Genomic DNA, 144,179 nt, shown 5'->3' with positions numbered 1-144,179 from the left:
CAAATCCTGGGAGAGAGGTCTGTAAATCGGCACAACCTTCACCATCTCCTCCTGTCCTCATGAATGACTGGACTCCCGACCCATTACAGCTTGTAGGGGAGTTACAGACACCAGGGACCCAGTGACACCCAGGATCCAGTGACACCCAGGGCCTGGTGACACCCAGGACCCAGTGACACCCAGGATCCAGTGACACTCAGGATCCAGTGACTCTCAGGTTGCAGTGACACTCAGGTTGCAGTGACACCCAGGATCCAGTGACACTCAGGATCCAGTGACACTCAGGTTCCAGTGACACCCAGGATCCAGTGACACTCAGGATCCAGTGACACTCAGGTTCCAGTGACACCCAGGATCCAGTGACACCCAGGATCCAGTGACACCCAGGGCCTGGTGACACCCAGGGCCCGGTGTGCTGGGACACAATTTGGAACTAAGAGCCTTTTCCTAGCTACCGTCTCCATCTGTTCTATTTGCTGTTGAAAAGGTTAAAAATATCCAGTGTAAGAGCAGGAGCTGTGGACTAACTGAGGCTGAAAATCACTGCTTCATTTCAAAGCTGCATTGTTGCCTTTATTAACTCCAGAGGGGCCACTGTCTGATACTGATACTCAGGCTGGGGCAGTGGGGAGGGAGGGGGGGTTCATCTGGGAGGGGAGAGGCTGACACTAGTGTCACCTAATGTGGGATGCCCACACCCTCCCAGCCCCTCTATCTACTCCCATTACCCTCCCTGCGCCCCCCTCATCCCCCCTAACCTCTAACCTCATTACCCTTTGTTTTATTCATTTACAGGATGTGGGTGTCACTGGCTAGACCAGTATTTATTGCCCATCCCGAATTACTCTTGAGAAGGTGGTGGTGAGCTGCCTTCTTGAGCTGCTGCAGTCCACGTGGTGTAGGTACACCCACAGCGCAGTTAGGGAAGGAGTTCCTGGATCTTGATCCAGCGACAGTGAAGGAACAGACACAATCTGTAACCAACCCCACCCCAACAACCCCCTGCCCCCCTCATCTCCCCACCCTTCCTTACCTCCAAGCCCGCCTCACTCCCTCCCCCTAACCCTATTTACCCTCCCTAGCCCCGGGAGTATAAGGGTCTGGTATATACAGGGTTAATGGGGTACTGCCCACATAGTGAAGTAATAAGGCACATGACCCAGAACTAGGATCAGTGTGGTGTTGGCCAGAGATGTGTTAAGACCTAGACTTGGAGATAGCTCCTTGCCTGTACCCATGACTGTATATCTGTATCTTGTTACAAGTAGTTAATAAAGACTTGCTGTTAACAGACAGGAGACTGTGGGAGGAATTTTACACCCACACAGTTTATGGTCATACCAAAGTCAATGGATTTTCGAACGGCTTGTCGCGTTTTGAAGCTCCACCCTGCCCATGCCCCACCCCCACCCCACCCTGCCCCACCCCCACCCCGCCCCCACCCCACCCCGCCCACACCCCCACCCTGCCCATGCCCTGCCCCCACCCCACCCCGCCCACACCCCCACCCCGCCCCCACCCCACCCTGCCCCCACCCCACCCCGCCCACACCCCCACCCTGCCCCACCCCCACCCCGCCCCCACCCCACCCCGCCCACACCCCCACCCTGCCCATGCCCCGCCCACACCCCCACCCTGCCCACACCCCCACCCTGCCCATGCCCCGCCCACACCCCCACCCTGCCCCACCCCACCCCGCCCACACCCCACCCCGCCCACACCCCCACCCTGCCCCACCCCCACCCCGCCCCCCCACCCCACCCCGCCCACACCCCCACCCTGCCCATGCCCCGCCCCCACCCCACCCTGCCCCACCCCACCCCGCCCACACCCCACCCCGCCCACACCCCCACCCTGCCCCACCCCCACCCCGCCCCCACCCCACACCGCCCACACCCCCACCCTGCCCATGCCCCGCCCACACCCCCACCCTGCCCCACCCCCACCCTGCCCATGCCCCGCCCACACCCCCACCCTGCCCCACCCCGCCCCACCCCCACCCCACCCCGCCCACACCCCACCCTGCCCATGCCCCGCCCACACCCCCACCCTGCCCCACCCCCACCCTGCCCATGCCCCGCCCACACCCCCACCCTGCCCCACCCCACCCTGCCCCACCCCACCCTGCCCCACCCCCACCCTGCCCCGCCCCACCCAGCCCCACCCCCACCCTGCCCCACCCCACCCACGCCCCGCCACACCCCACCCTGCTCTGCCCCTGCTCCGCCCCCACCCCCACTATGACTGGGCCATAGTTTCTCGATGGGGTTAGGCTGACTTTTGAATTCTTGGGGTGTTCGCAATGCAGTTTTGATATTGAAGGTGGGGTCGGATGGAAGTGTCTCTCTGAGCAGAGGTGCATCAATTTATTTCTTGCTCCTGTGCTCCAATTCGCTGTATTCCTGTCTGTCAACTTTTTGAATTCCCTGGAACAAAAAGTGAAGGAAGTTCAAAATCCTGGAATTACAAATCCCTCAATAAACAACCAATCATCTTTCGGGAATGTCACAGAATTTTCTCTCCCTCTCAAACTGGAGGCCCCACTCGATCTAGGATTCAGCTCCCTGGGTTTTACCCCCACCTCCACCTCCCATCTCCCACTCCCCACCCCCCACCCCCCACCACCATCTCCTAACTCCTATCTCCTAACTTTAACCTAAAAACCAACCTCACCCTTCATACACTTCGAGTAGGGCTGATTGTCGAGAATTGGCTGCATTTTCCTCTCCGTAACTAAACAACACATTGGGTGTGAGGACTTTCACTGTCCATCTGACTGAGCACCCACAACCATGAGAAGCACAATCTGAGCCTGGGATCTTGTTGCTCTCCTGGGCTCAGTACCACACCCAGTGGTACATTTCCTCACCACCCATTGGGAGAAGGTTTGGACTCTCCATTGAAACGTAGTTGTGGTTGGACAGAGTTCAGAGATCCACATCAAGACAGGGTTCCCAATCCACAGTGTTCACTTACTGTGTAAACAGGATTTGCTTCATCATTCAGGACCAGGGCCTGCCGGTCAGAAGCTGCAGAAAAACAAACAACTTTCATCAATCAGAAAGAAAAACTTGAATTTCTCCACCGCCATTATCCACCTCAGTACATCCCAAAGCACCTCCCAGCCCATGGAAACCTTACTTCAAAGTGCAGTCACTGCTGAAATGTCGGAAATACATGAGCTAATTTACACACAGCAAACTCTCACAGACAGCAATGTGATAAGGATAATCCAACTGACACCACACAACAGTGCAGCTCTCCCTCAGTACTGACCCTCTGACAGCGCAGCACTCCCTCAGTACTGACCCTCTGACAGTGCAGTGCTCCCTCAGTACTGACCCTCTGACAGTGCAGTGCTCCCTCAGTACTGACCCTCTGACAGTGCAGTGCTCCCTCAGTACTGACCCTCTGACAGTTCAGTGCTCCCTCAGTACTGACCCTCTGACAGTGCAGTGCTCCCTCAGTACTGACCCTCTGACAGTGCAGTGCTCCCTCAGTACTGACCCTCTGACAGTGCAGCATTCCCTCAGTACTGACCCTCTGATAGTGCAGCATTCCCTCAGTACTGACCCTCTGACAGAGCAGCTCTCCTTCAGTACTGACCCTCTGACAGTGCAGCTCTCCCTCAGTACTGACCCTCTGACAGTGCAGCACTCCCTCAGTACTGATCTTCCGACAGTGCAGCACTCCCTCAGTACTGACCCTCCAACAGTGCAGCACTCCCTCAGTACTGACCCTCCAACAGTGCAGCACTCCCTCAGTACTGACTCTCTGACAGTGCAGCACTCCCTCAGTACTGACCCTCCGACAGTGCAGCACTCCCTCAGTACTGACTCTCTGACAGAGTCAACCCTGTTTCCTGGTTAGTTTTTTGCCCTTGTGAGCATTTTTCCACCAAAGGGGCTCATTCCCCTTCCATCCTGTGGAGGGTTTCTCCCTCCATCCCCATGGAGTTGGTGACCCAGGGAGGGATGGAGACTCCATGATGAAGGAGTCCTCGAGGTCTCCAGCCTGCCTGAGCAGTGCTCACTTCCTGGGCTGGTGGGAGGGGTCAGCATGGAGAATCCCACCTGCCCCCCCCAGCTGGATGGTGCCACATGGACTGTCAAATCCAAACTGGGAGTGACCCTGGGGTGAAGAAGCCTTTCATACCTCGGTGAATCTTCCCTTTGGCAGGAGTGGAAATGCTGTAAACTGCCACAGCAATGAGAACGATGGCAATCAGATCTCCGACCACAATCCCCACAATTGATCCTGAGTCAAAATCCACACAGTTCTGGCAACCTGCAACCAGAGGCAGAAACAAACATATCATCAAAACCATGGGTCAAACCTCAGGTCACACAAGGGGTCAGAAATCAAACCGACATCCAGTGAGAAAGAAACCTCATCAGCACAAACTGGAATCTAAATGTCTTTCTCTTTATCTTCCTTCCCTCCTCTCCTGAAGATGCTGACTCTCACTGGGGGACGAGTCCCCTCCTCTCCTGAAGGTGCTGACTCTCACTGGGGTACAGGTCCCCTCCTCTCCTGAAGGTGCTGACTCTCACTGGGGTACAGGGTCCCCTTCTCTCCTGAAGGTGCTGACTCTCACTGGGGTACAAGTCCCCTCCTCTCCTGAAGGTGCTGACTCTCACTGGGGTACGAGTCCCCTCCTCTCCTGAAGGTGCTGACTCTCACTGGGGTACAGGTCCCCTCCTCTCCTGAAGGTGCTGACTCTCACTGGGGTACAAGTCCCCTCCTCTCCTGAAGGTGCTGACTCTCACTGGGGTACAGGTCCCCTCCTCTCCTGAAGGTGCTGACTCTCACTGGGGTACAGGTCCCCTCCTCTCCTGAAGGTGCTGACTCTCACTGGGGTACAGGTCCCCTCCTCTCCTGAAGGTGCTGACTCTCACTGGGGTACAGGTCCCTCTCTCCTGTTGGAGAGGGTTTAGGCATAGGGAGGGTACCAGACATTGACACACCAACCACCAGCTGTTGGATAGCAAAAGGGAAATTGGGCATTTTGTTTAACAATGAGCATCTCATCAGAATCTGAACAATAATAGCTCAACTGCTGGTGATAAGAAATGGCAAGTAATTGAATAGCACTTTCGCAGAGGCTGCATGTGGAGGATGGGCTGAATGGCCTCTTCCTGTGCTGAATGAGTCTGTGAAATATTCCTTGCACAAATGAGGAAAGACCTTGTATTACCTACTTTTTATGAAGATGATTGCTCGTTGAGAATCATTCACGCAGCTATATTCCCCGAAGAAATTCTCTGTGAGTTTCGATATTTTCACTGATTTTGAGGAAGTTTCCGTCATTTCCGACTCTCCAGCTTTGCGGATTTTTACATTACCTTTGACACAATGAAGTTCAATCTGTCTCCCGACAGAATTTAATGCTGAGAAAGACAGACTTGCATTTATATAGCGACATTCACATCCTCAGGATATGCCAAAATACTTTACAGCCAATTGACTATTTTGTGACATCAAAGCTGCTAACTTACATTCCTATGGCTTTTGGAGTTTAGGGGTCATCCCCTCAGCTCCCTATCAAACCCCTACCCCACCCCCCAAACCCCACCCCTCCCCGAAACACTCCCCCACACACACATCCCTACCTGCCCTCCCCCATATGCACACCCCTCCAGCATCCTTGCACCTGACCCCTACCCTCCCTAAAAACCCCACCCCTCCAAAAAACCCTCCCCCACCGCTACCCATCTCTTCCCCAAAATCCTCCCCCACCCCCAATCCCTCCCCATGTACCCCCACACCTCCCAGGCCAATAGCCCACACTACCCCACCCCTCTCCACCCTCCCCCACCCTTCTATGCTGACAACCCTCTCACAATAATCTACTGAAATCTTTGTGGTCCACATTCCTCACCGAATTATAAACATGTGGATTCTTCCAAAGGTTTAACATGGTTCACTAACAATGATACAGAGAAGACACTTACTGATTTCTGCATCCGTGTCTCCTGTAAACAGAAAAAAAGAAAATATGTCAGTGAGAGAGTCAGATTGTCAGAGCGACAATCAAAATGTCAGAGCGGGGTTCATATTGCCAGAGCGAGAGTCACATTGTCAGAGCGAGAGTCACAGGGTCAGAGTGAGAGTCACATTGTCAGAGTGAGAGTCACAGGGTCAGAGTGAGAGTCACAGTGTCAGAGAGAGCGTCACATTGTCAGAGTGATAGTCACAGTGTCAGAGCGAGAGTCACAGTGTCAGAGTGAGAGTCACATTGTCAGAGTGAGAGTTGGTCAGAGTGAGTCACAGTGTCAGAGTGAGAGTCACATTGTCAGAGTGAGAGTAACAGGGTCAGAGTGAGAGTCACATTGTCAGTGCGAGAGTCACAATGTCAGAGCGAGAGTCACGGTGTCAGAGTGAAAGTCACATTGTCCGAGTGAGAGTCACAGGGTCAGAGTGAGAGTCACATTGTCAGAGTGAGAGTCACAGGGTCAGAGAGAGCATCACATTGTCAGAGCAAGAGTCACATTGTCAGTGCGAGAGTTACAGGGTCAGAGCGAGAGTCAAATTGTTAGAGTGAGAGTCACAGGGTCAGAGTGAGAGTCACAGTGTCAGAGAGAGCGGCACATCGTCAGAGCGAGAGTCACATTGTCAGTGCGAGAGTTACAGGGTCAGAGCGAGAGTCAAATTGTTAGAGTGAGAGTTACAGTGTCAGTTCGAGAGTAACAGAGTCAGTGCGAGAGTCACAACATTAAAGCGAGAGTCACAGTGTCAGAGTGAGAGTCACATTGTCAGGGTGAGAGTCACAGGGTCAGAGCGAGTGTCACAGGGTCAGAGCGAGAGTCACATTGTCAGGGTGAGAGTCACAGGGTCAGAGTGAGAGTCACATTGTCAGAGTGAGTCACAGATTTAGACTGAGAGTCACATTGTCAGAGCGAGAGTCACAGATTTAGACTGAGAGTCACATTGTCAGAGCGAGAGTCACAGATTTAGACTGAGAGTCACATTGTCAGAGTGAGAGTCACAGATTTAGACTGAGAGTCACATTGTCAGAGTGAGAGTAACAGGGTCAGAGTGAGAGTCACAGATTTAGACTGAGAGTAACAGGGTCAGAGTGAGAGTCACAGATTTAGACTGACAGTCACAGGGTCAGATCGAGAGTCAAATTGTCAGAGTGAGAGTAACAGGGTCAGAGTGAAAGTCACATTGTCGGAGCGAGAGTCACATTGTTAGAGTGAGGGTCACAGGGTCAGAGCGAGAGTCACGTTGTCAGAGAGTCACGGGGTCAGAGCGAGAGTCACAGTCTTAGAATGAGAGTCACATTTTCAGAGTGAGAGTCACATCGTCAGAGGGAGAGTCACAGGGTCAGAGTGAGAGTCACATTGTCAAAGCGAGAGTCACATTGTCAGAGAGTCGCAGATTTAGAGTGAGAGTCACAGTGTCAGAGTGAGAGTCACATTGTCAGAGTGAGAGTCACATTGTCAGAGCGAGAGTAACATTGTCAGAGTGAGAGTCACATTGTCAGAGCGAGAGTCATAGTGTCAGAGTGAGAGTCACATTGTCAGAGCGAGAGTAACAGGGTCAGAGTGAGAGTCACATTGTCAGAGTGAGAGTCACATTGTCAGAGTGAGAGTCACGTTGTCAGAGTGAGAGTCGCAGTGTCAGAGAGTCACATTGTCAGAGTGAGAGTCACATTGTCAGAGCGAGAGTCACATTGTCAGAGCGAGAGTCACAGTGTCAGAATGAGAGTAACAGGCTCAGAGGGAGCGTCACAGATTTAGAGTGAGTCACATTGTCAGAGTGAGAGTCACATTGTCAGAGCGAGAGTCACAGGGTCAGAGCAAGAGTAACAGGGTCAGAGCGAGAGTCACATTGTTAGAGTGAGGGTCACAGGGTCAGAGCGAGAGTCACATTGTCAGAGTCACAGATTTAGAGTGAGAGTCACAGTGTCAGAGTGAGAGTCACATTGTCAGAGTGAGCGTCACATTGTCAGAGGGAGAGTCACAGGGTCAGAGTGAGAGTCACATTGTCAAAGCGAGAGTCACATTGTCAGAGAGTCGCAGATTTAGAGTGAGAGTCACAGTGTCAGAGTGAGAGTCACATTGTCAGAGTGAGAGTCACAGTGTCAGAGTGTGAGTCACAGGTCAGAGTGAGAGTCACATTGTCAGAGTGAGAGTCACATTGCCAGAGCGAGAGTAACAGGGTCAGAGTGAGAGTCACAGACTTAGAGTGAGAGTCACAGGGTCAGAGTGAGAGTCACATTGTCAGAGCGAGATTAACAGGGTCAGAGCAAGAGTCACATTGTCAGAGCAAAAGTCACAGTATCAGAGTGAGAGGATTCACTGTGTTAGCAATCCTAGGTGAATAATTTGTCCTTCACACAACCTCATACCTAGGTCCAGTTATAGCATGAACTTGAGTAAGGCGTGAAGGATAAAATCTGGAATAATTCACACAATACTTAGAAGCAGTGATGAGGTCTCTGTAATCTGAGAGGTGGTGAAATGTTCTGATGGAGCAACGTGTTGGTAAAATGAGTTGGAAGAGAGATTCAGCTCTGAAAATGTTGTATCGTTAAGGAAATGGAGGATGTTACTGACTGCAGTTGCAGAGAGTGGTTCCTCCTTCCAATCCACTGTAAGGGCTTTGCCTAAAATTTTCTGGAATCTACTACTTATTGGCCAGGCCCCAAAGCAAACTCTTTAAATCATAAATCCCATTGACAGAGGATCCAGGTTGCCTGAGATGGATAAAGACTGAATTTAGACTGGGCGAGGAGTAAGGCAGTGTCTGTGCTGACAATTTATGGTTTATAATTGCGGGGAGGCAGCCAAGAGCTAGGTTTGATTAAAATCATAGAACCACAGAACAGTTACAGAACAGGAGGAGGCCATTCAGCCTGTTGTGTCTGTGCTGGCTCTCTGCAAGCGCAACTCAGCCAATTCCATTCCCCTTCCTTTTCCCGATAACCCTGCAAATCTTTTGTCTTCAAATATTTATCCAGTTCTCTTTTGAAAGTCATAACTGAACCTGCCTCCACCACACTCTCAGACATTGCATTCCAGACCCTAACCACTCGATTGACCCTCCCTACCCCACACTCTCAGACAGTGCATTCCAGACCCTAACCACTCGTGTAAAAATGATTTCCTCATGTCCCCATTGCTTCTTTAGACAATCACGTTAAACCTGTGTCCCTCTGATTCTCTCCTTCTGCCAATGGAAACAGTTTCTCTTGATCTACTCTGTCCAGACTACTCATAATTTTGAATACCTCTATCAAATCTCTTCCAAAGATCTCTTCTCTAAGGAAAATATTCACAGCTTTGACAATCTACCCACATAACTGAAGTCCCTCATTCCTGGAACCATTCCTGTAAATATTTCTTTCACTCTTGCCAACATCTTTTCTAAATGTGTTGCCCAGAATTGTATACAATACTCCAGTTGAATCTGAATCAATGTTTTATAAAGGTTCATCATAATCATCTATAACTCTATCTATAAAGCCCAGGATCCTTTAAGCATTGTAAAGACTCAGTATGAAAAGTAAATTATATTTCACTCTAGTGTGGACTGGTTAAGCCACGTGGCTGATCTTCCTGAGCTGCTATGACTCTCTGCGACTCAATGCTGACCATAATCGCAACACAACCAACATAATCAGGCATTTTTCCTTAATTTTTAAAAGAGAAAATTCAAGCTACAGTCTCTTTTACTGATTACTGAACACAAAACATCTTGGTAGTCCTATTATTCTGTGAGACAGACTGAAGTCACAAAAAGTTATAAGAACAGAAGAGGTTCAATGGGTGATTTTGTTCAAAATTTAACATTGATTTTCAGGACCAACTTGGACTGAATATTTGAAATAGAACATTGGAATCACAGACAGGCCCAGACTGGGGAAGGGTGACAGAAAATACTATGGAAACAATTGGATTTTTACACCAATCTGAGAGTTTCACACTTTTACTAAAACTAACTTTTTATTACCAGGTTTTTAAAACTGAATTCAAATTCTCAAACAGTAGAATTTTAACTCTTTACTGGATTATCTGCAGTCACGATGAGACTCACTTCACAGGAACAAGTACCAAATTGTTCTAAACTCCCTCTATTTTGCATGTTGGACCTTGTGTTGGTGACTGTCACACAGGCTGATATGTAACCTCCCTTATACACATTGTACAATAACCTCCCTTATATACACTGTACAATAACTTCCCTTATACACACTGTACAATCCTGCTTTTCCTGCCCTACTTTAACAGGTGTTGCATTGTCATACGAGCAATAGAACTAGGATCTGAAGTAGGCCACTCGGCCTTTCAAGCCTGCTCCACCATTCAACTCCACATTCCCATCTACCCCCGATAACCATTGAAATGTAATTGGAATGAATTGCTAGAATTGTTTGATACAAAAAACATAATTACCAAGGTATTGGAGAAAAAATGTACAAAATTTCTCCATGAGGTTCCTGTCCAATCAGTTAGCCATTTATTTGTGAATTGTACATCCTGACCTGGGTAAGAATCTTCTAGAACAGAGGAGCCCGACAGTCAGTGCAAGCAGGAGAGAGAATGAGATTAATCAACGAGAGAGAAAGATCTTGCTAAAATATGTTTCACAATCTCCAGATGACCCAAAGCGTTTTATAGATAATGAAGTATTTTTGAAGTGTAGCCGTTGTTGTAATGTAGAAAGTTTCAGTTTAATGCAATCGTTAAATAATATTTAAATGAGACAAAACACTTCAAATTCGGAAAGAATCTGATTGAAGGCAGATTAATCGCTCTTCAGCGAGAATGGGCATTCCATCAACAACAGGATTAACCCTTTCCATCCTGGATCGCTTGCCAATAACGAGCCTAATTTCTCTGAAGGCGAGTTAAGGGAGCTCGCTCAGTGACTGCTTCGCAAGGTGAAGGTGGAGTTTAGAAGCTGATGCTTGATGACTTCATCACAATCGCTGTTATACTGCTCTTATCAGCAGCCCCGCTGATAGAATCTGACAGTACTGCCTCTCTTTGAGCAGAGCTACTTAATGGAATCAAGAATTTATTCAGTACAAGCAAATTGTCGATTGCATTGAAAAGTTAGACACTACTGAGAGATTTGTAATCCTGTGCACGTTCTTTCATAACTACAGGACATCTCAAAGTGCTTTACAACCAATGTAGTTAAAATGAAGTCTAATCACTGCTGTGATGTAGGAAACAGTGATTGCACACAGCAAACTCCCACAAACAGCAATGTGATAATGACCAGATTATCTGTTTTAGTGATGTTGTTTGACCAGGGCACTGGGAAGAACGCCTCTGCTTTTCCTCAGTGCCATGGTATCCGAGAGGGCAGATAGACTTAGCATCTCATCCATAAATTGGCACCTCCAGGAGTGCAGCACTCCCTTGGTACTGCACTGGAATGTCACTCAAGGTCTGCAGTAGGTCTTAGACACACAAACTCTGACTCTGAGGCCAGTCTTTATTGAAATGGATGTTTTACTTTTCCTTTGCAATTAGCGGCTTGTTCACTGCTCATTATCCTCCAAAACAGGGGATAATGAGATCAACACGGCAGCAACAGTGGGAATTCAGTCTAAGCACCAATAGCTTGAGTGTCCTTTTAAAAAACAACTTGAATGGTTCTTGCCCTAATGTGTTATTATCAAGAGAGCGTTAACATGGGCGTGTGAAGACACACACCTGTTCATGAGGGATGTGAAGACTATTTACAATAGTGAGCAGGAACGCTGAATATGAGGCAATATTGTGTGAAATACAGATAGGGAAGATCAACTTTAAGGTCTCAGGACAGAACAGGTTAGATTAGGTGATGGAGCAATGAGATTTTAACAGAGCGAGGATGCAGGGCGAAGGCAGAGCAATGAAAGGGGTGGTTGGAGTTGAGGAAGACAGAGAGTGCGGAGAAGCAGAGGGAGAAAGTGTTTGTACAACACACTCTGCATCACATGGTATAATATTAGTGTAAATCACATGCTACAGTACCAGTGCTGCAGCCTAATATTTAGCGGTGTGAGTAATGTGTTCCAATATCAGTACAGAGTCAGCAGTGTGTTATACTATCAGTGCCACATCGATAGAGTATTCCGGTATCAGTGGCGGTTTATGCTGCGGTTGAGCCTCCAGCTCGCTCTGTGTTACCAGGTGCTCAGGAGAGCAATGCTTGGGGTCCCTCTGCCCTGAATTCCCTGGGTGCACCCCCACCCCCAGCTCACCCTCACCGCAGGGCAGACATAGATTGTACACTGTCAGAGGTAACAATCTATACCTGGCCTGTCAGAAGCTGTTTACTCATTTTCAATGCTTATTTTTGGCAATTGGAGTTTGACGGTTACACCAAGCCTGAGCAGGGATGTGACGTTTCAGCAGAGACAGGCAGAATCTCAATATCTGATAAGAACATCACCTCCCACACACTCAGCCACCTCTCACGCTCGCACAGCACCTTCAACTTCTTCATCTCCCAGCTGTGGGTGTTCACTCATTGCCCTTTCGTCTTTGTCTCTCGCCTGTGTGAGAGCACAGAGCAGATATTACTCAGTCTGGGCTAAGTCAATACAGAGTCTTCATGCTCGGGAAGGAATGCTTCTGGGGCAGAACCTCACCATTCAGAAAGATCCCAGCCTGCTTTCTAATTGGATAAAAGCAAAATACTGCAGATGCTGGAAATTTGAAATAAAATCAGAAAATGCTAAAAAAGCTCAGCAGCTCTGGCAGAATCTGTGGAGAGAGAAACAGTGAATGTTTCGAGTCCGTATGGCTCTCTTTCAGAGCTTTCTAATTGGGTTTGGTTATGCAGTGTAGTGTAATGTATTATCTTGGATGTTGGATTGTTAATGAGTTCATTCTAATAGTTTAAATATGCTAATCAGTACATCATCACAGGAAGTGATGCAACATTCTATGATTTGGTCTCTTGTATAGCTTTGAGGAAGATGTAGGCCGGAGAATAATTTGTATTCCAATAAAACTCCTGTGTTATCTACCTTTACGGACTCATTAAGTGTTTTGTATTAGTCTAACAATACCAAGAATATTATACTCAAGAGCCAGTTACAGACAATTCTAATCGGGGGGGTTATGAAAGTCTTCAACACTTTTGATTTTGGGTTGTTTGCTGGCAATTGATGAAAACAAATAGGACGCACATACACATGTGAGAATTCCAGACAATTTATTTCAGAGATCTCAAAATCTACAAACTACAAAATTATCGCAGCGAATAATTGGCAAAACAGCATAAAATATGATCATTACAGGAAGTATGAGAGAGAATCCACTGCTGACCTCACTAAGCTCACAGGGCCAGATACATAGGAAGATTTCAATTTCTACCACTGGTTACACACCCGACCATTACATAACCATCCGTTACACACCCGACAATTATGCACCTGTCAATTACATATACACCCACCCATTACATACTCGTCCCTTACACACCCAACCATTACATGCCCAACTGTTACACAAATCCCCATTATTTTAGCTATTGACTTTAGAGGAGTGTGTGTGACAGACAGATGTGTAACGGGCCTCTCTGCTTCATTCTTCTAGAGAAACCAAGAACCAACCCTCATCCAACTGCCTCCTGGGTGACCCACGAGTTCTTGCCACCATCCCCTCACTCCTCCCACCAGGTATTTTTCACTCTTTTTGGCAAGAAGTGTTCCTGACATCAGGCCCTGTTCATTTCACTGCTCATTTCGATCTTTTATTCTTCATTCTTATTGGGATGTGGGTGTCGCTGGCTGGGCCAGCATTATTACTCATCCCTAAATGCCATTGAGAAGGTGATGGTGAGTTGCCTTCTTGAACCGCTGCAGTCCCTGTGGTGTAGGTACACCCACAGTGCTGTTAGGGAGGGAGCTCCACAATTTTGACCGAGTGACAGTGAAGGAACGATGATATGTTTCCAAGTCAGGATGGTGAGTGACTTGGAGGGGAACTTCCAGGTGGTGGTGTTCCCATCTATCTGCTGTCCTTGTCCTTCTAGGTGGTAGTGGTTGTGAGTTTGGAAGGTGCTGTCTAAGGAGCCTTGGTGAATCCCTGCAGTGCATCTTGTAGATGGTACACACACTGCTGCTACTGTGCGTCAGTGGTGGAGGGAGTGAATGTTTGTGGATGTGGTGCCAATCAAGTGGGGCTGCTTTGTCCTGGACAGTGTTGAGCTTCATGAGTGTTGTTGGAGCTGCACTCATCCAGGCAAGTGAGGAGTATTCCATCACACTCCTGACTTGTGCCTTGTAGATGATGGACAGACTTTGGGGAGTCAGGAAATGGGTTACTCACCACAGAATTCCCAGCTTCTGAGCTGCTTTTTGTGGACAGGAGATACCTGGGCAATTTTCCACATTGCCGGGTAGATGCCAGTCTTGTAACTGTACAGGAACAGTTTGGCTAGGGGGCACGGCAAGTTCTGGAGCACAAGTCTTCAGTACTATTGCTGGACTATTGTCAGGTCCCATAGACTTTGCAGTATCCAGCGCCTTCAGCCATTTCTTGATATCATGTGGAGTGAATCGAATTGGCCGAAGTCTGGCATCTGTGATGCTGGGGACCTCTGGAGGAGATTGAGATGGATCATCCACTCGGCACTTCTGGCTGAAGGTTGTTGCATCTGGCATCTGAATTTATTCAACTGGCATTAGCCTGTGTGAAATAAACTAACTAATCCTCATTGTCCGCACTGATCCCTATAATTGTCAGTCCTGTCCCCAGCTAGGTACACACCCAGTTCCTCTCTGTGGAATTAGGAGATAGAATATTGACTATGGGATTGTATTCCACATTTGCACAAACCATTTGTCCTCTGGACCAGTACTAACAGTTAAAGCTAAATAGACTCTTTATATCCATATCTTCCACTCCTCTCAGCATCTTAAACACAGACAAAAAATGCAAAATAATTTCTTGAAGCAAAGTTTAAAATTCATTTTAAATTCAGGTCGGGACAGACAGTTCCTATTTCCTGCTTATTTTATAAGGAAGAAAGTACTAGTCATTATCACAGGGAAAGAATCAAACCCATTACTCCATTCTGGAAAGCTCATGCACAGTGTAAGGGGTTGAGCCAGTAACACACAGAACAATGTGTAAAGCAGCATTAGATACAGAAAAATATTTTTAAAATTTAGAGAAATAAAAAATATAGAAGAAATGGAAAGATTCACCAACTCTTTTATGAGAGGGAAGAAGAAATGTGTCTATAGGAAACAGAAGCTCAGCTCCTGGGTTATAAAATGGAGTAGGATTATCTTCCCTGGAGTTCCCCAGAACCTCAGCCTTCCCCCGAGTTCCCTCCCCAGAACCCCACCATCCTCAAATCCCTCCCCATCCCCCCTCCTATCCTCTCCAGAACTGCACGCTTCTCCCATCCCCCATCCCCAGAACTGCACACCTCCTCTCCCCATTCTTCTCCCCAGAACCCCACCCCTTACCACCCCCCTCCCCAGAGCCCCACCCCGTCCCCAAGTCCCTCCCCATTCCCCCCAGAGCTGCACCCTTCTCCCATCCCCGTCCCTAGAAGCCCAGCCCCATCTCTCCTATTTTATTCTTGCTCTAAAACACTGACTGAACCAGCTGCTGGTGAAACTGCACAGTGCAATATCAACTTAAAAAGAATTCTGAATCCACAAAAGGTTCATAAAATTTCCTAGCTAATCATTGACTTGTTCATAGCTGATGCCTTGCCGCGTGACATCAGTGGAAGTGATAAATTTGGTTATTATAACTGGCCTCAACAACAGCCAAAACTTAAAACAATTATCAATAACGTGAAAACAGAGAGTGAGGAGATATCGGCTGCTGTGCCTGGTTAACATTCTGTGTCCTCAATCCCTGGCACGTGAATATTTATACTTTCAGGCGGGGAGTGAGCTGGCTGTATTCACAGCTTCCCCTCCGATTCCCAAGATGCTGAGAAAACAGAAGAAGACAGTGTTACAATTCAAAATTCAAAGAAAATGTGAAAGAATATTTACTGCCTCCATTCCACAGTCAGCCCTCACACCATAGGTTAAGAAACCCTTGCTTCACATCGACCCCAAGGAGCAAGTCCCCAGGGTGCTAGACTGTAGGAGCACCACCTCGCCCCAGTCCAGTGACTTCTGTGCCTCAGCCATCGAAGGAGAGAGGTACCAAACAGGTAGACTCCTTCGGGAAGTTAGCTAATGCTGGGCTGTTCACATATAACTCTCACAAGCTTTGAAAGAAGATGTTACAGAGGCCTGGGAACAGGCTCCTCTCTTAACATTGGACCCCGTTAACTGTGAAACCCAGGTCCATTAGTTTAATGGAGAATTAACTACTTTTCATCAAAAATAATCCCTAATTTCAGAGGTATTTTAATTTTTCTTCTAATTCCACATGGAGGTATTGTTTTAGGCCTGTGGCTTTGGGAAGGACAATCAGTTGACATGATCTATTGGACTGGTCAGTGACTAGTTCCACTGGGCATTACAGAGAAATAAATAGTCTGTTATTTGAGATGGTGGAGTCTAGAACAAATTTCTGGAAAGGGTGGTGGAGGCAAGTTCAATTGAGGATGTCAAAAGGGAATTGGATTGCTACCTGAAAAGAGAGAATGTGGAAAGTTACGAGGATCAGGCAGGTGAGTGGGATGAGGTGAAATGCTTTTTCAGAGAGCCAGTGCAGACTCAATGGGCCGAATGGCCTCCTGCACTGTAAAGATTCTGCGATACACCATCCTTTCTAAAGCTGAATGCTGGTTGGATGTTGGTGGCTGAGCTGGGTTAAATTTCAATGGAGGACAAGTGTTAATCATCTGGATATCATGTGTTTGCTTCCTACAACATCAGGAGTTCATCATTCAGCAGATGGTGGCTTGTATGAATTTAACTCACCATGACCAAGGCATCGACATTAGCTTCTTGTTCTCAGCTATCAGCCCAGGTGTTGTGCTTTAAAGGAGTTGGCATACAGACACCCACATGTACCACACTCAATGCCAGCTAGTTACCCATAGCCCAACATTCACCAAACTTCATGGTGACAGCTTCCCAGCAACTTGTTCAATGGGGGAAGAAACCTGAATTGGCACAGGCCTGGGTAAATCCTACAGCCTTAACATCAACTGCTACCCAAATTGGGGCCAGAATGTCGTGTCTGTTCTGGTACCAGGAGGATTGTAGTTCAGTTAGAGACAAAACTCAAACTATTTGGGAAGGGTAACTGTGAGGGTAATTTAGGAATTATGCTGGAAAGTAACAGGATCAGGGTGCTCAGCATGCGATGTTACACTTTAACAATTTGGTCCAAGTCTTTGATTTACACAACATAATGGTTACTGTAAGCTGTAACTTACCTGATACACATCATTATGATCATGAGGAACAAGACTCTGCTTCTCAGAAACTAGAAGAAAAATACAAGGAGTAAGAAACATGGAATAGTCTGAGACAGAAACATTAACCTCACAGCTCATCAAATATTAGAGAATCAGGAATCGGTGTACAATACTTATGCACGCCAACTTAAAAGGCAAATTCTTAAAGATTTTGATGTTTCAGAGTCAAGGGTCAGGGGGAGATTTGCTATCCAAACAGCAGTGAATTCAATCATCAGAAATGTAATGGAATCTTGGCCTTTTTGTCAAAGCAAACTGCAGTAAAATGGGTGGATGTTAATGTTACTGTTATTCTAGTTAGACCCCAGCTGGAGTAACTGGGCACCAAAGCTCAGGAAGGAATCATTGGCTTTGAAATGGAGGTGACGCAGATTCATCAGGATTTTCCCAGGGGTTTAAAGCGTTAAGTTATAAGGAATGGTTGCACAGACTAAACTTATATTCCCCTTTTAGTTTGGAAGATTGAGGCGGGGGGGGGGGGGGTGCGGAGGCTATTCAGGGGTGATGTCTGAGAGTATTCCTTCATACTAAGAGGAGTGGAAATTGGAACTCCTTCCCAAAAAGCTGTGGATGCGGATGCTGGAGGTCAACTGAGGCTTTCCAGACTGAGGTTAACGGATTTTTGTTGAGCAGAGGGATCGAGAGATATGGAACAGAGGTAGATGAATGGATTTGACATACAGGTCTGACATAATCTAACTGAATGGTGTAACAGGTTCAAAGGCTTGAATGGCTTCTCCCTTCCAGTGTAATGGGTGCAAAGGGCTAAATGGCCTCTTCCTTTTCTTCTGCTTCTCCAATGACTCAGTGGTAAAGGCAGTAGGGTTGGAGTCAGTCAACCTGAGACCATTCAGATTCCATTCCTCCACTGTGGGCTTTGCTGATCTCAACCATGGCTGGAGGTAGACACTGCAATTTCCCTCAGTGAGTCTGGCTGAGAAAAGAGAGCAGGTTTCTTGTTCCTGATCACTGTGCAATGACCCTTAGTGGAATGGAACCAAATCTGGCTCTGTCATGAGTGAAGGTCTTGGCCAATGTGATGGAGGTTTCACCATGGGTGCGATAAGTCAGTGTCTTCAGTGAAGGATAAGGGGAAATTAGAAAAAATAAAAGCAATATTGTACCTTGAGAAGCTTTGCCCTTGTTTGAAGAAGTCACACAATATATGGCCAGAGCGATGAAGACAGTGGCAATGATGTCTCCAATCACAATCCCAGAGATAGTGCTGGGATCCAGCTCCACACAATTCTTACAGACTGAAATCAGGGACAGGGTAAAACACCGGTCATATTGATCTTTCTTTTCAACTTTATAAATCATTTACATTTTGCCTTGGGGGGTGTGTACACCACAGTATTCAGATAGTCCCCACTATCCTCAGCTCAGCTCCCAAATCAATCGGACAATTGTCACAATCAGAAACTCATGTCTGGCAATCCAGCATCGAGGAGACACACTCACTAACAACACTAATCACATTTCTTCAAAGAGTGAACAGAAAAGAACTCACGTTTGATAAACACATAAGCGGAGGACCTTTGATGATCATCAGTGCAGCTATACTCTCCGGTGTCACTGTCTGACAGCTTTGCTAGTTTGATATTCCCATTATCCGTCAGCTTCTCATACATCATTCCGTCTTTTTCCCAGTGTTTAGCACGTGGACACTCCAAAGTAATTCCATTTGCCTCTTCCTTGATCACTGGGAAACAACATCCAGAGACTGAACAACAGTCCAACAGTTCCACTGATATCTAGTTGCTGCAATTCCTAAATCTCAGGTCAAGGTTTGTGTAGAATGTTAAATAGCAAGAAGGGTTATGAATGGAAAGAAAGAGGAATGAACCTTCCCATTTCACTGACGCCAGGGTGAGGTTAAGGCATCGGACAAACTATCTCGAAGCTGAGAGTTCAAATCCCCTCAAGACAAGTTTGGAATTGAACTGATGAAATCTGGTGATTTGCAGATAGAATGACCACGAAAATGGCTGAATTGTCCTAAACATCCCACTGCTTCCCTGATGTTTCTCACAGAATGGGACCTACCTATTGATCGGCTTCCTACTGAATTGAACTGCAGCGATTCAAGAAGGTGATTCACCGCCACCTTCTCAAGGGCAATTAGGGATGGATAATAAATACTGGCCTGGCCAATAACACCCAGGTCCCATGAAAGAATTTTAAAAATTTGCACATTTTTTAAAAACTGAATTCAAACAGCCACAGGGGTGACTTTAACTCAGATTCTGCAATTTAGCTGTGCAAGATTATCTTTAATTATTTCACCAACTGGGGTGAACATGTATAGGGCATATAACAGATATAGAAAACCATTAGTATCCCCAGTCTTTTCTCAGGAAAAAATCATGTCACATCCTCTGTGCCCTCTTTTAATTTCTCTTCTTTCCCAACAAGCTAAGTTGAATTTAGTGAAGCAAATATTTAACATTTGGAAACAGCTGCACACTCACATACCTGCCTAGCGAGCCCCCAAAGTATCTTCGAAGAGAGAACACAAAGCAGAAATCGAGGGAGTGTGTGTATGTGTGTGTGTGTGTGTGTGAGTGTGTGTGTGGTGGGGGCGGGGGGGGGGGGGGGGGGGGGTGGGGGTGGGGGGGTGGGGCGGTGGGGGGGGGCGGTGGTGGATGGTGGTGGTGGTAAATCTCCCCCTGCACCCCCAGGGTCTATTTCAGTCTCTGGCACTTGGACACGATGGCAAAGAAAAGGGCAAGAGTAGCTACTCAATCTCCTGCCGGAGATAGCACAACAAAACTAAAAATTTAAAGGGTGGGGATTCTGATAAACCAGTAAATCCAAACCTTCACATTTATCATTTTACTGCCTTTTCAAGTTACTTCTGACCCAGATAATAAAAACGTCAAAAAGCTGCTTACCAATTGCATGAGAAGGCCCTGGATTAGAAAGAAAACAAGAAATCAGTCACTCTCAGAAGTAAAGATTGCAGTTGAAGCTTAAATTTTTAAAAAATATAGTGAACTCTGATTCCAGGTGGTGGACATATTTATATTCATGCAGCTGAAATTCCAACATCATGAGTGATAATGTTTACTATTGGGCCCCAGTAGAAACCAGTTCCTCATCTCCACAGATTTGATCATGAATCTTCCTCCCAATATCCTGTCTATTCAATGCAGGAACAAATAAAATAAATTATAAAAATAACAGAGTCTCATTAACAGCTCCTATATCCAAGGAACAGACACTGCTGACAAGATATTCTTAGAAGTGGCTGAAGTTCTCACAACCAATGTAAAGCTGCTGGTTTCTCGGCTTTTCGACTTCATATGAGCCAAGAATATTGACTTTGAGCCAATCTTCAAATCAACTTTAACAATTGTGTCAAAAATGTCTTCACATAGTTTGCCACTCCGTGATAGATTTCTGTTAAATTGGGCTGAAGTCAGAGCTCTGAAGAAGGGTCATACAGACTTGAAACGTTAACTCTGTTTCCCTCTCCACAGATGCTGTCAGACCTGCTGAGTTTTTCCAGCACTTTCTGTTTTTATTTCAGTTTTCCAGCATCCGCAGCATTTTGCTTTCATTGTAAACCGCTCACAGCTTGATCATAAAATATTTATTAAATAATAGTTGTAGCTACATAAAAGATCGTACTTTCAATTAGATATGAGTTCATTAGAAACTTTCATGAAAGCACAAAGAGGTGGCAGAATATCCCAAGCCCCAGGCTGTTCATTACAAACGTTACCATCTTTGAGTAAAATTGATCCAGGATAATGATTTCATTGTCTGAATCTGGCAGTAAAGCAATGAAAGGTTTATTTACGAATAGCAAGGCTGATGTACAGATTTCCTTGTGGAAAATTGTCACCAAGAATCACACGGTGGAACATTCGGAAACCAACAATTAGTTCATTGGCCAGGATCTTCGGAGCAGCATTGCAGGGGGAGGTGGGCCCCACTCGCCGGAGTCGGCTGTGCACCCGCTGAATTGTCAAAGGCCTATTGAGGACATTTAGAAACTAATTAAAAGGATTAGCAGAGCGGAGGGGGGGTAGGGGGCAGGTGAAGAGCCCAGGCAGCCCTCACATTTATCATGAAACCTCATCCGCGGGTGGGGTGAGGTTTCATGAAGGATTTATAATTCAAATAGATTTTTTTATGCAGAATTTATTGACATGTCCCAGCTCATGTGACACTTCACATGAGGAGACATGTCAAAAAATGTTTTTTTTCGTTATTTACATATTTCATAATGAAGTTAATCTCCCTGAGGTAGCTCTGTGCCTCGGAGATTTCTGTTCCATGCGCATGCGCGGAAGAACACAGATCCCGACTCAGCCTCCTCCCCCCGCACGCACAGGGAGCGCTCAGCCTTAATTGGCCCGCCCATGAAAAATGGCGGCGATCGGCTGCGGACCTGCCCCCTCCCACTCAGCCCCCTCCCGACGGGGAGAAAATTCTCCCCATTAAAATCCTCTGGGATCTGTCAGTTATTGAGCAAGCCGGCACAATGACCTGAGGCACAATCCTCTGTTCAAAACACTCTCGACTTCAGTCACTGGACCTTATTTCTACTCTAGTTGAATTAAAAATCCACCAGCAAACATGACCAACACAACATCACCCCTTCCCCAAACCCAAATTGGGCATCAAACAGGCTAAAACTGCAGCAGCTGTAAATTTAGCCTTGACCTCATCAAAGAAGATTGCACCAAATACAGTCAACACATTTCACTATCAAAAGATAACTTCAAGTGGCTCACAGGATTTAAGTCACGGGTTTACAAACACCAACAAATCTATAGACCTGTGGCACTAAAGTTTACCTTCCAAGTGACCTTACTGACTGCTATTTCCCAACAGCGAGTTCCAAAAGGCAAAACAACTCAAAAAAAGCTTCACATGAGCAACTTAAACATCGTAACTATGATCCAAGGACCAGCCATCAGGAATAACACAGGATCGCTGCTTGGAATTACAATACTTCTACAAAAAATTAGCACAAAATGCTATTTGAAAACAGTGACAAAAGTTGAATATTTCAGATGGGAAAATGAGTGCAGGCCTGTTGCAGTTTTTTTATTCATTCATGAGATGTGGGCATCGCTGGCTGGGCCAGCATTTTTTGCCCATTCCTAGTTGCCCTTGAGAAGGTGGTTGTGAGCTGCCTTCTTGAACCGCTGCAGTCCATGTGGTGTAGATACACCCACAGTGCTGTTAGGGAGGGTGTTCCAGGATTTTGGCCCATTGACATTGAAGGAACGGTGATATATTTCCAAGTCAGTTTGGTGAGTGGCTTAGAGGGGAACTTCCAGGTGGTGGTGTTCCCATCTATCTGATGCCCATGTCCTTCTAGATGGTAATGGTCGCGGACTTGGAAGGTGCTGTCTAAGGAGCCTTGGCGGGTTCCTGCAGTGCATCTTGTAGGTGGTACACACTGCTGCTACTGTGCAAAGACCATATAGGACTTGCATATTGATAGCAATGCTGTGTCCATGTGCTCATTTGACATTGCTAGACAATTCACCAATGTTCCACTTAAGGAAGCCAGAGGTATTAGCACATAGCACTATATCATAGTGATCTAGACCCACCATCATTGCGTGAATCAGTATTCATTGAACTTATGAACTCAGTAAGTCACGCAGTTCAGTTCAGTGTTAATGACACCATGTTTGCCCAAACAGATGGTGTTGCCATGGGATCGACTCTAGGCCCAGCTCTCGCAAACATCTTTGTTGGGTTCCATGAGAAATGTGGCTTTGATTGAATGACACCGAGCCTACTACCCCTTTGCTAATCCACAGCTACATGTAACAATTTTCTTACACCCCTTAATGGGCTCCATCCTGTGCTCAAATTTATCTTTGAAATGGAGCAGTCAAATGAACTCCCCTTCCCTGATGTACTAGTTGAGAAATCTGCCAGGGGGTTCTTGACCATGGTGTACCGCAAGCCTACCTTCACTGGTCAATATGCGCGTTGGGATTCTTACAGTTCCATGCACTACAAGATTGGCCTTATCAGAAACCTTGTAAATAGGGCCTAAGCCATTTGCTCATCATGCAAGCTTGTTGCTGAAATAGGGGCATCAAAGACATCCTGTGGGATAATGGCCCTGATCAGATCATTTCTCGCTGTATATCAAGCAAAGTCATGAACAGGCCCTAAAAAGTGGCCTCTCTACCTCAGATTACTCTGGAAGGGCAAGATATCTCAAAAATTTGAGCAGCAGGTGAAGCTAGCTGTTTCACACAGCTACTATGCAGTAGCAACACGAGTGGTATTCACCACTAACAGGATGCTGCTGTCAAGACAAAAAGACGTTCTCCCTATCACACAAATGAGTAATGTGGTGTATGAATTTCAGTGCCAGTGTGATGCTAGATATGTAGGCCTGAAGTCCCAAAGACTAGCGGATCATATCCAACAGCATGTCCCAGCTGCTGTTCACAACAGTAGGGTACAGACCAGAGCCAAGCAGCCCATGCTTGCAAAACTCAAAACACAGTGTCCAACATTAGATGTGTTTCTGTGATTGGACAACATTTGCTAGATAATCCTCAATATGCTAAAAATTACACTGAGAACCAATTTAAGATTGTCAGTCAGCCTTGCAGTGCGGCATATTTGTGTGTACTGGAAGCTACATATATTAATACACAGGCCCTGTTCTTTGTAGACAGAAAGAACACGTACACACATTGCGCCTGTTTCAGCTAAACAAGTGATAGCCATTCGCTAGTTCATTCCTCAGGGCAATGCCTTAACCAACCAGAGTCAAGCTGCTTGGTTTAAATTTCAAACACTGCTTGGCAGTTAACAGTCAGTCACCATTAACTGGTGCATTCTTAATGGCAATGCCATTTGCCAACCAATCAGCACTCTCTTTTTATACAGTATAAAGTTATTGTTTCCCCTACATTGATATATTGTCCTGATGAGTGCAAGATGAAAAGCTTTGACACAATGTCTTTTTTCAACAATGCTCAAGTTCTGTACAACCTAACAACTTTCTGTAAACATTAGAAATACACAAATTTTTAATTCTGCTATAAATTTCCTCCCGGGCTGTTCACAGCAACATCCAGGAGGATAATTCTAAATTTTTGGAGATTCCAGGACAATCCTGGGGTGTTGGCAGCCCCCTAGCCTCCATGTGTTATGTTAAGGCAGAGATTGGTGGTAATTCTTGAAGCAGCCAATTCTACACAATGGAACTTCACAGAATTCACACTTAAACGATGTTTCCACCGATCTCCCAGACACAGTCTTGCGTTTGTGCTTTGAGCACTCGCGACACACTTTCTTCCGTCCCTCTATTTTTACTACATTGTGCGCACTGGGGTTGGAGAAGGTCACTTGGTATCTGGTTTCCGATGATGAAGACAGTCTCCCTTTCCTGCTCACTCCGGCTGAATAATCTCCTCGCAGCATCTTGGCCAGAGATGTTCTGAAGTTGAGGTGGTCGTAGCGGCTTGGGAGCGGGGGGTCATGAGATGACCTTTTGAAAATAAGCCAAGCATTCACGATGGTAATGTTCATTAAATACCACAATACACATCTCCACCACTTTTTAGAAGGACGACCTACAGGATAATAGCTTCTCATTTGATCAGAAAGGTCAACACCACCCATGTATTTATTATACTCAATCACTGCTTGAGGTTTAACTGTCCCAGAGCATGCAATCATTTTGGCATTTTGATTTGTTGAGAGTGTTGCTACTTGTCTTTTATCTTTCCAAATAGTTAACAATAAAGATCCTTTCTGAAAGAATAGAACATCTCCTTGTTTCTTTAACTTTATTTTCCTGGCTGGAATGGGCAGTCCTTTGCGGTTAAGGTGTGTTGTTGAACATGCCTGTGTACCACAGATCTCGAGATGTTCCAGCAAAGCAGGGCTTGTGAAAAAGCGATCAAAGTAGATGTGGTGATTGCAATGTAAATAAGGGCTGCACAGATCCATCACCACATCATAGCCAAGGGTGTTCTGTGACCCAATTCTCCGCCGTCCGGTATATATGTTAAAGTTCAGGCAGTAGCCGCTTTCTGCCTCGCACAACATCCAGACTTTCAAGCCCCATTTTGTGGGTTTAGCAGGAGCATACTGCTTGAAATAGAGTCTCCCTTTGTAAGCAACCATCCCTTCATCAACACTGAGCTCACGATTTGGTCTATAACACTGGCCAAAATGGCAGCGTACAACCTCCATTAGGGCTCGGACTTTAAATACTGGGTCATGATCGGGATCTGATTTATCCAGAGCCCCTCTGTTGTCCCGCAAATGGAGATACTGATTCATTTTCCAAAACCTATCCCTGGACATAGCAGAAGAGATCCATGGGCAGCGCAGGGCGGTATCTTGGCTCCAATATAGGGAGATGCGAGGCAGCTGTTTGATGCCCATCATTATGTTGATAGCCAGGAATGCTTTAATTTCCTGGGAATCAGTGGGAATCCAAAAGGAGTCCCTCTTTCCAGCTCTCTCCTGGCACTGTGTAGCGTAACGGTTAGTCTCTTCTGCAATGGTGTCAAACACAGTGTCTGGCCACAGTAAACTGAAATAGTCGAGGGGACTAGCAGTGCTAGGAAGCTGGTGTTGAGGGCCAGTAGCTTCTGTGAAGGGTGGGACATGAATATTTTTAGTTGTGTTGGTCCATTCTCCATCCCGCTGCCCCTCAGCCTTACTCCCACTGGGAGCTGTGAGCCTTTCAGGAACAGTGCCCTCAAAAACATCCGCATCACTCTCAGATTCCATGGCAATTTGAGAGGTAGATGCGCAACTGGAAACTTCTTCCCCAAACCCCAAAACGTTTCCTTCACTGACAGATGACATAATATTTTCAACATGCTGTAGAAAACAAGAATTTACAATGAGATGTTAGTGTATCTTTTCAATATTCCATTAATTAATCCTATGTTAGTAATCAGGTTACTCTTTTTTGAGTGAACAACTTGCTCTATGTTCCGTCACCTTGCAGTAATGCCCAATTCCAGATTCCACATGAGAAAAAAGTTCAGAGGTCAAGCCATCCTGAAAATTCTACTCATTTTCCCATAACATTGCTCAGTTCTCTCTGTTAGAACCTAAATTGAATTGTGTGGCAGTAGAGATAAGCCAGCGATGGACATGATGGCTGCACCATCCAGAATGGGCTCTTATCCTAGACGATATCCTTCATATCTTGTGCCTTTTTCCAACATAGAAACATCTGCCTTTTCAATATAAATGCTGATATTTTATTCAGTTGTTTCCTTCCCAGTCATGTCCAGTTTCTAATTTGCCACAAATTGTTAGAGCTCACTGTGTGTGTGTGTATTTGTAACCCCCTAAGTCCCTTCACTCCACCATAGGTCCCACTTGCTCACTCACCATTTAAATAATATTCCAATTTACCACAAGGTGCTACTGAAGCCAAGTCAAACTCAACATTTAAGTGGTAATTAGAGAAACATTTAACAGGTCAAATTCAAATGGGAAATGGGATTAAATGGCTTTGCTCCAATATGGATTCCAATAATCTGGACTGAGGTTTCTATGATTCTGACCTGTCTTGGACTCTGGAGAGTATGTAAATATCAAACTTAACACACAACCTGAGAGTCAGTTAGAGGGAACTGTTGCTTTATAGATTGGCAGCGACTCGTGGGTTTAACCCAGGCTTAGAAATATGTCAGTAAAATGCCACCTGGCTCTCTCTCTCTTTCTTTCTGGTTAAAACATCTTTTATCTTCTGACATCTGAGTAACTGTGAAGCTTGAGGAACTGGGAGGTGTGGTTTGTGCGCACGCGCGCCGGGCGGGCGGCCGCCCTCAGGAGCGCGCGGGCTCTGGGGCACGCGGCCGGAGCCGGAGCGCGCGCGGCGGGGCGGCGCGGGGCGTGTGCGCGGGGAAAGGGTTAGAGCGAATGCGGCAAACACGCCTTCTGCAGAATATTGAATTGAAATGTGTGTGTGAGCGCAATGAACATGATTTCTGAAGCTGCAGGAATGTAAAGCCACAAACAGGTGTTCAAGCAGCAAAACTACTTTGAAAAAAAAGTTTTAAAACTTTTCCACTCAAGTGGCATAAACATTGGCCCTTTTAATATTAAAAAAATTAAACATTTTATATTGCTGACAAGCATTCTTAAGGACTTTCCTTAACGTAGCTTATTTGTTTGAAACTTTTAAAATGTAAAGAAATAGATCAGCAAATTATGATCAATTTAACCACATTCAGGATTTTAAAAGTGATTAATTTATAATCTTCACGATTTTACGCAGAGTTTAATCAGCTGCTGCGTTTCCCAACAAATCATTATTCTTTTCCCAGCTGTGAAAATCTCTCCTTTTCCTCAAGTCAAAGTTTCAGACTGATTCTGTTGAATTTGTGACTGATGTTAAGTGCGGTGTGGTCTCTGCTAACAGAGAATATGACAAATAAAAACAGAAAATGCTGGATGAACTCGGCGGGTCTGACGGCATCTGTGCAGAGAGAAACAGAGTTAACGTTTCGAGCCCGTATGACCTCTTCTTCAGAGCTAAAGACTCTGTCTCTCTCTCCACAGATGCTCTCAGACCTGCTGAGTTTTCCCGGTATTTTCTGTTTTTATTTCCGATTTCCAGCATCCGCAGCATTTTGTTTTTTTTTAAACAGAGAATATTACAAATCCAGCCGCGCACTGAAAAACTGAAGCTCAAACTTCAAGCACTTCTGCTAAAAAAAATATTTCTTCCCCATCCTCAAAAGAATGTGGAGGGTAAATGTGGGATTTTATAGGAAACTGTAGCCTGCAGTAAATGTGCGGAGTCTTCAATTTAACACCAGCGGCGGTAACTGGGCGTTTCAATCTTATTTCTATTTCTTCTTAGTAACAAATGTATTTCACAAATAATCACCTCCCTCACCTTAATTCTAAAATTTCGGAGCAGAAATTAATAGAAATTATTTTTGTAAATAATAGGGGCAGCATCAAATCTAAGACAATGCAGAGGCGGGAAGGTTAATTTACTGAGAATTAAAAATGTGATTTTATTTCAGCTCTGTCGCTGACACACTGAAGCCAACGGCATAAAGGAAATGGTGCAGTTTGACAAATATTGGATCGGTTTTTTTTCTCTGTAAATATAAAACTTTGCTGTAAAATGCTTCACTTACCGAAGAGCAGGATTGTCACAATCGTGACGATTATGAGCTGAACGTGACATCGCATCTTTTGGATCCTTTACTGGGAAATAAAAAACAAACAATAAAATATTATTTTTTTAAACGGCTGAAACAATCTTCAACTAAGGAAGGCGAGTGAAATTTGATAAAAAAAACAGACTGACGAGATTTTTCCAGTAAGTTGAGAATCTGCCCTCTGATAATTCTCCCCCTCAGACACAGAAACAGGAAAGAGGTGGTTTTAATGATGCTTGTCTCTCCATTGAACGTCATTCTGTCACTCAGAACCTGAATAACCGATTCTCTCTCTGAAGAGGCAAAAATATTTTTAATCCCACAAGCCGCCTGCGGTTCACAAAAAACTGAATTTAAGTATAAAATATTGACACTCGATCTGTCTAACTCTGTGTCAACTGTGTCAATGGTGGTGACTGGGACCCTGGAGACTGAGGGTTGGAATTTCAACATGAATCCAGGAGCAAGTTTTAGGGAGAAAACTCCTCCTTGGATATTCTGTCCCTTCAATGAATGCTTGTACCCTTTTAACATTTTTATTCCATATTAATTGTTGACCAATGCACTGTGAGCTAATACACACCATAGATACCACTCAGCAACTCACAGCCACAGAGCAGCCTGTGTGCGCACTCTACTGGCCAAGCCTGGACCTGCAGTGCCAAAGCACCAATCTGGGGCCACACGCCAGGATGAGTATTAGTTTCTTCAATTCAGTTTTAAGACACAGTAACGCAACAGGTTCAGTCAACTTTAGCAGCGCTTACACACGGCCAGGTATACATTAATGCACAGGTACTCAGTGAATGAGCACTCTGCAACCTGATTAAATAGAATTTACAGCACAGAAGCTGGCCATTCAGCCTGATGGCTCCATGCTGGTCTTTCCGTCCCCCACCCCATATTCATCTCACTCTATCTCCATATCCTTCTATTCCTTTCTCCCTCATCTGCTTTTCCAGCTTCTCCATAAATGTATCTGCATTATTCACCTCAACCACTCCCTGTGGTAGTGAGTTCCACATTCTCACCTGGGTAAAGAAGTTTCTCCTGAATTTCTCATTGGATTTATTAGTGACTGTCTTATATTTAGGCCTAGTTCTGGCGTCCCCCACAGCTACCTGATCACATCTCCTCATGATTTGGAAAGCCTCGATCAGGACAACTCTCAGCCTTCTCTTTCCTAGAGAAAAAAATCCCAAACTGTTCAAATTTCCTGATAGTTAGAACCTCTCCATTTTGATATTGTGTTATGACACGGCCGATGGTAAAGGTTGAGTTGTTCAAATCCCAGAGGGAAACTTGAATTAACTGTCACAATCCATTTTTGCAACTTGCTTGTTTCGAGATGCAGGTTTTAAATTCAGTAGTAATAAGATTACCAAGTCTCAAGAGTTTTTTTTATAAAACTAAATTAAACATTTATTAATACAAGAAAGATTGTAAGCACATACATATGTCTCCAAATTACTACTTTAATAACTACAAAAATCCCCTAATTAATCTCACTCTCAGACCCCCAGTAAAGCAACAGTAAAACATAGAATTAAACAGAACCCTGGCAAAGCATTCAAAATAAGTTTCTTTCTGGATCCTTGCAGACAGGCTTGAGGCTTACAGGCTGGAGGCTTTAGATCTTAGAATCTTTCCCCCTTTTACCAACAGCCTTCTATTTTTTTATACATATTTTCCTCTTTGAATGCAAATTCTCATTGTCACTAGGTTTTCTTAACTTTAAATCTTCTAACAATAAAACCATTTCGTACCCACTTTACTTGTAAGCTTTTTAAAAAAATAAACACATTGTTTCTGAGCTTCACCTGGTTAGGTGTAATATTGCACCCACTCTTTTGAACGGTTTATCTAAAAACGTAAATTGCCCCTTTGTACCTCACCTTCTATTTCCCCATGTTTATCTAATTATCATTTCAAACCTACTTCTCTTCTATACATCAAAGCCTCTAGACCAGCTGGCTTTAGTCCAATTAAGACACACACATGGACACTGACTCTATTTTAAAATCATTTCCAATAACATTATAGACATTATATCATCTTGATAATCATTTTTATAAATCTTCACTCTTTTTCATGTGCCTCCAGATCCATTTAATAATGAGGCCTAATGCTCACATAGCTGCACAAGGATCCATGAGTGTTTCCATCAAGCTCGGGGGAGGGGACAGAAGAGCCACAAAGCTGATCCTTGGTGTTAGAGCCAGTCACATGGTCTAATAAACTTGGACTCTTACTGTGTCCCTGTCCTTACAAACTGATCAGAGAAAGCACTAACAGAAATAACTGCAATAGGACTGCAGGACACCAAAAACCCCAACATCAACTTCCATCAGAGGCAGGAGCTGCAAACAGTGATTCCACCTCACAAACCCTGGGTAATCTATCCCATTGACCCTGGGTAGTCTATTCCATTGACCCTGGGTAGTCTATTCCATTGACCCAGGGTGATCTACCCCCGATGACCCAGGGTGATCCACCCCCGTTGACCCAGGGTGATCCACCCCCGTTGACCCAGGGTGATCCACCCCTGTTGACCCAGGGTGATCCACCCCCGTTGACCCAGGGTGATCCACCCCCATTGACCCTGGGTGATCTACCCCCATTGACCCTGTGTAATCTACGCCGTGGACCCTGCGTAATCTACGCCATGGACCCAGGGTAATCTACCCCGTGGAACCTGGGTAATCCACTCCATGGGCCCGGGACAATCGACCCCACTGACCCGGGGCAATCGACCCCACTGGCCCGAAGCAATCGACCCCACTGACCTAGGGCAATCGACCCCACTGACCCGGGGCAACCGACCCCACTGACCCGGGGCAATCGACCGCACTGACCCGGGGCAATCGACCCCACTGACCCGGGGCAACCGACCCCACTGACCCTGGGTAACCCACCCCATTGACCCAGGGTAATCTACCCCATTAACCCTGGGTAATCTACCCCATTGACCCAAGGTAATCTACCCCATTAACCCTGGGTAATCTACCCCATTAACCCTGGGTAATCTACCCCATTAACCCTGTAATCTACCCCATTAACCCTGGGTCATTTATCGCATTGACTCAGGGTAATCTACCCCATTGACCCAGGGTAATCTACTCCATTAACCCTGGGTAATTCACCCCATGGACAACTCTCTGCTTTTTACTCCAATAATTCTCACTCATTAGTTTTTCCTGTTTGAATGTCCCAGGCCTGAAGGTTTGAAAGAGTTGGTTCTCTTCAAGCTCTTTCCGCTCGCTGATAAATCCTGAAACCAAAACACAACCACCTGTTACTACAAGGAATTAGAGTTTTAGGAATGAGATATTTTGTGTAAAAGTAGAGGAGGAGATGAGAAGGAATTTTCTAAGTAGCAAGTTACGATGATGGGGAAAGCACTGCCTGAAAGATTAGTAATGTGTTCCACAGTACACGACCCACAAACACTAAATGCCATGACACCCCTAATAACAGGTCCCATCAACACAAGTCGTCACCTCATCATATCCCAGCTGCATCCCTGAGGCATTTGGAGATAAATAAATTCTCACACCTAAATGTTACCTAAACACCCTATTACAACAGCCACTGATGTGTTGAAGAAAGAAATCGAATTTGCCCATGCAGCCCACACAGCCGAATAGTCTGTCAGTGTTTGCTGTCTAAACTCACACAAAGACAACGAGCATTTGAGTGATGAGCTGGAGCTCACTAAACATGAGACCCAATCCCCAAGGACCATTCAACCCTCAAAGCAACTGAGAAACATTGTCCATAAAAACTAAAGGACTTGTATTTATACAGCATCTTTCACATCATCATTATGTCCCAAAGAACTTTACAGCCAATGAAATACTTCTTAAAATGTAGCCACTGTCCCAACAAAGGGAGCCAATTTGCAACACAGCAAGGTCAGCAATAGGCTAATGACCACATCATCTGTTTTAGGGTGTTAACATTGACCTCAGGACACTGGGAAGACCTCCTTTGCTGTTTTTCAAAATAACAACTGTGGGATCTTTTACTAACCCCTAAGAGGGCAGGCGAGACATTTCATTCGAAAGACAGCCCCCCCCTGACAGTGCAGCATTCCCTCAGTGCCGACCGTCTGACAGTGCGGCGCTCCCTCAGTACCGACCCTCTGACAGTGCGGCACTCCCTCAATGGCGACCCTCCGACAGTGCGGCACTCCCTCAGTGTCGACCCTCCGACAGTGCGGCACTCCCTCAGTGTCGACCCTCCGACAGTGCGGCACTCCCTCAGTGTCGACCCTCAGACAGTGCGGCGCTCCCTCAGTGTCGACCCTCCGACAGTGCGGCACTCCCTCAGTGTCAACCCTCTGACAGTGCGGCACTCCCTCAGTGTCGACCCTCCGACAGTACAGCACTCCCTCAGTGTCGACCCTCCGACAGTGCGGCACTCCTTCGGTGTCGACCCTCCGACAGTTAGGTGGGACTTGAACACATGACATTTAGGCTCAGGGGTGAGTGTGCTACCCACTGAAACGAACTGCAGTTAGAAAGCTGCACCAATCAAGTCTTGTATTGAAAGACTTGGGCTTGTGTGAATTCTGATGACCTAAATGTTGTGTTTTAATGTGTATCAGAGGAACAGTGTATGTCACCTAGAATAACTCCTGTCTCAGCTGCACCCATGCTAAACTCCACCTACTCACTCGTTCAGCCCTCGTTAGGTTGAGATTTCATTGCAGCTTCACATTAAAATAATTGCATGCCCCATCTAGTGGCGATAGCACAGTTTGGAAAGTGGTCATGGCAACAGCTGTACACTAAACGGATCAGGATATCATCATTTGTAAGGAGCAGTGACTGGCCACAATCCACAGCAAGCTGCTTCTCAGGCACTGTGAAAGGATCTTGTTCTCATTGACTGCCTTGGAGAAACACATGAAAAATAAAATGGCCCTGGGAAATTTGGGAAGATTAGAAGAGATGGAATTCCCAGAGTTTTCGTGTCTTTGTGAGCTCTGTGACTGTGGGTAAGAGTCTTTCTGATATCTCCTTGGTTACAGTGACAAGGTCACAAGCAGCATTTTTACATTCCTCCCTTGGATGAACAGACTAGCCCTCCCACTCCCTCATCCACCCATCCACCTCTACAGTCCCCTCCCCACCCCTGCCCTACACATATATTGCCATTGCCCACTCTCACATTCCAACCCCCACCATCCAAATCTTAGTAATATCTGGAATATAAAGCTAACCTCAGTAATGGTGACCATGAAACTATCATCGATTGTTGTAAAAACCCATCTGGTTCACTCATGTTCTTTAGGGAAGGAAACCTGCCATCCTTACCCAGTCTGGCCTACATGTGACTCCAGACACACAGCCATGTGGTCGATTCTTAACTGCCCCTGAAATGACCTAGCAAAACACCAGCTCAAGGGCAGTTAGAGATGGGCAACAAATTGTGACCTTGCCAGCACTGCCCACATCCCATGAAAGTATGAATTAAATTAATCTTCAATCTCACCCTTAATTCCATCCCTGCTCCCCTGTCGCTGCCCCCACCACTTTTACCCCTACCTCTGCTACCCCACCACAGTGCCTGGGGTCCCAACCTAAATCACTCCCCCCACCCCAACCCCCCTCAACCCACATTAGTTTGCTGGTTACTGAGAACTAGCAAATGACATCACAATGAGAGTGATATCTCAGAACAATTACCCCTCAGCACAGGGTTAATTGAGTCGAGGCTCTCATTCCTGAGCAGCCAATGATCGCGCTGGCAAGTACACATAGATTTTGGGCTCAACTGTGATACACCTTATGGCTGATTGTCCTGCAATACTCATTGTCCTATCTCGCACTTGAACAATGGCTGCTTGAGTGAGGGAGTTGGACAGAAACCAAGCCAGCTGTTTCAGGAGAGGAGGATAGAGTATTGACTACACTGGGAGAGCTTTGAGATGTCCTGCAGGATGTGACAGGTGCTGTTTAAAGGCAGGTTCTCACTCCCTTAGGAGCACCACTCCAGATTGTGGAAGAGATTCTCAGGTAAATGCTCTGACAGGTTTCACACTCACAATCAAAGTGAGCACAACTTCGTCCTGAAGATGATTGCAAGTGTTGCTGTAGAATTTTGAGAGAAGATTGTATATTAGCAGAGAGTCGACACTTATCAGCCGTGGCTGTTTTTCAGTCTCAGCGTGTCCTTTACGATGCTGGAGATTAAGGTTTGTGATGTTCTATTTAAGGGATTTTGTTTAATTCTTTCACATGGTGTGGGTGCTGCTGGCTAGACCAGCATTTGTTGCCTATTGCTAATTGTTCGAGAAGGCGATGGTGAGCCACATTCTAGAACATTGCAGTCCATGTGGTGTAGGTACACCCACAATCCCATTGCCCCACTAACATTAGGGATCCCAGGTTTACCATCTCCTTCTAAACATTCTACCCAGTGAGCCGCTGGACACCCATTTCCTGATCCCAATCTCGGTGTGTTAGTTATCATAAAGTGTTCAGTTTGCATCAAGGAGATAACAGGTGAGATCATCTGTAATCTGAAAATCTGGGAGGGTGAATCATGCACCACAGTAAACCCTCACACAGCATCTTTGGTCAATACATGAGCACAAGATAAAACTACTAGATGAAGTCAGATTCCACATCACTCATTACCAACACAGAAAGAGACCATGCTAACCCCACTTTCTTGAACTCTCCCCATAGCACAGCATCAATCCCAAACTAATCACACCATCTCACTCTCTCCCCATAGCCCTGTATCAATCCCAAGATAATCCCACTGCCCCACACTGTCCACATAGATCTGTATCAATCCCAAACTAACCACACTCACACTGCCCTGTTCTCTCCCAATAGACCTTTATCAATCCCAAACTATTCTATTGCCCCACTCTCTCCCCATAGCCCTCTATCAATCCCTAATTAATCCCTCTGCCCCACGTTCTTCACAAAGACCTGTATCAATCCCAAACTAACCACAATGCCCCACATTCTCCACATAGCCCTGTATTAATCCCAGACTAATCCCACTGCCCCACATTCTCCACATAGTCCTGTATCTCCTACTGCTTCAAATATTTATTTATTCTTCTCCTGAAAAGATGCAATGATTTTTGCTTCAGTCACTGTATGGGAAAAGTATGGAGTGTTCCCCATCCTGGACCTTCCCTGCACCATAACGTCAAAATCTGATGATTGCACAGTGTTCCCTATCACTCACAACTGCTCAAACATTGAATCAAACTACGTCCAAATGCAGCAAGATCTGGACAACATTCAAGCTCAGGCTGACAAGTGGCAAATAACATTTGTGCCACACAAGTGCCAGGCAATGACCATCTCCAACAAAAGAGAATCCAACATCTCCCCTTGACATTCAATGGCATTACCATCAGTGAATGAAGCAGCTGAAGATGGTTGGGCTGAGGACACTACCCTGAGGAACTCCTGCAGTGATGTCCTGGAGCTGAGATGACTGACCTCCAACAACCACAATCATCTTCCTTTGTGCTGGGTATGACTCCAACCAGCGAAGAGTTTTCCCCTGATTCCCATTGACTCCAGTTTTGCTAGGGATCCTTGATGCCACACTGAGTCAAATGCTGCCTTAATGTCAAGAGCAGTCGCTCTCACCTCACCTCTGGAGTTCTGCTCAGTGATTAACCATGAGGAAGTAATGACATCATGGAGCAATTTAAACTGTGTTTCTCTTAGTTATGCAAGGATTAAACAGTGCCAGGCGAGTAAGTAATAACATTCCGTTCAGAATAACACACAGGGTTGCCTAATTGGGTTGGATGCATTCCTGAAGGTTTTAATCGCATGACCCTCCTGTCTCCACTGGCTCATCTGATCGAACACCGAGTTTCCACTGCCCCAATATTTTTCTCAGCCACGTTGTAGAAAGAAAGTCGGGGAAAAAATTAGTTTAATGTCCCTGTGGGTTTTTCTCCTGAGTTCCAGAGTCTAGAAGATTAATTTTCAATTCCTGAAGGCCCCAGAACAATCCTGGAGGGTTGGCAACCTCTGGATGTAAAATCTAGGGAATATATGCATGGCATTGTGCCTGATAGCACTGGTTAGTTAAGGTTTGTCCTGGTTACAGCTCCCTAATGATCTCTTCCTTCTCTTCTCCAGGCAACACAAGGACCACCAGAACTGTAAAAAGAAGCTACCACATCAGCAAAATGCAGACTGCCTCTTGAGTCATTACCAGTCCATATTCACTCGGCCTCTGAGTAAGAACCTGACTTACCACTATCACGCAATGCCACTTTTGTCTTGGGACAGTGACTTCTGCTTTCTCTCTTTCCTACTTTAGTTTGATGTTGTTTTCAATAGGGGGAGGTGGAGGGACATTTGTCTGGGAGGGGGTGAGGCTGCTGAGCTGAATCATGTGCCTCAGAGATGAGGCTGGAACAGATTGTAACGATGGAGGGGGGGGGATTGGTGGGCACAGTCTCCCCACACACTGCCTCTGGATGACATCTGGACTGGTAGCAATACTGTCAGCCCTCCAGGTCCAGTCATTCCTACCTGGGGTTTGCCAGTGAATGAAGATGTCCCATCATCTCTGTCTGGTGTAGGATCCACTCCGAACATGAAGCTGACAGCTCAGCCAGCAGTGTCCAGAACCGAGCTGAGGGTTACCAATTCTCCAGGATTCTCCAGAACTCCAGGAATTAATAATTACTCTGCTGCACTGTCCTGTGAAAAAAAAAACAGGGAATGAGTAACAGTGAAAACTGTGCGTTTTCCATGTTCTTTAAGCAGTAATTGTGAAAAATCCCACGCATAATTATAAATATAATTTCTTTCGAAAGGCAAGCTTATTTACAACAACTTGCATTTAGATAACACCTTTAATGTAGTAAAATGGCCCAATTATTAAGCAAAATTTGTCACTGAGCCACAGTGATAAGGAGATATTGGAGCAGATAATGAAATTCGGTTTTAAGAAGGTGGCGGGGAAAGAGAGAGAGGGACATCGCAATGGGGAGTTTTGGGGAATTCTAGAGCTCAGTGTCTTGGCAGCTGCAGCAGCTGGATCAGCCTCGATGCAGCAATTGAAGCTCGGGTGTGGGAGAGTGCAGAATAGTAGGAGCACTGATATCACAGAGGGTTGTAGGAATGAAGAGATTTTTTAAAATTTATTCGTTCACAGGATGAGGGTGTCATTGGCTAGGTCAGCATTTATTGCCCATCCCTAATTGCCCTTGAGATTATGGAGATAATAACAGGTGGTGGTTTCAGGCAGTCACTCAGAGCTGTGAGAATCTGTGCCTAAATTTTCTCCCTGTGACACTGTACCTTTGCCAGAACAGCAGCATATTTATCACTCAATCAACATCGCTAATAACATATTATCTGCTCATTATCGTATTACTGTTTATGGAATCTTACTATGCACTAACAGGGCTTCTTATGTTACAGCAGTGATTAGACAGCACAAGTGCTTCATTGACTGTAAAGCACTTTGAGATGCCGAAAGATGTAATAGGCACTATAGAAATATAAATGTTTCTTTCTAAACTCTGTTTATGTCACTCCTTTCACGGAATGAGCGAGCAGTGCCAGGAGTTCATGGCAGGATTTCGCATATAGCAGGGATCAATGCAGAATGAACTCCTTTTTGATCCTGTTTCAGATATCCAGCCTCGCAGCAGCAAGAGACCAGTACGCACCCCACCCTACCACAACCCACCAGCCATGCAGTGTGAAACCACACAGAGATCCGAATTTGGACCAAAAACTCTGAAGGAACAAGCAAAGCCCTGCATCAGAGTGAGTGGCACTGGAATGTTTCCAGCGGATATTTCACTGAGGTTATGGCAAATCCAGGGGAATGGGTCAGTCCCAAGGGGCACCAGAGGGGATGGGTCAGTCCCAAGGGGCACCGGGGGGGGGGGGGATGGGTCAGTCCCAGGGGCACTGGGGGAGATAGGTCAGTCCCAAGGGGCACCCGGGGGGGATGGGTCAGTCCAAAGGGGCATCGGGGGTGGATGGGTCAGTCCAAAGGGGCACCAGGGAGGATGGGTCAGTCCCAAGGGGCACCGGGGGGGGGATGGATTAGTCCAAAGAGGAACCGGGGAGGATGGGTCAGTCCAAAGGGGCACCGGGGAGGATGGGTCAGTCCCAAGGGACACCGGGGAGGATGGGTTAGTCCAAAGGGGCACCACACTGGCTGCCCTCAGATCGTTGTTGGGAATCCCCAGGGAAGTGTACAAGTGATGGAAAGATTGGGGAAGGAAATGGGGGAGGTTAAAGAACCCATTCCAAATTGGTTGAAATTAATCCAAACTCCTTCAATATCAGAATTACTTCAGCAAACAGAGAGAAGGTAATAGAAAGAAAGGTAGAAGGAGAGGTAGAAAGAGAAAGAGAGAGACACAGCCCATCAGTGACAAACCAATATTAACCATTGGATCGTAGAGTTTGTCCTTCAGAAATCTGCTGTGCTACCTTGAGTAGAATACTTCCCTGTGATAATGTTTCTGAGCTCCTCATTCTCTGCTCATGTGAGTTATTTTACAGAGGGAATGTTATGGAGTTCCGCAGGAAACAGTTTATGCCAAACCCATCCAGAACAGCACGTTAACCCTGAAAAAAGAGGCAACAAGGACCCTGAAACATCCAACCAGCAGCATACGCTCCAGTCAGTCGAGTTCCAATGGCAGCACCAACAAAGACTGGCTGCCAGAAAGACCAGTAAGCTGCGGGGAGCTGCCAGTCACTGCAGGTCAAGCTCTCCAATATTCTTTACATTTCCTTCTTCCTTAAACCTTCTCCCCTCTCCAAAATGGGTCCTCCTCACCAGGTGACAGGGTCTAGGATTTCTAAGTGCACTCCAATACCCCTCACTGCTTCTGGATCTGAGTGTTGAACAGTTATTGTACCAGTGGGATATCAGGTGTGAAGCTGGGGTTCTGGCAGGTTGGGGGGAAATGAAGAAATATACAAAACAGGGGAGGTGGAAGGAGATCTTTTAATCATAACTTTGAACAAACATAAGCTGCTCAGAGAGCTACGTTTTTTATAGTCCACTAATAAGGTGGGCGAGGGAGTGTCTTTGGATATTATCAATACAGACATCTAGAAGGTATTAATTAGATTTCACACAGAGATAATTAGCAAAAAAAAAAGCACATAGAATTGGGAAGCGAGATAGGAGACAAAGTGTAGCTAAAGGGAACCTAGTCTGACTGGTGTGTTATGGACAGGAGGGGGTTAATTTAAACTAATATCTCTTCTCACCACCCGTCTGTAAACGGAAAGGCATCTTGATTTGCTTCCCTCTTTATAATGGTGGCATATTCCCCAACCTCTCGGTTTTTGCGTGGTCCTATTTCCTATTAATAACCTCCCAGCAAACTCAAGATAGGATGAACTCAAAGGGTTAGTTAGTGAAAAGGAGGGTCACAATGTCACCTCCACACTCAGATAGTATAGAAAAGGGATAGAGAAAAGAAAGATTTACAGAGCAGAGACCACAGAGAAAATAAATATTGTTTCACATGTTCCAGAGTCCAGAAGCAAAGTCCAATGAGGTATTCCTTCACAGAAGTCGATGTTGGATAATTCACTTTTTCAGCGGTGTTGACTTCACACGATGAGATAGGCATTCAGTCTTGTAGGTGATGGTACAGAATTTCCAGTAGAAGTAGTGCAGATGGGGCCAGGCATTCACCCTGGGCAGAGCTCCTTTTCCGTGAGGCTGTAGTCAGATGGTGAACAGCAGACTGAGCTTTGAAGTTCAGCTAGCCAATATTACTGGTTCCACAAACCAGAGGCCCATGTCACATGACTCCCACCTCTCCACACTGTCTTTGACAAGGGATGTGCATCCCTTGTCTGGGTCCCCGAGATTGTCAAATGTCTCAACCATTAAGAATTGAATGGAAGGGTTTTTTAAATTTCATCATGAGATGTGGGCGTTGCTGGCTAGGCCAGCACTTATTGCCCATCCCTATGATTTTGCAGATGAGCAGATTCCTGTTGGCCAGCCTGGTTATGAAATGCAGAGACCCTTTGAATTTATCCTGTGCAGCCCACAGAGGGTCATTAGTGGCTCCCCAGAGATAACAATTTGCAAGTTTCCCCGATATTGCCGGGTAGTTCCTTTGTTCCGGGGTTACAGACAGACATAGATTCAGCCATTTTAAGGATCTTTGTTTAGCTTTTAAAATTTTAGGAACAGCCAGTGAGGATATCTATATTTTATAAAAATACACAGTATGAGGTCTTAGTCCCTCACAGGCCCCTCAGAGCTTTCCCCAGAATCTGTCCCAGAGCTAGACCTTTTCACTATATTTATTAAGGACTTGGATGAAAGATGGGAGAATTTTATATCCAAGTTTGCAGACAATAGAAATTAGGAAGTACATTAAGACGTGCAGAGGGAGCAGAAGGTGCAAAGGGACATAGACAAAGAGTACAAAACAATGAAAATTAAGTTTCATGAAGGTACATGTGAAGTCATCACTCGGAACCTGAATGGTGAAAGACTAGGAGCTGTAGAGCAGCAGAGACTTGGGAAACCAAGTTTCCAAATTATTCATTGCCAGTTAACAGATACATTTAGAAATAAAAAAGGCAACTGAAATGTTGGTGTTTATCTCAAGAGGGTTAAGATTAGGGAGGAAGTGAAGCTTCAGCTGTACAGACCCCTGGCCAGAACCCCTCTGGAATGTGGCAACATTCTGTTCCTATGTTCCCAACAAGTCCTGCATACCTCACAGTTCCATAGGTAGCAAGGAGCCCAAGACCTTAAATATTCTAGAAAATAAGACCTCTAATGTTCTATTTCCATTCTCCAGGATCTCAGTGTTGCCAATGCCAGAGCAAAATGCAGCAAAGTACAACACAAGCGGAGATAGCTGAAAGTTCATGCCACAGGGTAGAATGAGGAAAAGCCATATCAGACAACTTAAAGTTTCAAGATATGGTGACTCAGAGTCACCAAGGAGAACAGGGTGAACCACAGCCCCTCAGTAAACAGTTCAGAGTGCATGGTTGCTGGACTCTGTAATCCTTTAGTGAGTCGAGATCAGATTGAGAAACACAAGACTGCACAATGTTTCCATGTAACTTTATATATTAATTTGTTTTGCTTCCTGAAGGCATTGAACTTACAAGTAAATTTTGCAGATATAATTTTTAACACAGGATAAGTCAACAGTGGTGAACACTTAAAGGGATATTTCAGAATACACAGAATATACATTTCAAGAAAGAAAAAATCCAAGGGGCGGATCCACTATCCGTGGTTAACCAACAAAGCTTAAGACAGAATTAAACATAAAGAAAATGCATATAATTGCACAAGGATTGGGTGGCAGGTCAGAAGATTGGACAGAATATAAAAAAACAGCAAAGAATGACTAAAAGATTAATAAGGATGGAAGAATTAGAGTACACGAGAAAGCTAGCTAGCTAGCTAGATAGCAAGAGTTTCTATAGGTATTTAAATAAGAAAAAGTTAACAAAGTGAGCGTTGCTCCTACAGAAAGTGAGTCTGGAGAATTGATAACGGAAAATAAGGAGATGGCAGATGAATTGAACAGGTATTTTGCATCGGTCTTCACTATAGAGGATACAAGTAATATCACAGAAATAGCTGTAAATCAGGAAATGAAAGGGAGGGAGGAACTCAGGAAAATTACAATCACCAGGAAAGTGGTATTTAGAAAATTGTTGGAGCTGTGGGCTGACAAGTGCCCATGTCCTGATCGGCTTCATCCAAGTGTCTTAAAAGAAGTGGTTAATGAGCTAGCTGATGTGTTGATTTTAACTTTCCAAGATTCCCTAGATTCTGGAAATTCTGGTTCCATTAGATTGGAAAATAGAAAATGTACCTTCTTTATTCAGAAAAGGAGGGAGACAGAAAGCGGGAAACTACAGGCCAGTTAGCTTAACATCTGTCATAGGGAAAATGTTAGAAGCTATTAAAGGTGTTATAGCACAGCACTTGGAAAAATTCAACTCAATCAGGCAGAGTCAGCATGGTTTTTTGAAAGGGAAATCATGTTTAACCAATTTATTGGAGTTCTTTGAAGGAGTAACGTGCTGTGGATAAAGGGGAACTGGTAAATGTGCAGTACTTAGATTTCCAGAAGGTATTTGATAAAGTGTCACATCAAAGGTTATTGCAGAAAATAAAAGCTCATGGTGTAGGGGGTGACATATTGGCATGAAGATTGGCTAGCTAACAGGAAGCAGGGAATATACATAAATGGATTACTTTCTGATGGGCAACATGTAATGAGTGATGTGCCACAGGGATCAGTGCAGGGGCCTCAACTCTTTACAATTTATATAAATAACTTGGATGAAGGGACCAAACGTATAGTTGTTAAATTTGCTGATGGCACAAAGACAGGTAGGAAAGTAAGTTGTGAAGAGAACATAAGGAGGCTACAAAAAGATATCTGTGCTGCAGCTTTCTGCAGTCTTTCTCCACTTAAATAATATTCAGCTCCTCTATTCTTTCTGCCAAAGTGCCTGGCCTCACATTTTCCCAGATTATATTCCATTTGCCAGGTTTTTGCCCATTCACTTAACCTGTCTATATCCCTTTGTAGACTTTTTGTGTCATCCTCACCACTTGCCTTCCCACCTATTTTTGTATCATCCGCAAACTTGGCGATAGTACATTCATTTCCCTCACCCAAGTCATTAATATATATTGTAAATAATTGTGGCCCCAGCACTGATCCCTGTGGCACTCCACTAGTTACAGGGTGCCATCCTGCAAATTCCCCCCTTATCCTAACTCTCTGGGCAGAATTTTACCAGTCACCGACGTCACTGCGCCCCATTTAAATTTTCAGGAAAGCGGGGGTGCAGCAAAATCAGCTGTGCACCTGCCGACCTGTCAATGGCCAATTGAGGCCATTGACAGGGTCAATTATGTAATTAAAGGACCTGCCCGTCCAACCTTAAGGAGGGCGGGAAGGCCAGGAGCCCTGGCGGGAAGTAGAAAAAACATGAAACCTCATCCACGGGCGGGACGAGGTCTCATGCGGGTTTTTTAAAAAATTTTAATAAAGATTTTGCAAAAATTTGTCACATGAGGGGATATGTAAGGGAAATTTTTTATTTCTATTTTTAATATTTTTGAAAGTAGAGGCAGTCTCCCTGAGGCAGCACTTAGCCTCAGGGAGATGAGTGTGTTCTTTCATGCGCATGTGCGAAAGAGCGCACTCACGATTTTGGGAATCCCCTCCGCTTGCACAGGGAGCGCCTTAATTGGCCCGCCCATGTAAAATGGTGCCGTGCCTCTGACTGGGGGCGCTGATCGAAAGCATGCCCGCCCATTAACTCCCCCCCTGCCACCCCCCCCACCCCCCACCCCCCGCCGGCAGGGGGAAAATTCAGCCCTCTGTCTTCTATTAGTTAGTCAATCCTTCATCCATGCTAATATGCTGCCCCCAACACCATGGGCTCTGATCTTATTAAGTAGCCTTATGTGTGGTACCTTATCTAACACCTTTTGGAAATCCAGATGTATCTACTGGTTCCCCTTTATCTATCCTGCTTGTTACCACCTCAAAGAATTCTAATAAATTTGTTAGGCATGATTTCCCCTTCATGAAGCCATGCTGAGCCAGCTTGATTATATTATGTATTTCTAAATGCTCTGTTATTACATCATTTATAATAGACTCCAACATATTCTCAATGACAGATGTTAAGTTAACTGGCCTATAGTTACCTGTTTTTTGTCTCCCTCCCTTTTTTGCCCAGGGGTGTTACATTGGCAGTTTTCCAGTCCTCTGGGACTTTTCCAGAATCTAAGGATTCTTGGAATATTACTACCAGTGCATCCACTATCTCTGTAGCTACTTCCTTTAATATCCTGGGATCAACAGATACTCCCAGGTCAGGTCCAGCACGGGGTTAGATACAGAGTGAAGCTCCCTCTACACCGTCCCCATCAAACACTCCCAAGGCAGGTACAGCACAGGGTTAGATACAGAGTAAAGTTCCCTTTACACTGTCCCCATCAAACACTCCCAGGACAGGGACAACATGGGGTTAGATACAGGGTTAACGAATGGTCTGTGGTTCAAAGAGACAGGGGGAAACATTTTGCGCAGCATTTCAGGAATTTTTGATGTTGCTGTGCTCTGAATATATGAATTGATTTAAAATGTGTTACTCTGTTACTAAAGGTGTTCATGATTTGAATACCACTTACCAAGTCACGTTTCAGCCTTTACCCTTCGAGAAACAGTGCAAGCCAGTCAAGAAGCGAGCCAAGGCAAAGTCTGCTCCCATGGAGACAATCAGCACCTATCGCAAAGATTTTCCTTTTCACAATCTCCAGTCAACGAGATCCAGGCCTGCAATACCGAGATGGGACAACCTGTATATTAACCGCAACCTGCCGTAAGAGCTGCACATTAATACCTGTTAACCCTTCACTCACAGAGCACACATGGCCCAGTCCTCACTGCCTGTGGGGAGCAGCTTCATCATTGGTCAGGAATCTTGTGGCAAATTCTGAGGCTATTTTTATTTTCCAGATAGTTCTTGATTTAATTAGTGTGGTTTGTCATAAATCTTCCCTTTCCCCATCACCCAAAAACCACAGTTCCTGCCTCTTACTACTGTCACTCTTCCTAATTAAAGCCTTGAACACTCACCAGCTTTGAGTGGCCTCTGCGTCAAATTCCCAAGTTAGCACTCATACCTTATCTCACTGTGTCCACTGGCAAAACCCATCTACCTTTATAGAGAGCTGATGACTCACACCCAAGTTGCAATTCTTAAATCAGTTTCCTGCTACTGGCAGTGTTGTAAGGATCGGGCTCAGGCATGATGCACCCCATGGTTGAATAGTTTGTTGACACTGACTACACACTCAAGGGGAGACTGTGCCATAGCTGTAATGTCACTGGACGAATAAACTAGTTCTCTGGGGACATAGGTTCCAATCCCATCACAGCAACAGGTGGATTTTAAATTGAATTAGTTAAAAAAAAATGGAATTGAAAGTTAGTCTCAGTAATGGTGACCATGGAACTATCATCGATTGTTGTAAAAACCCACCTGGTTTACTAATATCCTTTGGCGTACCTGGTCTGTCCTGTGACTCCAGACCCACAGCAATGTGGATGTTATTGACCTCTGAAATAATCTAGCAAGCTGCTTAGTTCAAAGGCAATTAGGGATGGGCAACAAATGCTGGCTATGCCAGTGACACCCACATCCCATGAAAGAATAAAAAAAACTCGCACCAAAATCCCATGTAGCAGGGATTAAGATTTTATCTCTCTAAGCATAGGCAGTTATTTAAACTGGTGCTGGGAAGATGCAAGTATTGCATTCAATTTATTGCTTAACTAGTTGAACTATTTGATATAACTATGGACCAACAGTAGAATGATATTTTTATTTTGAAACCTAATGAGTTAATTTAAACACAATAAAGATGGCATGGTTGGTAATGTGTTGTAGCTGTAGCATATGGGTGCTGGTGGACACCAGTATGATCCTCAGCTCTGAGTTGATGAGCTGGAGGCTGAGCTGCAATGTATTAGAGAGGGGGAAAGTCACCTGGATACTTTGTTCTAGGAGGCAGTCATACCCCTAGGTAATTCAGATTTGGTCCATGGTCAGGAACAGAAGGAGGTGACTACAAGTGAATCAGCTATGGGGATCCAGAAGATAGAAGTGGAGGAGCCCCAGCCTTTGCAATTGCCCAACAGGTTCAAGGCATCTTGTGTGGATGAGAGCAGGAACTGCAAGGAAGATGAGTGAACTAACCATGGCACCAAACAGGTGGAGGGAGATAAAATAAATGTAATTGTAGTAGGGGACAGTGAAGTTAAGAGTATAGGTACTGGTCCTCTGCAGCTGAAAGTGTGAGTCTTGAAGGCTGTATTGCCTGCCTCATGCCAGAGTGAAGGACATCTCAGGGTTGAAGAGGAACTTGGAATATGAGAAGGATTCAGTTTTTGTGATCCATGTGTGTGCCAATGATAAAGATAGAACTAAGAAAGAGGTTTTCCTAAGGGAGTGTGAGCAGCTAAGGGCTAAACTAAAAAGCAGAACCACAAAGGTAATAATCTCTGGATTATTACCTGAGCCATGAGCGAATTGGCATAGGGTAAATAAGATTAGAGAGATGAATTTGTGGCTCAAAGATTAGTGTGAGAGGAAGGGGTTTTCATTCATGGGACACTGCACCAGTTCTGGGGAAAATGGGAGCTTTACTGTTGGGACAGTCTTCACCTGAACCATTCTGGGACCAGAATACTAGCAAATCACATAATTAGGGCTATAGAGATGGCTTTAAACTAAATAGTGGGGGTGGGATTCACATGAAAGGAGTTTTGGAATGTTAAAGAGAAAGGACAAGACAATAGGACAAAGGCAGGGTAGTGATATGAGTAATGATAATCAGAGTGTGACAAGGAGGGACAGAACATATGGCAGACTGACCTCCTTTTACTGGCTCTATAACTGAATGCGCATGGTACTTGTGAAGAGTTGGATGAATTGATAGTGCAAAAAGAAGTAACTGATTATGATATGATCGACATTACAGAGACATGATTGCAAATTGACCATAGCTGTGACCCGAATATTCGAGGGCATCTGACATTTCGGAAGGAAAGGAAAATGGGGGCAGGGGTGGTGTGTGTCTGTTAAAGGATGAAATCAATACAGAGTGAGAAATGATCTTGGTTCCAAAGATCAAAATGTAAAAACAGTTTGGGTGGAGACAGAGAATAGCAAAGGAAATGAGTCACTGGTGGGAGTGTTTAACAGGCCCCCTGACAATAGCTACACTGGTAGTGAAGCATTTAAGGAGATATTGCATAACTCTCAACAAAGATAAATTCCCATTGAGAAAGAAAGACATTATGAGAAGGACACATCATCTGTGGCTAATTAAGGAAGTTAAGGATGATATCGATTGGAAGAAAATGCTGCAAAAAACAATGGGTCGCCCAGAAGATTGGGAAAATTTTAGAATCAGCAAAGAATGATTTAAAAGGTAAAAATTGGAATATGAGAGAAAATTAATAACCAATATAAAAACACATGTTAAAAGAAAGAGAGCAGTTAAAGTATGAATTAGTCACTTAGAGAGTGACAGTGGGGAATTAATGGGAGAAAAAGAAATGGCAGGGAATTTGAACAAGTATTTTGAATCTGTCTTCACAGTGGAGGATACAGAAAACATTCCAAGAATTGAAGAAAATGAAGCAGAAGGGGAGGAGGAACTTAAAACAGTCACAATCATTTAAAAAAAAAGGTCTAAGGAAAACTAATGGGACTAAAGCTGCCAAGTCCCCAGGACCTGATGACCTGCATCTTAGGGTTTTAAAAGAGGTGGCTGTAGAGATAGTGAATTGATTGCTTGTAATCATCTAAGATTCTGAAAACTTGGAAACTAGGAGCAGGAGTAGGCCATTCAGCCCTTTGAGCCTGCTGCACCATTAATTATAATCATGGCTGATCACGCAACTCAATAGTCTGCTCTCGCTTTCTCCCCATATCCTTTGATCCCTTTCGCCCCAAGAGCTATATCTAACTCCATCTTGAAAACATACAATGTTTTGGCCTCAACTACTTTCTGTAGTAGTGAATTCCACAGGCTCACCACTCTCTCTGGGTGAAGAAATTTCTCCTCATCTCAGTCTTAAATGGTCTACCCCTTATCCTCAGACTGTGACCCCTGGTTCTGGACTCCCCCACCATTGGGAACATACTTCCTGCCTGTCTAGTCCTGTTAGAATTATATAGGTTTCTATGATATCCCCCCTCATTCTTCTGAACTCCAGAGAATATAATCCTAATCTCTCCTCATGTGTTAGTCCCGCCATCCCAGAGGATTGGAAAATAGCAAACGCAACACCACTATTTGAGAAAGGAGGGAGATGGAAAGCAGGAAACTAGAGACCATTTAATCTGACATCTGTCATTGGGAAAATGCTAGATCCATTATTAAAGAGTAGTTGAAGGACATCTTAAAAATCATAATATATTACAATATAATATAATCAGGCAGATTCAACATGATTTTGTGAAAGGAAATTGTGATTGACAAATTTAGAGTTCTTTGAGGATGTAACAAGTAGGGTGGATAAAGGGGAACCTGTAGATGTAGTGTATTCGGATTTCCAAAAGTTATTTGATAAGGTGCCACATAAATTGGTACGCAAGATAAGACCTCCAAGGTGTTGGGTGATATATTAGCACGGATAGAGGATTGGCTAACAGGAGACAGAGTTGGGATAAATGGGTCATTTTCAGGTTGGCAAACTGTAACTAGTGGAGTGCCACAGGATCAGTGCTGGGGCCACAATTATTTACAATCTATATAAATCGCTTGGATGAAGGGGCTAATTGTATTGTAGCCAAATTTGCTGATGATACAAAGAAAGATAGGAAAGCAAGTTGTGTGGAGAGTACAGTCTTCAAAGGGATATAGATAGGTTCCTTGAGTGGGCAAAATAACGGTGGATGTGTAATGGTAATGAAGGAAAAACACTGAAATGCGTCCAGAAATATTGGACTTTAAAAATAAGATCTGAGTTTTAAAAAAATGCCCACAAGTCACTGGCTGGAATGCTGCAGAGTGACTATCTAAGAGGTAATGGAACTCCACCCTGTTGTCAGACAAGGTACTTCTAAAGACATCCAGTAACTAATTATTCTTTCCGGTAGAGACAATGGGACATAATGGGAAATGAGCATCATCTCATCAGAAATCCTGTGAGCAAAGCCCAGACAGATTTGTGAATTTGTTTCCTACACAGGAGGGGTTCAAAGTGAGCTGAAAAGCTGGCCTGGTGTCTGTCTGGTGGGTGTTCTGAGACAGAGCAAGTGCTGGAAGTTTGAATCAGAAATAACAGCCACACACACTACCCCTGAAAATCGCTATTTTGCAGGTATCCCGATCTCTCTCCCTCTTTACTGAATTCAACACTACTGCAACCTTGAAACTGACTATTCATCTACCAGAGTCAACACTACTGGAACCTCGAAACCGACAATGTGTTTTATCCTTTCTTGCCTTTAGTAGTTGACAAACTTACTCTTACCTTTAACCCAAGAAAGTCTGATTAAATTGGCTCCTTCAAAACCAGAATGATTGGGTCTGGGGAAAAAGGCATCTGCGAAAGGGATTCTTTTTAGATTAAATCTTGTGACCAACAGAAGGGGGGCAGGGGGTGCTGAATAAAGATAGGGATCCAGTTCATCCCTCCTCACCCGGGGCATAACAGTTTGGGGGTGACCCAGCCAGATGGTGACAAAATGAGGGGTCTGACCTGGATCAACAACTTTGGGGAACCTCGCCTGGAAGTGGCCGTAACAGATTGGAGCACTCGTCTAGGATTAGAAAAAACTGGGGACTCGAAGTCTGGAAATTTCTTCCCACAAACGAAGTGAATGAATTAGATTGGGGGAAGTAAATTGTCCTTCTGAAATCAACTTTTCAGAAAGTGCAAAATGTCTTTCTTGAGCCTATGCTACTGAAGTGTTAAAATGTCCACGTTTGATGCCAGTATCTTTCTAGCAAAACCAGAAGCAGTTACTTTTGAGGATCTAAAAGTTCTGTCCCTCGAACAGTTAAGAGTTAGCGAGGCTTTTAGGAATATAGTTTTGAGTGAAAGCCAGAAAACCTGAAATTCTAAAAGGGTCTGCAGGTGGAAATTGAGGACAATGAAACGGATAGCATAGCATTAGAGAGATTAAAATTGGAGAAGTGGGAATTAGAATTTCAGGAAGGAGGAAAGGGAATTTCAGAAAAGGGCACAAAGGGAAGAGAGAGAATTTCAGGAGGGAGACAAGAGAAGGGAGTTTCAACTAAAACGGCTTGAATGGAGGAGCAGGGTCCCTTGAAGACACCACTAGCTCGGACTTAAGGATTGAGGCAATGCAGTTTGCTCAACTAATGCCTAAATTGATGAAGCAGAGGTGGAAGCTGCCTTTATCCTTTTATCCCCCAACATTTCCCCCTCTCCCATGGGTGCTCAGTTTCCTATCACTCTCCCCACCCTCTATCCTTCCCAGTTGGTTGGGGGTGACAAGGGGAGGGTCTCTTCTAGAACAAGGGTTTGTGGATCAACTCAATTGTCGACCAGAGTGGTTGCTTGCCTGGCCCCTGTGACCCCCTCCTCCTCTAGGTTATTGGAAAGGGTTGAAAGTTTTTAAACTCTTCAAGGAGAATTATTGCATGGAGGTTTTCGTAGGTGGTTTCTGTTGTAAGTGCCCGTACGCATTGGTCAAAAGCGAGTTGTTTAAGCCTTTCAAATTCCAGGTACATCTGCCCAGGCTGTTTCCTGACAGTACAGATTTAGCACAGCAGTTAAAAGTGGCCAGTCCAACAGTGGTCCCTATTACTGCAGAGTAAGCTTTCAGGCAAGGCCCACGAGGTTCACTCCCTCCTGCCTGAGGAAAGTTATACTGACTATGAGGCAGTAAAAAGGGTTATACTAAGTGCATACCAGTTAGTGCCAGAGGTGTACAGTCAGAGATTCCGTACCCTCAGGAAACAGCCTGATCAGACGTACCTAGAATTTGAAAGGCCGACAGACATGCCAAGGCCAGAACCTTTCAGCCAGGAGACTATGTTTTAGTGCTCCTACCAATACCAGATGAAACCTTACAGGCCCAGTTCAGAGGCCCCGATAGAGTAGCAAAGCAACTCGGGGAAGTGAACTATCCAATTGAGACCCTAGGTCAGGGGGAAAAGGCAAAGGCTGTGTCATGTCAACATGATAAAGCCATATCACAGCCAAGAAGGAGACAAGTAGCAGTCTGTCCCATTACCACCGATCTGGAGCAGGAGGGTTGCAGTGGGGATGAATTGGAGGGAGATGCGGGTGAGGCCCACACTGAACCCCCTCCTACCCAGCTAACCAATGCAGAAATACTAGACAACTTAGACTCCTTGTTCTCCCACCTAGATGCAGAACAGCGAGACAACCCGACAAAGCTGCTCACTACATTTAAGGGCTTTTGCAGAGACGAGCCAGGCTGCACTACATTAGCCCAGCATGATGTGGATGTGGGAGAGGCCCCTCCCATAAAGCAACATCCATACTGTCTCAACCCAGAGAAGCTGGCCCAGGTCTGGGAGGAGGTTAGCTACAAGCTGGAGCACTAACTGAGCTGAGCAACAGTAACTGGAGCTCCCCAGTTGTGCTGGTGCCCAAGCCGGATGGCTCCTCAAGGTTCTGCATTGACTGCTGAAAAGTTAATGCAGTGACCCGAGTTGACTCCTACTCTACACCCCGGCTGGAAGATGGCATAGATAGGGTAGGTAAAGCAGCCTATATCCTGAAGATAGATTCACTTAAGCAACATTGGCAGGTTCCCTTGGCGGCCAAGGCAAAGGAAATTTCTGCTTTCATAGCTCCAGACAGGTTATACCAGTGTTGAGTTATGCCCTTCAGACTCTGAAACACCCCAGCTCCCTTCCAAAGGTTGATGAACCAGGTAGTGGCGGGCAATAACCTGGACAACCTCCCAGTGTACAGCAACACCGGGGGAAACCACGTAGATCAACTGGAAGCTCTCTTCCTGAGAGTACAGTCGGCTGACCTACTGGTCAACCTCACAAAGAGCAAGTTCGCTAAGGCTAAAATGACCTGTCCAGGACATGTAATAGGTCAAGGACAGATGCTGCCAAAGAACTAGCCATAGCTCAGTTCCCCATTCCCACCACAAAATGGGAAATCATGAGGTTCTTGGGGATGTGTGCGTTCTACTGCAAGTTCGTCCCAAACTTAAACACAGTAGCCTCCCTGCTGACAGACCTACTACAGAAAAAAGCAGAGGTAGTATGGACCGAGAAATGCCAGCCAGCCTTTGAAAAGCTGAAGGCCATTCTAATAGGCGAGTCCGTGCTTGCAGCTCCAGACTTTGATCAGGCATTTAAAGTAGCCATTGATGCAAGTGACATCGGGGTAGGGACTGTTCTCTTATAGGGGGACAAATCTGGAGTAGAGAAACCAATCAGGTACTTCTCTTAACAAGCTCAACAAGCACCAGAAATGGTACTCCATTGCAGAGAAGGAAACCCTCTGTTTATTACTGGCCCTCAGACACTTTGAGATACATGTCCAAAATGGGTACAGAGAGACCATCATCTATACCGACCACGATACCACAATCCGTTAACTTTTGTGAAAATGTTTATGACACAGGATGCCAGGTTATTCCATTGGAGTTTGTTTCTCCAGCTGCACCACCTAAAAATCACCCACATTCCTGGGAAATCAAATGTGATTGTGGATACCCTGTCCAGAACTTAAAGGAGGCCAGTCAGGACTGCAAAGGATAAACTGGCCATTGCTAAAAGAATGAATGTGTATGAATGTTTTGTTGTTAAGTTTTTCCCCCTCCCCCCCTTTTTTTGTAATGAAATGAGAATAAATCTTTCATTCTGGGAAGGAGGGGAAGTGTCATGATAATGAAGGAAAAACACCAAATTGTATCTGGAAATACTGGACTTTAAAAAGACCTGGGTTTTTAAAACATGCCCACAAGCCACTGGCTGGAATGCTACAGGGTGACTACCTAAGAGGTAATGGAACCCCACCCTGTTGCCAGACAAGGTACTTCTAAAGACATCCTGAAACTTATTGCTCCCTCCAATAGATACAGTAGGACATAATGGGAGAGGAGTATCATCTCATCAAGAAATCCTGTGAGCAAAGCTTAGGCAGATTTGGGAATTCTCTTCCCACTTGGAATATATAAAGAAGGGGTTAAAAGTGAGCTGAGAAGCTACCCCGGGGTCTGTCTGTTGGTGGGTGTTCTAAGAGAGCAAGTGCTGGAAGTTTGACTCAGAAGTAACAGCCACACACCACCCCATTTTGAAGGTAACCTGATCTCTCTTCCTCTACCTAATTCAGCACTACGAGAACCTCAAAACCAACTATTCATCTACTGAAGTCAACACTACTGGAACCTCTAAAACGACTATTTGTCTCCTGGAGTCAATTCTACTGGAATCTCTAATCATAACACTCAATCACAAATCAAGAACTGTTCTGTGTACCTTTTTTTAATACATATTCACTTAGTTCAAGCTAAATTCTGTTAACCTGTATGACTGTATATGCATGTGTTTTATACTTTCTTGCCTTTAGTAGTTAACAAACTTACTCTTACCTTTAACTCAAGAAAGTCTGATTAAATTGGATCCTTCAAAACCAGAATGATTGGGTCTGGGGAAAAAATATATCCACGAAAGGGATCCTTTTTAGATTAAATCTTGTTGTGACCAACAAAGGGGGGCAAGGGGGAGGGGAAGGGGGGAACTGAATAAAGACAGGGATCCAGTTCATCCCTCCTCACCTGGGCCATAACAATTTGGGGGTCTCCCAGCCAGATGGTGACAAATTGAGGGGTCTCGCCTGGATCAACAACTTTGGGGAACCTCACCTGGGAGTGGGTCATAACAGATGGAATATAATATGGGGTTGTCCACTTTCGTAGGAAGAATAGAGAAGCAGAATATGATTTAAATTGAGAGAGACTGCAGAATGCTGTGGTACAGAGGGATCTGGGTGTTTTTGTACATGAACCACAAAAAGTTAACATGCAGGTAATGAGGAAGGCAAATGGAATGTTGGCCTTTCGTGCAAGGGGGATGGAGTACAAGAGTAGGGAAATCTTGCTACAACTGTACAGGGCATTGGTGAGACTGCACCTGGACCAGTTTAGAGAAGATTCATCAGGCTGATTCCTGGGATGAAGGGATTGTCTTATGTGGAAAGCTTGGACACGTTGGATCTTTTACTCTTGGAGTTTAGAAGAACAAGAGGTGATTTTATTGAAACATAGGATTCTGAGGGGACCTGACAGCGGGCACAGTTTAAAAAAAGGGGTCTCCTATTTAAGACTGAGATGAGGAATTTCTTCTCAGGGGGATGTTAGTCTTTGGAATTCTCTTCTCCAGAGAGCAGTGGAGACTGGGTCAGGGTCATTGAATATATTCAAAGCTGAGTTAGACAGATTTTTGACAAGACAGTCAAGGGTTATGGGAGACAGGCAGGAAAGTGAAGTTAAGACCACAATCAGATCGGCCATGATTTGAATGGTGGAGCAGACTCGATGGGCTGAATGGCCTACTCCTGCTCCTATTTCTTATGATCTTAATGCAGGTGAAACAGCAATTTACTTGTACTCCTTTCAATTTGGTATATTGTATTCACTGCTCACAATGTGGTCTCCTCAACACTGGGGAAACCAATCACAGACTGGGTGACTGAATAACAGAACACTTCTGTTCATTCCACAAGCATGACCACAAGATTCCAGTCACTTGTCATTTTAATTCTCTGCCTTGCTCCCACTGACCTCTCTTTCCTTGACCTCCTACCCTGTTCCAATGAAACTCGGTGTAAACTCAAGGAACTGCACCTCACCTTTTAGATGGACACTTTACACCTTCTGAACTTAATGCTAAGTTCAACAATTTTGCATTGTAACATCTGGCCCCATTTTGTTTGCTTTTCCTTTGCTCTCGGAGGACAACTATTCAGGATTCTGCCATTTACACCTCCTCAAGACACAGCTATTGTTTATTTACATGTCCCATGATCATCTCCTATGGCTATTTAACCTTTCCTGCCTTCTACCCTCTAACAGACTTTCCTTTGTTCTTTGTCCACCTTTTCACTTGTTCAAAACCATTTCTAAAGAGTCATAAGGACTCGAAATGATAACTGCTTTTTCCCTCTCCATAGGCCTGCTGAGGTTTTCCAGCATTTTCTGTTTTTGTTTCAGATTTCCAGCATCAGTATTTTATCTAACTTTTCCCAGAAAAGTTATCGACCTAAAACAAACCTGTGGAGTATTTCCAGCACTTACTGTTTTAATTAATTGTCCTTTTCCCACAGTCAGGGCTATGGATCCCCTCCCCTCCTGAAGGTGTTGACTCTCACTAGGGTATAGGTCCTGCTCACCACCTCCACCCAAATGTGCTGACGCTCCTTGGGTAAGGGTCCCCTCGGCTCATGAAGGTGCTAATTCTCGCTTAAAGGGTTGTGAATCTATAGAATTCTCTTCCGCAAAGTTTATGAATGCTCCATTGTTGAGTATATTTAAGTCTGAGATGGACAGACAGAATTTTGGTCTCTCGGTGAATCGAGGAACATGGAGAGTGGCCAGGAAGGTGGAGTTGAGCCAAAGGTCAGCCATGATCATATTGAATGGTGGAATAGGCTCAAGGAACCATATGGTCTGCTCCTGGTCCTATTTTTTTTCCTGAGTATTCCAGAATGATGGTGATGAATTAACTTTTGACCAGTGAGGGGGGTGAACCCAGGAACTGGGGTGAAAAGTGTCACCTTGCACAGATCTGAGGGGTTGGAATGTGCAACCTTATGGCAGAGGTGATCTGTTCCAGTGCTGTGTCCCTGACATCAATGGGACATGTGGGAGGGGAGAGGTTAGTTAAGTCACACTGTGCGTGATACCTCACCTTATGGAGTTTGCTCTATTGCCTTAGGAAGTTGCAGGCAAATTTCCCTGAAATTGGCAGGGTGTGTAGAGTGACATGATGGCCTACTTCTTTTGAATTGTCGTGGAATGTACTTCTAAGCTAAAGATGCTATGTAAATACAAGTTGTTGTTGTAGGAAGGCAACAGACCTGACGTCCTTAACTCAACTCAACACATGTTTTCTTGTCTCTCCACAGTGCGGAATTCAGCACAACTCAGAGAGAATCATACATTGGCTGGGACACTAGTCTATACCCTCGTCCTAATCCAGCCACATTCAGGGAGGTGCTGTCAGAAAGAGAAGGGACCATTGATACCGACACAGTGACAAAGGTAACTCCTCTCAATCAACCCAGTTCAGAGTGCAGGCCTGGAGTCACATGTAGTCCTAACAGGGTAAGGATGGCGGGTTACACTTCCTGCAGGACATGAACCACAATCTTCAATCTCTGGAACCTGAATTCAAACACATCCCAGAGGTGGGTTTCAGCCAGAAAGGATTGTGATAAGACAACATGTTCTTGGGGAACTTCAGGTAGGTTACATAGGAAGGTCCTGAAGTCTGCTGCTTTCATGTCTAACGATTTCATGTGCTGGCCTTTGCACAGGTTTCAGGACCTGTATTCCATCAGATCTTCTCCAGGGAGGATGAATTCTAGTATTTTTCCTTCAGTTCCTGCTACCTTCGAGATTGATCATAGACTTTTGCCCTGTCCTGCCAGTCCCTGAATTCACTCATTTGGAAATTGTAAACCAATGGTATCCTGCACAGATTTACTAAGCAAAATTCAGAAATCCTGCATCGAGGAAAGGTCATTCTGCCCATAAATGTCACTCCTATATTCCACATACAATCTCCCTGGTCATGGACTTTATCCCACTCAGTTAACCCCAGTACATCCATAAAACAATCCTTATGATGGATGTCAATATTGAACAGTCTCTTCTTACACAGCAGCAATGATCTTCCCTCTCTCACAGCATTAAGTGTGCAGGGATTTTCACATCCTTTCACATATTTAATCAGCTCATTGTCACCTCCATTCCCAGGTATTTCTCCAGTTCCTCTTTGACAATTCAGTGGCAGTTACTGACAGTCCACTTCCTTCCTCACTCTGCACAACAATGTTTCTTTGGCGAATGCAGTATAACTTTCTGTACTTTATCTCCCCCTCAGCTTATGTATCATTGACACTGTTCACTAAACCGCAAGACAATGCAGAGTCCTTGTGGTGGCAAATTTTATGGTGGAATAGCCTATAAAAAACTCCTTCAAGTCCTGGGAGACAAAGACCAGGGTGCGCCATGGCGGCCCTCATGATGGAGCCTACGTACCTCCTCCAGTAAGCAGCCACGTGGTTTAGATAGTGAGTAAAGCTCCCCCTACACTGTCCCCATCAAACACTCCCAGGACAGCTACAGCACGGGGTTAGATACAGAGTAAAGCTCCCTCTACACCGTCCCCATCAAACACTCACAGGACAGGTACAGCACAAGGTTAGATACAGAGTAAAGCTCCCTCTATATTGAACAATTGGGTCTTGATTCCCACATCAGGAAATTATCTCCTACTACACCAATGATACATTTACATTTGCCACAGGAGACATTCCTTAGCCTTGTGTGAGATTATCGATTTTTGACCAGTGTCCCTGTTGTGCCGTCCTCTATGCTGTTATCTCAAAACAATTTCTGATTGGAACGTGGTCCTTTAGAAAATTGGTGATTTTGTTTAAAATTCATTCTGCTTTTTTTTTTAAGCTTTATGATATGGGCATTACTGGCAAGACTATGATATATTGTGATATATGATATATATGATATATATAAGTGCCTTTCAGGAGGTTGTGGTCAACCACCTTCTTGAACAACTGAGTAACAAGGGCAATTAGGGATGGGCATTAAATGCTGGCCTAGCCGTGATGCCCAGATTAAAGGGACGAATAACAAAAAAAAAATTTCATACAACCACATTGTGGATCGGGCGTCACATATACATCAGACCGGGTAAGGACAGCGAATTTCCTTCCCTAAAGGACATTAGTGAACCAGATAGTTTGTTACATGTTCACCATTACTGATACTGGATTTTTAATTCTAGATTTAATAAATGAATTGAATTTAAATTTCCCATATGTTATGGTGGTTTTGAACTTATGTCTCTAGATCATTAATCCTGCCCTCTGGATTACTAGTCTAATAATATAAGCACCATGTTACCATCCCCGCTGAGGATATAACTCTAATGTCAGTACTTCTGTTAACAGGGAAAGATTGAAAATACAACAATCACCAAACAAGATTTCACTCTGAAAGATTACTGCAAGCCAATGGGTTCAGCTGGCCAGCAAAAGGGCAGTGCCACCATCCAGAGGGAAGTTTCCAGGCAACAAGGCTACACCAGCAACTTGGCGCATTTACCACGGTACTTGCTGTTCTCACCTCAGTTCCATAGATGCACGGATTTGTTAAGGGAACGTCATGTCTGAATGACTTATTGAACTTTTTGAGGAAGTAACATTTGTCATAATCTATGTGGATTTTAATAATGCTTTTGACAGGGTCCCACAACATACGAATTAGGTGGAATAGGGCACTCGGCCCCTCAATTCTGCTCTGCCATTCAATAAGATCATGGCTGATCTCCACATTCCTATTTACCCCCGATAACCTTTCACTCCCTTGCTTACCAAGAATCTACCTAGGTCTCCCTGATTCAATGAAGAGTGCAGGAAGGCATGCCAGGAGCAGCACCAGGCATACCTAAAAACAAGGTGGCAACCTGATGAAGCTACATCACAGGACTACTTGCATGCCAACCAGTATAAGCAGCAAGTGACAGACAGGGCTAAGCGATTCCACAACCAATAGATCAGATCCAAGCTCTGCAGCCTGCCACATCCAGTCATGAATGGTGATGGACAATTAAATAACTCATTGGAGGAGAAGGCTCCATATATATCCCCATCCTCAATGATGGGGGAGCCCAGCACATCAGTGCAAAAGACAAGGCTGATCACAACCATCTTCAGCCAGAAGTGCCGAGTGGATGATTCATCTCGGCCTCCTCCGGAGGTCCCCAGCATCACAGATGCCAGTATTCAGTCAATTCAATTCACTCCATGAAACAGCTGAAGGCATTGGTTACTGCCAAGTCCATGGGCACTGACATAATTCCAGCAATAGTACTGAAGATTTGTGCCCCAAACTTGCTGCACCCCTAGCCAAGCTGTTCCAGTACAGCTACAACACTGGCATCCACTTGTCAAGGTGGAAAATTGCACAATTATGTCCTAAACGTAAAAAGTGGGACAAATCCAACCCGGCTAATTAGTGCCCCATTAGAGTCTACTCTCGATAATCAGCAAAGTAATGGAAGGGTCATAAACATGTGCTATCAAGTTGCAATTACTTAGCAATAACCTGCTCACTAATGTTCAATTTGGGTTCCGCCAGGGTCACCCCCACTCCTGACCTCATTGCAGCCTTGGTTCGAACATGGACAAAAAGAGCTGAACTCGTGAGGTGAGAGTGATTGCCCTTGACATCAAGGAGCCCTAGCAAAACTGGAGTCCATGGGAATCGGGGAAAAATCTCTGCTGGTTGGAGTCATACCTAGCACAAAGGAAGATGGTTGTTGTTGTTGGATGTCAGTCATCTCAGCTCCAGGATATCACTGCAGGAGTTCCTCAGGGTAGTGTCTTAGCTCCAACCATCTTCAGCTGCTTCATCAATGACCTTCCTTCCATCATAAGGTCAGAAATGGGGATGTTTACTGATGATTGCACAATGTTCAGCATCATTCATGACTCCTCCGATACTGAAGCTGTCCATGTACAAATGCAGCAAGACCTGGACAATATCCAGGCTTGGGCTGACAAGTGACAAGTAACATTCGTGCCACACAAGTGCCATGCGATGACTACCTCCAACAAGAGAGAATCTAACCATTACCCCATGATTACCATCACTGAGTCCCCCACTATCAACATCCTGGGGGTTACCATTGAACAGAAACTGAACTGGACCAGCCATATAAATACTGTAGCTACAAGAGCAGGTCAGAGGCTGGGAATCTTGTGGCAAGTAACTCACCTCCTGCCTCCCCAAAGCCTGTCCACCATCTACAAGGCACAAGTCAGGAGTGTGATGGAATACTCCCCACTTGCCTGGATGAGCAACACTCAAGAAGCTCAACACCATCCAGGACAAAGCAGCTCCGCTTGATTGGCACCCCATCCACAAACATTCACTCCCTCCACCACAAACACACAGTAGCAGCAGTGTGTACCATCTACAAGATGCACTGCAGGGATTCACCAAGGCTCCTTAGACAGCACCTTCCGAACTGACTACCATTTCTGAGGAAAAGGGCAGCAGATAGATGGGAACACTACCACCTGGAAGTTCCCCTCCAAGCCACTCACCATCCTGACTTGGGAATGTATCGCTGTTCCTTCACTGTCGCTGGGTCAAAATCCTGGAACTTCCTCCCTAACAGCACTGTGGGTGCACCTACACCACATGGACTGCAGCGGTTCAAGAAGGCAGCTCACCATCACCTTCTCAAGAGCAACCAGGGATGTGCAATAAATGCTGGTCTAGCTGGCGATGCCCACATTCCATGAATGAATAATTTAAAAAATGGTAAATTGGATCTAAGATTGACTCAAAGCAAAGGACTAGTTTTTGAAATGGGATGGCTGTTTCCAGTGGGGTTCTGCAGGGCTCAGGACTGTGTCCCTTGCTCTTTGTGGTGTATTTCAATGAGTTGGACTTAAATATAGGGGGCAGGTTCAGAAGTTTGCAGACAATGCAAAATAATTGGCCTTGTGGTTGATAGTGAGGAATAAAACTGTAGACTGCACGATATCAATGGACAGTAAAGTGGCAAATGAATTCAATCCGGAAAAGTGAGAGATAATGTATTTGGGAAAGACAAACAAGGCAAGGGAATGCACAGAAAAGGGAGGTTTCTGAGAAATGTAGAGGAATAGAGGGACCTTAGAGTGCATGTCCACAAATTCCTGAAGGTAACTGGGCAGATATATAAGGGAATACTTTCTTTTATTAGTCAAAGCAGGGAGGTTACCTAGAAGTGCATAAAACACTAGTTAGGCCACAGCAAGAGTACTGTCTACAGTTCTGAACACTGCATTATAGGAAGGATGTGAACACACTAGAGTGTGTACAGAGGAGATTTATGAGGATGTTGTCAGGAATTGAATATTTTAGTGATGAGGAAAGATCAGATACACTGATTTATTTGGAACAGAGGAGGCTGAAGAGAGATTTCATTGAAATGTATAAAATTGAGGCCTAAATAGGAAGGACCTATTTCCATGAGCAGAGGTCCAGATCAGGGGCACAAAGTTAAAGTTATTAGCGGGATTAGGGGTGGGCTTATGGCAGCCTCTCGACCTCTGGGCCAGAAGCTCCAGGTTCAAGTCCCATTCCAGGGCTTGATGGCCAGGGAAGGTGTGTGCATAATGTGACCAAACAGGTTGATTACCAGGCTCCAAATCCTTTCAATACAGCTGATGGCACACAGTAAGAGCAGGAGAGTTTCCTGGCCAGCCATACTGCAGTTGGCAATGGCAAACCACCTCAGTACTTTGCCAAGCATAATCATGGACCAATTCAATGGCAGTTCATGGTTGCCATTGCCTTCTTAGGATATGGTACTGAAAGGATGATTAGAGGGAAGATAAGTAATCATTTTCACCCAGAAATGGTGGGACTCTGGTGCTCATTGCTTGAAAGGGTGATAGAAACCCTCATTACATTAAAAAAAAATCTTGGTTATGTACTTAAGATGCCATAACCTACAGGGCTACAGACCAAGAGCTGGAAATTGGGATTAGTCGAAATTGTTTTTTTCTTGGCTGGCACAGAAAGAAAGAGCTTTTAAGTGTTCCGGTAATCGGTGATAGCAGCTGCACTTTGTTTACTTCAGGTTCACACTTGTCCATTAAAGTGTGACCATCTTCGTCCTGGGTACAGAACGATTAAACTATTATTGTTCTTCCAGTCAATTTACAACTTCCAAACTTTCCATAGTATGCCACTGAGAATTGGAATCTTTGGTTCAACTGGGAGTATTCGTCTCTGATCAGACTGGGTTTAAGTCTTGTTCAGCTTATCTATTTGGATATTATAGATCCAATAGCAATCATTGAAACCCAGGGAATTCTCCTCTTGTCCCAGCCAACAGTCTTCTCAATTAGCAGAAAGCTCAGATGTTTGTGGAAGCCCCGGCGTGCAGCATGTCTCATTTGCCTACAAAACAGCTACTTCGCTCCAATATTGTCCATTGTTCATGAAATCCTTTGAAATTACTGAGGTGGCATAATGTGTGTAAAACTGGGTGATAAATACTCATGTAAGGAATCAGTACAAAGGGACTAATTACAGAAAAAAATATGGGATCCTGGGCTTTATAAGTAGAGGCCTAGGATTCAAAAGCAAGGAAAGTGCACTGAACCTTCATAAAACATTAGTTTGACCATAGCTGGACTATTGTGGCCAATTCAGTATACCTTACTTTAGGAAGCATGTTAGAGCTTTGAGAGAGTGTAGAGATTTACTAGAATGGTATGAGGGACTTCAGTTATATGGAGAGAGATGAGAAGCTGGGATTGCTCTCCTCAGAACAGATAAGGTTAAGAGGAGATTTGTTAGAGATGTTCAAAATCATGAATGGTTTTGATAGAATAAATAAGGAGAAACTATTTCCATTGGTAGGATGGTTGGTAAACAGGGGACACAGAATTATTGTAATTGGTACAAAACAGAGGGCAGATGGGAATTTTATTACATAACAAATTGAGATGATCTAGAATGTCTTGCTCGAGAGGTGGAAGCGGATTCAGTATTAACTTTCTAAAGATTAAATTTTCAGGGATTTAGGGAAAAGGATAATGGAGTGGGACTGATAGCTTTTTCAGAGTTTGCACATGATGGATTGAATGGTATGTACTGTATCATTCTATGATGTATCTATTCTATGTTCTTATGAAAATGCCTATAAAATCTTGAATAGTGAATCTCTTCCACTTTCCCAGTCCACCCCACCTCCCCATGTGCAGATTGCAAGCCTACCTACTTCACCAGCACCTCAAGGGTATGAAGATCCGCTCTAGACCCGTGTCCGTCACCACATAATGATACCACAACGAGAGCCAGTGTGTCCCAACTGGAGTCGTCATAATACAGCAATGTGAAGCACCAAAGCACCTTTCAATCCACCAGCGCCTATTCAAAAAAACTAAAAAGATAAGACAGCCATCTGCCTTAGGTCATCATCACTGGGTCAATGTCTGGAATTCCCTACCCTGTAAGTACTTAAGAGTACCTTCACCTGCAGACTTTGGTGCGTCGACCACCACCTTTATCAGGTAATGGGGATGGGCAATCAATGCTGGCATTTTCAGTGATGTTTGCCAGCTGAATCCAGTTATTTCCTATTGAGGATGATGGATGCCATTTATTCAGGACTTTCATCTTGTGGATATTTGTTGGTGCTGCCTGTAACTTCTGACACACTGCACCTGTTGATTTAGAGCTGATTAATCAATATATTTGGTATTGAGATTCTTTATATTATATACTTGCTGTTTCACTGTGATGCTCCAGGTTGGTGAGCTCACTCACTGATGATTAATTAAAACCATTTACTACCATTTTGCATTGTTCAAAATGGTTTTTTTTCCCCTCGCTATTTAATTTCCAAGGCCACTCTTTGACTGAATCCTAAAATTACCCAGTGCCTGAATACTCATCGACTGAAGCACCCCATTACTGTCGTGACCTTGCAGTTCCAGTTGCAGAATTCAGTGAAATAGCTGATATATTTAATTACCCCTCGTCAGGATGCTGTCTCACAAAATGAAATGTTTGGATAGGTTAGATATTTGCTGGGTCTGACACTGTCTTTCTTTGGGCAAGACCAGCCAATCATTCAAACTACAAGAACTCGAATATTTGGGAGTATGGGGGAGGGGGGAAGCCTACACTTCTTGACCCAATTGAGTTGTGGAATATGTTACCAGGGAAGGTTTCTGAAGTGAATGGTGTTAAATCTGCTCAAGCAGGGATGAGACACATGGTGGAGAAGTGAATCTAATTTATCAAGAGGACTGTCGGTGTTACCCTGAAAATTCTTACAATGCCTTCACTGTATTTTAAGGACATAAGCAGAATCCGGTTTTCGTATCTACCTTCAATCGGACTTGATAAGAGTTAGTTTTGTCTAATGTTCCTGTTGAAGTTTATCTGCTATTATTGACAAAGTACCTCCAACACTAACAGTGTCTTATATGCTTCAATTAATTACTACACATTACTCTAAACTCCAGGGAATACAGGCTAAGTCTACTCCATCACTCAAAGAAACAATTAGAGCCTTTGTCCCTGAGTGACCAAAGCAAGCAGATGGAGTCAAGATCAGCCATGATTTAATTTAATGGTAGAAAAGGCTTTAGGGGCTGAATGGTCTCTTCTTGTAAACAGTCAAAACTGTTGCTGCAGGCATTGAGGTCACTGCCTAGACAATCTCCCTAAATCATCTGGCGAGGTCCAGGATTTATAGGCTGGTCCAGTTAAATTTCTGGTCGACGGTAACCTGCAGGACGTTGATGATGGGGGATTCAGTGATAGTATTGCCAAGGAGAGGTGGTTATATTTTCTCTTCTTGGATGTGGTAATGCCTGGTACTTATGTGGTGCGAATTTGCCACTTATCAGCCCAAGCCTAAATGTTGTCCAGATCTTGCTGCATATGCACAGAATGCTTCAACTGGCAAAGGAGTTATGAACGGTACTAAACATTACAAATCATCAGCAAACATCCCCAACTTCTGACCTTATGATTGAGGGAAGGTCATTAATGAAGCAGCTGTAGATGGTTGGGCCGAGGACACTACCCTTAGGAACTCCGGCAGCGATGTCTTGAGACTAAGATGATTGGCCATTTGCCTTTGTGCTAGTTATTATTCCAGATCTCCATTGATGTCAATTTTGCCAATGCTCCTTGGTACCACACTCAGTCGAATGCTGCTTTGATGCTAAGGACAATTACTCTCACCTCTGAAATTCAGCTCTTTAGTCCATGTTTGGACCAATGAGGTCAGGAGTCAAGTGGCCCTGGCAGAACAGGTGTGAAAATTCAAACTGTGGTGTGGCTTCTGGCCAGTGGACTCTACCACTGGTTTAGAGGGACCACTTATACAGAGAATGAACATTCAAGTGGTGGCTGTTTACACTGCTGCTTCCCCTTGAGGTTCTAAGGAGGAAGATCTGCTCCTTACATAGCCCAGTGCCTTCCTGCGTTACCAGAATGTCATTGCGTTGTTAGACAGGCCTCTATACTGCTAGGATTAACATGAGCATCTCACCCGATTACCAAAAAAACCCACTAGCAACATTCATGGACACGATTCACCTACTTCAACGTGCAGTGTCAAGGAATACAGTACGGAGATTCTTAAGCTTGTGTATTCAAAATTCTCCTCCAGAAATTGCTTTCTAAATCACAAAAAATCCAGTTTGCAATAAAATGTATTGACGGGGGGGGGTGCGCTCACTTCCACAGAATCCCACCGTGATCAGGAGTGTGCAGGGGGGGTGGCTATAGCAGCTGAATGGAGGGGTTAGTCATACCAGGTATAGACAGAATGGCCTCACACACTACAACAATTTGCATTTATATAGCACCATCAGCATAGTAAAATTTACCAAGGAGATTCATGGGAGTAGCATCGAACAAAATTTGACAAGACAACAAACTACTAATGGATAATGGGACAGATACAACCATAGACATTAAAGCTCAGGAGGACAACATTTGGGCTGCTGTGTCCATGTTGGCTCTTTGTAACAGCAACAAGTTTAACATGACCTCCTTACTCTTGTTTTCAATGCCCCTATTAGTAAAGCCTAAGATATTATGCGCTTTATTAACCACTCTCTGAACATGCGCTGCTGTCTTCAATGGCTTATGTACATAGACACCGAGGTCCCTCTGTTCCTGCACCTCCTTTAGAGTTTCTCCCTTTACTTTAAACTGTCCCTCCATATTCTTCCTGCCAAAAAGAATCACCTCACACTTCTTTGCTTTGAACTTCATCCACCACTTGACTGCCCAATTCAACAATCCTCCAGTTCAAGACTACCCACATCACAGTTGACAACGTTCCCAATCTTCATGTCATCTGCAAATTTCAAAATTGTGCTCTCAACACCACAGTCTAGGTCATTAATATATATCAGGAAGAGCAAGAGTTCCAACTCTAACTCCTAGGGAACTCCACTATAAACCTCCCTCCAACCTGAAAAACATCCATTAACCACTAATCATTGTTTCCTATCACTCAGCCAATTTCTTATCCAAGTGTACTCTCCCTTTTATTCCGTGACTAGAATTTTGTTCACAAGTCTATTGTATGGCACTGTATCAAATGCTTTTTGAAAATCCATATACACCATATCAACAGTGTTTCCTTTATCAACCTTCTTTGTTATCTCCTCAAAAAAAAACTAAGGCAAGTTAGTTAAACATGATTTTCCCTTAATGAATCCATGCTGGCTTTCTATAATTATCTTGCACTTGTCTAAGCGACGATTGATTTTTCCCCGAACAAGAGTTTCCAGAAGGTTCCCTACTACTAAAGTCAAACTGACTGGTCTGTAGTTGCCGGCTTTATCCTTGCACTCCTTTAAGAACAAGGGTGTAACATTCACAATTCTCCAGTCCTCTGGCACCACCCCTGTGTCTAAGGAAGACTAGCCTATCTATATCTTCCTGAAGTATATTACCATGTTTCTCTCAGTTCATAATAGTTCCAAGTTGTGTTGTCTGCAGATTTTTAAAACGTGCTCTGCACACCCAAGGCATGGTGTCATTAACATAGATCAAGAAAACAGTGGGCCCAATACTGACCTCTGGGGTCAATGGAATAGGTTTTAAGGAGCATCATAGAGGGGGAAAGGGCTGTAAAGAGAGGGGTTTAGGAAGGGAATTCCAGAGCTTAGGGCCCAGGCAAATGAACACACAGCTGCCTATGATGGAGCGATTAAAATCGAGAAAGCACAAGGAGGCACAACCTGAGGAACAGGTGTAGGGTTATCTGCTGGAGTATGTTACAGACATAGTGAACAGCGAGCCTATGAAAGGATTTGAAAACAACAGGGAGAATTTAAAATCGAGGCGTTGAATAACTGGGAACCAATGTAGATCAGTGAGCCCAGTGGTGGATAGGTGAACGGAATTTGGTGAGATTTCGACAGCAGAGTTTTGGATGATATTAAGTTTATGGAAGATGGGAGGTATTAAAATAATCATGCCTGGCGTTAAAAATCAAAGATGAAGACTTCAGCAACAGATGAGCTGAGGCAGGGACCATACTATGGAAGTAGAAATGGGTGTCCTTAGTGATGGCGCAACAAGTGAGGTTGCAATTAAAGACAGCGGGCACCCTAAAGTCCCCCATTTCTCAAAATATTTCTGGAAAACATCTTTACTGATTCATTTCTACATGTTATAGAAAAACTGATCACAGCTTTCAATACAATGACAGCTCAATGTGTGTTAAAGCATCCAGATTTTCAGCTGTGAAAGGTTCAAAAATAAATGAATTTAGATAAATCCAAAAATAAACTCAAATTTGGAAACAATGTCAGTAAAGTATTGAATGGGGGAATGACAGGAATAGCCCAATCGCCAGTTAAGAGCCATAGACACAGTCGGTCTGGATGACAAATCACCAAGATAACAATTCACAAGACAGACTGTCCCCAATAGCCTGTAACCACACAGTACAAACTTTATATTCAAAAATAACAAAATATTAACAGGAATAAAAAGATTTTCAGCTTCTCGATTGTCCCCAGATATTTAGACCCCATAGGGTTAAGGAAACCACTTGCAGTGAAGTTTTTGTTCATCACATTGTCCACAGAGATTCAAGATGTGTGCAGGGACAGGAATCTCCTTCAGCAGATTACATATCCTCTACACTCCATTTGTATGCTATCTCCTGCACTGCCTTCTTATCCGCCAGTCTGGCATACCGCTTCTGTTCAAATCCATTCGACCTGCAAGTTTAAAAAACATTCTCTTGTTGGTGCAGTACCTTTAACTGTGATATATCGAGTGAATATATGTCACTTCTATAACTGGGTTATTTTTGTCATCAAGATCAGTGGCAGAGAATACATTTTAGATACCAGGTTTCCAAATATACATGGTTTCCGTACACAGTAAAGCTCCCTTTACATTGTCCCCATCAAACACTCCCAGGACAGGTACAGCACGGAGTTAGAAACAGAGTAAAGCTCCCTTTACACTGTCCCCATCAAACACTCCCAGGACAGGTACAGCACGTGATCAGATACAGAGTAAAGCTCCCTTTACACTGTCCCCATCAAACACTCCCAGGACAGGTACAGCACGGGGTTAGATACAGAGTAAAGCTCCCCCTACACTGTCCCCATCAAACACTCCCAGGACAGGTACAGCACGTGATCAGATACAGAGTAAAGCTCCCTTTACACTGTCCCCATCAAACACTCCCAGGACAGGTACAGCACGGGGTTAGATACAGAGTAAAGCTCCCCCTACACTGTCCCCATCAAACACTCCCAGGGCAGGTACAGCACGGGGTTAGATACAGAGTAAAGCTCCCCCTACACTGTCCCCATCAAACACTCCCAGGACAGGTACAGCACGGGGTTAGATACAGAGTAAAGCTCCCCCTACACTGTCCCCATCAAACACTCCCAGGACAGGTACAGCACGTGATCAGATACAGAGTAAAGCTCCCTTTACACTGTCCCCATCAAACACTCCCAGGACAGGTACAGCACGGGGTTAGATACAGAGTAAAGCTCCCCCTACACTGTCCCCATCAAACACTCCCAGGGCAGGTACAGCACGGGTTTAGAAACAGAGTAAAGCTCCCTTTATACTGTCCCCATCAAACACTCCCAGGACAGATACAACATGGGGCTAGTTACAGAGTAAAGCTCTCGCTATACTACAGTATTCAAACATATGGATAGGAGGAGACTATTCAGCCCATCAAGCTCTCTGTTGTTCAGGGAGATAACGGCTAATCTATAATCTAATTCTACATACCCACCTTCACCCCATATCCCTGAAATTTTGTTAGCCAAAGGTGTTATCGACTTCAGATTTAAAATTAATAACTGATCTGACACTAATTGCCATTTTTGGGAAGTCAGTTCCAAATTTCTACCATCTTTAGTGTTTCCTCATTTCACTTTGGGTCTAATTTTTAGACTATGCCTCTTAGCCCTAAACACAGTAACCAACAGAAATAGGTTTCTCCAAATCTACCCCATCTGTTCCCATTTCTATTTTGAAAACTTCAATCAAATCACCCCTTAAGGTGAGGGGCAGGAGGTTTAGGAGGGATGTGAGGAAAAAACTTTTTACCCAGAGGGTGGTGATGGTCTAGAATGTGCTGCATGAGCACTTGGCACATCATGACATTCAAGGCTATGGGCCAAGTGCTGGTAAATGGGATTAGGTAGGTAGGTCAGGTGTTTCTCACATGTTGCTGCAGACTTGATGGGCCGAAGGGCCTCTTCTGCACTGTGTGATTCTGTGATCCTTACTCCCTCATTTCCAGGTAACATAAACATAGTTTGAGTAATCTCTCCTAACAATTTAATCCTTGGCATCCTCTCCGTCCAAGGCAAGTATATTCTTTCCAAGGTGTGGTGCCCAGAAGTGCTCACAGTAACTCCGGGTGTGGTCTAACCCCAGCTTTGTATACCTGAAGCATGATTTCTACCTCCCGGTATCCCAGTCTGCTAGGTATAAAGGCCAGCATTCCATTCATCTTAGATTTTTTTCTCTAGCTGTCCACGGCATTTTAATGATTATTTCATGCCCTCCCACCCCCAAAGTATAATTGTTCACCCTTTCCTTCACCGTTTCCACCTTTTTACCATTTAGAAAGTACCCTGTTCTATCCTTTTTAGGTCCAAATTTCCTTATAACCGAAATCCATTTGCTACAATTTTGCCCATTACAATAATTTCTCTCGATAGCTTTATGCTTCTGTCTAAAATGCTGCCCACATTTGTGTCATCCGCAAACCTGTATCTGTCACTTCCTAAATACAATGAATAGTTGAGGCCATTGACAGACACCGCTAGCCACATCTGCCAATGAGAGTACCTGTCCATGATCCTAACTCTGTCTCTGCCACTTAACCAAATTCCTAACAGGTTAATCGCTTGCTTTCAATTCAATGGGCTTCAATTCCATGTTAACAGTCTCTAATAGGGAATTTTATCAAATGCCTTCTGGAAGTCCACACAAAATCATCCATAGACACTCCCCTTGTCCACTACTTTAGTCATCTCTTCAATAAATTCAAACAGGTTCACCAGGCATGATCTACCTATTTCAAATCCATGCTGGCTCTATCCGTTCAGTGGAAAACTTTCAAAAATGTGTTAATTCACCCAATCTTTAAGAATGGAGTGATTTTCCGACAACAGATGATAGGCTAACTGTCCTATCTTGCTGGTTTCCCTTGCTCACCTTCCTTAAATAGTGCAGTAGTGACATGTGAAGTTTCCCAACCTACAGGAATGGTTTCCGAATTGAGAGAAGTTTGGAAGATTATAGTCAGGACACATGCAACGTTCATTTAAAACATTGCGATGGAAACCACCAGGTCTTGGGGATTTGCCATTATTCTTTTCATCATTGTTATTGTGTTTAGGTTAATTTTGGTAAGTCACTATTCCCCAATTGAATATTAGTTTACTTGGGATGGCCACATGCTATTCTGGTGCTCCACTGTAAATACTGACGTAAAGTAATTATTCAAGCAGTCCACCACTTCCTTACTTACATTTACAAGATCATCATTATCCGTTATCAAGGGGTCCACATTGCTCCTAATATATTGTAGACTTTTTTCTGCTGATTTTGATATCCACTGCAACTGTCTTTTCAAATTCCCTTTCTGTAGCTCTCACTGTTTGTCAACTTTGGCTGCTCTTTGCATCTTTATGTTGTCTCTTACCTCTTTAGTCGATCTTGCCCTTTAGGGATATAAAGTATTTGGTATTGCTCCAAATTCTATTATGAACAATTCCCACTGATCTTCAGTTGTTTTTTTCACCCATTAACAGGTTTGTCCAGTTTACTGTGGACAGTCTGTGTGTCATTACACTGAAGTCAGCTTTACCTAAACCTCAAATCTTAGTAGCTGCTTCACATTTCTCCCTTTCAAGCAGTACTTTGAACTTGATCATGTTAAGTTCACTACTGACTGTTCACACATCTGATGACTGTTAGTCAAATCTGGCTCATTACACATTAATTATAATCTCAGGTTTTTTTAGATTTAGTAATGCAGTTACTGATAGAGGCAGTTTCTGTTGTAGGCGCACCATAAACTTGAATGAGATTACCCAGAGATTTCAGCTTCTGATTTGATGTGTTCAAACCATTTATCCATGTGGCAGATAGGTGTACTGCTGCAACCTGGAAATAGGCCGCTTACTGGGGTGTTAAATTGACTGAAACTGTGGGACATCACTGACCAAATCCACATATGTGTTTCCGAATGACCCTTTGCCGAGATCAAGAGGTTAGGATGGGCTTATTCCACAGGTAACTGAGTTGCTGAATGAACAGACAGTGTGTTTGATTGAGCTTCAGTGGGACTAGCAAGGATGCAGCAACCACTTTCCCCCATCCCCCCAACCCCACGTACAAATTATTGGTGGTACATGAAATTAAATGTCTCAGTGACAGGTTGAAAACTGTACTCAGACCATACACTGTCTCCTCATCATCCCCTCCAGAAACTAGGATTTAATCTCAAATCTTCCAGCTCAGAGTTCACCGTGAGCGATAGTGACCACAAAGATATTTTCAAGCCTTTTGCAGAATTACAGCAGGGATACTGTATTCCTGATAGCCCTGTATGGACTGAAGCAGTGATACTGTATTCCTGATAGCCCTGTATGGACTGAAGCAGGGATACTGTATTCCTGATAGCCCTGTATGGACTGAAGCAGGGATACTGTATTCCTGATAGCCCTGTATGGACTGAAGCAGGGATACTGTATTCCTGATAGCCCTGTACGGACTGAAGCAGTGATACTGTATTCCTGATAGCCCTGTACGGACTGAAGCAGGGATACTGTTTTCCTGATAGCCCTGTACGGACTGAAGCAGGGATACTGTATTCCTGATAGCCGTCACAGACTGAAGCAGGGATACTGTATTCCTGATAGCCCTGTACGGACTGAAGCAGGGATACTGTATTCCTGATAGCCCTGTACGGACTGAAGCAGGGATACTGTATTCCTGATAGCCCTGTACGGACTGAAGCAGGGATACTGTATTCCTGATAGCCGTCACAGACTGAAGCAGTGATACTGTATTCCTGATAGCCCTGTACGGACTGAAGCAGGGATACTGTATTCCTGATAGCCCTATTCAGACTTGAGCTGCCCTTCAGGCAGGCTGCAATAGAAAAGCTTTTTGCTTTGCTGTTTATAGCCACATACAGCTCCTGTGGACCAGCTCTCCTGCCATAGTTGCAAGAGTACTCCCTCTATTTATCTAAGTCGATCTCTCTCTCTCTCTCTCTCTCTCATTCACTCTTTCCATTTCTAGCAACTGTAAGAGATCATTTAGTCACTCTATTGTATTCCAAGATTGAATTAGTACATGGCTGATCTGCATCTCAACTCCATTTACCCTTTTAGCTTCAGGTCCCCTGCTATTTCTTTCACTTCTGTAGATCTTTGCAGTTTAATCATTACATTTAAAGTCAGTACCTTCCAGCTGCATTCAGGCCCTTCAGCAGCTTCTGATTCCATCAGCCATTGATCCAGCAATGCCAACAGATACAGTCCATAAAGAGTCCAGCAACTTATTTAATCATCTATTTTGGTGCAATACAATTATTTGTTCCAACTGCAAGATATCACTTATTTTTAAAAAGTTGATGTTGTATTTTTACCTGTCCACTCCATCCCAGCGGTAACCAGGGTAGAGGTTAAACCTATTTGGAGGGGGTGCAGGGCCACTATACATCGGCTTCTCTGCGAAAGCAAATAGACACAGATTCAACCAAGCTTGAAACAAACTTTCCTCAGTACCCTCAGACAGTGCCATGTCTAAATACACCCTGCCTTAACCTCAGACAGTACCACGTCTAAACACAGCCTACCCCTACCCTAACCTCAGACAGTACCATGTCTAAACACAGCCCACCCCTACCCTAACCTCAGACAGTACCATGTCTAAACACAGCCCACCACTACCCTAACCTCAGACAGTACCACGTCTAAACACAGCCCACCCTACCCTAACCTCAGACAGTACCATGTCTAAACACAGCCCACCCCCGCCTTAATCTCAGACAGTACCACGTCTAAACACAGCCCACCCCTACCCTAACCTCAGACAGTACCACGTCTAAACACAGCCCACCCCTACCCTAACCTCAGACAGTACCATTTCTAAACACAGCCCACCCCTGCCTTAACCTTGTACAGTACCATGTCTAAACACAGCCCACCCCCGCTTTAACCTCAGACAGTGCCATGTCTAAACACACCCCACCCCCGCCTTAATCTCAGACAGTACTATGTCTAAACAGAGCCCACCCCCGCCTTAACCTCAAACAGTGCCATGTCTAAACACAGCCCACCCCCGCCTTAACCTCAGACAGTACCATGTCTAAACACAGCCCACCCCCGCCTTAACCTCAGACAGTACCATGTTCAAACACAGCCCATCCCCGCCTTAACCTCAGACAGTACCATGTCTAAACACAGCTCTTAACCTCAGACAGTACCACGTCTAGACACTCCCTGTACACTCAGTCAGTACCATGTCTAAGCTCCTCCAGTATATTGGGACCCTTCATTTCACAATGTTTAAACTCACCATTTTTATTCTTCGCCTCTTTTTCCTTCTTCTTCCTGATCAGCCCAGCCATGGGGTCTCCATCTCTCTCTTTCTCACGGAGGAAGCGATCCAGGTCTTCATCGTCAATGTGTCGGGCAAGTGGTTTCTGCATCTCATGAAGAGCATCAATGACGTTCTTTCTCTGTTGCTCCTCCTGAGCCACCCTGTAATAGAGGTTGCAGAGTGAATGAGGGAAGTTGGAGAGAGCATTAAAGATGGGAAAGGGGTGAGAAGGGAGATTGAGGGAAAGGGGGAGAATGAGGAAGCTAAAGCAGGGTAAGGAAAATAAATGCTGGCTTAGCCAGCAAAGTCCACATCCCCTGAACGAACAAAAAAAAGAGTAAGGATGGGAATGGGAGAGAGGGGCAAGAAGGAAATGCAGCCAAACAAAATGTGACGGGATGACAGGGAAGAAACGAGGGGGGGAAATGGGGTAAAATGTGAGAAAGCAGAATGATAAAGAGAGAAAAGAAAATGTTTACAGAGAGGAAGATAGAGGGAAAGCCAAACCAGTGAAGTAAGGAGTTGGAATAGGCAAACGCCATCTGTTGTGGTGATGCTTAGTCCAGTGTAACAGGATTGTACCAGTTAAACCTTGCCAGAGCCCCTCTGCCCCATGCGGTGCTGATGCTGCAAATTATTAATGTTCTCTCACTCTCACCCTTTGCCCCACTGGGCATATTTTTCTTGTTTTGCTGCTTTCTCCTCTTCCTTCTTCTTGTGCTCAATTCGCTCCTGGTCCAAGTCCCTCTTTTTCCCTGATTTGTCTCGGAAGACAGTGGTGGCATTTCTGGAATCATCTTTAAAAAAGGAAAAAGATCTCAGGCATCATCAGGTGATAATTACTGCCCAATATCTAAAACCCTCATTATGAGGGAATTTCACATCCTCTAACATTGCAATAAGGATGGGAGCAGAGAGCAGCAGTGGGTCAGTTCCACAGGAAATGGAAGGCATGTGCAGAGTTAGCCCAGGCTCCTCCAGACAGTTCCTAACATCTAGCTGGTGAGGGACACAGACACAGCTGTCCACTGCTCTCCTTAGTCGGGGTATGTCAGGAAGCATAAGGGGGAGGGTTTGTTGACATTTCACCACAGCAGTGACTGCAGTGTGAAAGAAATAATGGATAGTCAGATGCAACTCTGGGAGGTGGGACTGACCAACTATACTTCCAACAACGATGCACTTTCTTCGTTATCTCAAATTTAACTTGCCCGAGAAAAATCCAAGCCTTTTCCCAGTAATCCTTTTCTAAAATACCTTCTTCGCTCCTTCCTTTCAGGTCTCCCCATGAAACACATCATTCCTTCACAGGTATTTGGATTTGAGGCGTTTTCCCTCATTTAGCTTGAAAGCATTTATCCAATTTTCCCATAAAAGACAGGATGGTTTCTGCTTCACTCTGTGGCAAAGTATTTCACCACCAACAGCCCTATGTGTAAACAAATGTTTTCTACCTCCCTTTCTTAGAATGTTTACAGGAGGCCATTTGGCCCATCGATGACATGCGGCTTTCTACAACAGCAACTCGGCTAGACTTGTCCCCCACTTTTTCCCTCTAGCCATGGAAATTTTTTCTCTTCAGATAATTTTCCAATTCTCTTTTGAAAACCAGGATTGAATCTGCCTCCACCACACTCTTGGGTAGTGCACTCACTTTGTAAAAAAGCTTTTTCTCCTGTTGCCATCGGTTCTTTTATCAATCACCTTAAATTGCTGTACTCTGGTCCTCAACCCTTCTGCCAGTGGGAACAATTTATCTCTGTCTACTCAATCCAGACCCCTCACAATTTTGCACACCTCTATCAAATCTCTTCTCAACCTTCTCTTCTCCAAGGAGAACTACCTAACTGATGTGCCTCATGCCCGGAACCAATCTCGTGAATCTTTTAAAAACGAAGAAAGTAGGAGCAGGAGTGGGTCACTTGGCCTTTCGAGCCTGCTCTGTCATTCAATATGATCATGGCTGACCTTCTATCTCAATGCCATACTGCACTCTCTCCAATGCCTTCAAATCCTTCCCAAGGTGTGGTGCCCAGAACTGGCATGAGGGGTCTGGACTGAGTAGACAGAGAGAAATTGTTCCCACTGGCAGAAAGGTTGAGGGCCAGAGTACAGCAATTTAAGGTGATTGATAAAAGAACCGATGCAACAGGAGAAAAAACCGGACTTATTATTCAAGTGTAGGATAATCTTGTTTTTGTACTCTGTCTCAATTTATAAAGCCCAGGATCCTGTAAGCTGCATTAGCCTCTTTCTCCTCTGGCTTTAAGTGGTGATTTTAAACAAATGACCCCTCATCACTGACTTCCTGACCAGAAGACAAACACTTTCTCCATTCACTACCTGAATGCTTCTGCAGTTTAAAATCCTTTGTTAAATCTCTTTGCATTCTTCAACTCCTGTGAGAATAGTCGCAGGGTGTCAGATCACTTTCTTCGCTAATTCCTGCCATTACCTGGGTGATTGCTTTCTATGGTTCCAAAGCTGCACACAGGGAGCAGGTGCTTGTGTGGGGTGGTGGGGAGAGTATTACATTTAACAATAGCAAAGCAGCAGGGTTATTGGGTGGCACATATTTATTACTGAATCGTACAAACCAGGGGGTCCCAAGCTCTCTCCCCCAGTCTGTGCTCTCAGGTAAGGCAGGACTATAGAAGCAACAATCAGTCTGTATCACTTGGCTTGACCAGTAAAGGGTCTGCTCTTGTCCCCTGCCGATTAAGTGCATTAGGTAAGGGGCAGAATCAGGCTCTTTGCTGATGCCCATCGTGATGCCCTTCATGGTTAAATATCCAGCTATTACTGTTGAGCTTCAAACGTGAAGAATATATATGTTGGGGGGCGGGGGGGGTGGTACAGATAGCGAGGCCGAGAGAGATAGCATCATCGGGGGAACAATCACAACGAACAGTGTAACATGCGCCTGCGGGAATGGCCTCGAGCTGTCTTCATACCTGCCACACGCTCTGCTGCTCGCTGTCTTTGCCTCCGGTCCTCTTTCTCTTTCCTCAGAACTTCTGCTGATATCAGACCAGCCTGACCCCCCGATAGCATCTCATTCACTTGTGGCTGAAGCACATTTAAAGAAATTGTCAATTCATCAGGATTTCACTAATCGAGCTCTGTGCTGATTTGTACTCACTTGCAAGTTATGAACATAAACCAGAAATTTGAATGAAATTGAGACTAACATGGCAACATCATAGCATAGTTGACTTGATCTTAAATTCTTTCAGATCTTTTCGTCTACCCTATAAAAATATAGATTAATTACAGCACATTTGGCCTGATGGCTTTGAGCCAATGTTTTTGCTCCACATGAGCCTCCCCCACCATCCCCCCTTCATCTCATCTATCACCGTATCCTGTGGTGGCCTAGATAAATAGGGAACCCACTTAGTACTAAAAGGGTTAATGGAGAAATTGAATTAAATGCTTAGGCCTAAGAGAAAAGTACTGCAACCTTGAAGAACAATAGCATCTTGTCTGAGCACTACAGCAGGATGGGCCTTGAGACATTCCATGTGTTTCTCTCTCGGGCCGAACGTAATCAAAGTTGTGATAACCAAGTGTATAGGCACCGCATCTGTTGTGTAGGAATGGAAATTAACTAAAACATGGATTGGTCAGTTAACCTATGCAAATAAGTGGATTGAGATGTGCAAAATTTACTGATTGGTTGTAAAATGCTTTTAAGCGAGTGTTTGTGTATTCTGCTTGGAGACAGTACTATAACTCTCGCTGTATTGCTCTCCCTTGTGAACAAGTAATAAATGGGGTTTCTGTGTATTAATGATGCCTCGGTGTGATTAACCTCAGACAGTTTCTGGAGGTCCCACTGAGATGACTAACCCCTGGGGTTGAGTCACGGAGAGTCAGTGTTAGGACCTCGCGGTTCAAGGACTCCTCAGTCCGCGGCAGCCCCATTTGGGCTTCTGGGGTTCGTTGACCTGTGATCTGCCTTCGCCTGCCTGTGGCTGACTCTCAGGGTAAGTCATCTATTTAAATATTTGGGAGATTAACTTGGCCAGTAATTTAATGTAAGTTAGTAGTAGTAAACCCAAGGGTTTGAGTCCCCTGGAGGTGAAAAAGTAGTAGCAGTACTCCCAGGGGTTCGAGTCCCCTGGAGGTGAAAAGTAAGTAATTTTTGTGGGTTTTTTTGTGTATATTATTAAGTAAAAATGGGAAATATGGCATCAAAGAAACCCCAGGTTCCCCCTTTGAAGGGAACCTCAAATGCTTATATGTATGTCCATTACGGTCCTAAAATTGTCCAATATGTTTCTGATTGGGTTAAAATGGACCCAAGGTAAGGGAGAGAGTTTCCCGCCAGACGGAACTTTTAATTGGAATAGAATTGAGCGCTTATAATATGTTTTAAGGGAGGTAGATAGTCCGCTATTGAATTTTCGGTAACTTAAAAAAAATGAAATTGATCTAAGTTACAAGAGCTGTTTGTGCTGGAGAGAGAGAAAGAGAGAGAGGGAGAGAGGCGGGGGGGGTACCCCTAGGGAGTTAATGAGCAATTGACAAGCAGCAGCAGAAAAAATGTGAGCTTTCGTCAGTTTGAAGGTCCCTATAGGTGGAGCCTTCAAGATCCCTTTATTCTCCCACTGCTACTTGAAGCTTCGTTTAGAGTTAAGTTTAATATTATAGGAGTATCGATACGTACCTTTATCTATGTGTTCGTTTGTGTGCAATGAAGCATTTGAATGTGAGTTTTAATGTGTTTTCTTCCCTGAATTGTCTTGTGTGTGTGTAGTTGAGCACTTTAGAGTCGAAAGCTCCATATTAGATTAAAGGAAAAGTTTATTCAACTATTCCAAAGTTCTGAGTAAAAGATTTGAGTTGAGATTTCCGGCCAAAATTATAATTTGAAGGTAGTGTAAAGATAAAACAGGACTTGCCTTTGTTTGAGATGAACCAACCCCTTGTAGACTAGTAGGGAATAACCCTCATCATCAGCTTTCAAACTGATTGGGATTAATACATACGAGTTTGTATTCTAAAATTCTGAGGGAAAAAAATTACTTGAAATTCAGAAAGATTCTAGGAAAACCAAAAGACATAAACACAAGGTCTAGCTGGTTCCAATGGATAAAAAGGGGTTTGTTATGAAGAGGTGAAATAAATATTAAAGGAAATCTGCTTTCCAAAAGCACTGGAATTTGAATTTGGGACAATCTTGAGATGTAAAGTGCAGTGTAATTTAACAGGTTGCTTTGAATAACGAGGATGCTATGGTAAAGAACGTGTCGATAAATTACGGAAATTATAACTTGGATACAAATCATTACACATGAGAAAGAGGTTGTTTTAATTTTGATTGTGTAAATTACAGTTCTTACAAAGTTTAAAAATTTGAGGTTTGGTTCTTGATAAAGTTCTCAAAAGGGAATTTTCATTTTAAAAGGTCTGACAACAATTGGCACTAATTCAAATGCTGCAAGCTTTTGTGTTTGTAAATCTGTTCCCAAAATGTGAAGTTAAGCTCAAGACCTTGACAAAGTTTGGCAGAAATCCATTTTTTGGCCGAGTTAATGAATCTGGGATAATGCAAAAAAAAGTCAGACATAATTTAGTGGGACGATAAGATGTTGTTTGAGAAGAAGATAAGGAAGCAAAACATGTCAATGCTTGATTTCTGTTTTAAAACTGTTATGAGAATACTTTGTTGGACTGTAAAGTCTCTCCAGACAACCTAAACAAGATGGTAGCTGTTGCATGTGTAAACTGGTATGAGGAAAGTAGGAGAAAGAGTTAGGGAAAGAGGAAATAATGTACAAACTGTTTTAAAGGAAATGAATTTGATAATCTGGCCATCAACTGAGGCATTGGAACTGCACAGGGGGAGATAAGCAAAGATCTAGAGACAGAGATCCCCGCTGAAATGGAATAGTTAATATGGCCTAAAGAGTAAGGAAACATTTTAAACAATCAAGACAATAGAAAAACTGACTTCAAGAGAATCAAAATGATCGTGGTCAGGGAAAAAAACCTGAGAGGTAAAATTATTCAGTGTCTGTAGTTGAGGCAATTGAAGGGCAAGGAGAAATACAACTTAACAATTTACCACAAGATAGACACAGGTAAAGGGAAAGCTGGGAAAAGGCTAAATAGATGTATTACTGATTATATTAATGTGCCTGTGAGCTACAAAAAATAAGACCACAGGATTAACACCTTGATGACAGGCAGAGTTAAGCGGTTCCCAGAGAGAACCATCACTGGAAGTGAAGATACTGAGCCTTTGAAAGATAGGATAAAAAGGTACACTGCAGAGTTGTGTTGGCAGTTTAAGGAATTGAGGCCTGACATGAGACAGCAGCAGGAGAGAGTAAACTGGAAGGAGTGGGGGCGCCTACCCAGATGGGTTCAGATCAGGGAACTCATTTCACAGGGAGAGTCATTAAAGAAGTGTGTAATCTTATGGAGATTAAACAGAAATTCCATATTCCTTACCACCCCCAGAGTCCAGGGATGGTGGAAAGGATGAACTGAACTTTAAAAACATCTATAGCCTAAGCAATTCAGGAGACAGGCAACAGTATTGCCCAGCATTCTGATGCACCTTAGGGCTATACCAAATAGGACTACCAGGTTCACCGCATTGAATTGATAACAGGAAGGGCCATGCAATTACCTGAAGGCATTTTAGTGGGAGGTGTAGGGCCACTGAAAGGAAAAATACAGGACAATGTAGGGGAATTAAGTAGGCGATTACATGAGTTGAGAGAGGAAGTTGGAGACTGACAGATGATTGAGGATATGGAAACAAGCAAATCCAAACAGCAACAACGGACACCCCCCCCGCACCCCCCCCCCTTCCCCCAAGTGGGGAATAAGGTGATGGTCAGGGTGAGCTTGGAACGAACAGGCATGGACCATACGAGGTAATTATGACAGGTGATACATGCGCACTTGTAGATAAGAGGACGAGAGCCGATGTTAATGTCTCCACAGATCTATGATCCTGGTCATGGGCGTATCAGTACTGGCAACAAGGTCGGGGATCATCACAGCTCATCCCGTACCACAGGAGGAACTTTGGTACAGCATGGACAGTGCCGAATGCGACATGCAACGGGGAATGATAAATTTAACAGTAGGGGAAAAAGTGCTTTCAAATTGTAGTAAGGGATTGCTTCAGATCGAGCATGGGAGGTCCGCCACTATCCAGCCACCTCTACTTTCACAGTCCGAGTAGAGATAATTGAAGCCCCTCAAACCACACTGACTGACCCATCTTGTCCGACTATGCATCCAGCACTGGCGAATGGTTTGGTACTGGTTAATCAGAAGTTTTGTATGATAATGTACACCATGAGCTAGCACCCGTAGTCTTGAATGTATCCGGTGTCATCCTGCCCCAGTGGTGCTTAACCCATACCCAAGCACTCTATACAGCTCTGACGTGCCAATTGATGACTGAAGCAGTTCAGTTCAATGGCGAGATGCGATCAGGCTTGGGAGGGAACCGTGTTAAGCGCAGCCTGATAAATGATGCCGCTACAATATTCAATATAGGTACATCATTGGTTAATCTAAAGCCTGGCTACCGTGCTCGAAAGTCATGTGGGGACTATCAATGAATTAATTGAAATAGGGAAAAATATTTCAGACGAAGCGAGCAGAAATGATGAATGCAGCACCTATGGATCTTAGGCACTGGAACAAGCCCGAGAAAATTTAAGACAGATTAAAGAAGGGGTAGTCCCTTTATGGGTAACTAATGAGCATTTATTGAATCTCTCACAACACAAGAATCATGACTTGACCGGTTGCCAGATCAGAGGTTTAACACGTGTACATAGAATGAATGTTGAATGTACAGTGAATAGTAATATGCTAATAGGCATTGTATTAGTAATACCTGTCATACCTATGTCAATGACATAACCCAGGCAAGACGCCCAGTGACTGCTGGTACGGGTTTGTACACCTACAAGTGGACTTTATACAAATGCCTAAATGTATGGAATATAATTATGTTTTAGTTCTAATATGTTTGTTCTCGCGTTGGGTGGAGGTGTATCCCACTCAACAGAATGATGCTGTTGTTGTTGTAAAATTGTTACGTGAACACATACCCAGGTTTGGGATACCAGAGATTTTATTGAGTGATAATGGGCCTCATTTTACCGCTAAAGTGATAAAGGAACTGTTGAAGGGCTTACAATGCAACCATCACCTTTCCTGCCCATACCACCCCCAGTCTACTGGGGCGGTGGAAAGACAAAATGGTATTCTGAAAAACAAACTAGCTAAATTATGTGAAGAAACCAGTTTGAAATGGCTTGAAGCTCTACCCTTGGCGCTCATGACTATGTGCTCTCACCCTAACCGTACCACCTCCCTCTCTCCTTATGAAGTTGTAATGGGATGTCCTATGCGCCTCCCAGTGGCCCCACCTTTGTCTGCTAAGGAAATGGACATCCACGCTATGGATGAGGGAATGGTTACATACTGTATAGCGCTCACTAATTCTCTCAAAAGCTTGCATATACAGGTAGTAGAAGCTCAGAAAAAAGCCCACCATTGAAGATTGCCATCAATACCAACCCGGGGATCTAGTCCCGGTAAAGACCTTCAGGAGAAAGAACTGATTGGAACCTCGATGGGAGGGGCCTTTCCAAGTCCTGCTCACCACCCATACAGCCGTGAAGGTTGAAGGACATCCCTTGTGGATCCACACATCGCACGTCAAGCGGACGCTGACCTCGGACGGAAACTATTGTGCAGAACTTTAACTGAGCCGTCAGAATGCTGACTCTGACTTGGATCCTGTCCTGTGTGGTCCTTGCGGCAGCATGGACTACCAATTCTGCGGTTCAATGAATGCAGGCCGTAGTCTCGCAAGTTAATTGGACTAAATGTTGGATTTGTACTCATTTTCCTGTTAACCCCTCCTCTTCAGAGATGCATTTTTTGGCTTTCCCCTCAGATTCTGCACGGTCCCTAGGTAATACAGGGGCCCTCATTCAGCAAACACCCATTTGGAGTTGGGAGCCCACCTTTGTGGTTGTTAAGGGGGAGGCCTGGCTATGCGTCAGGAGAAATTATATCAAGGGTAGCACTCGGGTGGGCGAGCTGCCATTGGGTCCCTGTACCTACCTTGCTGATTCAAGCCAGCTATCTATTTCCTCCCTATCCTCTGGAATCAGGATTCCACTGAGGAAGAAGCTCGGTGACTAGGATACATAGAACTTGGCTAAGGGTGGTGGATTGTCCTTTTAGGACAAAAGGGGGGAAGTGTGCTGGCCTAGACAACTATAGGGAGCCCACTCAGTATTGAAAGGGTTAATGGAGAAACTAAATTAAATGCTTAGGCATAAGAGAAAAATACTGCAACCTTGAAGAACAATAGCATCTTGTCTGACCACTACAGCAGAATGGGCCTTGAGACATTCCATGTGTCTCTCCCTCGGGCCGAATGTAATCAAAGTTGTGATAGTCAAATTATAAACTACTGCACTTGTGGTGTAGGAATGGAAATTTACTGGAACATGGATTGGTCAGTTAACGTATGCAAATAAGTGGATTGAGATGTGCAAAATTTACTGATTAGTTGTAAAATGCTTTTAAGCAAGTGTTTGTGTATTCTGCTTGGAGACCGTACAAGAGCTCTCATTGTATTGCTCTCCCTTGTGCACAAGTAATAAATGGGGTTTCTACGTACGAAATAATGCCTCGGTGTGATTAATCTCCAACAATCCTTCTATTCCTTTCTCCCTTGTGTTTAACCAGCTTCTCCTTACTTGTAGTAGTGAGTTCCACATTCTCACCACTCTCTGGGTGAAGGAGTTTCTCCTGAATTCCTGATTGGATTTATTACTATCTTATATTGATGGGCCCTAGTTTTGGATTCCCCCAGAAGTGGAAACATTCTCTCTCTGTCTCCCTTGTCAAAACCTTCTATAATCTTAAAAGATCTGTGTCAGGTCACCTCCATCATCTTCTCTTTTCTAAACATAGCAGCCCCAGCCTGTTCAATCTTTCAAAAGGCACTGTTAACTGTCCTGAACTTACTTCAGGGTGCTCAACCTGTATCCTTGTAGGCAAAAAGGGTGCAAAACAAGGGCCGAGGGGGAGATGGAGAGGAAAGGGTCCAGCCAAGTTTAAAGATAGTGATTCCACAAAATCACCGGCTATTGAGAGCGATAGATCTTGGTTTCCTGAGCATTAATTCAATTAGGCAACAGGGCTAAGACTTCTATCTAAAGCACCAACACACATTTAAGCAAAAAAGTAGCAAGTGACAAATAGCAATTGCGTTATCAGAGCCTTGAGGATGCTTGTTGGTCCTTGTGTGTGTGTGTGGTGTGGGGGTGGGGGGGGGTGGAGAGGAGAAATGTAGGCTGCATGCCCACCGGGCCATGCCCGGTGCCCACTTGCCAGACCCCACCCTGTGCCACTAGGGGATCAGGGAGAAATGGAGCATAAAAATATTAGAAGTTTCACTCTAGACCCAAGCAACCATCATAAATGAAGCATGGGTACATGGAAAGCATGGTCTCTGAAACTTTGTCACAAGTGAGGGCAGAAACCAGTCGTGGAAAGAATAGCACTCACAGGAAAAAGGAAAAATAAAAGCAATACTCAATAAGAGCTCACAAGCATAGTGTTTTTGTTATGATACCGTTCTCACTGAGCTGGGAGGGAACACTTTAGATATGGAAGGCAAAAGAGCAGTTTCAATTCTCACAAGTAATCAATTCTCTCAACATATGCCTCCATATAGCAGCTTTAACATGATAAAACATTACAAAGTATTTCACAGAAGACATAATCCTGAGAATCCAAAGCTCCAATGTTGACTGATTTAAGTTTCCTGCCTCTAACTGTACCATCTGTAACAAAGGCGGAATTTTGAGAGTTGCAGAGTTTGCATGTTCCTGTCAGGATTAAAGGCAAAGTTAACAGGCATAGAGAACCTTGGTTTTCAAGGGATATTGGCGATCTAGTTAAGAAGAGAGAGGCGTATAGCAGGTATAGGCAACAAGGAGCAAATGAGGTACTTGTAGAGTATAGAAAATGTAAGAAAATACTAAAAAAGGAAATCAGGAAGGCAAAAAGAAGACATGAGGTTGCTTTGGAAGATAATGTGAAGGTAAACCTGAAGGGTTTCTACAAGTATATTAAGAGTAAAAGGATAGTAAGGGACACAATTGGTCCCCTTGAAGATCAGAGTGGTCGTCTATGTGTGGAGCCTCACGAGATGGGGGAGATCTTAAACAGTTTTTTTGCATCAGTATTTACTCAGGAAACTGGCATAGTGTATAAGGAAGGGAAACAAACAATAGTGTCATAGAACATATAGAGATTAAAGAGGAGGAGGTGCTTGCTGCCTTACAGCGAATAAAGGTAGATAAATCCCCCGGGCCTGACATAATATTCCCTTGGACCTTGAGGGAGACTAGTGTAGAAATTACAGGGGCCCTGGCAGAAATATTTAAAATGTCCTTAGCCACAGGTGAGGTGCCGGAGGGTTGGAGGGTAGCTCATGTTGTTCTGTTGTTTAAAAAAGGCTCCAAAAGTAAACTAGGTAATTACAGGCCAGTGAGCCTGTCGTCAGTAGTAGGTAAATTATTGGAAGGTGTTCTGAGAGATCGGATATATAATTATTTAGACAGCCAAGGGCTGATTAAGGATAGTCGGCATGGCTTTGTATGTGGTAGGTCGTGTTTAACGAACCTTGTAGAATTTTTCGAGGAGGTTACCAAGAAAGTAGATGAAGGATGTTGTCTACATGGACTTTAGTAAGGCCTTTGACAAGGTCCCACATGGGAGGTTAGTTCAGAAGGTTCAGGCACTTGGTATCCATGAAGAGGTTGTAAACCGGATTTGAAATTGGCTGTGTGGGAGAAGACAGAGAGTGGTAGTGGATGATTGCTTCTCAGACTGGAGGTCTGTGACTAGTGCTGTGCCTCAGGGATCTGTGCTGGGACCATTGTTGTTTGTTGTCCATATCAATGATTTGGATGATAATGTGGTAAATTGGATCAGCAAGTTTGCTGATGACAGTAAGATTGGAGGCATTGTGGACAGCAAGGAAGGCTTTCAAAACTTGCAGAGAGATCTGGACCAACTGGAAAAATGGGCCAGAAAATGGCAGATGGAATTTAATGCAGAAAAGTGTGAGGTGTTGCATTTTGGAAGGTCAAACCAAGGTAGGACATACACAGTAAATGGTAGGGCACTGAGGAGTGCAGAGGAACAAAGGGATCTGGGAGTTCAGATACATAATTCCCTGAAAGTGGCATCACAGGTAGACAAGGTTGTAAAGAATGCTTTTGGCATACTGGCCTTCATAAATCAAAGTATTGAGTATAGGAGTTGGGATGTTATGGTGAGGTTGTATAAGACATTGGTGAGGCCAACTTTGGAGTATCGTGTGCAGTTCTAGTTGCCTAACTACAGGAAGGATATCAGTAAGATTGAGAGAGTGCAGAGAAGATTTATTAGGATGTTGCTGGGTCTTAAGGAGTTGACTTACAGGGAAAGATTAAACAGGTTAGGACTTTATTCCTTGGAGCGTAGAAAAATGAGGGGAGATTTAATAGAAGTTTACAAAATTATGAGGGGTATAGACAGAGTAAATGCGAGTAGGCTCTTTCCACTTAGATTAGGAGAGATAAACACGAGAGGACATGGCTTTAGGGTGAAAGGGGAAAGGTTTAGGGGGAACATTAGGGGGAACTTCTTCACTCAGAGAATGGTGAGAGTGTGGAACGAGCTACCATCTGACGTGGTAAATGCGGGCTCATCTTAAGTTTTAATAAATTGGATAGATACATGGATGGGAGAGGTCTGGAGGGTTATGGACTAGGTGCAGGTCAATGGGACTAGCAGAATAATATTTCGGCACAGACCAGAAGGGCCGAATGGCCTGTTTTCTGTGCTGTGGTGTTCTATGATTCTATGGTTCTAACTGGGAGCAGCAGTTTTTCCGTTTGATTTCCTGTGAAGCCTCAACTCTCTTGCGATCAGCTGACATCTTGCCACCCCTGTTTCACTTACCTTTCTACTTGGACTCGAGTTCTGGCTGGCCCCTTGCCCCCTCAAGAGAGGTGGTCTATGGGAGGGCAGCCTATGCCGAGGGGGTGAGGGTTCGGAGCAGCCAGAGCTGGGTTTATGGTCCAAATCACTCGTCTCCAACTTCCTCCTCCGTGGTGGTGACAGGTCTGAGTCAGATGAATGCTGACACCCCTTTCGTGGGGGTGAAAGGTCAGAATCAGGGTCCTGTTGTCTCTGTGAAAGGTCAGGGGAATTATACTGTGTGCTTCTAGAAGGCAAGTCTGTAGATCTGACACATTTCTCTGTATTTTTAGCACGTTTTTTTCTAGGGGGTGAAAGGTCAGGAGAATCGTGGCGTCCCCTCCTGGGAGGTGAAAGGTCAGGAGAATCGTGGCGTCCCCTCCTGGGAGGTGAAAGGTCAGGAGAATCGTGGCGTCCCCTCCTGGGAGGTGAAAGGTCAGGAGAATCGTGGCGTCCCCTCCTGGGAGGTGAAAGGTCAGGAGAATCGTGGCGTCCCCTCCTGGGAGGTGAAAGGTCAGGAGAATCGTGGCGTCCCCTCCTGGAAGATGAAAGGTCAGGAGAATCGTGGCTTGCCCTCCTGGAAGATGAAAGGTCAGGAGAATCGTGGCGTCCCCTCCTGGGAGGTGAAAGGTCAGGAAAATCGTGGCGTCCCCTCCTGGGAGGTGAAAGGTCAGGTGAAACTGTTCTCATTTTTCTCTCAGGAAGCTGAGGATCATCTTCAGTCCTTTTCTTTTGTACAGACTTAGAATCTGGATTCAAGCTGAAGAGAATAAAGCACATCAGCAAATCGAGATATAGACACAGTTTGATAATTACAAGACACCAGTGCCTCTATTTTAGCTTCCCACACAACACTCTCTCATAGGATTCAGATGGAAAAAGTGAGAAAAAAGTTACAAAGAGTGAAGGCAGCGTGGAAGAATCCACTGCACCGCACACACCAGGTTTGTCCTCACCATTGGAGGCCGTGCCTTCAGCTGCCTGAGCCTCAAGCCCATAAATTCTTTCTCAAACCGTTCCTTTCTCCTTTAAGATGATCCTTAAAACCTTCTTCTTCAACCAAGTTTTTAAAGACCTGCTTTAGCTCAGTGTCAACTTGTTTGATGATGTTCCTCTGAAGCGCCTTGGGATATTTTTTCAAGGCATTATATAAATGCACACATTCCAAAAGCTGTGAGCTTGTCAATCTGCCATAGGCTCAGAACAGAAACCAGGAGGCACATCTACATACAGATGCCGGAAACAAACACAATAGATCAACCACTCCAAACAGAGAATTCTATCAAGTATACAGCACGTACAGTCCATTTGGCCCAACTGGTCGACATCAGTATTTATGCTCCACAGGAGCTTCTTGCTATCCCATTTCATCTAACCCTATCAGAACATCCTTCTATTCCTTTCTCCTTCATCTAGCTTCCCCTTAAATACATTCACTATACTACTCACTTCAACCACTCCCTGTGGTAATGAGTTCCATATTCTCACCACTCACTGGGTAAAGAATTTCCCTGAATTCCCTATTGCATTTGTTTGTGATTGTCTTATATCAAAGGTCTCTAGTTCTGGTCTCTCCCATAAGTAGAAACATTTTCTCTATCCTTCCAATCACACCCCTTCATACAGGAGCATTGTCCAAAGGAAGTGGAGTAAACAAAAAGGCAGCATGTGAAAACGAGACTGCAGCCTCTTCAAACACAGAGAGCCCAGCAGTAGTTATTTAGCACTTACCCATCTGAGCGTGTCTGGAAAAACAGGTCAGACTCTTGGGAGTTTTCCTTTTCATCTAAATAAAAGAAAAGTCACAAAGGTAATGACCACCTCTACATCAAGAAGCCTTCTGTTTTTAAATGAATCAAAGGGATGATAAAGTGTAACTGTGGGTGCTTTCCGTCTGTTTCTCTTGTGTAATGGGAAAGACTAGTCTGATCCCAGCCACTGATTCAGCTATCACTGACCTGGAGTTCAACTTCGTCCCAGTGTGAACTTGCAACTAAAGCACAACAAATTAACAATATAGAAAAGAAGGGACCCAGTCTGAAACAGGTAAATACTGCTAACAGCTTCTGAGCTGCACAGAGCTGAGTCTTCCAGTTGCACTCTCCAGGCTATGCTGTGCTAGCTAGTCTCAATAGTGATGCTGCAACTCACCTCAGTGTCCTTGTTGAGTTTCCTCTCCTAATCGCTATCCAGTAACCAGTGCTACAATGTCCTTCAAAATCATTTCTGCCAACATGAACTGTTTAAGCAACAAACAAAACTAGGATGTCAGGAGGAATTCAGATATCTGTGGACCCTCTACCTTTAGGAAGTGTGAGTACCTCTCAGGTGGACGGCATGGGTTGGTGGTGGTGGTGGTGGTGGTGGTGGTGGTGGTGGTGGTGGTGGTGGTGGTGGTGGTGGTGGTGGTGGGGGGGGGGGGGGGGGGGGGGGAGGTTGGAAATTCAGATATGGGGACAGAGTAACAGTTGTGCAAAATCTTGGAATTCCCTCCCTAGCAGCACTGTGGGTGTACCTACAGCATAAAGACTGCAGCACTTCACCACCATCTTCTTCTGAACAACTAGGGATGGGCAACAAATTTCCAGTGATGCCAACATTCCATAAACGAATAAAAACACACAAGTGGCATGACCAACAAGGCACAGGAATCCAGTGGTTATAGGGTTAGTAAACATGAGCTCAAACCCATCACAGCAGTTGAGAATTTGAAATCAATTTTAAAAAGTGACCATAGAACTGCAGAAGCCCGACTGGCTGATGTCCTTTTAGGAAGGAAGCCCGCTGATTTTTACTCACTCTGGGCCTCAATGTAACTCCAGTCCCATACCAACCTGGTTGACTCTGCACTGCCTTCTGAAGATGCTCAGTAGATCAAATTACTTGCAGCGGTTCAAGGAGGCAGTTCACCACCACCTCCTCAGGGCAACTAGGGAGTAGGCCTTACCAACGACACTCAGTCCAATGAATGAATTTAAAACAGAGCTGCCAATTAAAATTTACTGCAAGGCTGAAATCTGCTTCTTTTTAAAAAGGTTGCTTCACAACTTCACTACTTACCTCCTAAACTCTTCCACTTATTGCTCAATCGGAATTCTTCCATTTGTTGAATGATTTCAGGCCTTTCATCAACAAACTCTGCCACCTAAAGCAACAGGTTGGAGATCAACACAAAGTATGATACAACAACAATCTGCATTTATATAGCACCTTTAACATATTAAAACACCCCAACAAATTTCCCAGGAATTTTATCAAATAAATTTTGACACCGACCACATAAGACATTAGGGCAGATGGCCAAAAAAAAATTGGTCAAAAACATAGGTACCTAGGTGTTGAAGGAGGAAAGCAAAGTGGCAAAGTGGAGAGATTTAGTGAGGCAATTCTAGTGCTTAGGGCCCAGGAGCCATTGTAGGTCAGCCAGCACAGGGGTGATGGATGAATGGGATCTGGGAATGTGGGGCAGGGGCAGCAGTGTTTTGAATGACCTTGAGGGTAGAACGTGGGAGACTAGCCAGGAGTGTGATGAATAGTCAAGTCTAGAGGTAACAAAGCCATGAATGTTGGGTTTCAATAGCAGATGAGCTGAAACATGGATGCTACAGAGGTGGAAGCAACACCAAAGAACAGGTCATTCAGTTCCACTGGCCCATTAGGCTTTTACTCTCCAAACAAGCAAACAGTCCCACTCACGCAAACGCATTTGGTTCCAATATTCCAGCTTTCCAATCTGACAGCTGGGATTACAAGCATTGTCCAGTATCCCAAACCACAGTAAACAAGCCAGGAGAACGGCTCTCTTTCAGCTGGGGCTTCAAGGAGGATGAGGGAAACATGGTAAATTGGTGGGCACTGGCCTATATGCTCACAAACTCCAGCATCTTTCCACAGCGAGTGAAATTTAAGCCAGAGGGAGTCACGTTAAGGCTACTCCTAGCAGCTGTCCCAATGTAAAGCTGATGAGGTAATTATGGGCAATCCCTCCCGCCTGGGAATTGTTGTCAAGTAGAATGGAGTACAGAGAAGTGAGCAGGTCATAAAGGAGAGCCTTTGTAAAAGAAGCCTCTTGGCATCTACACTAGATCTGGTCTGATATAAACTTTAGGAAAGGGTTAGTGACAGCAGTGAATATTGATGCTGAGTGGAGTAATGAATATACAGACACAGGTTTCCTTTTAAACATTCGCTGCCATAAATCATGTAGCACTTGCAGCTCCAGTGTATTCAGGCAGGTTCAAAGAGTAAAGCTACCTCAACACTGTCCCCAAACACTCCCAGGGCAGGTACAGCACAGGGTTAGATACAGAGTAAAGCTCCCTCTACACTGTACCCATCAAACGTTCCCAGGGCAGGTACAGCACGGGGTTAGATACAGAGTAAAATTCCCTCTACACTGTCCCGATCAAACACTCCCAGGACAGGTACAGCGTGGGGTTAGATACAGAGTAAAGCTTCCTCTACACTGTCCCCATCAAACATTCCCAGGATAGGTACAGCATGGGGTTAGATAGAGAGTAAAGCTCCCTCTACAGTATTCCCATCGATCACTCCCGGGGCAGGTACAGCACAGGGTTAGATACAGAGTAAAGCTCCCTCTATGCTGAACCATCAAACACTCCCAGGATAGAGCGCCCCAAATCAGCCCTGATCTCAGTGAAGGTTCTCCAATGCACAGTGTAACATTTCCCACAGCAGTCACCCGCTGGCCTCTCTCATAGAATCTTACGGCACAGGTGGAAGCATTCAGCCCATTATGCTTGCGTTAGTGCTAAAAGATTATCCAATTCCCCCCCCTGCTCCTTCCCCATAGTCCTGTTTTTCCCTTTCAAGTACTTGTCCAATTCCCTGTTTAGAAGTTATTATTGAATCTGCTTCCCCTGCCCTTTCAGGCAGCACCTTCCAGATCACAACAATGTTCAAGAAATTCTCATCTCACCTCTGGCTCTTTGGTTCTCAAGTGAGGAATATCAATTTTTTTTTAAAGGGAGTGTTCAATGGGTGTAAGGGAGAGTGGGATTAGCTTTAGGGATTGGTCAACTTAACTGCTGAGGCTTCTCAAGCTCTGTACTTTCTTCTGGCCCAATCATTTTGGAGTCCTTTTATAAGCTGCTGTTAATATGCCTGAACGTACGTATCATTATTGAAGTAGTTTAGAAACAGTAATAGTGTTGAGTCGTTAACTGCCTTGTTACCTATTGAACAAACCCAACACAAGTCGGTCATGGGAATAACTTATCCGCCTACCACATACCACAGGCGCTTCATCATCCTCGTCTGACTCTGCTGCCACTAACGCTGCTTCCTTCTCCTTCGCAAGGCTCTTCCAGGTCACATCATCATCCACAATCCGCATTCTGTATTATAACAAAACAAGGAGAGGTTTTCAACTGGTTGTGAACTAGATCCAATATCAGTCCTAGCCAGGTAGTAGATACTGAGTATAAGCAATGTTTAAAAGACAAATAAGGGAAAGCTGAGAATGCCATAACAGGTCCAGTACAGTAAAAAAAAAAGGGAGTTATGCCAAACCCTTACACCCTGTAGTATTGTGTCCAATTTTGGGCACCACACTTTAGGAAGAATGTCAAGGCTTTAAGGTGGTGCAGAAAGATGGACAGGAATTGGGTCAGCAATGAGAGACTCTTCTGATGAGACTGGGAAAGCAGGAGATGTTTACCTGAAGAGGAAAGAAGGTAAAGGTGAGATTTGATAGAGGTGTTCAAAATCATTAAAGATTTTGAAAAAGTAAATAAGGAAAAATTTTCCAATGGCAGGAGAATTAGTAACCAGAAGGACACAGGTTTAAAGTCATTGGCAAAATTACCAGAGGGGAAATGAACGGATTTTTTAAACACAAGTTGAAGGGAAAAGGGGGAAATATTGTCAGGATATGGGGGGTGGACATTGTCAGGATATGGGGGAAATATTGTCAGGGTATGAGGGGAGGGAATATTGTCAGGATATAAGTGGGGGGGAGAATATTGTCAGGATATGGGGGGGGAATATTGTCAGGATATGGGGGGGGGGAATATTGTCAGGATATGGGGGGGGGAATATTGTCAGGATATGAGGGGGGAAATTGTCAGGATATGGGGGGGGGAATATTGTCAGGATATGAGGGGAGGAATATTGTCAGGATACGAGGGGGGAAATTGTCAGGATATGAGGGGGAATATTTTCAGGATATGGGGGGGAATATTGTCAGGATATGGGGGGGAATATTGTCAGGATATGGGGGGGAATATTGTCAGGATATGGGGGGGAATATTGTCAGGATATGGGGGGGAATATTGTCAGGATATGGGGGGAGAATATTGTCAGGATATGGGGGGGGGAATATTGTCAGGATATGGGGGGGGGGAATATTGTCAGGATATGGGGGGGGGAATATTGTCAAGATATGGGGGGGGGAATATTGTCAGGATATGGGGGGGGAATATTGTCAGGATATGGGGGGGGGAATATTGTCAGGATATGGGGGGGGAATATTGTCAGGATATGGGGGGGGAATATTGTCAGGATATGGGGGGGAATATTGTCAGGATAAGAGGGGGGAAATTGTCAGGATATGGGGGAATATTGTCAGGATATGAGGGGGGAAATTGTCAGGATATGAGGGGGAATATTTTCAGGATATGGGGGGGAATATTATCAGGATATGAGGGGGGAAATTGTCAGGATATGAGGGGGAATATTGTCAGGATATGGGGGGGGGAATATTGTCAGGATATGGGGGGGGGAATATTGTCAGGATATGGGGGGGGAATATTGTCAGGATATGAGGGAGGAATATTGTCAGGATATGGGGGGGGGATATTGTCAGGATATGAGGGGGGAAATTGTCAGGATATGGGGGAATATTGTCAGGATATGGGGGAATATTGTCAGGATATGAGGGGGGAAATTGTCAGGATATGAGGGAGGAATATTGTCAGGATATGGGGGGGAATATTGTCAGGATATGAGGGGGGAAATTGTCAGGATATGGGGGAATATTGTCAGGATATGAGGGGGGAAATTGTCAGGATATGAGGGGGAATATTTTCAGGATATGGGGGGGAATATTATCAGGATATGAGGGGGGAAATTGTCAGGATATGAGGGGGAAATATTGTCAGGATATGGGGGGGAATATTGTCAGGATATGGGGGGGAATATTGTCAGGATATGGGGGGGGAATATTGTCAGGATATGGGGGGGGAATATTGTCAGGATATGGGGGGGAATATTGTCAGGATATGAGGGGGGAATATTGTCAGGATATGGGGGGGGAATATTGTCAGGATATGAGGGAGGAATATTGTCAGGATATGAGGGGGGGATATTGTCAGGATATGGGGGGGGAATATTGTCAGGATATGAGGGAGGAATATTGTCAGGATATGGGGGGGGGGGATATTGTCAGGATATGAGGGGGGGGGGGGGGGGGCCCCCTGCTCGTCCCACCCGCCCGGGAAACGGGTGGATAGCGGATTAATCGCCATCGGGAGCCGGGAGCCGGAAGCCGGCCCCAGGCCCCAGGCCCCGGCCTTTCCCGGTGAAGCTGACTGTCTGCGCCGCTCCCTGTCTGGGCCTTACCCTCCGGTTTTGCTCTTCACTTTCCTCCTCCTCCGCTTGGGGACCGGGCGGCCCGACTCCCGCTCTGAGCCGCTCAGGTACCGCTTCAAATATTCCTCCTTACTGAGGGCCGCCATCGCAATCCCGGCCGGCACCGCGCGCCCGTCTCCCAGGGCAACCCCGCCCCGCCGGCCCGTCCGCCCGCCCGCCCGTCTCCCAGGGCAACCCCGCCCCGCCGGCCCGTCCGCCCGCCCGTCTCCCAGGGCAACCCCGCCCCGCCGGCCCGTCCAGTTGCCAACGCTCCCGGATTGCCCTGAGATCACCAGGAATTAAAAATTTAATTTTAACCCAAATTAGAGCAGCATTGAAACAGATTATCTAGTTTAATCCCTTTTTTAAATTGCGAAAAAAATCAATTTAGGGATTGAGGGGGTTTGTGATGAAACCTCCAGGAATATGTCCAACCAGAAATGCTAAAGGTGGTGACCGAGCAATGAGGGTGGTCGATCAGACTCTTCCTGGGCACAAAGATATGATTCTTTGTGGAAAGTGGGTGCCAGGATTGTCCACATTCCAATACCCTTAACAAGTTGCACTTTTACTTAACATTTGACATAAAGAAAAGCAAAGATACGAATCACATGCTTGGAAATCTGGACTAGTGACCACAAACTACGTCCAAGAAATGGATCTTGAGAACCGGCAGCAGTTAGATAGGGCAAGAAGGGACTTCTAGATGAGGACAAGGATTTGAGTTCAACAAACCCATCCCCAGCACAAGGGCAGCCTCCACCACGCAAAATGGGGCAAAGTGTGACCAGATCAACAGCCCAAAACTGGGCATTTGTGACATCTTGTGGGACATCAGCAGGAGTATTATATATCAGCACAATTTGTAAGTTTGCCTGGCATGTACTTCAGTCCTGATTGGCATCACATCCACAAACATTCATTCCCTCCACCACCGACGCACAGTAGCAGCAGTGTGTACCATCTATAAGATGCACTGCAGGAATTCACCAAAGATCCTTAGACAGCAAACCCACGGCCACTACTGCCTAGAAGGACAAGGGCAGCAAATAGATGGGTACACCACCACCTGGAAGTTCCCCTCCAAGGAACTCACCATCCTAACTTGGAAATATATCGCAGTTCCTTCACTGTCCCTGGGTCAAAATCCTGGAACTCCCTCCCTAACAGCACTTAAGGTGTACCTATATCACATGGACTAGTGGTTTGCCGCTGTCCGCCCGTCTTCCTGAAAATTTAAAGGGTTCCTTCCAACATTATCCCGCATCATTTTCCCATCAGCGATCAGGCCCCGCCCCCAAATCACCAACAGGAAAATCCTGGCCATAGTCTGGATTTGAAAATCTTTTGAAAGGTAACTTCAGAAGGTTTTACCCATGCTGTTCATAACCCCAAATTCACCCCCAATGGCTCCTCATATCCTCCATGCTAGCTCATGGTCCTTCCATGATCATTCATCCAGTATATAATACATACAGAAGGAATGAACCCTATGATAGCTAGAATTCATGTTTTTTGGAAACAAATTGTGTTCCTCCAAACCAAAAAATGTCAATCAGACAATTAAAGTATCAGCATCAGACGCTTAAGCACTTGACACCACTTAACCATGTGCAAATAAACATTGAGACATTGGCAAAAGAGATCACAGAAGAACTTACTTAGTGATAACCTCATAGAGCCATCAGTCAAGCAAAGTCATTGGATTTTCTCTTGATGGACATAATTATTGCCTAGCACTTGTGTGGTTAAAATGTTACTTGTCACTTCTGAATGTTGTTCAGGTCTTGCTGCATATGGACACAGACTGTTTCAGTATCTGAGGAGTCACAAATGCTGAACATTGTTCACTGATGATTGCACATTCCCACTTGTGACCTTATGATGGAGGGAAGGTCACAAGCAGCTGAAGATGGTTGAGCCTGGGACACTACTATAAGGACAACTACGAGTGAATGCACAAGAACGATTAAGAACAAGCCTTCAATACAATCAGAAAGAGATAAAAAAGAGCTCGTCCCCTTTGAGACAGCCTGTTTTCATCAGAGACTGGATATATATGGACGGTACTTTGATACAGGCTGCATATCCCCTCGGTGGTGGAAAGTTAACGTTCTGCAAGTTTATACCATTCAGTCTATTTTGCGTACCTGCCATTGGTGATTTTGACACAGCAGTGTAATTTTTTTTTGCCTTGGCATTTGTTCCTTAATAAAAGCACAGTTCTAGATAGGTTTGGGAAAGAGTTCATGTCAATTTTATCAGCTGGTGAAAAAAGACAACTGCAAGTTACAAGGGATATTGATATATTTATTAAATATATTGTGACTGAAGATGACAGTGCTCCCGGACCTATCAAGGAAATATAGAACAACAGAAAATGCTGGAACCGATCAGGCACCATCTGTGGAGAGAGAGTGTGTTTCAGGTTGATGACCTCTCATCAAAATTCTATAGTTGCTGCCTGACCATTTCCAGAATTTCCTCATTTTTATTTCAGATTTCATGGCATTTGACTTTTGTTTTAATGAAATTTCCACTGTGCTTTCAACACAACAGTGGAAAATATAGATTTGGTGCTCAGAAGCTAAATTATGATTCTGACGACACAAACACCTCACCACTTTGCCGACACAGCAATTAGCAAATAACTCGGGCTAATGCCAATTTCTTCCATGTTATCTTGGCTTGTCACCAAACTAATACAAGTTAAATGTTTGAAAGCTTCAGAATGTTATCCAAGTTTAGGATTGTGAAACAGGACCAGGGAATTGGAGGATCCAAAGTCCAATTCTGCTAATTGAATTTACCAACAGGCAAGAGCCTGGCAGATATACAAGACAATACACATTGTCCCACACCCTAAAGAATAAATCCATCTGACTCCAGTGCAAACAGAAGCAGCTTCTCATATGTACAATGTCTTCATGGTTGATTTAAGTATCATGCAAATCAAATCCTTTATCACCTTTGGACCATCAGTCAAACATTCAGGACTGCAAAGAACAGCTACAATATTGCGATAAAAGTAAAAAACTGCGGATGCTGGAAATCCAAAACAAAAGTACCTGGAAAAACTCAGCAGGTCTGGCAGCATCTGTGGAGAAGAGCACAGTTAACGTTTCGAGTCCAAATGATCCTTCAACAGAACTAAGTGTTGAAGGGTCATTCAGACTCAAAACGTTAACTGTACTCTTCTCCACAGATGCTGCCAGACCTGCTAAGTTTTTCCAGGTATTTTTGTTTTTGCTACAATACTGTTTCCCGATTTATTACTTGCAGCTTGATCAGTGCTGGCTTCACCCCAAAATGCTCAACTCCAGGTGAGTGTGATATGGAACCACAATAAGAAATCAGATAATGGAGAACTGGGTTTGGTGGATTAGTTACCCTAATGGGATGGCCTATCAATCTGGAGAGACCTGTGAAATCACACAAATATTGAAAATATGAAGAAAGCTGACACCTCTGGATTAAATTTTGTTTTGAATTCTGGACAAATAAGTACAGAAAATGACATCCAAGCACAGGATAAGCTGCATTAGGTGATGGCAATTAGGTTCCCGCCTGCGATTTCCCTCATTTGAGTTTGATCACGAAGGACCTAACTGAAGGCTATTTGGGCTTTCATTCCCAGCTTGTGCAGTGGCGGGTACAGAAGAATAAAGAGGGGGGTAAGCCCAGTAACTGTTATTCATTTCACTCTGCACCAAAGGGCATTCCAGTTTTCAGGACCTGTGACCTGGATGGAATGTATTCAGGACCCACATCACGTTTCACCAACAACAATTCATTGCTCCACTCTTTTTTGGAATCTCATTCCTTTGGATGAATAACTATTTAGATATTTCACATCAGCTATCCCCTTCCTGACTCCACCCTATCCTCTGTTTAAATTCTCTCTCTATTATTTATCCACTTTCTGCTCTTTATAATCTTCAGTTTTCATGTCGTTCAAACCAAGTTCCTCATTATCTTCAAACGTGCGCTCGTATTTCTCAATCTTCATTTCTGGATCAGGATCCGGGGCATATAAATTCTATATCAAGAGAGAGAAAGAAACAAGGAAATATATATTAGGGACGGAACCCCCATAATAATTAAACAGGCAGCTCTTTGCCACACTCCAGGCTTCTCCACACTCTCTCTTCTGCATTTACAGCACATTCCAGATCAAAACAAGTTCAAATTAAGACTGCAAAAGAGCAATGAAATCTCCATTCATAACCACTTCAGTGGTTACTCACTGAAGTAGGAGACAGAATTGCCCAAAGAGATGCAGGGTTATGATGACACTAGTTGGCCTGGATATGTTAATTGTAAAGCTGTTGAATGAGCAACACACCAATGGTCACTCAATATTAATTCTGGATGAAAGACAGTGAAACTTCACTGCAGAGACACAACCAGGACAGAGGCAGTCGGCCATCTCTGAACCCGATGAAGCTTGACAGCTGTATTTGTGCAAACACCATTTTGTTCTGGGAATAACTGAACTTGAGTAAATGGATAATCTCAGTGAGAGCAGCACCCATGGGGGTGTCCCAGGCTGGGAGAGGCAGGGGATAGAACAGCAGCCCCAGTTACAGACTACATCGGACCATTTGAAGTTGCTATTTCTGCACATAGCCAGCAGTAGAGCAAATTTGTTCTTGCACCTCTCTGGTTGGGCCCTGCTGTGTTTAAACACATGAAGCTATCTATTCCAGCAGCACTTGCCTGGAGGTAACTGTTTCCCGCCGAGTCTTTAAGGATGATGTGGGCTTCTCTCTTACCCGAAATAATCTGAAGGAAAAATAATAAAATTAGATCTAATTCAGACAAAAAAAGGGTTTGGTAAAAGCACAGAAAAATCCAAATGGTCAAAAAAGTTAAAAGTTGACATGGGCTTGAGGAATTTCAGAGACTGAGGTGACTCATCCAGTGAGGTGGCTTACTGTCTTGACCAGGCTCGTCCAACCTTTTGGCGTTGGGGTTGGGGGGGGGTGGGCACGTTTCCATTTTTCTTCTCACTCAAGGGGCTGATGAGCAAATTTCAGCAAGATAAGGTTTGGCACAACATTAAACATGATTTTTTTTTAAAAAAAGTTGAGTATGAAGAAAACAAAATTTGCTGAACAAAATTAAAGCAACAAATTGATAATTTTTTTAAAAAAAAGAGTAATTAATAAAGATGACCATTTGAGTTGAGGGGGTCAGAATGTGTATTTCTGGCTCCCTCCCAATCTCAGGGTGCTCCCCCACTCTCTCCCCTCTGCCCAGGGCCCCTGCACACTCACCATTGCCAGTGTTCACTGCTCCTCCAATCAGACATTTTCTCTCCCGTATTTGCTGCTGATTAGGCTCATTAATGAGCAAATGCACAAGAGGAATGGCCTTGATTGGAGGAGCAGTCCCTTGCAAGATCTTCAACTTCACTTACCCATCTGACCAGCATTTTGAACAGTGGCTCTGGAGCCACAATCTGCTTCACAGGCCATGGGTGGGCTAAGCCTGGTATAGACTAAGGGTACTTCTTTCCACAAGCAGGTCCTTCAGTATTAATAAATACTGTAGCTGCTGCCACAACATAGAAACAGGAGGAGGCCATTCAGCCCGTCGAGCCTGCTTCACCATTCAATAAGATCATGGCTGATCGAACACTTCAATACCTTTTACCTACACTATCCCCATAACCCCTTAAATCGACAGATTTCTGATTATCAATCTCTACCTTAAACATACTCAATGACTGAGCTTCCACGGTCCTCTGGGTAGAGAATTCCAAAGATTTACAACCCTCTTGAGTAAAGAAATTTCCCCTCATTTCGGTCCTAAGTACTTCCTTCTTATTTTGAAATTGTTTTCCCTGGTTCTAGACTCCCCAACCAGGGGCAACATCTTACCTGCATCTACCCTGTCCATTTCTTTAAGTATTTTGTAGCTTTCAATGGGATTACCTCACAAATAGAATTCGCATTTATAATAAAATGTCCCAAGGAGCTTCACAGAAGCTCAATCAAACATAATCTGACACCGAGCCAGGTAAGATGACATTAGGGCAAATAGTCAAACAGATAGCTTTCAAGGATTGTCTCAAAAGAGGAAAAATAGAGAGGCAGAGCAGTTTGGGGATGGATTTCCAGAGCTTAGGGCCTTGGCAACTTGAAGGCATGGGCCACCAATAGTGAAGTGATTAAAATTGAAGATGCTCAAGAGGCCAGCATTAGATGAGCACAGATCTGAGGCTTGTGGGGCTGTAGATTTTTTAAAAAATTCTTCCACAGACAGAATGTGGGTATCGCTATCTAGGCCAGCATTTATTGTCTTTCCCTTGAGAAGGTGGTGGTGTGCCACCTTCTTGAACCACTGCAGTCTTTTTGATGTAGATACACCAACGGTGCTGTTAGGAAGGGAGTTTCAGGGAGCTTACAGGTATAGGGAGGAGTGAGATGCAGGTTTTTGAAAACAAGGATGAGAATTTTAAAATTGCAAGATAAGGAATAATGCAACATGGCTTTAACAATTCCATTATCCCACAGGAAGAGCAGGAATAAGTTCCACAAATAAAAAAAAACTGAAGACTGCACCAGTGATCACCACATCTAACTAGGGGTAATCCAGTTGTATAGCACATATATGGTGGAGTATGTCACACAGCAAAAGAGGCAATGAGTGATAAACTGTTCACTTCACTTTCAGTAATACCGAATAGGGTCAAGAATTGTGCCTGTGAATTACACTACTCTCTGTTGCCGTGCACAGGTGGAGCTTTATTCAGCCATCAACCGTTTTATTTTGACCGCCATCTTCTAGACAGCTAAAGCCACAGCCAACAGGCTCCATCAACCCAATCACTTAGTGTAATCCGCCTTACATCACTGCCTTTTACAGGAACAGAGAGTCCTACAAACATTAGAATCGGAACAGCACTTACATCAAATTCAGCCATGGGCAAAGATGCAAACTTGAGGTCACTGGAGTAACGCACCGTGTAATGGTCAGGTTCATTTCAAAGTATTTACTAGTTTTGAATCTGGTTCAGCTTTCAGTCACTGCTCAATGTCAACAGGATTCACTCACAAGGTGAGCTGCAAAAGGACCATTGTGAAACTAGTCTGTTGCATATTTCAATTAAACAGAGCTGGACAGACTTTATTCTCTAGGTAAAGTAATAAAATGTATGAAATTCAGCAGCTAACAACTTTCTTACCTCATCCAACTTCTGCCCAAATTCTTTAAGCTTTTCAGATCTTTCAGGAACAGTGCTGTCCCCAGCAAAAAATGGGTTCTTTACCACAATCTGTTAATCAAGGAAAAATATAGTGAGAGATCCCTCGAACTCCACTTTCAGGCTCCAGCCTAGAACTACAATTATGATAGAATGCAGTACTAACAAAATCAAAGTCAGTGCAGTCTTAAGTACCTGCGCAGCTTTTCCATTTGCTGGCAATCATGCAAGATTATTAAAGTTTGAATGTTTATAGTAGCAGCTTCCTCTAACATCCACTGCCCTGCATGACCTCTGTCCTCCATGCCCAACTTCTCAGGTAAACCTTTGTACCAAATATCTTTTGTTAGACCATTAAAGTTCTGTTACATCGTTCAGGTGAGGTTGCAGCCTTTGACTTGGACCAACACTGTAATGCTCCCAAATATTGAATATCTTCTATCATAGCGGCTGATGTTTTGCTTCAATACTGAAACTAAAACTAATCAACTGAAAATTCAAAAGATCAGTATATGGGACTAAGACTCAATTGAAAAACCAATTGCAGGGTATAAGGAAAGGTCATTTGGTTTCTCAAAGTCCAAAACTCTCTGCAAAAGCTTGCTCTGATGGGAGAGTTGGTCCATCTGAGCAACTGCAATGATTGTTGCTTATTCCAAACATTTTTCACAAGTGAGAAAGGTTTTCCTACTGCTCCACTACTTACAGAAATGCAAACTGTTGAAATGTTCCCCTTCTTGTAGGACTGCAAGGAGGGGCAAGGGTAAGAGCAGGAATGAGTGCCAGCTCTCCCCCTCCATTGTCCCAGGACACAGTGGAAAGCATCACCAACACCTTGCATGTTCCCAATGTTCAGGACCAGAAGAAGTTGGTAAGATTTAGAAAGGGAATCATTTCTCACCAATTCTTTCACATCTGTCAGCAATCCTTCCAAGGTGGTGAACTTTCCTCCGAGAATGCCCATCCCAAGCTCAAACTCCAGCTCTGGAATAAAGATGCTGCAAGTTTCAGACTGCAATAAACAAAAAGCACAGAATTATTGTGTTGGCATAGCCATTAAAAGCACAAGTCATTTACAAATCATGTTGTTTGTAAAGGTTTAATTATTCATTATAAATGTAAGCATATATTTATCAGATTCATTTCTCAGATGCAATGAGTTCAACAATAGAACACATGAAAAGCTTGTCTATTGGATAATGCTGCTGCAAACTGCGACCATGGAACAATGCTGTACCTTGAGCAGGTCCCTGCTCATGTCAGAAGGGTCTGTAATCCTCAGTGTGATTTTGGTACCCAGAGGTTCAGTGGCTCCTCCAGACTTCACCTAAAAATTGCAAAATACTACAAATGAACAAGCAGAGTTTATACAATTCTATTATCCTTTCTTTTTGCCAACTAACACCGCTGCTATCCTCCCCCTCTGAAGATTCTGATTCCTTGCCGGAGTAAGATGCCACAGCACTTAGACTCTTGCACCTTATCCAAGAACCCTCTCTATCTGGGAGCTGGGACAATAAGCATTGCAAACTGTTTAACCATGGTGGGCATCACAGCCAGGCAACAGCTCGTTACTACAAGCATGAATACACTGTAAAAATACTTCACCGGCTGGAAAGCACTCGAGACCTCCGATGGTCGTGAAAGCTGCTTTTTAAATGGAAGTCTCCCTTCCTCCAACTTTGCAACCTTTTCTTAAAAAATCTATTCATGGGATGTGGGTGTTGCTGGCCAGGCCAACATTTATTGCCCATCTCTAGTTGCCCTTGAGAAGGTGGTGATGAGCTACCTTCTTGAACCGCTACAGTCCATGTGGTGTAGGTACACCCACAGTGTTGTTAGGGAGGGAGTTCCAGGATTTTGACCCAGCGATAGTGAAGGAATAGTGATATATTTCCAAGTCAGGATGGTGAATGGCTTGGAGGGGAACTTGCAGGTGGTGGTGTTCCCATGTCTCTGCTGCCCTTGTCCGTATTTCACTACATAATGATCAGGGCACAAAGTTAGTCCATTTTTAAAATTCTTTAACTCAAGGGCATAAGGGTCAATGGTAACACCTCTGCCCTCAGTTAACTCAGCTCAGAACACCTCTCTGGCCTGCAGGAGCAAACACATGCCTTTCTTCAGACCTCTACTCAGATGTCAGTCTACATCACTGCACCATTTCTATACACAGTCAGATCCTCGCTGACTTTGCTAAATTACACAGCTGCAATAAGAATTTCCCTTTTGCAAGGGCAATGTCAGGGCAGCTCACAGGTCTAATGCGAGGGAGGAAGAGGAAAGACTGACCATGGCCCCTGCACTATAAACATAATACAGTGAATGTACGAACCTGATATTCCCCACACAGTTAAAGCAGCACTCTCTAGCATTTCTTTGGAGAGACAGTAGCAATGGTAGGGAAAGCATCACCTAAGCTACTCTGTGATATCAGTTCAGACCAGAATCGTCAGAGGCTATGGACTAGGTCATCAGATTATCCTTTTGGGAATGGGGAGGGGCTCATGGTGCAGGGTGATCTAATGAGGAGCCAATTCTTTCAGAAGACAAAAAAAATGGGAGGGGCAAAATAAATGTACACAATGCTACTGTCAATAGTTTAAACTTCTTCCCCACAACACAAAAGGAAGTTCTCCCTCCCCATTATATTTCAGAAAGCCAGTAATATTTGGCAGAGTTACCTCATTGGTCCGGTGTCCACAAGCTTCACAGTTCGTTGCCATGATGATCACCTCCTTAAAGTGTGGGATTTCTAGGAACCTTTGATGAAGGAAAACACTGGCACAGCTCAAAATTAGACCCAATTACCATGTCAGAGTAGTGTGACTGCTAAATGGGCAGTGAGTGTGCCATGGCTGTTACAAGACCCATTACCAGGGATGAATTTTGACAACAAAAAAAAAAAAAATCAAAAAGGATTCATTCCTGAGAACAATCGCAATTGTTACAGGGCAGGAGGTAACCATTCAGCCCACTGTGTCTGCACCAGCTCTGAATCAGCAACTCACCTACTGTCATTCCCCCGTAGTCTCCCCATAACCCTGCATATTCTTCCTTTTCAGATAACAGTCTAATTCCCTTTTGAATGCTTCAATTGAACCTGCCTCCACCACACACACAGGCAGTGCATTCTTAACCCTAACCACTCACTGAGTGAAAAATTCTCTTGCTAAATTACTTCAAATCTGTGCCCTTTCATTCTCTTTAATGAATGGGATCAGTTTCTCCCTAGCTACTCTATTGAGACCCCTCGTGATTTTGAATACCTCTATCAAGTCTCCTCTCAACCTTTTCTTCAAGAAAAAAAAACGTAACTTCTCCAATCTATCTTCATAAAGTTCCTCATCCCAGGAACCATTCTTGTGAATCTCTTCTGCACGCATGAAGATCCCATGGCATCATTCTGATGCAGAACAGGGAGTTCTGGGGTATTTGGTGGTGTAGTGGTAATGTCAATGAACTAGTAATCCAGAGGCCCAGGCTATCTGGGAACATGGGTTCAAATCCCACCGCAGCAGCTGATGGAATTTAAATTTAATTAATAAATCTGGAATATAAAGCTAGTCTCAGTAACGGTGACATGAAACTATCAATTGTTGTAAAAACCCATCTGGTTCACTAATGTCCTTCAGGGAAAGAAATCTGCCGTCCTTACCTGGTCTGGCCTACACATGACTCCAGACCAAAGCAATGTGGTTGACTCTTAACTGCCCTCCAAAATTGCCTAGCAAGCCACTCAGTTTCTAGGGAAGGGCCACAAATGCTGGCCTTGCCAGAGATGCCCACACCCCATGAAAGAAAACATTTTTAAAAAGAGTTACCTCCAGTGTTCTGGCCAATATTTATCCTCAACAAATATCACTAAAGCAGATTGCCTAATCATTAACATGTCGCTGTTTGTGGGAGCTTGCTATACATAAACTGGTTGCCACGTTTCCTACATTACAACATTGACGACACGTCAACAATACTTCACTGGTTGTAAAGTGCTTTGGAACGTCCTGACCTTGTGAAAGGTGCTATGTAAATAATTTTAGTGTTGGTCTATAGTGCTATGCTTACCGTATACGCCTTAAATACTTGGAAACTAAGAATCAAATCACTAAGGGAAGCACTGGTGATAGAAAAAGTACACCACTACCCAAAAGCAACACAAGAAATTGGAGATAATTTGAAGGGAGCAGTGCTAATCTTCATTCTGGCTATGTGTATATTCTAATCTCATAAGGAACCTGACAAGAAACTCAAAAAACCCTCAATTATTGAGGAAAGAGATCAGTATGGGAAGTAAACAGATCGAAAAGGTGAACATTGGTACACTGCCATTTACTGTAATGACCATGGTTCCATGTAAATAATTCATCCCTTTTATAACCAGTCAAGCAGTTATGCACACCATATATAAACGATTTAGACTTGAACGTAGGAGGGTTGATCAGTAAGTTCGTGGATGACACGAAAATTGGTGGGGTGGTAAACAGTGAGGAGGATATCCTTAGATTACAAAAGGATATAGACAGGCTGGTCAGATGGGCTGATCAGCGGCAAATTGAATTTAATCCGGATAATTGTGAGGTGATGCACTTGGGCAGGACAAACAAGGCACGGGAATACATGAGGAATGGTAGGTCCCTGGGCAGTACCGAGTATCAGAGGGACCTTGGTGCACATGCCCACCGGTCCCTTAAGGTAGTGGGACAGGTAGATAAGGTGGTTAAGAAGGCATATGGGATACTTGGCTTTATTAGCCGAGGCATAAAATATAAGAGCAGGGAGGTTATGCTGGAACTGTATAAAACGCTGGTTAGGCCATAGCTACAGTATTGCGTACAGTTCTGGAATCCGCATTGTGGGAAGGATGTGATTGCACTAGAGAGAGTGCAGAGGAGATTTACCAGGATGTTGCCTGGGCTGGAGAGTTTTAGTTATGAGGAGAGATTGGATAGACTGGGGTTATTTTCCCTGGAGCAGAGGAGATTGAGGGGGGACATGATTGAGATGTATAAAATTATGAGGGGCATAGATAGGGTAGACAGGAAGGAATTTTCCCCCTTGATGGAGGGGTCAATAACCGGGGGCATAGATTTAAGGTAAGGGGTAGGTGGTTTAGAGGGGATGTGAAGAAGAATTTTTTCATCCAGAGGATGGTGGGAATCTGGAACTCACTGCCTGAAAGGGTGGGAGAGGCAGAAACCCTCAACATTTAAGAAATATTTGGATGTGCACTTGCGATGCCATGGCATACAAGGCTATGGGCCTAGTGCTGGAAAATGGGATTAGAATAGTTAGGTACTTGTTTGATTGGCGCAGACTCAGTGGGCCGAAGGGCCTTTTTCTGTGCTGTAGACCTGTACGACAAATCATTTTGGACAAACCTAAAAAAGGTAAAGATGTGATTATTCAGTGAGCAATAAGCTCCCAAACAATCCAACACCCAAAACACAAAGACCCTTAGTTCTGACTAAACTGGGACAAAGAATTGGAAATTTCAGGTTGAAGAAACTGTTTTGCTAAGTATCCAACCTTTGAAACATCTTTTCTGAATTTCAGGCACTGACTAATCCTTCGTGTAGCTTCAGAAAATTTCATATTTCCAGTGAATAGTCTGGTTTCAATCTCCATTAAGTTATCCCATTCCCCCAAAATTATTTTATTTCATATGACTGGTAAGAGGATATTACAGGGTGGTGTATTCGTTCACCCTTTAATGAGAAAGCTTTTGTTAGCTCCCCAAATGATGAGTGAGTGAGTCTCACAGAGTAGAATAAAGCCAGCTTGGACTGTCAGGCTGTGCAGAGTTCACTCAGTTGAAGCGGTGTTAGTGACCCAACATGTTAGCCACCCCCAACACACTGGTCATGCTTTATGTAGGAGACACAGGCCCACCTGGTCTGCCTTCCACATGACCCCTCCTCAACCCCACGAGCTTCCTGACTGCCAAGCAACAATGCAACCGTGTGTGGAAAACATCAGGCTCCACTTAATACAGTTCACGTTAAACAACCTGTTGTCAATCACTGTCCAGATTCACATGAGGGATGGGCCTGGACAAGGCTCAGTGCATTCAGTGGGTGAGGGAAAGAAAAACAGAACCTGAGCTAAGAACTCTTGCAGCTTGAGATTTCCACGTTTTAACCCCCAGTCTAACTCAAACTGGAGCTGCTTCTTTATTGGCATTGAAGTAAAGAATATCCTTCAAAATTGACATTTTGGACCCTTGGTTGAGTATGCTGGATGCTTTAATTCCAAATGCAGCCATCTCCCTACCTATTATTCCATTGCTTCAAATGCTCTCTGTCAAAGGATACGCACTAACTTCATGTTGGTTTCAGCAGGTGCATTGCACTGTGGACAGTTGGTACCAAACTGCAACACCTGCAGGGAGAAGGAAACATGCCATTTAGCAACACAGATTTCCCTCTCTGTCAAGACTATAACCAATCATTTCAGGATTAGATATATCCTGGTCAAGTCTAGTTACTGGATGCAGAGTTTAAATGCACCCAGCTGCTCCTAATCCCAGCCTAAGGAAAGCCTCCTCTCAATGTCAAAGAGTTTTTGAAACATAAAAGTACAACTGGTATATGTGAAACACACAGATCTTCTTCAATCTGAGATGCGCCAGAAAATAAACATCTGATGTCCAGGAAACCAGCAGCATTGTTAGACTGGAGGCTAGCAACCCGCCAGCAGATTAAGGGAACTGCTTTAAGTGTTAGGCAAGATCTTGAATAGCCAGTGTGCCTGAAATCATTCCATGGCTGGGGCATAGGATGGGAAATCTGAAGTACAAGGGAACCATTAAAATAACAGGTCATAGAATCATAGAATGGTTACTGAACAGAAGCGGACCATTCAACTCACTGTGCCTGTGCTGGCTCTGAGGGACTCAGCTAGTCCCACACCCCTTCCTTTCCTGTAGCCCTGAAAAATGTCTCTTCAGCTGTTCTCAGACAGTGCATTCCAGATTCTAACCATTCGTTGTGCAAAAAATATTTTTCCACATGTCACAATTGCTTCTTTTGCCAATCACATTAAATCAGTGTCTTCTAGTTCTCGATCCTCCACCGATGGGAACAATTTCTTCCTATCTACTCTGTCCAGACCCCTCATGATTTTGAATATACCTATCAAATCACTTCTCCAAGGAGAACAACTTCAGCTTCTCCATGTTATCCTTGTAACTGAAGTTCCTCATCCCTGGAACCATTCTCATGAATCTTTTCTGCAACCTCTCCAATGCCCTCACATCTTTCCTAAAGTTAGGTGTCCAGAACTGGACACAATACTCCAGTTTAGGCTGAGCCAGTGTTTTCTACAGGTTCATCATCACTTCCTTGCATTTCTACTCTGATTATTTATAAAGCCCAGAATTTTGAATGCCTTATTAACAACTTTCTTAATCTGCCCTGCCACCTTTAACAATTTGTGCACACAAACCCCTAGGTTTCTGTTCCTACACCCCCTTTAGAATTGCCCCCTTTATTTTATATTGCCTCTCCTCATTCTTCCTAACAAAATGTTTATTTCACACTTCTCGGCATTAAATTTCAGGTGTCACTTGTCCATCCATCCCACCAGCCTATTTCCTCTTGAAGTCTATCACGCCCTTCCTCACAGTTCACATTACTTCCAAGTTTTTTTGTCATCTGCAGATTTTGAAATTGTGCCCTGCATATTCCAGTATAGGTCATTTCAAGAAAAGCAATGTTTCTAGTAACAACCCTGGATGCCCTCACTGTATGTCTAGTCTGAAAATCTGTTCACCGTTGCACACTGTTTCCTGTCACTCAGCTAACTTCACATCCATGTTGTCACTCTTGCCTTTATTCTACATGCTGCAACTTTGCAAGTAAACCTATTTTGTTCCCCTTTATCAAACACCTTTTGGAATCCATGTACATATCAACAAAATTACCCCTATCAAAAAACTCAAAGTTATTTAAACACGATTTGCCTTTAACAAATATAAGAACTTAAGAGATAGGAGCAGGAGTAGTGCACACGGCCTGTTGAGCCTGCTCCACCGTTCAATACCATCACGGATGAACTTGGGCTTCGACTCCATTTTCCTGCCTGCTCCTCATATTGTTGAATTCCTCGAAACACCAAAAAATCTGTCTATCTCAGCCGTAAATATATTCAGTGATAGGAGTATCCACAAGCCTGAGGTTGGGAATTCCAAAGATTCAGAACTCTTTGAGTGAAGAAATTTCTCCTAACCTTAGTCCTAAATGATCAGCCCCTTATCCTGAGACTGCCTCCGCACCCTAGATTCCCATACCAGCAGAAACAATCTCTCAGTGCCCAACCTATCAAACCTCTTAAAAATTTTATAGGTTTCAATGAGATCGCCTCATTCTTCTAAACTCCAGAGAATATCACCCCAATTTATGCAGCCTCTCATCATAGGACAACCCCTCATCCCAGGGACTACTTTCTGAACCTTCGCTGTACCCCCTCCAATGCTGTATCCTTTCTTAAATATGGAGACCAAAACTGCACACAGATGTGGCCTCACCAAAAACCTGTGCAGCTGTAGCAAAACTTCTTTATTCTTGTACTCTGACCCCCTTGCAAGAAAGGCCAACGGACCATTTGCCTTCCTAGTTGCTTGCTGCACTTGCATGCTAACTTTCTGCATTCCTTGTACAAGTATACCCAAGTCTTTTTGAACATTAACACTGACAAGCTTCTTACCTTTTAAAAATATTGCTTTTCTATTCTTATGACCAAAGTGAATAACTTCACACATCCCTACATTATACCCCATCTCAGAATCACAGAATGTTATGGCGCAGAAGGAAGCTATTCAGCCCGTCATGTCTGCACCAGCTATCTTGTTGCCCACTCACTATCTGCCTATATCTCTTTGCAGCCTGTGTCCTCCCCACAGCTTACCTTTCCACCTAGCTTGGTACCATTAGCAAACTTAAGATACGCTACTTTCTGTTTCTTCATCTATGTCATTAATTTGGATTGTAAATAGCTGAGGCTTCAGCACTGATCCTTGTGACACTCCACTATTCACTGCCTGACAACTTGAAATAGCCCTGTTTGTGCCCACTCTGTTTTCTATCCATTAACCAATCCTAAATCCATGCTCATATGTTACCCTTAACTCCATGAGTCCTTACCTTACCTGTTAACCTTTTGTGCAGCACCTTATTGAATGCCTTTTGGAAATCCAGATATACTACATCTACTGGTTCCCCTTTATCTACCCTACTAGTTACATCCACAGAAAATCCTAATACATTTGTCAAACAGGATTTTAATTTAGTAAACATGTGCAGACTTTCCTTAATTAACCCACATTTTTCTAAGTGACTGTTAATTTTAATCCCAGATTATCACTTCTAAAAGCTTTCCCACCAAAAAGGTTAAACTGACTTGCATGTAGTTGCTTTATCTTTACACACTTTATTAAACAAAGGTGTAATATTTGCAATTCTCCAGTCCTCTGGCACCAATGCACTCCGCGCCCCCCCACCCCCCCAGAATATCCGAGGATGATTTGAAGATACTTCCCTCAGTATCCTCAGATGCATTTCATCAGGTCTTGGTGACTTATCAACTTTGTATGCAGTCAGCCTTACTAATACCTCCTCTTTATCAATTATTGTTTTGCTCTACAGTCCTCATGGGAACACTCACTTCATTCCTTAAATCATCCACAGTATTTTGGGGTGTCTCCTCTTCTGTACATGCCTGTAAGGATAGCAAACACAAAATAAAAACATTGGTGCACAGAGATTCAATTATTCACTCTCATGGTTAGTTTTCTCTTTATCCTGTGGATCTTTCCAGCTGTACAGCATTGTTGAGTGGGATTGCTGGAGGACAACACTCGAGCTGCTCATCTGAGCATTCCAACAACACTCAAGAAACTTGACACCATCCAGGGCAAAGCAGCCCACTTGATTGACACCCCATCCACAAACATTCACTCCCTACACCACTGACGCACAGTAGCAGCAGTGTACCATCTACAAGGTGCACTGCAGGAACACACCAAGGCTCCTTAGATTGCACCTTCCAAACCCATGACTTCTAACACCTAGAAGGACAAGGACAGCAGATAGATGGGGACACCACCACCTGGAAGTTCCCCTCCAAGTCACTCACCATCCTGGAACTCCCTCCCTAACAGCACTGTGAGTGTATCTACACCACAGGGACTGCAGCAGTTCAAGAAGGCAACTCACCACCACCTTCTCAAGGTGAACTAGGGATGGGCAATAAATACTGGCCCAGCCAGCGAAGCCCTCATCCTGTGAATGAATATATGTGAAAAAAAAATCAGCACCACCTGAGTTGGCCAGTGAATGATGTGAAAACTCGAGTTACAGGCTGGTTTGTTCATTGTGGAAAGATCACTGGAATGATCTCTGGATCAACTTTGTGGGAACCACCTCTTACTAGGCTGCAACACACTGCCATCATGAATTGCTGTCAGGAGGCTAAACTCACTCAAATTCCAGGGATTTTGTAGGGATTAGGCTCTCTGCAGTAAAGAAGCTTCACAATACTAAATATTGTATGGGACTGGATTTAAACTACATTTAAGGGAGATAGATTAGCTCTTAAACATTAGCAAATTACTTTAAAAATGCCCATCAGTTAATTTTTGGGACTTCAAACATTTGACTACTTACTTCAGTCACATCTGTGGTAGTGAGTTCTACATTATGACCTGGTGGGGTGAATATGGAACCCACTACCACAGGGAGTAGTTGAGATGAATAGTGTACGTGCATTTAAGGTGAAGCTGGATAAACAGGACAGAGAGAGGAATAGAAAAGTATTCTGATAGGGTGAGATAAAATAGGATGTTGGTGGCTTATGTGGAGCAGAAATACCAGATGAGTTGAGCCTAATGGCCTGTTTGTGTGTTGTAAATTCTTCATAAATGGCCAACAAATTTCTCTTCCTGTAGCTATGCGTTATTTCTGATGCTGTATACCCACAAGCATTGCCATCAATTATGGAACTGGTTTCCTTTAATGGGCTTTTGAAGGTTAGGTTTTGGTCCCCAGTTATGTGGTAACATTTGCTAAACCTCCCTCCCAAACAAAGGTTGAAAATCCAATATTTCAAAGTGGTGACTAAACAAATCCTATTAACTCAGCCAATATGCATATCTGCCACAAAACCATCCCTACCTGCAGCCCCAACATACGGTCCTGTAGAGCATCCCGCTTGTAGTGAGTAATCATTAACGCCTCATCCTTTTGTGGGGCGTAGGGATTCTCGACAAAGCTGTTCCCAGATGGATCATCAATAACCTGTATAAGGAAACCAGGTTAACAAACTGAAAACAAGTCAGGAGTGTGGTGGAATACTCTCCACTTGACTGGATAAGTGCGGCTCCAACAACACTCAAGAAGCTCAACACCATTCAGGACAAATCAGCCCACTTGATTGGCACCCTATCCACCACCATCAACATTTATTCCCTCCATCACCGACGTACAGTAGCAGCAGTGTGTACCATCTACAAGATGCACTGCAAGAATTCACCAAGGCTCCTTAGACTGCACCTTCCAAACCCATGACCACTACCGCCTAGAAGGACAAGGGCAGCAGATAGATGGGAACACCACCACCTGGAAGTTCTCCTCCAAGCCACTCACCATCCTGGAACTCCTTCCCTAACAGCACTGTGGGTGTACCTACACCACAGGGACTGCAGCGGTTCAATAAGGCAGCTTACCACCACCTTCTCAAGGGAAACTAGGGATGGGCAATAAATGCTGGCCCTGCCAGTGAAGCCCACACCCCATGAACGAATAAAAAAAAAGTTCCTCCTTGTCCATGTTCTAAATCACTTACATTTACACTTTAACTACTAAAAACAGTATGCTTTTACCTATACCAGCCCTTTCATTACACCTCTAGCAAATAACTGTGACCCAAGTTAATTGTAACAACTGAGGTCATGTATACAGGTGGAGGACATTGACTGGATATTATTTGAGTACATAGATAGAGAAACTTACTCAGGGGTAGAGCAGGGTCAGGTGACATATCTGTAATGACTCACTGTGAATAAAACTATTCCAAATAAAGACTGGCTGTGGTTCACTCCTTCACCAACTGACTATCAGGAGATAACAATTTCCACCATTCAAACCAAATGACCCTAAGTTTAACTCTTTCATCGCATTCATATTTTCTCACACCAACGTCACTGACTCTTTGCTATACCATCGCCAAAGCGATATTGTCCATGTAATGTGAAGCCCGATACTGTGCAGTCTCGAGCTGTAGTCGTCCTTTGGTTACATATTTACTGTTATATCAACTTTTATGTGCTCAATCTCACTGAGAAACTTAATTCCATTCATCTCTTTTAGGGCCTTATCTTCTTGGTGTTATTTTTAATGTTTTGTAAATCTGAACCCCCAGGGGTTGGCAGCATAGTGGTTGCATTATGGACGAGTAATCCAGAGGCCTGGACTAATGCTCTGGGGATAGGAGTTCAAAATCTCACATAGCAGGCTGGGGAATTTAAATTCAACTATATTAATTAATCTGGAATAAAATGTTAGTCTCATTAATAATAATTGTAAAACAATCGGATTGTCATAAAAACCCATCTGATTCACTAATGTCCTTAGGAAAGGAAATCTGCTGCCCTTATCTGGTCTGGCCTACATGTGGTTCCAGATCCACAGAAATATGATTAACTCTTAACTGCCCTCTGAAGTGGCCTAGCAAGCCAATAAAAAATGCACTGTGGGTACACCTACACCACATGGACTGCAAAGGTTCAAAGCGATGGCTCACCACCACCTTCTCAAGGGCAATTTAAGCCTGCCAGTGATGCTCATTACAAGAACAGATTTTAAAAAACACCTCTGCTTTTCTACACACACTTTTCCCAGTGTATAATCAGTTTTTCTTTTAAAACGTTACTCTTACTGACATCAAATTAATTCCGCCAACCCTTGTCCAGTCTACAATCAATATTCCCTTGAAGCTTCCTTTGGTGCTCCAAATGATTTACTGTGCATTCCACTGCATCAGCATCTGAATATTTGAACATCATTGCCTCTATCCCTAAAGCTAAGACACCAGTGTACATGTACAATGTTCCATAATTAGACTAGAACCAAGTCAGCTTTCCCCTGCAATGACTGTGCGCTAGAATTCAAATTGACAGAATATAGCAGTGACACATCACGGCGTGGGGAGAGAAAGAGTTAATTACCAGTGTGAATGACATCTCTACATCCTTCAGCTTCATCAGCTTTTTAATAAATTCCTCAATCTTCGAGGCCATATCAGGATCAGTTGCCTGGGATGGGTAGGGGTGCAAGAATTAAAGATTTATTTAGGTCACATTCCTGGGACATACAAAAAAAATACAGATCAAGCCCAAAGCACTAATTGGCATTTTCAAAATGGATCTGAATATTGCTCCCAGTGCTGTGGAGCATCACAACCCCACAGAGGACAAAAGAAAAATTATTTGAAAGGTAATATGCCTCATGTCTAGTATCCAAGCTCTCTCCACTTTATAAACACTAGCTACGACGAGCCATTCTCTGAATAATCTAGTTCATCCTTGGCTCAACACACCCAATTCTACACATTCCCTTACCTCACCTAACCCAGTGTTGGAATTGTGAGCGTGCTCAGGGTTGTTTGTGAGCCTGACACACGTGACCAGGAGTTCAAACTGTGGAACTCTACTTTAGATGCAGTTTATTTAAAAAAAAAAACAAGTCTGACAGCTCCTAATCCAGTTTCCCAATTTTTCTGTTTTGCTCTCCTATCCCAGAGTCCTGGACTTGTACCTTGATGCCTTGAACATCGGGGAGATTTTGGGAAAGGAACGGCGTGGAGCAACCGTTCAATACTTGATTTTGTTTCACATTCACAGCAAACTTGTGACCAGTGCTGACCAGAACATGAAGACCAGGAGAAAAATAAAACCACTGGTACATGAAACCACCTACCTTCCGTGTGGGCTGGTCCTGCTCTAGACCAGCAACAGCTCTGTCAATCAGACCCTCAAGAGTAGACAGTGCTGCAGAAACAGGAACAGATCAGTATGAGATCATATCTCTTCAACTGCTAATAGCAGCTGGCAAATATGTTCCAAGACCGTCGTTACCATCAATCCATCACTAGCTACAATGCCAATCCAAAGAAGCTCTATAACCAGATACGTCACAGTTACAGTCTAACATTTAGTTCCAAGCCTTTAAACCAGTAGCACATAACATGCATACAATCCTACAGAACATGAGTAACAATCCTTCACAGATTTATAACAGATTTTGTGATGGCTTTATTGTTTTTAGGGACTATTATAATAACAACTCAAATCTTTATAACTATCATATCTCTGTTTTACTCTCTGCAGTTGTAACTGTTTATAAGGAATCAGCCTAATCTGTGGTTTTTTTAACAGTAAACAGCATCATTACAGCAGCCAGCACTGGGAAATGTCAAAATGCTACAACAGGGGCATACCTGAGAACAGATGAGAAGCGGCAAACAGGATCATTAAGTGCACCCTGTGAAGGTGGTGCAGACACCTGCTGTGCTGGCCCCACAATTTAACCACAGGGGCTGCAAACACAGGAAACTCCTCCCACCTCATAAGATAACTGAGCAAAGCTAGCAAACACTCTTCCCCACCCCTCCCTGCAAACAGCACTGAACTCTTTATTATGGGGAGGCAGTGGCACTGGTTCTGAAGAAGTCATATGGACTCGAAACATTAACTGTCTTTCTCTCCACAGATGCTGTCAGACCTACTGAGTTTTTCCAGCAATTTTTGTTCTTATGGCATTGGGACTGGATTGGTATTCCAGAGACCCACAGTAATGTTCTGGAGACCCAGGTTCGAATCCCACCACAGCAGATGGTGAAATTTGAGTTTAATAAGAATCCGGAATTAAAAAAAAAGTCTGATGATGACCATAAAACCATTGCCAATTGTCACAAAAGCCCATCTGGTTTACTAATGTTCTTTAGGGAAGGAAATCTGCCGTCCTTGCCCGGCCTGGCCTACATGCGATTCCAGACCCACAGCAATGTGGCTGGCTCATAAATGCTCTCTGAACAAGGGCAATTAGGGATGGGCAATAAATGCTAGCCTAGCCAGTGATATCCAAATGAATGGATATATATTAAAAAAAACACCCTTCTAAACTGGAAACATCTCTTTCATCAGGAATTTAATCTCTTTAAATAGTTCTTGGATAGTAAAGAACTTGAGTGTTGCTGAAAAAAGTGAGACGTTTTTGTCAGAGCTTTTTGTCTTCCACTCATCAGGACCATTCGCAAGAAAATACCAATGTCAAAGGAAACCAATTTATACTGTAAAAGAGTGCTGATTGGTTGACAAGTGGATTCTGATTGGTAGAAGTGTTGTCATGGAGAATGCACCAGTTGATTATGACTGACAGTTAACTGCCAAGTACTGTTTGCCATCTAAACTGATTGGTCAAGACATTGTCCTGGGGAATGAACCTGTGAATGGCTATCACTTATTTTGTTTAGCTGAAACAGGCACAATGTGTGTTTGTTCCTTCTGTCTGCAAAGAACAGGGCCCTGTGTATTGATGTATGTAGCTTCCAGTACACACAAATGCGCTGCACAGCGAGCCCGTTTTACAATCTTATATTGGTTCTCAGCATAATTCTTAGCACACTGAGGATTATTTAGCAAATGTTGTCCAATTGTAGAATCACATCTAATGTTGGGCGCTGTGCTTTGAGTTTGGCAAGCACGGGCTGGTTGGGTAGAGCCTGTTGCGAACAGCGAAAGGGACATGTTGTTGATACAATTCGCCAGTCTTTGAGACGTACGGCCTACATATCTAGCATCACACTGACACTGAAATACATGTACCACATTATTCATTTGTGTGATAGGCAGAACGTCTTTTTGGCTTGATGACAACATCCTGTTAGTGGTGAAAATCACAGGTGTTGCTACTGCATAGTAGCAGCGTGAAACAGCTAGCCTCACCTGTTGCTCAAAATTTTGAGATACCCTGCCCTTCCAGGGTAATCTTGAGGCAGACTGGGCACTTTTCAGGGACAAACATGACGGCCTCCGGCCTGTTCATGAGTTTGTGAGATAGACAGTGTGAAATGATGTGATCAGGGTAGCCATTATCCCGCAGGATGTCTTTGACAAGCCCTATTTCAGCAACAAGCTTCCATGGTGAGCTCAGGCCCTATTTATGAGGTTGCTGATAAGACCAATCTTACTGCGTGTGGAGCTATAAGAATCCCAATGCATATATTGACCAGTGAAGTTAGGCTTGCAGTAGACCGTGGTAGAGAACCCCCTGGCAGATTTCTCAACTAGTATGTTCAGGTATGGGAGTTCATTTGACTGCTCCATTTCAAAGGTGAATTTGAGCGCAGGATGGAGCCCATTAAGAATTTAAGGAAATTATTACATGCAGCTGTGGATTTAAATATAGCAAACGTATCATCCACATATGGGAAATATGTGAGGGGCAGGAGGCTCGGTGTGTGGGCAGCTGCTGCAAATCGAATATAATAAAAAGGCCATTACATTGTAGAAGCTTTTTATGGATACAGGTAAAAGCTAAGCCTACAATTACTATTTAACCTTATTATTACTATTTAACATTAACATAGGCAAACTTCTGCAAATGGATTAACAGAGAACCTTTATGCTGTGTTCACAGTTTTGTGCTAATATTAGAAAGGTGACTGGCTAAAGGCCAAGCAACAAATGGTTAAAGGCCAGGCAACAATTTTTTTTAATCTCCCAGTTTTGTGACCTTTTTGATTACAAATATCGTGTAAAGTTGCTTGCTTAAATCTTGAAATAAGGTCAAAAGGTAATGTCTTAATGTAATGCAACTGATGGTTGCTGTTTGTTCAGAATATCATTGAAGTAGTAGGAATTTGGCAGTTTGTAATCTCCCTTATGCAGTGGTTGTTTGGTGGAACCGAGGACGGATGGGGGAGATTCTGAAGCAAGCAGATCGAGGAGGAGATTGGCCAAACTTGCTGTCAGGACCTTCCTGCATTAGGGAGGGTTGCCGGGGGTGAAAATGAGCCAATCATGAACCGTCGCTATCAGAGAAAGGAACCAATTACGGGCCATTGCTATCAGAAAAGAGCCGATCAGATAGTGTGTACATGGCAGGGCGGGAAGCAGAGGTTTATTTGAGCACAGTGTTCATTAAGCTTGAGGCTGTCACTGCAGCGGACAAGGAAAGGGGACCGCCTATTCGGCTATCTGAACAGAGAATGGACAAGGACGGATTGACCACCTGCACCTTTCTGTTTCTCGGGGAACCCAAGCAACTAATGTGCGGGGTGAGTTGCCACTGGTATTAGTATTATTAAACTGTAACAGAAATCAAACAACAAAGTACAGTTGTTTTGGGTGAAGTCTCGAGATTTGAGTCATTGATATCCAGAGTAAACCTCCAAACCCAGGTGTCATTCTATCAAAGCCACGTTTCTCATGGAACCCAACAAAGATGTTTGCAAGAGCTGGGCCTAAAGGGGATCGCATGGCAACACCATCTATTTGGGTAAACATGGTATCATTAAAGGTGAACTGAACTGAACTACACTACATGAGTTGCCAAGTTCATAAACTCAATGAACACTGAGTTACGCAATGGTGCAGGGTCTCGGTCACCATGATATAGTGCTCTGTGCTAATATCTCTGGCTTCCTTAAGTGGGACATTGATGAATAGGCTAGCAATGTCAAATGAGCAAATGGACACAGCATTACTATTGATGCACGAGTCCTGTATGGTTTTCGCAAATGTGAAGGAATCCTTCACTGTGTATCTGGAGAACTTTATTCTCTTTACTAAACAGAGATCGATGACTAAAAGAGTTTTTCCTGACATCCAGCCAACACCTTTTCCCTCCAATCTCATAACTATTTCCATACAACCTATCCAAAACCGATCAATGCAATCCTTTCATCTTGAATACCGCCGTTATATTCCCTCTTTAAAGTGCCGCAATGCAAAGTATCATTCTGGTCACCCTTCTCTGGAGCCAAGACAGGAATTTTACACCAACATCTCCTGATCTATTGGTATAAAACACTAACCAGCTACTTACCCCCTTTCTGTGTGAATGGTGGAATCTCAAAGTCAAGTTCAGGGATTTTAGTGGTCGCGCAGTCAGCTTTTACAACTTCACGGTTCAGATCCTACATGACACAGATTCACCACATTGGACAGGATTAATCACAAGCTGATTAAAAACAATGATCTGGTAGTGCAAGTCAGTATTCAAATCAAACAGCTTGACAGAATTACTTTGTAAATGAAGAGCACAGTTAATCAATAGATAACCAAGGTGATTATTTGGGTCCACATGGCAATGTTCTCTGGTACACTGACTACATAGCACCAGAACCTTCAACTGTCTTACCCAAGTGGCTATTCTTCATACATCAGTCTAGTTAGCGAATATCAGTGGTTCATCACACTAAAACTTTCCAGCCATATCATCCAAATTTCACCAATATTCACGTGGACTTCAGCATGGGGGGAACTAAGAGCAGTAAGAAATAGGAGTAGGCCATTCGGTCCCTCGAGCCTGCTCTGCTATTCAATAAGATTATGGCTGATCTGACTGTGGCCTCAACTCCACATTCCTGCCTGTCCCCAAAAAGCCTTGAATCCATTGTCGGTCAAAAATTTGTCTAACTCAACCTTGAATATATTTAATGACCCAGCCTCCACTGCTCTCTGGGTTAGAGAACTCCATTCACTGATGACCCTCCAAGAAGTTCCTCATCTCTATCTTAAACGGGAGACCCTTCATTTAGAAACAGTGCCCCCTAGTTCTAGATTTCCCCCACCAGGGAACATCCTCTCAATGTTTACCCTGTCAAGCCCCCTTAGAATCTTATGTTTCAGCAAGATCACCTCTCATTTTTCTAAACTCTAATGAGTATAGGCATCATACTGCTAAATAAAATGAACAAAAAAAAGTCTAACTGAGACAAACAAATATTTTAATTCATGGTAATAAGAGCACAGAGTGCAGTCACTAACTCACCTCCTTGGAGGAAACAAACAGTGTATAGCGCACTCCTTCCTCCTGAATCTTCCCAGCTGACTGGATCTCATTATTAACCCAACCACAGTTTTCACAAGCAAAAGAACTCACAATAATTTCTTTGAAGAATGGAATTTTAGTCAACAGCAACCGAGTCATCCCCTTTAAAGAGGGACAAAGAGAAAAGGAAATATTGATGTGCATCATTATCCATTGAACAAAGCAGATAATAAGGTCTGACACTTGGCCACATTATTGCACACACACAGCCCGGAATGTCGAAGGGAATTGGTAAAGTCACCATCACTGATGGGATCTCTGAAGAAGAGTCATTCACACTTGAAATGGTGACTGTTTCTCGCTCCACAGAAGCTGCCAGACCTGCTGAGTTTTTCTAGTATTTCCTGTTTTAATCACTGATTCAACAAATGAAAAAAGAGGGCAAAAAACATTTTTCTAAAACAGGATTTCCCAAAGTGAGGTTGTGAGACTAGTACCCCCACCCCCCCTCTCGTACCACCCCCATACCCCCAACCCCCTCTCGTACCTCCCTCCGTACCCCCACCCCCCCGTACCTCCTCCCAACCCCCATACCTCCACCCGTACCCACCTCCCCCCCCATACCCCCACCCGGAACCTCCCCCCACCCCCCTACCCCCACCACCCCCGTACCTCCAACCCCCTCACGTACCTCCCCCCTACCCCCACCACCCCCCGTACCTCCCCCCAACCCCCACCACCTCCCCCCAACCCCCACCGTACCCCCACCCTCCTCCCGTATCTCCCCCCCACCCCCCGTACCCCCACCCTTCTCATACCCCTCCCCCACCACCCCCCGTACCTCCCCCTCCTCCCGTACCTCCCCCCCTACCCCCACCACCCCGCCCCCCGCCTCCTCACATTCTGGAGGCAGTTCATACACAGACTCTCGATCAGGGTCGGACCCGAGTCCGCGGCACCCAAATCCGGGAAAACCGGCCCGGAGCCTCCAGCAGCCGCTTCACAAGCCAAAGCCATGGCCAAGCCTCAGGCCTCGGCCTCCCGCTGCTGCCACCCCGGCATCGGGCCTGAGCAGAGGAGCCGCCAGATCGGCCAAGAGTCTCCCCCACCCCGGCCGCCACACTTCGACTCGCTGCTGCCACCACGCGGCTGGAGGATCACCTGAACCAACTGCAGCAACTTGCACTTATATAGCGCCTTGAAATGTCTCATTGAGATCATTTCAATCTGTTTATCCTTGTCCTCACTGATTTTTTAAAAAATAAATTATTCAAATCACTGGAATAAATTTGAGAAGTATGTTGTTACCATTGCCCCTTACCACATTCTCAGCAGGTGTGAAAGCATTGGAATTGGTTTTTGAAGTGCAAACATAATGTCTGCACGCAGCAAGATCCAAAAAACAACTAAAATCTGCTTTTAATTAAAACAGGAAATGCTGGAAATACTCAACAGGTCAGGCAGCATCTGTGAAGAGAGAAACAGAGTAAACTTTTCAAATCAATGACCTTTCTTCTGACAACAGACAAAGCATCTGACAAAAAGTTACTGACCTGAAACATTAACTCTATCTCTCTCTCTCCATAGTGCCAGGCCTGCCAAGTATTCCCAGCATTTTCTGTTTTTATTCCAGGTTTCCATGCAGCATGCACAGTATTTTGCATTTTGTAATAGGTTGGTTTTGCTGTGCTTTGTTGAGGGAGGAAGTTTACACAGGACACAAGGAGAACTCCCTCTCTCTTTTCAAATAGAGCCTGCGTCTTTCATAACTCAAAAGCTCAACTGTAACCAAGAGAGCCAAATGGAATCCTGCTGTTGTAAAGAACATATCTTTTTATTTCTGTTGGACTGTGGATTAAAATTACAATGGCTGCAGTTTGAAGGACATGTTTACTGGAACAGTGTGAGGGATATGTAAAATGTTGTTGTTCTGGAACAGAGTGTGCCATGAAAGACAGAATGGTGCCAAGGAGGAGTCTGGTCTAATGGTGAATTGCCTGACAACAACATTTTAATTGGCTCCTGACCAGGTGACCAGGTTTTTTGTGAGAGCAGTGCAGCAGAATAGTTTCTAGCCTGAAAGGAAAAAGATCTAAAACCTCTCTCCTGTGTGTGTAAGATTCCAGTAATTCCACAATAATAGCTAGCTGGCTTTTTCTCCTCATATCTCTATAACCTGCTCTCCATCTCTGAAAACCCCTGTCAAGAGGCAAAGGGGAAAATCACTGTTAGAGACGTTGAAAGGCAAGTGATCAGCCAGTGAACTAAATACTGAAAGTGCTGGAAGACCACCTTGTGTCATCAATAAGAGCTGAAAAGAATTTGGAAGACATCGATCAAAATCAACCCATTGAATCCCGTACTCTGGAATTGGTGCTGTTGAACTGTTTTATCCCACCCTTAAAATCCATGTTTTTATGTGTCTTCTGTGTCTTGTATGTGTGTGTATAGGGATTTAAGAAGGGGTAGAGTTTAAGTTATAGAATTACAAATTAGTAGTTCATATTTCTTTCTTTTGCCACTGGTTAACAACAGCTTGTTCAATCAACAGTTATTTACTTATTAAGTTTACAAACTTGGTGCTCGTATTCTGTTAACCTAAATTAAACAGTCAGTAGAATTAGGGCAATCTGGTGGTTTGGTCAAACTTTTCACGTTTGTCGCAGCTCAGGTAACAGTGGGGCTGATATTATAGCGCAATATCCCCAGTGAGTCGATATTACAGCACACTGTCCCCAGTGGGTCTATATTACAGCGCACTGTCCCCAGTGAGTCGATATTACAGCACACTGTCCCCAGTGAGTCGATGTTACAGCGCACCATCCCCAGTGAGTCACTATTACAGCGCACTGTCCCCAGTGGGTCGATATTACAGCGCACTGTCCCCAGTGAGTCGATATTACAGCGCACTGTCCCCAGTGAATCATGATGCTGTCTATTAGAGTGTGAAAGTGTGGGTGGAGGGAGCACCTCCTGGTGCTCAAGCACAACATTGTCTCTGATTAAAGGGAGCTTTAGCCTAATTCTAACTCCATGCACAACCTTGTATCATATTTATACCAGCCCAAGAAGGCTGTTGAATAGTAGCCTAGGACCAAAAAACTGAGGATTCACAAGCAACCTGAATCTGGACCTTTCTGATGCAGTCCTATTGAAAGTGTACTGGGGCACTTGCTTCACATCCCTTAAGCAACAAGTATAGCCAACGTTCTATTGGTGGGCAACATGTTGTTAGCTGTGGGCATACCGTCTCACCACTACATTTCTGGGTTCACATCCCACTCCAGGACTTCAGCACAAAAGTCCAGGCTGATACTCCAGCGCAGTAGTGAGTGAGTGCTGCACTGCTGCAGGTGCTGTCTTTCAGATGAGTTGTTAATTGGAGACTGTGTCTGCTCTCAGGTGCCTGTGGAAGATATTATTTTAAAGAAAACCAGGGACATTCTCCCTCAGGCCCTGCCATTGTTTAGGCCTGAACCAACATCATCAATTATCTGGTCATTAGCTCCTTGCTATCCAAACTTGCTGAGCACAAATTGACAGCTACATTAAAACAGTGATATTTCAATAAAGTATTTTATTGGAAAAGTGCTTTTGGATGTCCTGAAGTTGTGAAATATGCAAAGAATTGTGGAGTGTTATGTTTTATTTGTTGTACTAGTCTCTGTTCACAGGATAATAGCAGTGAGAAAATTTACTCAGCTCATATCATCAACTGATGTAGGAGGATCCCAGCATCTCCACATTGTGATGTCAATGCAAAAGCAAAATACAACAGATGTTGAAAATTTGAAATTAAGGAAGAAAATGTTGGAAATACTCAGGGGGCAGGATTTTTCAGTCAGCGAGCAGGGGCGGACCCGACTCGCCAACATGTAAAATGTCACGCAGTGACGTTGGGGAGATCTCCCAACATCATCCCGCCCCATTTAAATTTTCAGGAAGGCAGGGGCACAGCAAAATCATCTGTACGCCCGCCGACCTGTCAGTGGCCAATTGAGGCGATTGACAGGGTCAATTATGTAATTAAAGGACCCGCCCGTCCAAACTTAAGGCTGGCGAGAAGGCCAGGAGCCCCGGCGGGAAGTAGAAAAAACATGAAACCTCATCCATGGGCGGGATGAGGTCTCATGTAGGTTTTAAAAAATCTAATGAAGGTTTTGCAAAAATTATGGACATGTCCCAACTCATGTGACATTGTCACATGAGGGGACATGTTAGGGAAATTTTATTTTTCTATTTTTATCTTTTTTACATTTACAGCCGATCTCCCTGAGGCTGCACTTAGCCTCAGGGAGATGAGTCGCTCTTTCGTGTGCATTCATGAAAGAGCGCACCCTCAATTTTGGGGAATCCCCCCACCCACCCCCCCACCCCCCACCACCCCTGCCGCCTGCACAGGGAGTGCATAGCGCTTCCGTGCGGACGTCATACTGGGTGGGCCTTAATTGGCCCACCCACATAAAATGGTGCCGTGTCTCCGATTGAGGGTGCCGATCGGAAGCGTGACCATAAGCGCCCGTCCATCAGCATCCCCCCCACCCCGGCAGGGGGAGAATTCAGCCCCTAGAGTTTCGAAGAATGAAAGGTGATCTCATTGAAATGTACAAAATTCTTACAGAGCGTGACAGGGTAGATGCAGATGGGATCTTTCCTCTCGCTGGTGAGTCTAAAACCAGGGGAAATAATCTCATGATAAGGGGTGGGCCATTTAAGACTGAGAAGAGAAGGAATTTCTTCACTCAGAGGGTGGTGAATGTTTGGAATTCTCTACCCCAGGGGACTGTGGAAGCTCAATTGTTGAGTATATTCAAAACAGAAATCGATAGATTTCTGGAAACTAATGATATGAAGGGACTTGGGGATAACTCCACTTTCCCGCATTGAGGTGGATAATCAGCCATGAGTTAACTGAATGGAGGGGCAGGATCGATGGGCCGAATGGTCAACTCCTGTTCCTCTGAAACAGAGTTAATATTTCAGTTCTCATCAGAACTGGAGAAAATTACGAGATGCAACAGATTTTAAACAAGTGTAGAGGCAGAGAAAGGGAGAGGGGAGGGAAGAAGAAAAGGAAAAGTCTGTGTTAGGGTGGCGGGCAGAATGGGTAATTGGATAAGGCAAAAGAATGTGGTAACAGACAGGAAACAAATGATGGGTTTAGAAAAGATATGAATGAGACAAGCAGATCCGTAACATCAGCATCGTCCTTTCCAGATGATGTTTCAGCGTTCACTATTCTATTAATGGATCTATTCCATGTGTCAATCAGCTTCCTGATATCAGTCCTAAAGTTATGTTTTCCTACTTTGAATCCTTGTCATAATCTCACAGTTTAGTTTAAAGTAGTTTTCTAGACTTGGTTTATTTATACTCTATTTATTCTACATAAGATCATCTCTTAGATTGATATCTGTTCAATCTTTTCATGTAACTCAAACCCCTGACATTAAGGGCCAGCCTCACAGGCGCCGGAGCTGTCTCCATCATTCCATCGTTTCCCAGTGACCGAACCGGTATCCAATCACTGAGCACAGCAATCTCCAATGTGTCAGACACTAACTGGGAATCCAGATTTGTCATCAGTGAATAAAAAGTGAGTTAATAGACGCTGACTATCACTTTGTGATTCCGCAATGTGGATGTGAACTTTAATCTTTTTGGTTAAGTAAATATCCACATGTGAAGTCCATTTACCTGGATTGTGTGTCAGTTGCTTTCTGTTAAAATTAGTGCCTGTGCTTTGAACCATCCGGAAGTCACCTCACCTGTGACTAGTCAGTGAATTCTGTTGGCCAACTATAGACAACAGCACTGTATCTGAAAAATCCGAATAATAGTTTGAATGGTACTTCTGGCATTAGCAAAGAGACACAGAGACAGGGCTAGACAGAGGCAGGGAGGCAGAGGGGGACAGAGACAGAGACACAGAGAGACAGAGACTGAAGGGCAGATAGAGAGGGACAGGGAGATAGAAAGATAGAGACAGAGACGGAGAGACTGAGGCCGAGAGATGCAGAGGCGTCACCAGTTCATGAGGCCATTCCACATCGTCTGTGATTGCTCTTTAATGTGGTTCCCAGTTCTACCCCGCTGCTTGGCCAGATGTTAATGGCTGCTGCAATCTGCAGGCAGAATTCCTGATCCCACAAAAGATTGTTCCTACACAAACCACAGCCTCAGGAATGAGTAAAGTTCATTTTTATATTTAATAGAAGCAAACAGGCAATGTGTTCACCCCAGCACCTACTCCAGCCTCCATCAACATCCAGGACAACGCAAAATCTGAACATTAAGTGCTTAGGAAAGAAATACTACATTTCTATAGCACCTTTTGCCTCCTCAGCACATGACAAAGTCCTTTTCAGCTAATGAATGTAGCAGCAAATATACAGAGGTCCAGAGAATCCTTCATCTGTCTCTGATTGACAGGACAGTGTTTGTGTGCAATCTGCAATAACTGAGATGCTTCAACACAGGATGTTGTTCAATCGGATAGTGTGGAGCGACCCTACCTCCCCAGGATAGTGTAGAGGGACCCTACCTCACCAGGATAGTGTGGAGGGACCCTACCTCCCCAGGATAGTGTGGAGGGACCCTACCTCACCAGGATAGTGTGGAGGCACCCTACCTCACCAGGATAGTGTGGAGGGACCCTACCTCACCAGGATAGTGTGGAGGGACCCTACCTCACCAGGATAGTGTGGAGGGACCCTATCTCCCCAGGATAGTGTGAAGGCACCCTACCTCCCCAGGATAGTGTGGAGGGACCCTACCTCCCCAGGATAGTGTGGAGTTACCCTACCTCACCAGGATAGTGTGGAGGGACCCTACCTCCCCAGGATAGTGTGGAGTTACCCTACCTCACCAGGAAAGTGTGGAGGGACCCTACCTCCCCAGGATAGTGTGGAGGCACCCTACCTCCCCAGGATAGTGTGGAGGCACCCTACCTCCCCAGGAAAATGTGGAGGCACCCCACCTCCCCAGGATAGTGTGGAGGCACCCTACCTCCCCAGGATAGTGTGGAGTTACCCTACCTCACCAGGATAGCATGGAGGCGCCCCACCTCACCAGGATAGCGTGGACGGACCCTACCTCACCAGGGGCTGGAATTATAAAATCTTACAGTTCAGAATGAGGCCATCTGGCCCATCACACCTGTGCCAGCTCTTTCAAAGTTCGATTCAATAAATCCTACACCCCTCCTATCCTCTCCCCTACTCCTACCCCATAAACCCACAAATATCCCCCTCAAATACTTATCCAATTCCCTTTTGAAAGTCCCTACTGAATTTGTTTCCAACACACTTTCAGGCAGCGCCTTCCAGGTCACAACACACCGTGTAAAAAAAAAAAATTCTCCTCATCTCCCCCTGTTTTTTTTGTCAATAATTTTAGATCTGTGTCCTTCTGGTTACTGACTACCCTACCATTGGAAACAGTTTCTTCTTATTTACTTTATAAATCCCTTTATCATAAGTCCTTAGAACTTTAAAGACATTACAGATGGTCCGGCTGATTTGTATCCCAGGCTGCTGAGGGAGGCAAGGGAGGAGATCGCAGGGGCTCTGACCCAAATTTTTAATTCCTCTCTGGCCACGGGGGAGGTGCCAGAGGACTGGAAAACAGCTAATGTGGTTCTGCTATTTAAGAAGGGTTGTAGGGATAAGTCAGGGAACTACAGGCCAGTGAGTCTCATGTAAGTGGTAGGGAAACTATTGGAGAAAGTTCTGAAGAAGATTATCTATCTCCACTTCGAGAGGCAAGGTTTGATCAGGGATAGTCAGTATGGCTTTGTCAGAGGGAGGTCATGCCTAACAAATTTGATTGAATTTTTTGAGGAGGTGACCAGGTGTGTAGATGAGGGTAGTGCAGTTGATGTAGTTTATATGGATTTCAGCAAAGCCTTTGACAAGATCCCACATGGGAGACTTATAAAGAAGGCAAAGGCACATATTATACAGGGTAATTTGATAAGGTGGATTCAAAATTGGCTTCATTGTAGGGGACAGCAGGTGATGACAGAAGGATGCTTTAGTGACTGGAAGCCAGTGTCCAGTGGTGTACCACAGGGATCTGTGCTCGGTCCCCTATTATTTGTCATTTATATAAACGACATAGATGACTATGTGGGGGTAGGATTAGTAAGTTTGCGGATGACACAAAGATTGGCCGGGTGGTTAACAGTGAGGTTGAGTGTCTTGGGCTACAGGAAGATATAGACGGGATGGTCATATGGGCAGATAAGTGGCAGATGGAATTTAACCCTGAAAAGTGTGAGGTGATACACTTTGGAAGGAGTAATTTGACAAGGAAGTATTCAATGAACGGCATGACACTAGGAAGTTCTGAGGAACAAATGGACCTTGGCGTATGTGTCCATAGATCTCTGAAGGTGGAGGGGCATGTTAGTGGGGTTGTCAAAAAGGCATATGGGACACTTGCCTTCATCAATCGAGGCATAGATTACAAAAGTAGGGAGGTTGTGTTGGTGTTGTATAGAACCTTGGTGAGGCTACAGCTGGAGTACTGTGTGCATTTCTGGTTGCCACATTATAGGAAGGATGTGAATGCACAGGAGGGGGTTCAGAGGAGATTCACCAGGATGTTGCCTGGGATGAAACATTTAAGCTATGAAGAGAGGTTGGGTGGACTTGGGTTGTTTTCGTTGGAGCAGAGAAGACTGAGGGGCGACCTGATCGATGTATACAAGATTATGAGGGGCATAGGCAGGATGGATAGGGAGCAGCTATTCCCCTTAGTTGAAGGGTCAGTCACAAGGGGGCATAAGTTCAAGGTGAGGGGCAGGATGTTTAGGGGGGATGTGAGGAAAAACATTTTTACCCAGAGGGTGGTGATGGTCTGGAATGTACTGCCTGGGAGGGTGGTGGAGGCAGGTTGCCTCACATCCTTTAAAATGTACCTGGATGAGCACTTGGCACGTCATAACATTCAAGGCTATGGGCCAAGTGCTGGTAAATGGGATTAGGTAGATAGGTCAGGTGTTTCCTACGTGTCGGTGCAAACTCGATGGGCCGAAGGGCCTCTTCTGCACTGTAATTCTGTGATTCTGTGATCCTGTGAGATGTTATCAAACTATGGCCTTTGTTCTAAGAAATGAGTCTCAGTTGGAATTTGCCCTCTCAGTGGAGTTGGAAGCTGACTTGTGGGAACACATCGCTGCTCACAGTAACTGAGTTGTTGGAAGTTTCACGTTTTCTCAGGGTCAGGGAAAGTCCATTAACGCCGCACGAACAGGCCTGCTCCTTATCAACTGATAAGGTTCCCCCCATATAAAGAGAGGGTCTGTGGGACTGGAACATTGAGCTTCAGGAAGGGCGGAGGAGAGACAGGTGAGAGAAACACTGAGCTGTAATCCTCAGCGCTACAGCCGAGGGTTTATATACTGACCTGGGAAGTGCTTTAGCAGGTGTCTCTGAGCACATTAATACTGCAACCAACTGGCCAAAGCTGATGGATGCTATTGAGAATACAGTCGACTATTCAATGTCAGGTGACATTCTATAATCATGTGGAGTTCAGAAGGAGTTATTAACACTCAGAATAATCTGTAAATTAGTGAAGAAGATTTGCAATGGGAATAAAGTTGAGCTCAGGAATAAATGTTACGTTTAAGAATTTAAATCTCAGGCTAACTCTGATTTTTGTTTTTTCACAGAACTGCTTGTAAAGAAAAAAATAAATTGTATTTAATTTGCACGGTTTAAGAAATCCACCATGTTTCCCAGAGAAATTTGTGTGCTTCTCGCTGCCATCTTATTGTCAGGTACATGTATTGTGTGTCTTTATTTTGACTATTTTGTACTGTTGACTTTACTGCCACTCCTGATCTCTGTTTTGTACCAGTTCTATGCTCAGGTCTCAAAGCTCTGGGACCAGTACATTAGCCGCTCTATAATTCAGAATCACATTGAGAACAAACCTGTTTCAACTGTTTTTCTGGGTTCATTTTAAACCCCTGTGTCAAATATTTAAAGACAAGGGATTTAACCCAATCAGCTTCTCAACACTGATCTCCAGGCAGGAGTAGCTGATTTATCCTTTCACTTTCTGACAGGACGTGGTGAAATCTCTCATGAACCATCACAAGCTTCTTGTCTATGGATGAACAGTGGATCCATTGAATGTTCTGATTCTCTGTTTCCTTCCTTGTGCAGGCTCCCAGGCGGCAGTCATTGGAGATCAGGTTCAAGATGACTTCTGGGATTACATCAGTCAATTGACCGACAATGCCAAGGGCAGCATTGACCAAATGCAGCACTCGGAGATCAGCCAACAACTCCAGTGAGTAGAGGGTGTAAGGTGGTACTGTCAGTACAGGCCAGGCTCATAGGGCTTAACAAGAAAGGACAGACCAGTGAAAACATTTTGGCCTGAAACTAACAACAGGGTGAGAGATTAAAGTGAGGCTTCCTGTCTCTGTTTTATAACCTATCAGGAATGAGACTGAAACAAAGAACATTACCCACCCACAGAGGGCAGTGGAACAGATTCACAGCAAAACTTAAAACTCCAGCAATAAAACCTAATCAAGATGTGTAGATTTGACATGTCGAAGCTTTTTGTCTTGTACTTATCAGGACATTCACAAGAATACCAAATGTGGAGGCAACAACAATTTACACTTCATGAGAAGAGAATGCTAATTGGTTGGCAAGTGATTCTAATTGGTAGAGGCATTACCATAGAGAATGTACTGATGGTTAACTGCCAAGCTTTGTTTAAACTCAAACCAGGTAGGTTGACTCTGATTGGTCAAGGCATTGCCCTGGGGAATGAACCAGCGAATGGCTGTCATCTATTTTGTTTAGCTGAAACAGGTGCAATGTGCATACACATTCTTCCTGTCTGCAAAGAACAGGGCCCTGTTTATTAATATATATAGCTCCTAGCATGTTTAAGTGAGCCATATTGCGATCACAACTGACAATCTTAAATTGGTTGTCAGTTTAATTCTTAGAACAATCAGGATTGTTTAGCAAGTGTTGTCCAATTGCAGAATCACACCTAATGTTGGAAACTGTTTTGAGTTTTGCAAGCACGGGCTGGTTGGGTACATTGTCTGTTGTGAACAGTAACTGGGACATGCTGTTGGATATGATGCACCAGTCTTTGGGATGTATGTCCTACATATCTAACATCACACTGGCACTGAAATATATATACCACATTACTCATTTGTGTGATAGGGAGAATGTCTTTATGGCTTCATGGCAGCATCCTGTTAGTGGCGAATACCACTCGTGTTGCTACTGTATAGTAGCAGCGTGAAACAGCTAGCTTCATCTGTTGCTCAAATTTTTGAGATACCTTACCCTTCTGATGTAGACTGGGCATTTTTCAGGACTGAAAGTGACAGTCTTAGGCCTGTTCATGAGTTTGTGTGATATACAGTGTGAAATGACCTGATGAGGGTAGCCATTATCCCGCAGGATGCCTTTGATGCCCCTATTTCAGCATCAAGCTTCCATGGTGAGCAAATGGCTTTGGCCCTATTTACGAGGTTGCTGATAAGACCAACCTTATAGTGTGTGGAACTATAAGAATCCCAATGCATATATTGACCAGTGAAGTTAGGCTTGCAGTAGACCGTGGTAGAGAACCCAACTGGCAGATTTCTCAGCTAGTACGTTCAGGTATGGGAGTTCATTTGACTGCTCCATTTCAAAGGTGAATTTGAGCGCAGGATGGAGCCCATTAAGACATGTAAGGAAATTATTAGATGCAGCTGTGGATTTAAATATAGCAAACGTATCATCCACATATGGGAAATATGTGAGGGGTAAGAGGCTCGGTGTCATTCCATCAAAGGAGCATTTCTTGTGGAACCCAACAAAAATGTTTGTAGGAGTTGAGCCTAGAGGAGATCCCATGGCAACATCATCTACTTGGGCACACATGGTGTCATTGAAATGGAACTCAACTGTGTGAGTTGCTGAGTTTGTAAGTTAAATGAAAACTGATTCACACGATGGTGGTGGATCTAGATCACCATGATATAGTGCTACAGCACAAAAATCTATGACTTTCTTAAGTGGAATATTGGTGAATAGGCTAACAATGTTAAATGAGCACGTGGACACAGCATTGCTATCGATATGCAAGTCCTATGTGGTCTTCACTGTGTATGTGGAAAACTTGCTCAAAACTGGTTGTAAAATTCACGCAACCATTTGGCTAATTCATGTTGTGCAGAACCAGTCATAGATAAGACAGGGCATAAAGGGACATCACTTTTGTGTGTCTTCGGAAGCCCAAACATACATACATGGGTGCAGCAAGCCATGAGGACGAACACTGTCATATATACCACCTGGAAGTTAATTAATCTCACACAAGTGCAGCAAGTACTTCCTGAGCTTGCCTTCAAGCAGGGCTGTCCTGTCATGCAGAATGGCAGTCCCGATGGATACGAATTTGGACTCGTCATTAAGAATGGCATGCATTTTGTTGATATTGTCACATTTGTTAAGGACATCTATTCCAGTCCCAGTATAGGTGACAGCCATTTTCTGATTCATTCCCTAGGGCAATATCTTGACCAATCAGAGACAACCTGCCTAGTTTGAATTTAAACAAAGTTTGGCAATGAATTGTCAGTCATCAGTTAACTGGTGCAGTCTCCATGGCAACATCTCTACCAATCAGAGTCCACTTGCCAATCAATTAGCACTCTCTTCTCATGAAGTATAAATTGTTGTTCCCTTTACATTTGGTAGTCTTGCGAATCTGCCCTGATAAGTGCAAGACAAAAACTTTGTCATCTCTTTTTTCAGCAATACTCGGGTTCTGTACTACCAAACAATTGTATGTGTAGCTTTGATCCACCAGGTACAGTGTAGTTTTAAGAACAGATTGATGTACACACAGGAATTGTTGTAGATACAGCTAAGTATAGATATAAACACTCCTGCAGACACAGTTAAATATATAAGCATGAGGCAGCAGTAAGGTTCATTTCAGTACAGGAAGATGTCACGTGAGGGCCAATAGAGGAAAGGCATAGGGTATAGGTGAATGGTAAAGGCAATCATGAGTTGTAAAACGTTGTTGATTCACCAAAGACCAATTTCAAACCCAATATTCTGACTGTGCTCTAATCAATGATTTGTAACACTTTAACATCATTTATTTACTTTTACACCCAATGTCCTAATTTTGAAACTCTCAGACCCCATATACACTTTCAGAATCATCAACCCTTTTAAAGATTTGTGTATCTCCCAGTTCCTTTGTTTCTTGTGGAGTTTTACTATCTAGTGTAAATGTCCTCATAGAATCATATGCACAGAAAGAGACCATTTGGTCAATCCTACATGTGGCCCCTCTTAATGTTTCTCCTCAGATGTAACAGGGAGGGAAGGAGTGAAAGATATTGGAGCATCATGCTCTCTCTTCCAAAGACCAGCTATAATTTACTGCTGGCTTTCTCATTCCTTTCTCAATGTGTGCTCTCCTTTCTTCTCTCATGCCTGTGCAATATTTGTCTGAGAATTACACTTGGACAACACTTCCTCTGTAAATAAATAAGACAATATTCTACAACATAGAAACATAGAAACTAGGAGCAGGAGTAGGTCATTCGGTCCTTCGAATCTGCTCTGCCATTCATTATGATCATGGCTGATCCTCTATCTCAACACCGTATGTGTAAAAACATTTCTTCTTTTTCAGTTATCTTTTAAAGGATAACCTGCAGAATGTTAATGGCTACGCTGAGAATCTTCACCAGAAACTGGCTCCTCTCACAGATGAGCTTTATTTGAAGATGACAGCCGACACTGAGAATCTTCAGCAGAGGATCAGGCAGGAGCTGCAGGACCTGAGAACAAGCCTGTCTCCTTTTGCTGATGTGGTTCACCAGCAGCTCAGCAGAAACCTTGAAGAATTCAATCAGAAGCTGACAACTTACACTGAGGAACTCCACCAGCAGCTGAAGAATAATGCTGAGGAACTCCACCAGCAGCTGAAGAATAATGCTGAGGAATTCCGTCAAACTGTGATTCCCTACACCAAAGTACTTCAGGACAAACTGAAAGAGAATTCCGAGAAGCTGAAGGATATTCTAACTCCATATGCTGAACTACTGCAGCAGGAGATCAATGAGAATGTGAAGAATCTCAGGCAGAAGATAATTATAAATGCTGAGGAGTTCCGCAGCAAGCTTGATGAGAAAATCCAGGAGAACCACAAAAGCCTGGCTCCACTTGTCAATGACGTCCAGACCAAGATCAATCAACAGATTGGTAAAATGGCTCAGAGGATTGTGCCATATGCTGAGGAGCTACAAGCAAAGGTGAATGAGAATGTGGAAGTTCTGAAGCAAAGTTTGGCCCCTTACATTGAGTAACTGAATGTAAAACTCAACAAGAACATGGGAAGCATGAACCAAAATTTGCCCCCATAATTGAAGATCTTAACAGCAACCTTAACCAGAGAATCAAAGAGTTCCACCAGAACAAGGCTCCCTATTCTGAACAGCTGCATCAGAAGATTGGCCAGAGAGACTTGGCCCGTTTGCAGATACTCACCGACATCTTCACGTGCAACTTACTACTTTGTAGGAGAAATTCTGTCAGAATTTGGAGAACTGATTGACAAATTGAAAGTTATTCAGTCACACAGTATGTTGGGAGTAGGGAGCTTTGTTGGAGCATAGCAAACTGTTTGATTATAAACTTCAATGTGTCTAAATCACTGATTGTTAGTAAATATTCTGTTTTTTTTAATGATCTTATCTCACTTGCCTAGCTGCTGAGTTTGGGCTTTGTCCTGTCGTATTCTTGAGAGTTCTGACCATGTTCTTCTTGCTCATTGAAGTAAGATGCACTAGAACACTGGACACAAGAACCGCCACCCATACCCCCCACTCCCCACAACTTGGTGGACATTCAATGGCATTACCATCACTGAATCCCCCATTATCAACATCCTGGGGGTTACTATTGACCAGACCCAACTGGACTAGCCATATAAATACTGTGACTACAACAGCAGGTCAGAGGCTATGAATCCTGTGATCAGTAACTCATCTCCTGACTCCCCAAAGCCTGTCCACCATCTAGAAGGCACAAATCAGGAGTGTAATGGAATACTCTCCACTTGCCTGGATGAGTGCAGCTCCCACAAAACTCAAGAACCTGGACACCATCCAGGACAAAACAGCCCACTTGACTGGCAGCCCATCCACAAACATTCCCACCCTCCACCACTGATGAACAGTGGCAGCAGTGTGTACCATCTCAAACCCCTCTCACCCAGATCCCTCTCGCCCCAGCCATTAGCCAAACCAATTGGCCCCACACCACCTTCTGGTTCCTGTTTAATGGGTTCAAAGTGGCTGAAATATGCAAGTTTTTAATTGAAAATTACAAAGAAATTATAACACAGGATCTGGCCATTCGGCCCATTCTGTCCATATTGCAATGAGTGGGATTCCATCCCATGTACCTGTCCAGTTCCTAGACCCTATATTCATTCTTTTCGACCAAGTAACTCTCGAACCCATTCTTAAATATTGACAAAGTCTCTGCATCAGCTCAAACATTGAATTCCACAACTTTGCAAACCTTTGAGTTTCTCTCAATATTTATCCTAAATTTTACATTTAATCTTATACCAATGGCTCTCCTTTTCTATATAATCGGGCTTTGCATGCGTGAAGAACAGAACAAGGATTGTGGTCTGTGATTAACACCATCAATGTCTTTATGTCTGTGGAAATGTAAATGAATGAAAAACTTTATTTGAATTCATGTCCTGAGGGTCTCTGTTATTACATCATGTTTGACAAATTTCTTAGAAATAGTCATTTCGTAGTACAAAACTTGATTATTGCTGAAAAAAGAGACATGTCTAAGCTTTTCCTCTTGCACTCATCAGGACACTCGCAAGAATACCAATATAAAGGGGAAAAACAACAATTTATATTACATGTGAAGAGACTGCTGATTGGTTGGCAAGTTGCTTTGCCATGGAGAATGCACCAGTGATGGTGACTGACAGTTAACTGCCAAGTATTGTTTGAAATTTAAACTAGGTAGTTTGAACCTGATTGGTGAAGGCATTGTCCTGAGGAATGAGTCAGCGAATGGCTGTCACTTATTTTGTTTAGCTGAAACAGGCGCAATGTGTGTACATGTTCTTTCTGTCTACAAAGAACAGGGCCGGTGTATTAATATATGTAGCTTCCAGTACACACAAATGCGCTACACTGTGAGCCTGACTGACAATCTTAAATTGGTTCTTAGCCTAATTCTTAGCACACTGAGGATTATTTAGCAAAAGTTGTCCAATTGCGGAATCACATCTAATGTTAGGCACTGTGTTTTGAGTTTGGCAAGCATGGGCTGGTTGGGTAGAATCTGGTAGGGTACGGTCTGTACCCTGCCTGTTGTGAACAGCGGAACAATTTGCCAGTCTTTGGGACATACGGCCTACATATCTAGCATCACACTGACACTGAAATACATGTACCCACATTACTCATTTGTGTGATAGGCAGAACGTCTTTTTGGCTTGATGACAACATCCTGTTAGTGGTGAAAATCACAGGTGTTGCTACTGCATAGTAGCAGCGTGAAACAGCTAGCCTCACCTGTTGCTCAAAGTTTTGAGATATCTTGCCCTTCCAGGGTAATCTTAAGGCAGACTGGGCACTTTTCAGGGACAAACATGACGGCCTCCGGCCTGTTCATGAGTTTGTGAGATATACAGAGTGAAATGATCTGATCAGGGTAGCCATTATCCCGCAGGATGTCTTTGACAAGCTCTATTTCAGCAACAAGCTTCCATGGTGAGCTCAGGCCTTATTTACGAGGTTGCTGATAAGACCAATCTTACAATGTGTGGAACTATAAGAATCCCAACGCATTTATTGACCAGTGAAGTTAGGCTTGCAGTAAACCGTGGTAGAGAACCCCCTGGCAGATTTCTCAGCTAGTATGTTCAGGTATGGGAGTTCATTTGACTGCTCCATTTCAAAGGTGAATTTGAGCGCAGGATGGAGCCCATTAAGAATTTAAGGAAATTATTACATGCAGCTGTGGATTTAAATATAGCAAACGTATCATCCACATATGGGAAATATGTGAGGGGCAGGAGGCTCGGTGTGTGGGCAGCTGCTGCAAATCGAATATAATAAAAAGGCCATTACATTGTAGAAGCTTTTTATGGATACAGATAAAAGCCAAGCCTACAATTACTATTTAACCTTATTATTACTATTTAACATTAACATAGGCAAACTTCTGCAAATTGGTTAACAGAGAATCTTTATGCTGTGTTCACAGTTTTGTGCTAATATTAGAAAGGTGACTGGTTAAAGGCCAGGCAACAAATGGTTAAAGGCCAGGCAACAATTTTTTTTAATCTCCCAGTTTTGTGACCTTTTTGATTACAAATATCGTGTAAAGTTGCTTGCTTAAATCTTGAAATAAGGTTAAAAGGTAATGTCTTAATGTAATGCAACTGATGGTTGCTGTTTGTTCAGAATATCATTGAAGTAGTAGGAATTTGGCAGTTTGTAATCTCCCTTATGCAGTGGTTGCTTGGTGGAACCGAGGACGGATGGGGGAGGTTCTGAAGCAAGCAGATCGAGGAGGAGATTGGCCAAACTTGCTGTCAGGACCTTCCTGCATTAGGGAGGGTTGCCGGGGGTGAAAATGAGCCAATCATGAACCGTCGCTATCAGAGAAAGGAACCAATTACGGGCCATTGCTATCAGAAAAGAGCCGATCAGATAGTGTGTACATGGCAGGGCGGGAAGCAGAGGCTTATTTGAGCACAGTGTTCATTAAGCTCGAGGCTGTCACTGCAGCGGACAAGGAAAGGGGACAGCCTATTCGGCTATCTGAACAGAGAATGGACAAGGACGGATTGACCACCTGCACCTTTCTGTTTCTCGGGGAACCCAAGCAACTAATGTGCGGGGTGAGTTGCCACTGGTATTAGTATTATTAAACTGTAACAGAAATCAAACAACAAAGTACAGTTGTTTTGGGTGAAGTCTCGAGATTTGAGTCATTGATATCCAGAGTAAACCTCCAAACCCAGGTGTCATTCTATCAAAGCCACGTTTCTCATGGAACCCAACAAAGATGTTTGCAAGAGCTGGGCCTAAAGGGGATCGCATGGCAACACCATCTATTTGGGTAAACATGGTATCATTAAAGGTGAACTGAACTGAACTACACTACATGAGTTGCCAAGTTCATAAACTCAATGAATACTGAATTACGCAATGGTGCAGGGTCTCGGTCACCATGATATAGTGCTCTGTGCTAATATCTCTGGCTTCCTTAAGTGGGACATTGATGAATAGGCTAGCAATGTCAAATCAGCAAATGGACACAGCAATGCTATTGATGCACAAGTCCTGTATGGTCTTCGCAAATGTGAAGGAATCCTTCACCGTGTATCTGGAGAACTTGCTCAAAACTGGTTGTCATAATTAGCCCTGATTGTTCCTTTTCTCTCTGGATCCGTTACTGATCAGAGATGTGATCTGAAACCTGTGATGCAATCAGGTCAATGATTTTTTTTATTCGTTCATGGGACGTGGGTATTGTTGGCTGGGCCAGCATTTATTGCCATCCTTAATTGCCCTTGAGAAGGTGGTGGTGAGCTGCCTTCTTGAACTGCTGCAGTCCATGTGGTGTAGGTACACCCACAATGCTGTTAGGGAGGGAATTCCAGCATTTTGACCCAACGACAGTGAAGGAACGGTGATATATTTCCAAGTCAGGATGGTGAGTGACTTGGAGGGGAACTTCCAGGTGGTGGTGTTCCCATCTATCTGCTGTCCTTGTCCTTCTAGATGGTAGCCGTCTGGGGTTTGGAAGGTGCTATCGAAGGCACCTTTGTGAGTTCCTGCAATGCATCTTGTAGATGGTACACACTACTGCTACTATGCGTCGGTGGCGGAGGGAGTGAATGTTTGTGAATGTGGTGCCAATCAAGCGGGCTGCTGTGTCCTGGATGGTGTCAAGCTTCTTGAGTGTTGTGGGAGCAGGCAAGTGGGGAGTATTCCATCACACTCCTGACTTGTGCCTTGTAGATGGTGGACAGGCTTTGGGGATCCAGGAGGTGAGTTACTCATATCAGGATTCCTAGCCTCTGACCTGCTCTTGTAGCCACAGTATTTATACGGCTAATCCAGTTCAGTTTCTGGTCAATGATAACCCCCAGGATGTTGATAGTGGGGGATTCAGTGATGGTAATGTCATTGAACATCAAGGGGTGATGGTTGGATTCTCTCTTGTTGGAGATGGTCATTGCCTGACACTTGTGTGGCGTGAATGTTACTTGCCACTTGTCAGCCAAATCCTGGATATTGTCCAGTTCTTGCTGCATTTGGACATGGACTGCTTCAGTATCTGAGGAGTCACTAATGGTGCTGAACATTGAGATGTGATCTGGGATCAGAGATGTGACAGGGGTCAGAGATGTGATCAGGGATCACAGATGAGGTCTGGGATCAGAGGTGTGATCTGGGATCAGAGATTAGATCTGGGATCAGAGATGAGATCTGGGATCAGAGATGATATCCGGGATCAGAGATGTGAACCAGGACAGTGATGTGCTCTAGGATCAGAGATTGAGGAAGATGGGAATTATGGGTGGCTGGGTTTTCCTCAGGGCTCTAGGCTGAGACTGGGGTCCTCCTCAACAAGACTGTCCTTGATCATTTCACTGGGTTAGATCACAGAGATAGCCCCTTCTGGAAAAGGGAGAATGGAGAGGAGGGGGAGAGGAGAGTGAGGAGTGGGGAAATGAAAGGAGAGAAGGAAGAAGGTAGGATAGAAGGGAAAGAGAGAAGAGGAAAGGAGAGAGTGGTGAGGGGAGTCAGGGAAGAGGACGGGGAGAACATAAAGGAATGGAAGCAGGGTGACGGAGTGGGGGATGTTCTCAGTGAAGCAGGCTGATTGATGAAGGATTGGTAAAAACAAAATCAAAGAGCGGGTCCCGTCTGACCCTCAGGATCCTGGGTATTGAGAGGAACAACAAAGCTGATATTTAATGAAGATTACTGGGTAAGTAGCGAAAAAAACGTGGAAGCATTATTAATTCTGAACTTTTTTAAAGATATATTGTGCATAAGCTATAGTCTATTCTAGAAATTTAATTAAGTGATGTTAAAATGATTGCTTTCTACACCAAATAACTCCACTGAGAATAGTTAATCAATGACACAGTTCTCTGTCTTCAAGAAGGCTCCACTCTCCTGAGTAATCCTCCATTTCTCAATTATTCTTCACTTTCTCACGGATGTAATCTGACAGGTTTGTAAGTTTGAATTGAATTTCCTGCTTAAGGCTTTCTGCATATGGAGATAGTCTCTCTCGCATGTTCTTCAGTTTCTGTGTAAACACCTTGTTGACTTTGAAGGAAGTTGTGTTCTGATCGAATGCCTTGGCCACCAATTCAATCTTGCTTTTGAGATCTTTCATGTATTGAGTTATACTTTGGTTAGCCCTGTTGTCAGACAGAGTTCCTGTCTTTCCTGTGGCATAAGGGGCCAGGAATTTCACATTCTCACTGATCTTTGACTTGAACTCACTAGAATTTGGATAATTCTGGGGAATTTCACCAGCCTGATGGATCACACTGACAAACCCATGTTCAACATCGGGAAGCAACTTAGCCAGAATCTCCTGAATTCCCTGATCAAGCTTTGTTTTCAGCCTACCAGCGTTACCAGTCTGGTTGATCTTGGCAATGTTTTCATTGAGCTTTTGATGCACAGCTTCAGTCAGTGGAATCAGAACATCCCTCTGGGTTTTTGTGTTATCGTTCAACTTGTCCTGAAGCGATTTGGTGTCGCGGAGTTCCTCAGCATTATTCTTCAGCTGCTGGCGGAGTTCCTCAGTGTAAGGTGTCAGTTTCTGATGAAATTCTTCAAGGTTTCTGCTGAGCTGCTGGTGAACCACATCAGCAAAAGGAGAATGCTTTGTCCTCAGGTCCTGCCTGATCCTCCGCTGAAGATTCTCAGTGTTGACTGTCATCTTCAAATAAAGCTCATCTGTGAGAGGAGCCAGTCTCCGACGAAGATTCTCAGCGTAGCCATTAACATTCTGCAGGTTATCCTTTAAAAGATAACTAAAAATACAAACAGAGAAAAGATATTTTATTACCTGGCAGAATAGGAAATAAACATATTGTTTGAGAGCCAATTAGCAAACAGACTCTTGGTGAAGTCTGCTGAGGAATCAGAGAACAGCGGATCAACGATTTCACCGAGCTAGTTAGTGTCATTAGAGTTGGATTATGTAATTGGTGCTCTATAATAATAATGGGTCAGTCAGACATGACTTAATGATGTCCATTTGACACCCATCAATCTGGAGATCTTTTGGTTTTAGTGATTTTCTCTTTTTATGTATTTTTTAATGCTTTTATTTAAAGTTGAATGGATCAATACCTACTAACTGACCACTGGCTGACCACTGACTGTCCATTGACGATCCACTAACTGTCCACTGACCATTGACTAACCACTGAAGTGTTGGTGCTCCTGTAGCTCCTCACCTCTCACTCAACACCCACTCCCTGATTCAATTCAAGTATTTGACAAAATCTGATCCACTCATGCCATTCCCATGCCAATGATGTTGGGAGATAAAGTGGTAAAGTTTCCAATGACCTTTCCTCATTTGGGATTTTTACTGGGCTACTCCTTCTTGCTGTTTCCATGGAGACTGAGCTGTACTGACAGTTCACCAACACCCATTACTCACTTGAATGGTTGGTTGGTTTCTGAGCTTGGCTTGACTCTGCTGTTGGCTTTGCTCATTATTCTGAAATTGTAATTCCAAGAGTCATTTTGCAGCTCTTCATTATTGAGACCTGTCCGGGAACCTGTAGGAGGAAGCAAACAAGAGGTTGAGAGCATGAACGCCGGAGAATACTCGCTAAATCTTATTGTTCATTTCTTGAACAAGCAGCTTGTGAATGTTGAGATTGTTGTATCAGACTTGGTTGTGTTGATTCCATGGAGGTCTTTGCTGCTGAGCTCCCACTGGAGTTTCCCTGAATTTCATGATCCCACCAGGGAAGTCCACATCATCACTGGCTATCGGTGAAAACTGACCAGAATATTCAACCTCTCTGATTGGAAGCTTCAGCCTGTACCCCAGCATCTTACCAAAACCAGCTGAGTTGCATAACACCTACCTGTTACAGGCCTGCCTGTTACAAACCTGCCCATTACACACCCACCTGTTGCCAATCCACCTGTTATACACCCGGCAGTTACAGACCCACCCATTACAGACATGCCTGTTACACACCGACCTGTTACAAACCCATCCATTTTACATCTGCCTTTTACACACCCACCCATTACAGACCTGCTTGTTACACATCTGCCTGTTACATACCCACCTGTTACAAACCCACCATTACACATCTGTCACACACCCACCCATTGCAGACCTACCTGTTACATATTTGCATTCTACATACCCGCTTGTTACAAACCTGTCCATTACACATCCACCTGTTACATACCCATCCATTACCGACATGCCTATTACACATTTGCTTCTTACACACCCACCTGTACAAACCTGACTGTTACACAACCGCCTGTTACATACACAGACTTACCTGTTGCACATCCACCTGTTACACACCCGTCTGTTATATACCTGCCCATTTCACACCCACCTGTTAAACACACCCATTACACACTTGCCTGTTACAGAGCTGCCTGTTACACACCTGCCCATGACACACCCACCCATTACACACCCACCTGTGTCACATAACTGCCATTACATACCTGCCCATTACAGGATGGGGTTAGGATGGAGTTAGGGCTCGGATTACAGTTCTGTTTCTCATGCTAACAGAAGAACAAAATCTCAGCCCTAGAACAGGCACATGGAATAGTCAGAGTGAGGTGAAGACACCAACCTGGGACCAGGAGGGTGATTAAAATCAAAACCACTGCCTTAAGGAACATGGTCGATGTTTGAAGCCCCGTTCAATTTCTGAAGGAGACTGAAAAGTTGGATCTTACTCATATTTAACTCCCAAACCTGCAACAATTTATTCTCTCTTTGTTTGGACGTAAGTTACTCATTCACTACTTTAGACTCTGTTAATGAGAATGTTTTGTCCTTTCTGCATTTACTCAATCATCATTCAGGCTAAAGAAATTGTCAGTAATATAATTGCTGGAGAGAAATAATTCATTGAATGTTGGAATTCTGCAATCCACATAGAGATTCTGAACTGTCTACATGAAACTTGGGAAGGTATGGAGGACATACCTGGGGGGGTTTATGGAGGAATTATTTACTGGAGGATA

At 44.2% G+C, this 144,179-nt stretch overlaps 5 protein-coding genes across 17 annotated transcripts in view; 1 reads left to right on the top strand and 4 right to left on the bottom strand.

Moving 5' to 3' along the window:
• The window catches only part of LOC121269479 (T-cell surface glycoprotein CD3 delta chain-like), a 58,755-nt gene extending 30,025 nt beyond the window's left edge, over positions 1-28,730 (bottom strand). For 2 of the 9 annotated variants that reach the window (XM_041174057.1, XM_041174060.1), the window contains exons 1-2: positions 28,658-28,730; positions 28,485-28,554 (exon numbers count right to left, since the gene is read on the bottom strand). In XM_041174057.1, coding sequence (XP_041029991.1) covers positions 28,485-28,539 — 55 coding nt within the window. In that variant the 5' untranslated portion in view covers positions 28,540-28,554; positions 28,658-28,730. Of the gene's footprint in view, positions 1-2,220; positions 2,427-2,976; positions 3,030-4,155; positions 4,288-5,201; positions 5,405-5,954; positions 5,976-15,524; positions 15,912-17,319; positions 17,370-18,485; positions 18,618-18,871; positions 19,064-20,255; positions 20,274-28,484; positions 28,555-28,657 lie in introns of those variants that run through there. The other 7 variants (XM_041174054.1, XM_041174053.1, XM_041174056.1 and 4 more) reach the window with 7 other exon arrangements.
• A 36,729-nt stretch (positions 28,731-65,459) lies between these two features.
• bud13 (BUD13 homolog) lies at positions 65,460-94,742 on the bottom strand. 3 transcript variants are annotated; one of them, XM_041174540.1, is made up of 10 exons: positions 94,577-94,742; positions 92,250-92,352; positions 90,056-90,140; positions 88,727-88,781; positions 86,978-87,755; positions 76,912-77,026; positions 74,616-74,754; positions 73,934-74,118; positions 73,002-73,092; positions 65,460-68,073 (listed from the first exon to the last, which is right to left on the bottom strand). In XM_041174540.1, the coding sequence occupies exons 1-10, from the start codon at positions 94,690-94,692 to the stop codon at positions 67,980-67,982; spliced, it is 1,761 nt and encodes a 586-aa protein (XP_041030474.1). In that variant the 5' UTR covers positions 94,693-94,742; the 3' UTR covers positions 65,460-67,979. The 3 variants fall into 3 exon arrangements, with proteins under 3 accessions (XP_041030474.1, XP_041030475.1, XP_041030476.1); XM_041174541.1 differs by having other exon boundaries at positions 73,002-73,083; positions 94,577-94,741; XM_041174542.1 differs by having other exon boundaries at positions 92,243-92,352; positions 94,577-94,714.
• Positions 94,743-97,790: 3,048 nt separating this feature from the next.
• Positions 97,791-121,937, bottom strand: zpr1 (ZPR1 zinc finger). Of its 2 annotated transcripts, none has more exons than XM_041174480.1 (14): positions 121,745-121,937; positions 120,845-121,006; positions 119,897-119,987; positions 115,766-115,836; positions 115,015-115,101; positions 112,964-113,086; positions 111,456-111,509; positions 108,107-108,173; positions 104,480-104,550; positions 103,033-103,122; positions 102,697-102,807; positions 101,778-101,867; positions 99,305-99,370; positions 97,791-98,624 (listed from the first exon to the last, which is right to left on the bottom strand). In XM_041174480.1, the coding sequence occupies exons 1-14, from the start codon at positions 121,859-121,861 to the stop codon at positions 98,493-98,495; spliced, it is 1,332 nt and encodes a 443-aa protein (XP_041030414.1). In that variant the 5' UTR covers positions 121,862-121,937; the 3' UTR covers positions 97,791-98,492. The 2 variants fall into 2 exon arrangements, with proteins under 2 accessions (XP_041030414.1, XP_041030415.1); XM_041174481.1 differs by lacking the exon at positions 121,745-121,937 and adding an exon at positions 121,146-121,315.
• On the top strand, positions 118,955-135,829 carry LOC121269680 (apolipoprotein A-IV-like). 2 transcript variants are annotated; one of them, XM_041174482.1, is made up of 4 exons: positions 118,955-119,126; positions 130,524-130,631; positions 131,023-131,149; positions 134,540-135,829. In XM_041174482.1, exons 2-4 carry the CDS (start codon positions 130,583-130,585, stop codon positions 135,213-135,215), a joined length of 852 nt encoding a protein of 283 aa, XP_041030416.1. In that variant the 5' UTR covers positions 118,955-119,126; positions 130,524-130,582; the 3' UTR covers positions 135,216-135,829. The 2 variants fall into 2 exon arrangements, with proteins under 2 accessions (XP_041030416.1, XP_041030417.1); XM_041174483.1 differs by lacking the exon at positions 118,955-119,126 and adding an exon at positions 126,373-126,440.
• Positions 135,830-141,108: 5,279 nt separating this feature from the next.
• On the bottom strand, positions 141,109-143,391 carry LOC121269582 (apolipoprotein A-IV-like). The gene is made up of 4 exons (XM_041174283.1): positions 143,304-143,391; positions 142,603-142,723; positions 141,300-141,964; positions 141,109-141,206 (listed from the first exon to the last, which is right to left on the bottom strand). The coding sequence occupies exons 1-4, from the start codon at positions 143,389-143,391 to the stop codon at positions 141,109-141,111; spliced, it is 972 nt and encodes a 323-aa protein (XP_041030217.1).
• Positions 143,392-144,179: the final 788 nt, after the last annotated feature.

This window comes from Carcharodon carcharias, chromosome 25, assembly GCF_017639515.1.
Source record: "Carcharodon carcharias isolate sCarCar2 chromosome 25, sCarCar2.pri, whole genome shotgun sequence".
NCBI lineage: Eukaryota > Metazoa > Chordata > Chondrichthyes > Lamniformes > Lamnidae > Carcharodon > Carcharodon carcharias.
Note: the sequence above shows the minus strand (reverse complement) of the source record. Positions and strands in the feature narration are given on the sequence as shown.

Excerpts from the sequence above, each read along its gene's own strand:
- bud13 (XM_041174540.1), bottom strand. The coding sequence starts at position 94,692 with ATGGCGGCCCTCAGTAAGGAGGAATATTTGAAGCGGTACCTGAGCGGC. Across the intron at positions 92,353-94,576 it reads GTGAAGAGCAAAACCGGAGG|AATGCGGATTGTGGATGATG; the intron begins GTAAGGCCCAGA and ends GTTATAATACAG. Across the intron at positions 77,027-86,977 it reads ACTCGAGTCCAAGTAGAAAG|CCACAAGTGAATGAGATGCT; the intron begins GTAAGTGAAACA and ends AATGTGCTTCAG.
- zpr1 (XM_041174480.1), bottom strand. The coding sequence starts at position 121,861 with ATGGCTTTGGCTTGTGAAGCGGCTGCTGGAGGCTCCGGGCCGGTTTTC. Across the intron at positions 115,837-119,896 it reads ACCATTCACACAGAAAGGGG|CACTGTCTACTCTTGAGGGT; the intron begins GTAAGTAGCTGG and ends CTGTTTCTGCAG. Across the intron at positions 101,868-102,696 it reads TGACAGATGTGAAAGAATTG|ATTGTGGTAAAGAACCCATT; the intron begins GTGAGAAATGAT and ends CTTGATTAACAG.
- LOC121269680 (XM_041174482.1), top strand. The coding sequence starts at position 130,583 with ATGTTTCCCAGAGAAATTTGTGTGCTTCTCGCTGCCATCTTATTGTCA. Across the intron at positions 130,632-131,022 it reads CGCTGCCATCTTATTGTCAG|GCTCCCAGGCGGCAGTCATT; the intron begins GTACATGTATTG and ends TTCCTTGTGCAG. Across the intron at positions 131,150-134,539 it reads GAGATCAGCCAACAACTCCA|TTATCTTTTAAAGGATAACC; the intron begins GTGAGTAGAGGG and ends CTTCTTTTTCAG.
- LOC121269582 (XM_041174283.1), bottom strand. The coding sequence starts at position 143,391 with ATGTCGGTAATGGATGGGTATGTAACAGGTGGATGTGTAATGGACAGG. Across the intron at positions 142,724-143,303 it reads AGAATGCAAATATGTAACAG|GTTCCCGGACAGGTCTCAAT; the intron begins GTAGGTCTGCAA and ends TTCCTCCTACAG. Across the intron at positions 141,207-141,299 it reads ATACATGAAAGATCTCAAAA|AGAGACTATCTCCATATGCA; the intron begins GCAAGATTGAAT and ends AGAACATGCGAG.